Source organism: Bufo bufo, chromosome 2 (assembly GCF_905171765.1).
Source record: "Bufo bufo chromosome 2, aBufBuf1.1, whole genome shotgun sequence".
Classification (NCBI taxonomy): domain Eukaryota; kingdom Metazoa; phylum Chordata; class Amphibia; order Anura; family Bufonidae; genus Bufo; species Bufo bufo.
In genome coordinates, this window is record NC_053390.1 from 774,690,258 (window position 1) to 774,812,153 (window position 121,896).

At 44.8% G+C, this 121,896-nt stretch overlaps 1 protein-coding gene across 1 annotated transcript; it reads left to right on the forward strand.

Annotated features, from left to right (window-relative positions):
* Nucleotides 1-35,060: 35,060 nt before the first annotated feature.
* On the forward strand, nt 35,061-121,448 carry NSG1 (neuronal vesicle trafficking associated 1). Its single transcript, XM_040419108.1, has 5 exons — nt 35,061-35,371; nt 35,712-35,862; nt 55,827-55,943; nt 78,983-79,093; nt 120,369-121,448. Exons 2-5 carry the CDS (start codon nt 35,734-35,736, stop codon nt 120,567-120,569), a joined length of 558 nt encoding a protein of 185 aa, XP_040275042.1. The 5' UTR covers nt 35,061-35,371; nt 35,712-35,733; the 3' UTR covers nt 120,570-121,448.
* The last annotated feature ends 448 nt before the right edge of the window (nt 121,449-121,896 follow it).

Below are 121,896 nucleotides of genomic sequence, written 5' to 3' on the forward strand. Positions count from 1 at the left end.
ATGCACCTAATTTAGGCTACTTTCACACTAGCGTTTTTACTGGATCCGGCAGGGTTCAGCAAAAACGCTTCCGTTACTGATAATACAACCATCTGCATCCGTTATGAACGGATCCGGTTGTATTATCTGTAACATAGCCAAGACGGATCCGTCATGAACTCCACTGAAAGTCAATGGAGGAACGATCAGTTTTCTATTGTGTCAGAGAAAACGGATCCCTCCCTATTGACTTGCATTGGGGGTCATGCCAGATCCGTCTTGCTCCACATCCCAGGACGGAAAGCAAACTACAACATATTGCGATTTGCTCTCCGGTATAGGAACGCAACTAAACGTAACGGAATGCATTTTGGAGCATTCCGTTCTGTTCAGTTCAGTTTTGTCCCCATTGACAATGAATGGAGACGAAACTGAAGCGGTTTTTGTTTTCGCTATTGAGACCCTATGACGGATCTCAGTACCGGAAAACTAAAACGCTAGTGTGAAAGTAGCACTAGGTGTATTTCTGTTTAATAAATGACCCCCAAAGTATCTTGTAGCCAGAAGCACCAAATCTTTTGACTGTCTGGTCTAAGTTGATGCTATTTTAAAGGGTTATTGACCAGTTCCCTGCTCCTTTACCTCCAGGCCCGCGATGGTCCGCTGGGCTCCCTCGATGTCAACATCCAGTTTGACATTGCCAACCATTTGTCATGACATAAGGGGATCTCGTCAGCGATTGGCTGTGCAACGGGATGTTGACATTGAGGGAGCCCAGCGGACCATCGCAGACCTGGAGGAGAAGGAGCAGAGAGCCGGCAAGCAGGTAAGTAATCTTTCCTTCACCGATCCAACCATTCTTCTTAAAGCTGGGTCCACAATATGGCTGTACTTATGTACCCCTAATTAACCCTAGTGGATCTAGAAGAAGGTAAAAAAAAATGAAAAACTATAAAAGTCATTATAGCCAGGAAAAGGGACCGCTATGGTTTCCTCCTTCATCTGCCTCACTACCATATGACGTGCTCTACTTCCCATTTTGGATTTTTGACATCTGGTTGGTGATATACATTGACAGAGGAACACGCAGCTCGGCAGTCAGTTTTAATACCACTATTCCCTCCATGAATTCTCTTATTGTCACAGAGAAGGGGCATTGCATAAGTCGCCACGTGCTTCCTAGCTCAGCAGAGGGTGCACACACTTCTCCTGGGGACAGGCCTATTAGTGCAGCGAAGCTGTGACCCAAAGGAAGACGACTTAGCTGATTAGCTGAGCTGACCGAGTTGCTGGGAGCAGGATTAGCTGCGCGATACGAGCCAAGGCAATTAGCAGAAAATCACATGCCAGGCGTGCCCTCAGCTGGCAGGAGTGCTTTGTTTTTCCACTTGGTTGTCCATTATTGGTGTGGAGTATCTGTCTGTAATTCACTCCAGTGTCTGGTAGCTCCGCGCTGTCTATTGACAGATCCATCTATCGGAGTACAGGGAAAAGGTGTGCACGTCATAGAGGCAGACTGTGCCGCTGCTATGGGGTCAGAGTGGTCAGAGCCAGTGTAGGACTGCATTATTTGGAAACAAGGGAGTTGGAGAAAGAAAGACTATGGGGGTCATTTATTATACTGAAATACACCTATATTCGGCGTATTTCTGCGACTTCTGCCACTAAAATTGTGGAAGGGGAGGGGCCGGCAGGCCCGTTTCATTTACCATTTTCTACGCCTGTTTTAGGCGTAAAAAAACAGTCTAAATGTAAGACAGCATGTGGTCTAAATGTAAGACGAAGTTATGTAGAGGCCAGCACCTCTTCATAACTTCGGCGGATCCACGCCAGCTTAGGGCTTTATTAAGCTCGGCATCTAAAACGCCGGTCTTAAAGTGGTTGTCCGGGTTCAGAGCTGAACCCAGGCATACCCATATTTTCACCCAGGCTGGCCCTGTGATATAAGCATTTTGGATTGCGCAGGGCAAGGGCTTTTTTGTTTATGTTTCTACATGAGATGCTCAGATGCTAGCCTCAGGGGGGCTGCCTGGGTGAAAATGTGGGTATGTCCGGGTTCAGCGCTGAACCCGGACAACCCCTTTGATAAATGTGCTTCCAGTTCCTTCTATACTGGATGGCCAAACCAGGCAATGTGATTGGAGGTAGACTTGACCTTTCCCATATTTGCCTCCTTCTCTTCCACTATTACAGATCTTGGTTCGCAGTGAAAGAAATCTACATATTTACATCATCTGTACAGGAGGAAGCTAGTTGGAAAAGCCTCATTATCGTATTAAAGGGCATCTGTCAGCAGTTTTGTACCTATGACACTGGCTGACCTGTTACATGTGCTCTTGGCAGCTGAAGGCATCTGTGTTGGTCCCATGTTCATATGTGGCCGCATTGCTGAGAAAAAATTATGTTTTAATATATTCAAATGAGCCTCTAGGAGCAACAGGGGCGTTACCATTACACCTAGAGGCTCTGCTCTCTCTGCAAAAGCCACACCCTCTTCATTGACATGGCTGGGCGTGATGATGTTTTCACTGCACAGATGGAACAAATCTGCAGATGTCCCTCAAATCTTCACCATTTCAATGTGAAATACATGGTTGGGCATCATTGGCTTTTCAGTGCCTGAAGGGTAGAGTTCCTCCTTTCACACCACTTCCCAGTTTAGTGTAAATAGATACAGTACTTTCAACAAACTTTCCATAAATCAAGTATACGAGCGAAGGCACCTTTTAATTTATTCATCCCTACTTCAGATTTATGGAAATATACAGTATAGTTATATTTCTCTCTAGACAGCGGAGAAGGAAATTGTGGGGGCATTACATACCATAAGAGTTAACTGCAATGCATTCCAGAAGATGCAGGTGCTTGATGAGCTGCTGCCCACCCACAGAAAGGGAAGAAAGTCCTCCAGATATGTAAGTTATAAAAGAAGAGTTTAAAGGCTATGGACTCCATTGCGGTAATTTTTTATGATTTTTTTTTCAGTTGGTCTATTTGGTTTATTTAAAATGTTCAGCCATTTTTGAGACATGGAGGTTAAAAATCAGTGTGTTTGAAGAATATCACTTCTCAGTCCCATCAGCTGATGGCTCATGTAAAGCCTTATCTCTGATCTCCTGACCTAATAAACTATTATGGCTAAACTCTTATCAAACTGTTCTGATTGAACCATAAACTCTTATCAAACTGATAAGAATATGGCTTAAATTAGTGTTTATGAGGTCAGGAGACCAGAGATAAGGCTTCACACGAGCTGTCAGCTAATGAGACTGAGAGGTAATGCTCTGCAAACAGACTGATTATTTTCATAAAGACCAACTGAAGAAAATGATTTTTAGCCCTAAATGAGTAACATGCCATCATAAAAAATAAATTGCCCCAAAGGTGTCCATAGCCTTTAAAATTTTTGGGACTCAAACGACAAATAAAAAGTCTAAGGGCTCATGCACACGACCGTCTGCATTTTGTGGTCCGCAAAAAATGGATCTGCCAGAAATACGGATGACATCCTCGTGCATTGCGTATTTTGCAAAACAGAACAGCTGGCCCCTAATAGAACGGTCCTTTCCTTGTCCGTAATGTGGATAATATTTGGACATGTTCTTATTTTTTTTTGCGGAATGGACATATGGAAATGAAATGCACACGGAATAACTTCCGTTTTTTTTTTGGCGGACCCATTGAAATGAATGGTTCCGCATACGATCCCCGAAAAAACTAAACGGACACGGAAATAAAATACATTTCTGTGCATGAGCCCTAACTCAAATGACAAATAAAAAGTCTTATTTTAATGACAAGGTGACTACACAGATAGCTCTGTTCAAACAAGGTATGTATATGTCAGAGGAATTGCCTAATACAGGGGTGCCCAACCTGCGGCCCTCTCCAGTTGTTGCAAAACTACAACTCCCAGCATGCCCGGATATCTGTAGGCTGTCCAGGCATGATGGAAGTTGTACTTTTGCAACAGCCGAAAGGACGTAGGTTGGGCATTCCTGGCCTGATGTATTTACCTCGAATAAGCATATGTTTCTAATAAACTCTCATGCCAAAAAAAGGGGGTAAACCTTTTTGCATATGTATTGTTTATATCTTTTTTATGCATCCCTCCGCAAGGAAAAAGGTAGTCGACTATACTTTATATTTATTTATTTATTTATTTATTTTTTAAAGTTGTACCAACATAGACTAGCCCTGAGGAGGGCAGAAAGGACACTGTGTATGGACCCTATGGATATGTTTGTGTAGATGCAGGGAACTTTTTCCATCTTATATGCAAAAAATAGGGAATAACAGATCTAAAACTAGAAGAAAATATGTTTTTGAAGTGAGGTTTACATCATTGCTCCAAACTGTTCAGCTGGACCAGAATTCCATTTTTAAAGACAAGTTAAAGTGCAGCAGATATGGAAACCACACAAGTCTGTTAGACAGTGGTATTGGTTGTTTTCGTGTTTGGCACAGATCACTGAGGAGATCAGCCTCGGCTGTGTATTCTCATTTTGAAAAGCTGATGAAATACATCGTTAACACTCGTCCGCTCCGCTACTGCAGGTGTCAAAGGTGAATAATGCTACAATTTCGATTGTCACCGCAGAATCGGGAGCTCTCTCTGTGCTTCTTTTTCTCCGTTTATTCAGACGTCTATAGATAAAACGGAATCTGGAATGTAAGACTCTTGCTAATGGTGTAGAGATTTGTCCTACGTGAAATACTTGGAGATTTTCTAATTGTCCTCAGCTCTTAATCACAAAGGAATTTTGTCATGGGGACCAAAACACGCACAAGTCTCTGGGGAAGGACACGCAAGTCACTGACTCTCACTGCATACAGATCCAGACTGATTTATATGATTTGCATTGTTGGATTTTTGTATTTTAGCTTTTTTTAATCTTTAAATTTGTAAATGGAGAAGATCCCGCTCAACCATAAGTTGTATGATTTCTAAACCATGCATAATAATCAGGATGGTAACCTCAGAAGCACAGATAAAGGACAGCAGATTTGTACCTATGACACTGGCTGACCTGTTACATGTGCACTTGGCAGCTGAAGACATCTGTGTTGGTGCCATGTTCATATGTGCCCGCATTGCTGAGAAAAATGATGTTTTAATATATGCGAATGAGCCTCTAGGAGCAGCGGGGGCATTACTAGTACACCTAGAGGCTCCGCTCTATCTACAACTACTGCTCCCTCACTACCGCAGAAATTATGATAGAACCTGACCAAAAATGTCAAGCCTGGTGGCTCTACTTTACTTGTTATCCATGGTCTCACTGTGAAGTTGACCCTGACCAGTGGAGGTTTATACTATGAGGAACAATGTTGGACTGGGTCAAGAAAAGTTAAGGAACAGAGAGTAGGCAGATGTAAGATGGGAAAAGAGTTAAAGGCATTGGCTCAAGACAACCCGATGTCCCATTACAAACTCGTATCCTCGTATTTGCTCGGTTCAACTCTACAGGACTGCTGGAGATAGCCAAGCCCTTGTACAAGGCTATCTAGGGCAGTCCCATAGAGTTGAATGGATCGGTAGCACACATGCTTGCTCTGTTCAAATGAGAGAACACAGGGACCCCATTCTCTCAGCATTTGGAGCCCCATCAACACATCCCCTATAGCAGGGGTGGCCAACCCGCGGCTCGCGAGCACCTTCACTTGCTGCTCTCCTCTACATATGCGGGCCAGGGATGTCGCAGGTATCGAAATATTAGCAGCACAGGGAAGAAGGAAGAAGAAAGCAGTCCCCCCCCCTCCCCCCTGTGCTGCTGCCGCCGCCGCCAATGAGGATGCAGAGGGGAAGAGGAGGGCAGGGGCTGTGGCCACTGTGCCACCAATGAAGTTAACTCACTCATTTATTCAAATACAGGAGGCGGGTGCTGGCTGCAGAATAATATAGCCCGCACCCGACCTCTATGAGATGTAGCTGAGATCCCCAGCAGTTAACCCCTTAGGTGCCGCACCTGAGGGGTTAACTGCCGGGGATCACAGCGCCGTCATAGAGGCCAAGTGTTGGCTATGTGATTCTGCTGGCACCCGCCTCCTGTATCTGTATTAAAGGTTAATTGTCATTGGTGGCGCACCCTTAATACGTGGAGGCCCGCGCTCTGACCTACCTGACGCTGTGCACGTCAGGTCACTGTGGAGAGGGCACCACAGTCTTCAGAGCAGCGGCAGCAGAGGTAGGATAAGCCCGCTCCTACACAGTTTTATTTTATTAAAGTACTGATCATGGGGTTCTTATCTGACATGGGGGCAGTATGAGCTCAGATAAGACCCCCAAATCCTCATCAGACCCACAAAATAAGCCTCCCCAGTGCTCACATAAGACACCAAAAATCAGACACCCCATGCTCACATCTCCCCTATGTCAAATCACCCCCCCCCCACACATGATCTCAGAATGGGGGTGGGGGAGTCATCTGAGCATGGGGCGTCATCTGAGCATGAGGCGTCATCTGAGCATGGGGCGTCATCTGAGCATGGGGCGGTCATCTGAGCATGGGGCGGTCATCTGTGCATGGGGCGGTCATCTGTGCATGGGGCAGTCATCTGTGCATGGGGCGGTCATCTGTGCATGGGGCGGTCATCTGAGCAGGGGCGGTCATCTGTGCATGGGGCGGTCATCTGAGCATGGGCGGTCATCTGAGCATGGGGCGGTCATCTGACCATAAGGGTGTCATCTGTGCATGGGGTGTCATCTGAGAAATCTTGAAACACATTGTGAAAAACAAAGATTGCCAGAAGTCTCACTAAAGCTGTCTACACTACAGGTAGCAAAGATGGTTTAAATGCACTTTTAAATGTTTGATAACTCAATTGCAGTAATACTGTCGTGTGCACGCATATTTGTGTAAACGGATAGCTTGTGGCTCCTGGCAGTCATACGATTTTTTTTTCTGGCTCTTTGTGTCTGTAAGGTTGGCCACCCCTGCCCTATGGTATGGCTAGGGGATAATGGTTTGTAGTGGGACAACCCATGCTGTCCATTCATTTTCCTGAAAAGCATGTAATACTACACTCACCCCATATGGCCGAATTACATTTATCTTGGCTCAATCAGCTGATCTTAGGGGTGGCTGTCTTTACAGAAGGGGTTGACATCATGAGATCACTTCTTTAAAGGGGCTCTCCAGGAATTATATAAAATGTCCGCAAGCAATCTGTCATCGAATGTGAGTAGGACGGGTTGCAGAGCTACCCTAGGGGTGTAGCGGAGACAGGGCTTGATAAAACTGCTATACAATAGGTGATAATGATGTGATCCTATGATATGCCATCATGGATGAGCAGCCTGACAGAAACGCTCACCAATGTGCAGTGTATGCCAGTGCCAGAGTGTAGCTCTGCAAGTAGTGGCAGCTAGTTCTGCTCACGTTCTAGGACAGGTTGCTAGAAGCCATTTTAAATAATTCCTGAGAATTTCTTTAAGGACTATGGAGCGCTATCATTCTGAAATATTTCCAGACAATCCTCAATAGGCATGGCACTCCAAAAGACCACTCCATTCTGAAAAGTCTCAAAGCAAAAACAGTAAAACTTTTTTGTTTTGTTTTTTAATGAGAGGGAAGGCATGGCATTGCTACCCTCAGTGGAACATGGATCTTGAGTTGAAGGGTTCCTGATTCGTGGCACACAGCTCTCTGGAAGCAGGATGGCCTCCACAGCTTATGGTTGGGGAGCACCTTAGACTTCAGATTGGTTGTTACCTTCTTTGTCTAGATGTCTTAGATGATGAAGTTTGTCAGCACATGATCTGGCACCTGCTTGCTCCAACGTGCTCTCTTCATCTTACAGTTGTAAAAAAGGAGTGTCTACACTCCTAAATGCGTTGTTTTATAGAGGTATGAATAAAATAAGTTTTGGGTTTGACAATTGTGTCCGTGGTTGCGCCAAGTGATGTCCACACACAGGTAGATAAGAAGCTGTTCTTCCCCTTTGATGATGATCTAGGGTCTGTGATGGCTGACCTCCGGAACTCCGGCTGTGGTAAAACTACAACTCCCAAGTTGGCCACTTGCTTGGCTTTTCTCACAACTCCACAGAAGTGAATGGAACATGCTGGGAGTTGTAGTTTCACCACAGCTGGAGTGCCGGAGGTTAGCCATCACTGATCTAGGTTCTATCTGCTAATAATCAGCATGGAGGCTTATGGTGCCATCTTGAGTCAGATAGAAGCTGCAGTTTTCTGGGGGGTAGTAAATTTACCCATTCTTTTACTTGTTTCCTGGTGTTTCGTTCTAAGAAATATAGGACATGAATGGACATAAACATGGGACTATTAATTAGTATAGATGAATATCTGCACGGACTTTATAGATGAGCTGCGTTTTGCCAGTTGACACACTCGACTAGTATGAGTTCCCGAAAATAAGGTGTGTTTCCTCTCACCCCATACATGACATCAGTTAAAATGACTAACCTGAATGATTTTGTGTACATGGGGGTCGGGGGTCTACAAGGTGTGCATATCCTATTCTTCTCAAGTGTGCTCTGCTTTTCTCTACCGTACAGGATAATATGCATGGCCAGTAACAAAAAATGTGCATATTTTATCTGTGTCAGTAATACACCCATGTCCCGGCCAAGAAATGGAATATCGTATTGCCACTTGCTTGCAGATTTGGTGTTTTTGATCATGAAACAACAACTGTGACTCATCCATCACCACTGATGGCACTGATGGATCAATGACCATCAGTCACATCAGATCAGTAATAGCTTCCAGGCGGCCAATTTGTTTGTGTGGCCATTTACTGATCGCATTACTTGACTTGGTTCATCAAGTGAGTTAATATCTTACTGTCCATCTTGGTTGGCAGCTGAGGGATGGAACTATATACAGTAGTGGTCGGGAAAGGGGGGGGGGGTGGATCTAAAGGGAATGACCTATTTAAATCAATTTTTTTTTGTCATTCCAAAGTATTGACAAATGCTTCTATAAGAAAGAGCTTGTATACAAAGGTATAATTGAAGCACAGTGCAAAACCACCACCTTAGGTTGAATTCACATTTCAGTTATTTCTATCAGTGATTATGAGCCAAAACTAGGTGCAGGTCACAACTACAGAACAGGTGCAGATCTTTACATTATACCTTATCTCTGAGTAGGCTTCACTACTGGTTTTGGCTGACAACTGATGGAAATAACTGACCAAATAACTGAAGTGTGAACTCAGCCTTAAAGGGAACCTGTCATCAACTTTATGGTGACCTCACTGAGGGCAGCATAAAATAGTGACAGAAATGCTGATCTCAGCGGTGTGTCACTCATGAGCTAAAAGTCAGTGGTTGCCGAGAACCAGCATCATAATCATTGCAGCCCAGGCCTTCAAAAGAGTCAAATCTACCTGAGAAGAGTCCTGGTTATTATAATCTCCTGCTCTCCCGCCATTTGCTGATGATTGGCAGTTCTCTCCTAGAGAGAAAGGGAGAAAACCAGGTATTAGACTGTCAGTCATCAGCAGGTGGGCGGGAGAGCAGGACTTCATGAATACCCAGGACTCTTCTCAGGTGGCCGGGACTCTTTTCCAGGTCCAGTCTGCAATGATTGTGATGTTGGTTCTCGGCAACCACTTACTTTTAACTTATAAATGATAGACCGCTGCAATCAACTCACCTGTCTCTACTTTATGATGCCATTAGTGTGGGCAGCATAAAGTTGATGACAGGTTCTCTTTAACATGTGCTAGTAAGGCAGCGTTCACATGTCCGTTATAAATGCATGCTGTCAGCCGGACACAAATAGCTGCATGCTGAGTTATTTTCTGGCCGAAAACCGTCCAGATCACCGTCTCACCACATTACAGTCAGTGGGGATGCAGCAGTGATCTAGAGAATCTGGCAATGCCGGAGATGTGAGCTGTGCCACTATCTCTCTCAAATGAGTGAAGCTGAGATGTAATATCAGACACAGCCAGGGGGTAGCTACACAGGATGTAGAGGTTGGTGTCAAAGGCCCAGGGGAGAACTGGCCATAGACCCTACAGGAGGATTTCTAGGTGGGCTGATGCCCAGCAGGCTACCCAAGCCCCCCTCACTGCTGCTGTTTGGTACACAATGATCTGATGAGCTCAACGTTAATTAACACTGGCATCTCAAGCCACAGGCTTAGGAATTTTAAGGGTAGCTTTTGGGGTGATATTTTGTGCTGCACTGTGGTATTTGGTTCTTCTGGAGCAGTATTTTGTGCTGCACTGTGGTATTGCTGACCCCGCCTACTTTTGTTGCCCCTCCTTCTGTCAGTTTGGACCTGCCTACAACATGGAGGCCACTTTTATTTTTATTTTTTTCCCGAAGGTGACTTTAACCACTTAAGGACCACAGGTTTATACCCCCCTAAAGACCAGGCCCTTTTTTACAATTCTGCACTACACTACTTTCACCGTTTATTGCTCGGTCATGCAACTTACCACCCAAATGAATTTTACCTCCTTTTCTTCTCACTAATAGAGCTTTCATTTGGTGGTATTTCATTGCTGCTGACATTTTTACTTTTTTTGTTATTAATCGAAATTTAACGATTTTTTTGCAAAAAAATGACATTTTTCACTTTCAGTTGTAAAATTTTGCAAAAAAAACGAGATCCATATAGAAATTTTGCTCTAAATTTATAGTTCTACATGTCTTTGATAAAAAAAAAATGTTTGGGTAAAAAAAAAATGGTTTGGGTAAAAGTTATAGCGTTTACAAACTATGGTACAAAAATGTGAATTTCCGCTTTTTGAAGCAGCTCTGACTTTCTGAGCACCTGTCATGTTTCCTGAGGTTCTACAATGCCCAGACAGTACAAACACCCCACAAATGACCCAATTTCGGAAAGTACACACCCTAAGGTATTCGCTGATGGGCATAGTGAGTTCATAGAACTTTTTATTTTTTGTCACAAGTTAGCGGAAAATGATGATTTTTTTTTTTTTTTTTTTTTTTTTCTTACAAAGTCTCATATTCCACTAACTTGTGACAAAAAATAAAAACTTCTATGAACTCACTATGCCCATCACGAAATACCTTGGGGTCTCTTCTTTCCAAAATGGGGTCACTTGTGGGGTAGTTATACTGCCCTGGCATTCTAGGGGCCCAAATGTGTGGTAAGGAGTTTGAAATCAAATTCTGTAAAAACTGACCAGTGAAATCCGAAAGGTGCTCTTTGGAATATGGGCCCCTTTGCCCACCTAGGCTGCAAAAAGTGTCACACATCTGGTATCTCTGTATTCAGGAGAAGTTGAGGAATGTGTTTTGGGGTGTCTTTTTACATATACCCATGCTGGGTGAGATAAATATCTTGGTCAAATGCCAACTTTGTATAAAAAAAATGGGAAAAGTTGTCTTTTGCCAAGATATTTCTCTCACCCAGCATGGGTATATGTAAAATGACACCCCAAAACACATTCCCCACCTTCTCCTGAGTACGGCGATACCAGATGTGTGACACTTTTTTGCAGCCTAGGTGGGCAAAGGGGCCCATATTCCAAAGAGCATCTTTAGGATTTCACAGGTCATTTTTTACAGAATTTGATTTCAAACTCCTTACCACACATTCGGGCCCCTAGAATGCCAGGGCAGTATAACTACCCCACAAGTGACCCCATTTTGGAAAGAAGACACCCCAAGGTATTCCGTGAGGGGCATGGCAAGTTCCTAGAATTTTTTATTTTTTGTCACAAGTTAGTGGAAAATGATGATTATTTTATTTTTTATTTTTTTCATACAAAGTCTCATATTCCACTAACTTGTGACAAAAAATAAAAACTTCCATGAACTCACTATGCCCATCAGCGAATACCTTGGGGTCTCTTCTTTCCAAAATGGGGTCACTTGTGGGGTAGTTATACTGCCCTGGCATTCTAGGGGCCCGAATGTGTGGTAAGGAGTTTGAAATCAAATTCTGTAAAAAATGACCTGTGAAATCCGAAAGGTGCTCTTTGGAATATGGGCCCCTTTACCCACCTAGGCTGCAAAAAAGTGTCACACATCTGGTATCGCCGTACTCAGGAGAAGTTGAGGAATGTGTTTTGGGGTGTCTTTTTACATATACCCATGCTGGGTGAGATAAATATCTTGGTCAAATGCCAACTTTGTATAAAAAAATGGGAAAAGTTGTCTTTTGCCAAGATATTTCTCTCACCCAGCAGGGGTATATGTAAAATGACACCCCAAAACACATTCCCCACCTGCTCCTGAGTACGGGGATACCAGATGTGTGACACTTTTTTGCAGCCTAGGTGGGCAAAGGGGCCCATATTCCATAGAGCACCTTTCGGATTTCACAGGTCATTTTTTACAGAATTTGATTTCAAACTCCTTACCACACATTTGGGCCCCTAGAATGCCAGGGCAGTATAACTACCCCACAAGTGACCCCATTTTGGAAAGAAGAGACCCCAAGGTATTCGTTGATGGGCATAGTGAGTTCATGGAAGTTTTTATTGTTTGTCACAAGTTAGTGGAATATGAGACTTTGTATGAAAAAAATAAAAATAAAAAAAAATCAGCATTTTCCACTAACTTGTGACAAAAAATAAAAAATTCTAGGAACTCGCCATGCCCCTCAAGGAATACCTTGGGGTGTCTTCTTTCCAAAATGGGGTCACTTGTGGGGTAGTTATACTGCCCTGGCATTTTCCAGGGGCCCTAATGTGTGGTAAGTAGGTAAATGACCTGTGAAATCCTAAAGGTGCTCTTTGGAATATGGGCCCCTTTGCCCACCTAGGCTGCAAAAAAGTGTCACACATGTGGTATCGCCGTATTCAGGAGAAGTTGGGGAATGTGTTTTGGGGTGTCATTTTACATATACCCTTGCTGGGTGAGAGAAATATCTTGGCAAAAGACAACTTTTCCCATTTTTTTATACAAAGTTGGCATTTGACCAAGATATTTCTCTCACCCAGCATGGGTATATGTAAAATGACACCCCAAAACACATTCCCCAACTTCTCCTGAGTACGGCGATACCAGATGTGTGACACTTTTTTGAAGCCTAGATGCGCAAAGGTGCCCAAATTCCTTTTAGGAGGGCATTTTTAGACATATGGATACCAGACTTCTTCTCACGCTTTGGGGCCCCTAGAATGCCAGGGCAGTATAAATACCCCACATGTGACCCCATTTTGGAAAGAAAACACCCCAAGGTATTCAATGAGGGGCATGGCGAGTTCATACAATTTTTTTTTTTTTTTGGCACAAGTTAGCGGAAATTGATATTTTTAATTTTTTTCTCACAAAGTCTCCCGTTCCGCTAACTTGGGACAAAAATTTCAATCTTTCATGGACTCAATATGCCCCTCACGGAATACCTGGGGGTGTCTTCTTTCCGAAATGGGGTCACATGTGGGGTATTTATACTGCCCTGGCATTCTAGGGGCCCTAAAGCGTGAGAAGAAGTCTGGAATATAAATGTCTAAAAAATTTTACGCATTTGGTTTCCGTGAGGGGTATGGTGAGTTCATGTGAGATTTTATTTTTTGACACAAGTTAGTGGAATATGAGACTTTGTAAGAAAAAAAAAATAATAATTCCGCTAACTTGGGCCAAAAAAATGTCTGAATGGAGCCTTACAGGGGGGTGATCAATGACAGGGGGGGTGATCAATGACAGGGGGGGTGATCAATGACAGGGGGGTGATCAGGGAGTCTATATGGGGTGATAACCACAGTCATTGATCACGCCCGTGTAAGGCTATATTCAGACGTCCGTATGCGTTTTGCGGATCCGATCCATCTATCAGTGCATCCGTAAAAATCATGCAGACATCTGAATGGAGCTTTACAGGGGGGTAATCAATGACAGGGGGGTGATCAGGGAGTCTATATGGGGTGATCACCACAGTCATTGATCATGCCCCTGTAAGGCTTCATTCAGACGTCCGGATGCGTTTTGCGGATCCGATCCATCTATCAGTGGATCCGTAAAAATCATGCGGACGTCTGAATGGAGCTTTACAGGAGGGTAATCAATGACAGGGGGGTGATCAGGGAGTCTATATGGGGTGATCACCACAGTCATTGATCACGCCCCTGTAAGGCTTCATTCAGACGTCCGGATGCGTTTTGCGGATCCGATCCATCTATCAGTGGATCCGTAAAAATCATGCGGACGTCTGAATGGAGCTTAACAGGGGGGTAATCAATGACAGGGGGGTGATCAGGGAGTCTATATGGGGTGATCACCACAGTCATTGATCACACCCCTGTAAGGCTTCATTCAGACGTCCGGATGCGTTTTGCGGATCCGATCCATCTATCAGTGCATCCGTAAAAATCATGCGGACATCTGAATGGAGCTTTACAGGGGGGTGATCAGGGAGTCTATATGGGGTGATCACCACAGTCATTGATCATGCCCCTGTAAGGCTTCATTCAGACGTCCGGATGCGTTTTGCGGATCCGATCCATCTATCAGTGCATCCGTAAAAATCATGCGGACATCTGAATGGAGCTTTACAGGGGGGTGATCAGGGAGTCTATATGGGGTGATCACCACAGTCATTGATCATGCCCCTGTAAGGCTTCATTCAGACGTCCGGATGCGTTTTGCGGATCCGATCCATCTATCAGTGCATCCGTAAAAATCATGCGGACATCTAAATGGAGCTTTACAGGGGGGTGATCAGGGAGTCTATATGGGGTGATCACCACAGTCATTGATCATGCCCCTGTAAGGCTTCATTCAGACGTCCGGATGCGTTTTGCGGATCCGATCCATCTATCAGTGGATCCGTAAAAATCATGCGGACGTCTGAATGGAGCTTTACAGGGGGGTAATCAATGACAGGGGGGTGATCAGGGAGTCTATATGGGGTGATCACCACAGTCATTGATCACGCCCCTGTAAGGCTTCATTCAGACGTCCGGATGCGTTTTGCGGATCCGATCCATCTATCAGTGGATCCGTAAAAATCATGCGGACGTCTGAATGGAGCTTTACAGGGGGGTAATCAATGACAGGGGGGTAATCAATGACAGGGGGGTGATCAGGGAGTCTATATGGGGTGATCAGGGGTGATCAGGGGCTAATAAGGGGTTAATAAGTGACGGGGGGGGGGGTGTAGTGTAGTGTAGTGGTGCTTGGTGGGACTTTACTGAGCTACCTGTGTCCTCTGGTGGTCGATCCAAACAAAGGGGACCACCAGAGGACCAGGTAGCAGGTATATTAGACGCTGTTATCAAAACAGCGTCTAATATACCTGTTAGGGGTTAAAAAAAACACATCTCCAGCCTGCCAGCGAACGATCGCCGCTGGCTGGCTGGAGATCAACTCTCTTACCTTCCATTCCTGTGAGCGCGCGCGCCTGTGTGCGCGCGTTCACAGGAAATCTCGGCTCACGCGAGATGACGCCTATTGGCGTTAGTGTGACCTGGGAGCGCCGCAGAAATGACGCCTTTCGGCGTTAGCGTGACGGTAAGTGGTTAAGTTCCCAGTCCACACCTGAAAAGGCCCCTCTGCCACATAAGTAGACACTGGTGTTATAAATTGGATATGGTAGGTGAAGGGCCATGTTACACATCACATACCATCTGAATGGCAGCAACAGAGGGTGGACGAGGTAAGTATAAGTTATGCATGCGCAGCCCAGGGGAAATTGCTTTTTGCTCTGGAAAAACCCTTTAAGGATATGTTGACCAAGGACAACATCTGCATGGAGTTTGTATGTTCTCCCCGTGTTTGTGTTGGTTTCCTCCGGGTTCTCCGGTTTCCTCCCACACTCCAAAGACATACTGATAGGCTACTTTCACACTAGCGTTTTGATTTTCCGTTTGTGAGATCCTTTCAGGGCTCTCACAAGCGGTCCAAAACGGATCAGTTTTGCCCTAATGCATTCTGAATGGAAAAGGATCCGCTCAGAATGCATCAGTTTGCCTCTGTTTTTTCTCCATTCCGCTTTGGAGGCGGACACCAAAACGCTGCTTGCAGCGTTTTGGTGTCTGTCTGACGAAATTGAGCCAAACACACAATGTAAGTCATGGGGGACGGATCCGTTTTTTATGCCACAATAGAAAACTGATCCGTCCTCCATTGACTTTCAATGGTGTTCAAGACGGATCCGTCTTGGCTATGTTAAAGATAATACAAACGGATCCGTTCTGAACGGATGCAGACGGTTGTATTATCTGAACGGATCCGTCTTTGCAGATCCATGACAGATCTGCACCAAACGCGAGTTTGAAAGTAGCCTTAGATTGTGAGCCCCATTGGGGACGGTTGGATGCTGATGTCTGTAAAGTGCTGTGGAGTATAGTAGCGCTTTATAATGAGCAAAATAAATAAATGTTTACAGCATATTACAGTCCCAGCAAATGGATGATTTTACAAAATCTCATCCACATGCTGCAGAAAAAAGTTGACCCGTGGTGCAGGTTTTAAATCCACAGATTTCACCCATTACACTGCAAATCTGCAAAATCCATGACAAATCTACATGTCACACGCGCGCAGATTCGTCGTGGAAAATCTGCTGCGGAAATCCATCCCGCTGTAACTTACAAAAGAAAAAACTATGGAGGGATTTGTGAGACTGAAGTGTCTACGTTGCTTATAGCAGCCGATCACTCTTTTTTAGATTCTCCCCATTGACGGTACATACGGACGATCACTTGGCCGACAGCTCTTGAAGGTGTATGGGCCCCTTTAGGCAGTTTTATAAATCTGCCCCTATGACTATGAAATCAGACAACACATTTGTGAATGGTGCAAAATATTACACCATATGTCTCCAGTCGTATCCATTATGTGACCATCTATCGTGGAACAGAAATTGATGATTTGGTCATTTCATTGGTCGTTGGATCATTTCTCAGAAACTGCCTTTTTTAGATCCCAAACCAAACGTGAGATCAATAAAAGTAATTTTACGAGCCTCCAATTAATCTAAAAGACATCAATTCTTTGCAATGACAGCATTTATTCAGTACTGGGGTCAGAAACAGTCCATATTCACAAATTATAACCTCACCAATCCTCTGCCAGGACGCCTAGTGAAATAAATCCTTCAGACTGAACACGCCTTACCTGACTAGTCTAAAATACATGCATTGTGGTCCAGATTGTCCATCATCCCACCATGTCTAGTGATGATACATCCTATTTATAGAATAAGCGCTACAGTGGGCTATCATGACCCACTTGACAGTATGGAGACTTCATCCGTCCAAGCAAACCAAGTATCTGTTTCTGACCTAACTCTTGCCATTGCTTCAGTCTGTATTACACCTACTGATTTTTGGCAGATGATCGCTAACAACAGGTCCTATGAATGCTCATTAGCGATCATCTTGCAGTGCAATGCTGTTGCTGATTGCCCGATGAACGAGAAAACACTCTTGCATCGTGTAATCCAGATCTTTCAGGACGCTGAAAGATCAGCATTTGCCGGCAGCAGATTGTGCTGTCTAATTACGATCTGCTGCCGGCAAACCATTGAACAGCGATAGCATAATGATCACTCCTCCCCATGCTGCGGAGTATATAGCTGTATGTATTTTCATGGGTGTTACCACGATAACATAGATGCAGTGAGGGAAGATGGCCCTGCAAATGAGACAACTGTAGGCAAAGGCTGCAGGGGTGACCGGCAACAAGGGTTAGAACTAGAGTAGAGGGAGTCTCCCTACCCACCAAATTGCCAGAAGAGCACTGTGTCCCAGAGAGGAAGTAGTAGGGCCTGAAGACACGCCAACAGTCTGGTCGGTGCATCAGCCCATGGGAACACTGGAGATGCAGGCGGAGTAATTCTGTGGACAAGTGTGACAACTGCTTAAAAAGCCATCCCTGCCATGTACTCTCACGTGGTGGAGAACGTAGGCAACTCCTTGCAATTTTTTCTATGTGGCGAAGTGCACGCCACTGTGGACACCTGGAGCAGCTGTTATGGGCAGTACATGTCTTTCATGGCACACTGGGTCAATGTTTTTTGCAGCAAGGCAGCACCAAAGCAACAAGGCCAAATTCTATTGACACCTCCATGTTTGTGTTGGTCTGATTCCCACTTTAGGCGATTATCCGCCTCCTGGACGTCCTCCTCCATGGATATTCATGTTGCCATATCATGTTAAAGCTGGTTGGCCTGGTAGAGAGTAGCCACACAGCTGATCACTATCACTCTGACGTTATTTGCTTAAAAGGAAGACGAGAGGAGAGAAAGAGAAAACATTTGTAAAAACAAATGTAAAAACGAGATGACGAAAAAATCTAAAATAAATAAATAAATGAGTCTTAGGACTTAGGGATGAGCGAACCCGAACTGCAAAGTTCAGGTTTGTATCGAACTTTGCAAGTTCGGGTACCCGGACCAGAACCCAGACTTTTTCACTGGGGTTCGGGCGATTTATGAATTACTTTATTATTTTCCGTTATAACATGGTTGTATTGGAAAATACAGTCACAGAAAATAATGCACTATAATAATAGATGCAAGCATAACATATGGACTAAGCCCTCACTCTATTGATAAAACCTGAGACACTTGGTCAATACATTTTGATCAAAACACATCTAAGCCCACCTACCAAGCGACAAGGTGGTCACAGTTCAGGCGGGTCCTACGCTAAACCTGCCTATGCCGTTATACATTTATGTTCAGGAGCACAGACCCCGCACATATAGTGTGTTGCTCCTAGTTACCTCCATGTGAAGCAGCACTTGTCTTGAAGGACTGGCACCTTCATTTGTGAATACGCTCCTATTTTGGGAGTAGCATTCATGTGCACTTTTGCCCCACCTATCTAATAGGCGACCTTGATTAAGGTGGTACTGTACATATAGTTGTGTGTGCTCCTCCTCCCACCGGTGGCTGTTGCACATGGAGGTAACTAGGACCCGCCTGAACTGAGACCACCTTGTCGTTTGGTAGGTGGGCTTAGATGTGCTTTGATCAAAATGTATTGACCAAGTGTCTCAGATTTTATCAATAGAGTGAGGGCTTAGTCCATATGTTATGCTTGCATCTATTATTATAGTGCATTATTTTCTGTGACTATAAACGTAGCCATGTACATCCGCAACATTCATTATCATATCGTGCAGGATGTTTTATATATTTTTTTCCGTGATTTGTTTATGTTGGAAAATAACATAATACTTAAGATGAAATGCAAAAGGGACACCTTTGACTTTGGGTCCCCATTGACTTCATTGGGGTTTGGGTTCAAGTTCAGGTCAAAGTTCGGGACCTGAACTTGACCCGAAGTTTTGCAAAACCTAGCGAACCTGAACTTCCAGGGGTCCGCTCATCACTACCAATTTTCAGTTGATTGGAGCATATTTGATTCTTATAGAATCGATTCTGACACGAATCGAGATTTTTGAAAATTCAAGTCAGTCGGACATGAAATGAAGATCCAAAGAACCTGTAAGGTGAGTCACCTACACTTTACAAAGCTACGACATGTGCTGGGAAAGTATCACTGTTATGGCTGTATCCAATAGCTGTCATTGTTATGGAGTCCTTATGTCTGTCACTCATATGGAGGCACTGTTCTAGGCAGCCTTATGAGAGATAGTGACTGGCATAAGGAACACTCTCTACTCAATGCTGATTCCAGTAGATCTATTGTCTGCCTGAAATCCCAAACTTAGGTGATGACAAACTGGACAGTTGGCCTTAGTCCTCAATTCTTAGGGGTACTGATGAACCCCCTTCACTGTCTTAGTCCATTAGGGAATTTCAGGTTAACTGTTTCTCTATCCTAGACCCCCAAGGGTATTAAAATGATGGTAAGCGTTTTTTATTAGCCATGGCCACATTGTGGTCACCTCAAGCTTGTGAGCACGGTCTCAGGCTCTGTGGTTAGAACTGGCTCCTAGGTTCAAATCCGACCATGATCACCATCTGCATGGAGTTTGTATCTTCTCCCCGTGTTTGCGTGGGTTTCCTCCGGTTTCCTCCCACACTCCAAAGACCGATTGGGGACAGCGTGAGGCTAATGTCTGGAAAGTGCTGCAGAATATAGTAGAGCTATATAAGTGCATAAAATAAAATAAAAAATAAAAATATATGTGCATGCAGTTACAGCTTTTATTATCACCCCATTGGTCTGCATAGGGTTGCAATCTCGAAGAAATGAGACTACAAAGCCAAAACTGAGGGGATGGTGTGGATTTTGCCCATATGATTTCACCTGGTTGGTGTAGTATCTATATGTTATATATAATTTCATACCAGTTGAAAACCACAGAAATAACCTTTTTAAACCCGACTCGAATATGTTATTTAACTTCCCCCTAGCCTCCTGCATCATTACATTTCCAGCAAGAGATTGGTACGCAGCTCGTCTACTTATCCCATATTGTGTTGCTTTCTGCTGCCATCAATATGGTATGTTGGTGAGTGGATGATGGGGGGAGGGTGCATTCAAATCCATTTGATGTCTGCACAATGCCAGCTGAATGCACAAGTACTGTAGCTCAGACAGGTTCCCAATGCTGCGCACTGCTGGTGTTATGTGGATTTAACACCTGGTGTGCTGGGAGCATTCATGCCACCTCCTCCCATGTCTCAGCAGCTGAGCTGCTACAGATCGGTAATTATAGGGTTTCTATGAAAAATTGTTGCCAGAAAGAGGCATGTTCACACCATATGTCCTGTTTAGCATTAAAGACGGTCATGGATGCACAGTTTTCTTTCAATGCAGACGCTTTGTAAGAGATGTGCACCTCCTAAGGCGTGGGCACATGTTGTAAGATCTGTAAGTATCTCAGGGCCACAGAGAGATAATGACATCTTTGGCTCACCCAGGTCACTGTGGGCCCTCAATATGTCTGGTGCAGACACGGGTCCTGAAGTTGTAACCATATAGCTGTCCGTGCAGCTGCCATGAGGCCCTTGGAGAGAGGAGAATCAGTCCTGGTTGGTCGCATCCCCTTGAGTGACGAGAACCTGTGACGGGCTCCCCTCTATGAAGGAACAGCATTGATTGCAAACAATGGGTTGGGGGATTGTCCTAAAATGTTGAGGAAAAGGGGAAAATTGGTGATTTTCTAGGGAGCTCTGCTGATTTTTAGCACTGGGGCCATAGGTTCAAATGTATAGACAGAATATACTGTCGATGGAGGCCTTAGAGCCTGGTCTCCTGGCTCTAAGGCCTCCACATGGACACCTCTACAATAAGAAAATATAGTGTATCAAACAAAGCTTAAAGAGGACCTTTCATAGATTTTTTTTTAGTTTAATTAAATACCTTTCTTTGCCGGGTATCCCCCGCTGATGCTGCCACCCTGCCGTTTTTTTTTTTAAATATCGCTTGTATCCCGCTGTTCCCTCCTGCTGTTTTCCTGCCCAGTATGTTAATATTGAGCATCAGTACAGGGAGGAGGAGACTCTAGGGTTTCTCAAGGGGCGTCTCCTTTTCCCTGGCTGTGACGCTCTCCGCTGTGATTGGATCGCGGCACAGCCAGGGAAAAGGAGACGCCCACTGAGAAACCCTGGAGTCTCCTCCTCCCTGTACCGATGCTCAGTATTAACATACTGGGCAGGAAAACAGCAGGGGGCGTACAAGCGATATTTTTAAAAAAAACAGGCAGGGTGGCAGCATTAAACTAAAAAAAATCAATAAAAGGTCCTCTTTAATAAATTAATATCCCCTCCAATGTCTTTTCCTTATCTATTTAGGAACCTGAGCTACTGCAAAAAAAAAGAGTAAAACATTATCAATTATATTAAATTGTTAAGATCCTCAGAAACCATCTAAATGTACCTGAAGAAGTATCACGGTGCAATTTCTCAGAGTTAGTAATTTTATCTATAAATAGTGGCAGATGATGCAGCATACAAATTCATGTCCATCTTTATGTATATTTTGCCACCTTTTCGTTGCTCCAATTTATCTAAGATAAAAAAGGACACTTTTGTGTATACAGCTCCGATACAGATCTATGAGTCTCCGTGGTTACAGACTACGAACAAACCTTGTGTAGTCTGATCCAGCAGTTGTATGTTACTTTCTTCTTTTATCTGTGTCCTTTTTTGTAGGGTATATACAGTAATGTATAGTATAGTATACATTACTGAAGGATCATCACACCTTACAGGTTTCGTGCAGGTGTCTCAAGAAATGCTTAAAAGGAGATGCACATCATTGTCATTTATGACATACCTTGTGGGCATGTTTTTACAGCAGTTGTTGCCCCTGGGGCAGTCAGATGAGCCATGACCATCCTAATGTTTCTGCTGCTGTGGCCACTGCAGGGAATATGCAGTATTACATTCAGATGATTTAATACATGGACAGCTCAAGTCTACCACAAAGGCAGATACTCATAGAGAGTGGCTCTCCGTTCAGGCTAATAGAGGGGGTCCCAAGCAGGCTTGAGGGGGGTACCACTATGGTGTCTATATTCCCCAATAGGACATATGAGTAGGGGTTGTCTTCATAAGACAACCCCTTTAAATGTCTGATACAGTAGGTGTGTGTGTTCAAAGACTACCCACTCTCTTTATGTAACTCCTATAGACTTCAGTGGAGTACATGTAGATGTCATTGGCTGTGACATGGGGTGCCAAAGGGGCGACCTGCAGCTATCTGGGATTTGTGGTATATCCAGTAGCATAAATTCTTTAGATGGAGTACTGTTTAAGGTAACCACTTGACTGGGGCTTTTAAGAGGCACATGTGGCAGAGACACTTTTGGGTACACATTGGTGGCTGACATGTACTGTTACTTTCAGATCCAGTCAAAAAAGAAAGTGTACATACGTTAAGAGCGTCCATCAATGTTCTGCTGGTTACACAAAAGATTTTTACTCTTCTTTCTTTACACTATAGTGCCATCAAAATATTTGATGGTTACAGTTTATCATGCAAGGGACAGAAGCTTAGTGGTTGCAGTGCACCCTAGGTGGTGCTAGTACACTTGTTGGTTGCTGACTAGAATGTTCAAGAATATTACTTGAACAGGTCACCATTGGCCTCAGTACGGTTTTACCTGTACACAGTACTTTTAGTACTTTACCTTGAAGAGGGTCAGTACTATACCTGGCCCTATTCCAGAAAGCCCTACCTTATTCAACCTCTCCAACAACTTCTGTTTAGTCCACCACAGGATCAAACCACCCAGGCCACACCAGAAGCATCAGGGCATCCAACCTTCTGATGTCACACAGGATTGAATCTCACACCAGCATAACCGCCTTGGATCTCTTTAAGCCTACATCTCCCTCATCCCGAGATCACTCCCCATAGCTGACCCCTCCCAAAACTGACATTACTTTTTTTTCTCATGCTTCTTCTGTGACATAGCAAGGGTTATCTCTGCAAACTGTTTCTTCACGCAGTTAGCATTTCCCAGTCCTTTTCTCTAAAACAGTTATCTTGGTCATCTCACCATGTGCCTCCAGTGGGGTTCTGCAAGCCTTGCTAGAAGATATTACGATGACACCTCTTGCCTTATTAGTTTCTGAAGTGCATTCCAGGTGACACACTATGCAGTGTCTCCACAGGTCTATTGTCACACACTCCGGCCTCCAGCCCACCACCTCTTTTGTGATGAACAAGCGACTATCGACTCCAACCCACAGTACTCAAGACACTCCAGCCCCCAGATCACCAATGCACCTCTGATGGACCAGCCCAGAACTAACAACCACATAGGCCAATATCAGGTCTTCTAGGCTCCTCTGAGGACTCATCTGCATACAGCCCATTGGGTCTAAGTTACTCACTTTTATCAACTCCTATTAGCATTGGCTCTTCTTTGGACTACACTCACGTTGGCACCCATTCTCTTAGCAGACAGCTGGGAAAACAGTCATCCTCACTGCCAGCTATCGTGGCAGGACATACTGATGCCACAGAATACCTACTTTGTGAAAAATAATACAAATAAACATAACATACATTACACTTACATTATATATACAAGGCCCCAATCAGAAAAAAGGGTATGTCCATATGAGATGTATTTAGGCACTCCACAAAATCCTCTACAGATTATACCCAACATTACACCATTGGCAGGAAAAAAATATGTTGTCATCACTTATGAGTCTTGGACCCTTTAGTTCTCCAGACCCCTCAGCCTCAGGGCCTATTGACACGACTGTAATGGCTCCCTGCCCGTATTGCTGACCGCAAACTATTGACTTGAATGGGTCCGCGATCTGCAGGATACAGAGAAAGATGGGGCATAGCTTATCTTTTTCAGAGTTGAGGCATGGATCGGAAACACTCGGAAGCGTTTCTGTGGGCTTTCTGATCCGTTCTTCCACACCGCAAAAGATATGACTTGTTTTGGGGTTCACAGCACTGGAAATGGCCCTTAGACCGTTCCAACAGCGCCATTTAGAGTGACCTACATACTCCATATTAAAATACAGTGCACACGTAGTGCAATACCACCAAAAAGATAAATCGACCAAGCTGTTTTAATTACCGTATATACTCACAAAATAAAATGAATTAAAAGTATGCAAAAAGCAACATTGTGCTGCATAACAAACTTCTCATCCGACACTGGGTTTCGCCACGCAGCCTTCTTCGGTGTTCTCGGCACATATCTAGAAGCCACTGGTATGTGAATCTGGCTAACTGCTACCTTGCCGCATGAAGCACTTGTCTTCTTGAAATAAAGAAGCAAATGAACCATTGGCGAGTGCTGCCTATTTTTTCTTCATCTCAGTTTGCAACATATCTAGAAGCACCTGGGCAGAGCTGAAACGTAATTAACGACACACTTCTCACTTCACTGTAGTTCTGCGCAGCAAACAAGATGAATCTCTCATTATATTCACATATACTCCCTACGACAGCTCTGCCGTGAAATTGTAAAATACCATTGAGCTGTCCTACACTATACCTGCAGTGTAAATATCTGAACCTGCTTAGATAGAGGCAGCAAGTAATGCACATAAATATGGGAATATTGGTTCTAACATCAACTGTCTACAGATGTAATATCAGGAATGAATGCTATAAAATCTACCATGGGTGGTAAGCGCACCTCTGGACTGGAATGTTAAAAGAAACCATAATATCTTCATGTGTCCACATCAGAACGACGCCTATTCACAGTGAATTTGCAATGTAGAAATGGAAGACCGTTCCAGTCTAAAATATTTGTTAGTAGGGTGGCCATACGTCCGGTTTCCTGGCTCCCTGTCCTCCATCCAGCACAAGGCCTGAAGGACGCTAGGGTGTCCTCCTTGTCTGTGGCTCCACGCTCAGACAGCAGTATTCGCTCTGCCCCCTTTTCTCTTGCCAGAACTGGTACTGCAAGATGAGACGTGGCTTTAACTGGGAAAGGTATGGTCTGTTATGTCCTCTTTTTTGGGGTTATGCAAGTAGCCACCCTAATTGTTAGAGTGTATGTAACTCTCATGATATGAAATCCTGGGGTTCTGCAGTGCCCAGATATTCTGCAGGCTTCCTATGTGAGAGGTTGTCACATATAGTGGAAGAATTTTGCCTTGAGTGAAAGATAAAAAATTATGGCTGTTCCTGAATTTTGTCTTGTTTTTCAATAGAAAGAAATTAAGCTGCAATACCAAGCACAGCCATTATACAATGTACGGTGCTGTGCTTGGTATACTATGAAGAGGGTGCAGTACCCATCTGAGGACTGTGGCGTGTCTAGGGTGTTTGGCACATGGGGCAGGCCCTTTCTCTGGCACCCAATCCCCCCCCCCCCCCCCCCCGCCAATACTTTCAAAAATTGTACACCACAGTAGTATTGCCCTCATTTTACAACCTTCACAGTAGTTTTGTCCAGATATGTGCCCTCTCATGGTAGTTCTGCCCATATTGTGCCCCTTTAAGGTAGTTATGCCCTCACAGTACAACTTTCACAGTAGTTATGCCCACATTGTGCCCCCTTAAAGTACTTATCTCTTCATTGTTCCCCCTTCACAGTAGTTATGCCATATCTGTGTCCCCTTCACAGTTGTATTGCCCTCTTTGTGCCTCCCTCACAGTGGTAATGCCCTCTCTGTGGCCCTTTCACAGTAGTAATGCCCTATCTGTGCCCTCTTCACAGGTGTAATTCCCTCTCTGTGCCCACATCACAGTAATAATGCCCACTCAGTGCCCTATAACAGTTATGCCCACCCACTTCACAGGAATAATACTCTCTGTGCCACCTTCATAGTAGTAATGCCCATTGTGCCCGTTCATAGTAGTAATTCTCATTGTGCCCCCTTCATAGTAGTAATGCCCTCTTTGCCCCCTTCATAGAAGTAATGCCCATTGTGCCCCTTTCACAGTAGTAATGCCCATTGTGCCCACTTCATAGTTATAATGCCCATTATATCCCATTTATAGTAGTAATGCCCATTGTGCCCCCTCTACAGTAGTAATGCCCACTGTGCCCCCTTTGTAGTAATAACACCCTCTGTGTCCCCTTTATAGTAGTAATGCCCTCTGTGCCCCCTCCATGGTAGAAATGCCCTCGGTGCCCCCTCTGTTAAAAAAAACAAAAACACAGTAACTACTCACCTTGTACCATTTCTGAAGCTCACATACCTCTCTCCCCTGCAGACACAGATTGCTCTGCAGCACTGTGTGGGTGGAGTTTATGCAGATTTTTGCGCTGCAGGTTCCACCCACACAGGCCAGTAGCGCAATCTGTGTCTGCAGGTTGAATGGTGGAGCGGGGAGAAGTCTTCCTGGTTCACCAATCTCTGCACTGCCGGCCTGAAGGAGGGAGAGGAGCTCAGGGAGCTGAGCGGTCAGTGACAGGACCACAGCTCCCGGCAGTCCAGCAATGAGCGCTTACATCTCTGGGGCTGCCAGAGTCATTGCTTCTGGACTCTGGCAGCCCCCTGAGAGCCGGCAACCGGGGCGGACCGCCTCCCCACTTAGCACGCCACTGCGGCCGCTAACAACAGTTGATTGGCGGGGCTGCCAATAGTTAGAGCCTCACTGATTAGATATTGATGACCTATCCTGAGAATAGGTCATCAGTATAAAAGTCCCATAATAACCCCTTTAAGGTGTCTAAACATTAGACAGGATTAGTAACTCTGCTCCATTCTCCTCACTGGAGAAATAATCATGAGCTGGCATAGATCTGAGCCATATTTTATACCATTTTCTGGCATAATTGATAGTAAATCTGTTGGGCCCTAGTGACCAAGGCTCTGCTATGCCTCACCACTTTTCCAAAAATGTCAAGAGCGGCATATAATTGATAAAATTCACACATTTTTGTGCTAAATGTCACTTGCACAAAAATTGTGACTTTTCTATGCAACAGTTTTAGCACACCGACCCTAATAAATCCCCCCATAGTTATTAGTACAGGTACGTATGTCGATGCCTATGGTATAGAAGTATACACCTTTGCGATTATATTGTGCAGTTGTGTGGTGTCTTTAGTATGTGACCTTTTATTGTTGCAGCAGCACACTGGTCAGGTATGAGAGCTGCGTTGCGCTGGAGGCATGACACAATACTTTCCTATTAGCTCCCACAGCCATTGCACAGCATTGCACGACATGAAGCCTGTTCACATAGGATCAGTTTGTTGGTACTTATGGGATTTGTTGCTGTGCATTGCAGCTACAACAGTAGTCCCCATGTGACTTCTGCATTGTGGAGGATAGTGGCCGAACGCTGTCATTAGTGCTGTCACCTCGTGTCATTTCTAAAATACTCGTCTACACAAACCTTTCATTCTGAACTCCAGACTACGGGGGAATGTATAAAGCCCTATATTGCCGCTGTTCTGGTGTAAAAAAAAAAAAAAGAGTCACAAATTTGGGTACATTACATTTTTGTGCAAAAATTAGAGACTGGCCACTTTTGAAAAGTGCATGGGAAAGTGGGGGCGGTAAGCTGGGCAAGTAGGTGTGCGACAGGTTTATATGCGACTAAAAACTAAGGCTAATGCAGAATGTCCCCAAATCTATCCCTTATCAGGGGAGTCACCAGCATCAGGCATTCTTGGCCAAGTGCCCCGGGATGTTCAACTGCATCTGTGTCCTCAGGAGACAGATACAGGTGAATACCATGATGGAGTCCAGAGCTGCCAGCTCCATGCTTTGCCTTTCTTCCTCAATGGCCACTTCAGTTCTGCAGCCTATGAGACCCTGGGACAGGACAGGACTACATAAGCTGGCATGATGGGGTCATTACATCCGATTGACCCATGCAGGGATCCCATCCCAGCATTTCACAGGCTACAGACCTGAAGAGACTGATGGTCATGGGAAGGTGAGCAGTGATTTTTTTTTATTGTGGTACTATTGCTGTGTGGGGAATGTAGGGGGCACCATTACTGAGAGGGGGCACTGAGGGGATACCATTACTGAAAGGGGTGCTACAACTAAGAGGAAGAACTGATGGGACACCATTACTGAACGGGGGGAATAAGAGGACACCAATACTGAGAGGGGCACTATTATTAAGAGAGGAAACTGAGAGGACACCATTACTGAGAGGGGCCCTTAAGTGACACCATTACTGAGAGCTGGGAATTGAGGGACACCATTACTGAGAGCTGGGAATTGAGGGACACCATTACTGAGAGCTGGGAATTGAGGGACACCATTACTGAGAGGGGGACTGAAGTGACCCCATTACTGAGAGTGGAAACTGAGGGGACACCATTAAAGAGAGTGGCATAGGATGGCTAGGATACACCATTACTAAAAGGGTGCACTATTACTAATAGCTGGAACTGAGTGGACACCATTACTGAGAGGGGCACTTAAGTGACACCATTACTGTGAGAGGGCACCATTACTGAGAGCTGGGAACTGAGGGACACCATTACTGAACAGGGGGAATAAGAGGACACCAATACTGAGAGGGGCACTATTATTAAGAGAGGAAACTGAGAGGGCACCATTACTGAGAGGGGCACTTAAGGGACACCATCACTGTGAGAGGGCACCATTACTGAGAGCTGGGAATTGAGGGGACACCATTACTGAGAGGGGCACTGAAGTGACACCATTACTGAGAGTGGCATAGGATGGCTAGGATACACCATTACTAAAAGGGTGCACTATTACTAATAGCTGGAACTGAGTGGAAAGCATTACTGAGAGGGGTACTGAGGAAGCACCATTAATGTAAGGGGGCACCATTACTATCTGGTGCATAATTACCGAGTGGCTAAAACGACGTACTATTGCTATGTGGGAGATTATGGTGGGTATTGTGTGAGGCTAAAGGGGGAATTATAAGAGTGTAAGAAAAGTACTGAAGTGAGGGGGGCATTATTACTTGGTTAGGACGCTAAGGAGGTACCATTACTGTGTAGGGCACTTATGGGAGCACCAAGTGGGGCAATATGACCATATGGAGTATGTACTGAGGCATATACTGTAGGTAATAATTAGTGTGGCAGGACCGTGTTTGTTCATTTGTGGGTGAAGTAAAATTTTGGATATAGGGTATAATAGGGGCAAAAGGGACAGCTTTGTGGGGTGACTGCTGTCACAACAAGTGCTCTGCTATGGAAGGTTAGGTGGAGTATAAGGAGACCTAATAACTTTGCGCCCCATTATCTACCCTTAGAATTATCAGACTGAAATGGCTGAAAAAGCTGTACCTTTATATAATTTACCATGGTTGTTTGGTTGTTCATGGTGAGGTTTTTGGGGGATTTTGGTGCCCTGATATTACTCAGTAGGTTATTTTGTATCTTTTTAAATGAGCTAGTAAGTTATGTTTTATAACCAGACTCTGATGGTGAAGGTCAAGTTAACCGCATGGTATGGTGTTGTGTATAGTTGTCATCTGCTATTTGGTCAGTGGTGGTAGTTTAGATATGTGTCACAGTGTGGAGGTGTTATTTGGTTACCAATTATTCATTTATTGTATTGTGGAAAAGTTGTTTTATAGTTATACTTTTTTCAACACATTTTTTTTTTTTGGGTGGGACATATGCCGTTGAGCTTGTGCCCGTGATCTTTCAAAACCATGCCCCAGAAATACAACTTCAGTCCTACAGTCCTACACTAGCGCCACATTGCATGGAGTCACCCATGTCTTCCAGAGCATGAACATATTTATAAGGGTGTCCTAGAATAATTAATGGGGTTATGCAGCATGAATGCAATTTTTAATATATAGAGGCAGTATGTTATTTTTTTTCCAGATGAAGGCTCTCTTGCCGAAACACAGCTTAGCGTTGATATTTGACCCCCTTCTATCCCTCTTCATCCCACTATGGATATGCATAGACTCTTTTTTCCATTGTGTACTTTAGCTCTGCTTAGATTCGTTGTGTATATGGAATACGGATGCAATGCTATTACTGGTATTTATACAACTATTGTGTTTGTATTTCTGGGGTTTATATGGATGTGATATCTTGTAATATAAGTGATGTATCGTGTCTCTAGTGCAGTGGACACTTTCCATGCTAGCCACTAGTATCATAGATGATATGTCATTGTGGTATTGTAGACACTATTGGTCATGCCTTTCTCTTGGTTTGTTGTATTTTGGGATATGTCCTGAACCTCCATCACAGATTCAGATTCCAAGGGTGACAGTATTTCTAATACCATGGAGTTGGTGAACTGTTCTCGTGCTGCTGTGGTGAAAGTGTATTGTGAGTGGACAAATGGCACCACTGCGAATAAGCAACATGGAAACTATGGAGCACCACATGCAACCAGGGGCGGGCTGGGCCGGGGGGCAGGGAGGCAATTGCCCCCCAGGGCCGCCCTAAAAAAACGGCCTTTAACAAATAATTATTATTATTTTTTAATTCCTCAGGGCCGCATTGCCGATCACCACAGGCGGCGCGGCCCTGGATATAATTGCGGCGGGCAGCAGTGGTGGCGGGCAGTAGGAGATGAGCGCTTCCATTGTGGAAGCGCTCATCTCCTTATTCATTCAGCTGTGCTGTGGGCCGGGGCAGAGGAGGGAGAGGCGTCTCCCTCCCCTGTTCTTCTGATAGGCCGCAGGCACTAATGCCTGCAGCCTATCAGAGGCCGGCTCAGGCAGCGCGATGACGTCATTATTATCGCGCCGCCTGAGCCGGGCAGCACACAGCAGGGACACAGGCCGGAAGAGGCCTGCATCGCATCGCTGCTGATGTAGGTAAGTATTAGTGGGTTTTTTTTCTTTGTGGGGGGAGCTGGCACTATGGAGGGGGCTGGCACTATGGGGGAGCTGGCACTATGGGGGGGGGCTGGCACTATATGAGGAAGAGGGCTAGCACAATGGGGGGCTGGCACTATGAGAGGGAACTGGCACTATGGGGGGATGGCACTATGGGGGGGATGGCACTATAGGGGAAGAGGGCTGGCACTATGGGGGGCTGGCACTATGGGGGGGAGCTGTGACTATGGGGGGCTTGCACTATAAGGGACCTGGCACTATGGGGGAGCTGGCACTATGGGGGAGGATGGCACTATGGGGGGCTGGCACTATGGGGGAGGCTGGCACTATGGGGGAGGCTGGCACTATGGGGGGCTGGCACTATGGGGGGGCTGGCACTATGGGGGGGCTGACACTATGGGGGGAGCTGGCACTATGGGAGGGCTGACACTATGGGAGGAAGCTGGCACTATGGGGGGGACTGGCACTATGGGGGAGCTGGCACTATAGGGGGAAGAGGGCTGGCACAATGGGGGGCTGTCACTATGGGAGGGAGCTGGCACTATGAGGGGGCTGGCACTATGGGGGAGCTGGCACTATGGGGGGGAGCTGGCACTATGTGGGCATTTCTTACTGGCACATTATGGGGGGGCACCATGAGGGAGAGGAGCACTATAGGGGTATCTGGGGGCTCTAAAGGGGCTTTTTTTAAAAATTATTGGCACATTATGGGGGAACTATAGGGGTGAGATGCACCATGGGGCATCTGGTGTCACTATAGGGGCATTATTTTGGGGCACTATGGGGAAGTGGGGGCTCTAAAGGGGCCTTTTTTATTGGCACATTATGGGGGGCACTATGGCATTTGGTGGCACTAAGCGGGCATTTTTTACTGGCACATTATGGGAGGCACTATAGGGGAGAGCGGCACTATGGGGCATTATTTGGGGCACTATGGAGGAGTGGAGCACTATTGGGGCATATAGTGGCACTAAGAAGGGGCATTTTTTACTGGCACATTATAGGGGAGAGGAGCACTTTAGGGACATCTGCTGAGGGCACTAAGGGGCATTTTTTTACTGGCATATTATTGGGGACACTATGGGGAAGGGGGAGAGTAGCACTATGAGGGCATTATACTGGCATACATTATGGGGACATTAGCTCAACTGCGGGCACTAAGCGGGGGTATTTCATGTACTGTCATTATAGGGAGAATTATTACTACTAGGAGGTATTATGCGGAGCTTTACTACTACTGGGGGGCTATGACGAACATGATTACTAGTATGGGCACTATAGGGGCACTATTACTACTAAGTGTGCTCTGGCAGATAATTATTTCTATTGGTGGGATTTTGGGGAGCACTGTTACTTTGGGGGGCACCCTGGCATAGTATCAGCTTAGCACAATTATTTTTGGGGGACATTATCTTTATACTATTAGTGTCTTGGCGCAGTTATTTTTTAGAGCACTGTGTGCCAATAATTGTTGAAGGGGGCACTATCTGCGTGGCAGTAGTATTTCCAGGGGGACTGTTTCTGCAGTATAGTATTGGGGATGGCAGGAAAGTGTGTTCAGAAGATGATGGAAATGTGGGAAACTAATGTCTGTTTGTTAATCTCTGCAGAGACGGGAGATGGCAGAAAAATCATCATGGCGGTCTGGTCTGAATGGAGAAGATAAAGAAAGCGAACGTCTACTACAAAGGTGACATTGGATGTAAGAGGTGTGGGGCGCTATGTAGGAGAGGAGATGCTCCGGCTCCTCCCCCTGCCATTTGAAAAAGGAGAATTCGGAGCTGGGTGAGGACGGCCAAAGGGGGCAGCAGGCCACGGGCGGGGGGCAGATGGTGGGGGAACCACAGGCGTTGAGCAGGATCTGTGGAGGGAGGAGAGCGGAGGAGCTTCCTGGCTGCAGCCTGCTGTTGTCTATTGTATAATGTGAAGCAGGCAGTGCAGCCAGGACAGACCCCCCCCCCCCCCCCTCTCTGTATGATGTGTAGAGACAGGCCTCAACTATAGAATTTCAGCTCTACAGTGTTTGTTGGGAGTGGCCTATTATATGTAGGAGGGGCTTTTAATAATGGGCGGGGCTAAAAATGGGCCACTTGACTGGATTTGCCCCCCAGGACTAAGGCTGCCAGCTCTCCCCTGTATGCAACTGATGTGAGAGGTGAACGTCGGCTACGAAGGTGTGCAAGGGTGGACCGACACGCTACAATGCATCAGCTCACCATTATAATGAACCAGGGGGCTACCAGACCTGTGTCTAAAACAACAGTTCAGTGAACCCTACTACGTATGGGGCAGTATCAGAATTGGATCTCCACTGATTGGCAAAGGGTTGTCTTCTCCGATGAGTCAAGTTTTCTGCTTCGTCAAATGGAGGGATGTTGGAGTGTCAGGTGAGAAACATCAGAAAACAAACACCCTGCAACACAAGCCGGTGGTGGCAGCATTATGGTTTAAGGAATGTTTCTGTGGCATTCTCTAGGCCCAATCATCCATGTAGAAGGCACTCTCAGCATATTTGGGTATGAATCCATCCTTGCAGATCACGTACACCCATACATGCTGATTGTATTCCCTGGGGCAGAGAGGGTCTTCCAGCAGGACAATGCAACATGTCAAAAAGCTAGAAATGTCCGACATTGGCTGGAACAGCACGATGAAGACTTCCAAGTACTACCCTGGCCCCCTAATCCCCAGACTTGAACCTAATTGAGCATCTGTGGGACCATCTCGGTCATTGTGTTTGCTCTATGGATCCTCCTCCACGCACCCTCCAGCAGCTGAGGGATGCACTGCAGTCATCATGACTCTGGATACCTAGGACAACCTACCAGGACCTTATTGAGTCACTCTCAGCCCGTCTAGCTGCTGTCCGTGCTGCACACAGTGGTTACTCTGGATATATGCTGGTGGTCATAATAATGTGACTCAACCATGTATCTCTGCATGCAGCTATATTTTTCTCATCAAAACTATAGAAACTTCAGTGGAACTCAACGGTTTATGGTGGAATTTCCATCTCAAATTTTGCTGTGGGAACGCAACAAATTTGCAGCAAAATCTTCATGTGTTTTGCAACGGATCTTGCTGTCGATTTACAGTGGATTTCAGCCTATGCGTTGCAAAGGGTGACAACCACAGTGGAAATCTGCAGCAAGATCCACACCGCAATCAATTTATGTTACAGTTTTTTTGCTTTGTGTGGAAGAGATTTGCTAAATTCTTATTCATTTTGCCGGTACTGTAATCTGGATGTCCGTCAGCCTATCCACCACGTGTGAATAGACTCTAACGCAGTTTTCCCAGGAGAAACACCTATCTTCTATCTGCTGGGGGTTTGACCACAGGGTCTTCACAGGTCAAAAGAAAAGGGGTCTTTGAAAGAACTGGCTGTCACCTGCTATGGGCCCAAGCTGTATCATTATGTGGCTCCATTTTTACAAAGAGACATATGGAGGCTACACTGCGACTAATTAATACATTCGATATGTAAGCAAATAATTCAATGTGTAATAAGCGACTAATTATTATTATATATATATTTTTTTCTAAAGAATTAAAAATAAATAAATAAATAAAATCGACTAATTAATACATTTGATATGTAAGCAAATAATTCTAAATATAATAAGCAACTAACTAATAGGTTTGATATATATAAGCGAATAATTCAATATATAATAAGCAACTAATTAATACGTTATACATATAAGCGAATAATTCAATATGAGTCACAGTATATGATGAAATGCACAAAAAATAATTTGCAGAAAAAATGTATCCTTTTGATTGTTTATTGTTTCGAAATAAAAAATACTAATTACGTCTGCGGCCAGCTTTCATCCTACAACACAAAAATCTGGCCCAGTACCTCCGTTTACCCTACACCTCACAGTGACCTATTGATTTCACCGCCTCCTCACGCAGCTACGCAGCCATTCGCCTCAAGCACAGCAGCCCTGAAAGGGTTAACTGCGATTGATTTCTCCACAAACACACCGTGTTAAAAAAAAAAACAGCTCAGGCACAACCTAGGTAGAAGGTGCTTGTGGTGGGGATGGGATGATGGTTTGCACCAGTTACAAGGGAGGGACGGGAGGAGGATGGGAGGAGGAGTTGTTGGTGGCCTCCAGGGGGCTTCTTTGTGTTGGATTCAGCAGCAGCCTCTAAGCTGCAAACCCATGGGTCCATGCAAATCTAGCTATCAGTAAGTGTCAAGCCCAGCAGCACCCAGCTCCAGCTCCCATCTGCAGCCGTCCACACATTGTCCCTCCATTGGCATAGAGCTACCTAGAGGAGCCCCCCTCCCCACTTCCCCAAGCTAGTGCCCACCCTACAGAAGAAGAAGGTGACCAGCAGGTATCGCATCATCTCATCCTCCTTTGGTGAGTAAAGAATCTTTTTATCCATGGAATTAATAGGACATGTCTTGGAGGCCATCATTAGCAATCTTTGCATTATTAATCAGCAGCAATCTGCATTATTTCCTGATGGGGGTGATGGTCGGGGAGGGATTGCCTCTTGCGCAGCAGCCAAGAAGAGGTAGCTTTATCCTCCTAGAATATGTGTAAGCCGCCCCCCCTCTCCCTTCTTCTTTGGAGTTACTGCTTTTGTTCAGCATCTGGGGGCCCCTCATTACTGTCATTCATGGTACCCATCCCTGGTGGCATTAGAAGGTGGCGTTGCCTTTGCCGACACTTTGATGCTTTGATTTGCTTTTTGCAGGGGCGCCAAATAGTTCAACAGAATGGTGAAGCTGGGCAATAATTTTAGCGACAAGGGGTCAAAGCCTCCCATCTGTGAAGATGGATTTGACACCATCCCATTGATGACCCCTCTGGATGTCAATCAGCTGCAGTTCCCACCCCCAGACAAGGTACGTACAGAGGGGGGCACATCACACAAAGGTGGGCACCAGTAGGTGCAGCTCATCCCTTCTCATTATGCATGGTCTGGTAGACAATGGGCACCCGGCAGGTTTACTAGATCATAGATATTAGAGCTTTGTTTTTCAGCCTCCTCCCATATTTTAGAACAAACGGTAAATGTATGACCCTTACAAATCATCCGCTTTCCTGAATGCCTGTGTCTATAGGGTTAATACCCAGCTTTCCTCAGACCTAAAAAGACAGAAATGTGCACTGGTATGCAAGCTTGCACCCGCCTTCTCTTTACTGTCTACTAGTGTGTCATTGTTCACTGTAGTCCTGGCATTCTATTCATGCCTGGATGCTCCTGATGACTATATCTCACCCAGATCAGGGTGGGCTGCAGCGCACTGGATTGTGGGAAAACATATGTTATATATATTTTTTTCTTAATAGGCTATCCAATTATTATTTTATTATATTATTATAATTTATTATAATTTACACATTTATAATCCTAATATATCAGTTCTATACTGAATTTTACGGTTTTCCAAAAAAATGTAATCGTTTTTTGGACCCTGTACCGAAGTATTTATGTATTTGTTGTATACAGTCCTGTATATTCCTTCTGCTCGTTTGGTATCGAAGGTTTTCTTGTAGGTGAATATAATCTATTGTTCTCTGTTATCAGCCATGCAGAATGTAAAGTTCTTCAGTGATTTTTTAGCCCTGCCCCCCATGATTACTACTTCCTTCAGCAGTCATTACATACATATGTGTGACTGATCTTAGCACCTCGTGTTATAATACTGTATATTTATTAGCTGCATTAGGCTGAGTGTCCCTTTAATTCTGCCTGTAGTTTCAGTCCTGGCGTATGCCATATGGATCTCCACTGCACCATAATAATAACAATATAAATAATATATAATCACCGGGATATTGCAGCGGGAATGCAGTACTGGACAGCCAGCTCCTTATTTATAAACCCGATGATGTCACCCAGCGATCATCTACTTAAAGGCACAGTCCAGCTACAGATGTGACAGAGCTGATCTTACGTAATGCAGGATGACTAGCAGTCCTATGTAAGACCACAGATTTATCACGATAAGGCCAGACTCGGCTTTGCTGCATTGACCAACTGAGTTCTGCTACATCTGTTGAATACAGTGAGCCATTGCTGTAAGGAAATGCTGCTCTATAGATGATGATGATGATGGTGGTGACGTCTGTTCATTTATAGCATGGTGTATCCAAAAGCTACATGCTGTAATCTACCGCCATGGCTGTAGACTCTTATTGGTTGCCACCTATTGGTTATTCTTAAAGGGGTTGTCTCATGAAGACTGGCGCTTTGGAATTAGTAGTCTGCTCGCGGATCAGATGATCGCTGCTGGTCAGCAAACCTGAAAGTTACTGCAGGTGCAGGAGGAAACGTAGGGTTACATAGAGCTCAATCAGATAAGTGTCCGAAGGCAATTTGTGACTTTTCCCCCTTCTCCACCACTCTCACCGCGACCCGACACATTTACCAATGTGTGCACCGAAAACTGGTGCACATTACACCTTAAATCTACGCCAGCTCCCTGCTGCTTAATATTTCTGTTGTGTGGGGTTTATTATTAATGGGGATTTTTCAGGGGTAAAATTCTGATGACCTATCCTTAGGATAGGTCATCAATATTTGATTTGTGGGGGTCCAACACCCAGACCCCCTTCCGATCAGTTGCATGAGGAGGCAGCGGCGGTCTGGCGAGTGCTGCAGCTTCTCCCTAGGCCGGTGATGTCATGTTCATCAGTCACATGGCCTACGTGCATCTCAGTCCCATTCAAGTGAATGGGCCTGGGCTGCAATACCAAGCACAGCCACTATATATTGTATGGCGCTGTGTGCAGGCCGCAGCGCTCACTGGAGCGCCACAGCCCCTTTAAACACCTGATGTTGTACCCCCATGATCAGATATTGATGAACTATCCTGATGATGGGTCATCAATATCCTACTCCCACAAAACCACTTTAAGACTGTCTTAAGAAACACCAGTGTATTAATACTTTCCCCAATCTGTGTGAGGCTCTGTTCTGGCTCATAGAATATGGTCCCTAGTAGGGGACGCCCCCCCGCCATGACATCTATATGCCCTTCATAGAGTTCTACTGTGTTTACTAAAAATGTACAAGTCACCCTGATCTGTAGGCCTGGGCTTTACGATAGCTCTCCATTAAATGGAACTTGTCACCAGAATGGCCCTATTGAGCTAATTAATGTTCACACTGGTCCTGCTGCCATGGTTCCTAAGCTGGTTATCCTGAAGTTCCCAATCATTGTATAAGTGTTGAAAAACAACTTATAAAATGTAGCTGGCGTCATCAATATGGTCTGGGGTGTGTCCATGGCGGAGCCAAGTCTTGCGCAGGGCACTTCACCGATGGCCGGGAATCAGACATGTGCAGTGAGCGCTTTAAATCCAAAAATGATAGGCCCCTGCAGTCATAACGTGAAGCTCCTGGGGTCCAGTGCAAAATCTGCAACAAGTACCATTAATAATACCGTTGGTCTTGTTTGGCCTGCCTTTAGGCACCAGGCTTCGGGTATGATTGCTGTCTCGTCGCTCACTATAGCTACAAATTTCACTCTGGTTCATCTGGTGTGTCCTAACTTTCAAAGAGGTTTTCAAGACGACAACCCCTTTAAATACTGGCCAGATAGTAGAGAGTTGCACTGCAGAAAATTATTGGATTGCACACCAAAATTTATAATTGCACAGGTGAACTTATTTACATAGATTTTTATCATTTACTTTATGATTTATCTATTAGATATTATTATTTAATAACCAGGTTTTGCAAACCAAAACAAGGAATGTCGGCCGCTTATCCAAATCTTTCTCTACATTCATGTCTATGGGACATAGGAATAGCTGAGTGCACCTATTAGATATATTCCTGATCATATCCAAAATAACCCTTTAGGCCTCATGCACACGACCGTTGTTGTGTTCCATTCTGCAAAATGGGGTTCCGTTGTTCCGTGCTCCGTTTCAATTTTTGTTTCCGTGTGTCTTCCTTTATTTTTGGAGGATCACCAGACATAAAGGAAAGTAAAAAAAAGTCTAAGACAAGTTTGCCATGCAAATGATAGGAAAAAAACGGACGTGGACGACAATCTTGTGTGCCTCCGTGTTTTTTAGCGGTCCCATTGACTTGAATGGGTCCGCGAACCGTTTTCCGTGAAGAAAATAGGACAGGTTATATTTTTTTGACAGACTGGAACCACGGATCACGGACGCGGATGGCAAACGGTGCATTAGCCGAGTTTTCAACGGACCCATTGAAAGTCAATGGGTCCGCAGAAAATCACGAAAAACGGCACAACGGACACGGAATAAAAGAACGGACGTGTGCATGAGGCCTTACGCGCATTTCTTCAATCAGAGGAAAAGTTTTACCTTTAAGGTTTAAATCCTGTGTTTGGCATTAAATGTTTCCAGCTCAGTGCAATAATATGGAAGTGTGAATAATAACATAGTAAAATAAAATATAAATATAAAAGGAATATAAAATACTAATTCATATTTATTCATATTAATTATTATTAATATAAAATAGAGAATATAAAAATATATTCTCTATTCAGTCATAAGTTAAAGGGGAACTCAAGGAACTTGATGAAATATCCTCAGGATATTGTGTGATTGGTGGGAGTACGGCCACGGCACTCACGAGCCCACCCATTGTTTATCCACAGGGGGTATGCATTGGGTAGGAAGTCATAAGGGGTACCATTGGGGTGTGCACTAAATGGATAAAAAATTAAAAAAAACTGTCCTCTGCTTGCTATCGGCAACATGGCCAGTAAGTCTGTCAGCAGTTTTGTCCAAGCTGAACCGCTAACAGCACTAGCTAGAAGTCAGGAAGAGAAGTGGATCTATTCTCATCAGGAGTTTTCAGAATATGAACTTTTATTCTGCCAGATTCTGCTCCTGCAAGTGCCCAGTAGGTGGAGCTTCATTGCGAAGTGCTTTCTGCATTGAGCTGCTTTGCCGCCCCTTATCTCTGCTGTGAGTTAATGCTATAGCAGCCAAACAGGAGACTACTACAGTTGTCATGCAGAGGGGAGGGGCTATAAAACAGCTCAATGCAGAGAGCACTTCACAGTGAAGCCCTGCCTCCTGGGCACTTGCAAGGACAGAATCTTGCAGAATAAAACTTCATATTCACACTACTCCTGATGAGAAATGATCCATGGAAGGTACATTTGGAATATGTATAATTATGTAATAGATGAGAGTCACATATCTGGGAGAATGCTCCTTGGCATTGAAGTCAATGTGGCATGCTGCCTCCATGAACTGGCATACGGAAGTCCTAAACTCCTGTTATCCCCCAAGATCTGAAGGTTCAGAGGCTGGGCCACAAGCGTCGGACTGAAGTCTCCTGGGCCCACCAGAGGAAATTATTCTGAGGGTCTTCTCTCTGTGTATATTGCACTGTAAGGGCCCTGTTTTACTAGGGGTCCATTAGGGCTCATGCACCTGGCCGTTGATCGGCCATTCTATGCATTGTGTACCGCAATTTGCAGTTCCAAATGCACGGCCAATATCTGTGCGGATTCCGCAGACGGATCCAGGCGCATTCAAATTGAATGGGTCCGTGGTCCATCCGCACCGCATGAACTACACTTTTGAAGTGCGGAGGCACAGACATAAACTCTATGGAAGCACTCTGTAGTACTTCCGTGGGGTTCTGTGTTTCCGTTCCGCGCCAGACCTTCCGGATTGTGGACCCATTCACGCGCACACGGTCAGTACCTGCGTATTGTGGACCCGCTGTTTGCAGGCCGCAATACTGTCACGGCCTGGCAACGGTCATGTGCATGAGCGCCTTACAGTCAGAGCTTGGGCCCACCAGAGGATCATCTGGTACTCTGGTGGGCCAGTCCGACCCTGGGGCCACTTCTATAACACATTTATGGCAGATCCGGGCAAATGGAAGTGAATACCCTATAATAACCACAGCATGCACTAAAGGCTGTTGCTTGTCACCGTGGTGTCATGTTTTTCGCTTTTGAAGTGACATATAAATGCTGTCTTTTAGAAACTGAAAACTGTCTAAAATTAAAAGAAAACTGTCTGTGGCTCCTAACAGCCAATCAGAGCGCTGCTTTCATTTTACCAGAGCAGTTTAAGAAATAAAAACTGAGCTGTGATTGGTTGCTATGGGCAACAAAGACAGTTTTGATAAATGAGGTTTACAGGGTTGTCCCAGAATGCCAGCTGATCGTGGTGGTCTAGCCTCTGCGCCAGTCTGCAGTACACATGGACACCAGGCCTCACTACTACTGCACCTGAATGGCACTGTGTGAATGCCAGGCCTTTTGTGTTGTGTAATTAGGCTCCTACCCTAAACGAAATCGGTGCCCTTTTCTGAAAAGACATCCCATCAGAGAGTAATTACTGTACATGAATTCATGCTCGCATTGGTAATAATACGGATCTGGCGAAATAATGGCCGGTGTGTGGACCCGTCCTGCAGTAAATGGTCCGTGCAGTGTAATTAATGACCCTTTGGTTGCCAAGCTAATTGAGTGAAATGAACAGAATCAGTCGCTTGGCCGGGTCCTCTGGACTGTGTCTGGCTCCTTGGACCTCGATTACAAATCAATACCGGCCACCGAGCACACTTTAGTTCTGTCATCTGAGAAATGACTGTATACAAGGACCATCTCCGGGCCCGCACCCCGGCGACACTGCTCCGAAATAACACTAGTTATGTGCTCTCCAACATAGCACTTGTGTTATGGATAGATGATACATACAGATGATAATACATACAATCTACATACAGATGATGATACATACAAACTACATACAGATGATGATACATACAAACTACACATATATGATACATACAAAATACATATACATAATGCCACATACAAACTACCTATAAATGATAATACATACAAACTACATACAGATAAAAAATACAAACTAGAAATAGATGATTCCACATACAAACTACATACAGATAATGCTACATATAAAATACATATAGATGATGCTATATACAAGGCAGCTAAATACTGTATAGATGATGCTATGTGCAAACTACACATAGATGATGATACATAAAATACATATTGATTATGCTGCCGCAAGACCCAGAGGAGCAGAGAGAGGATAGGAGTGGTAGTGGCAATCCTCACACCGATGATCCCTAGGGCCGGGCAGTGAAGACGGGTGCACCTTTCTTCCCTGATCCTGCCTGATGGTAGTTGGGGGGGCCCTTGATGTTATGGATCTGGTGCGGGTGAAAGGCAGGAGATGTAGGTGCTGTAGCTGGCGAATGGTGCTGGAGTCAGTAACTAGGCCAGTTGCAGAGAATAGACAAGTCTCTCTTTAATAAAATGTAGAATGAGAGTTGTAATACATCCAACAGTATCAAACACAGTTCCAAACTAGTTACAGTGCAAGTCTTCCCATATAGGATGGGGGTTGTAGTACTCCTTCGCTCTATCCTTCCAAAGTCTCTCTCTGCAAAATCTAAGGCTGGCAATAAGCTTCTTGCAAATCTTATCCATAATTCCCAGCTGAGGTGTACAGGATTAAGATACCGCTGGCCAGGACTCTGTCCAAGTGTCCAATGTGCATCTCACTGCAGTAAAGTCTCTATCAGCCTCAAACAGCGGCTACCTTACTGACTGGCTTGGCCATGCAGATTCTGGACCTTCTAGTTCTTTCTCTCTCTTTCTGTAAATTTTTATTTTTATAAAAGTAAATATTGCTTTACAAACATTTGGAGTTAATTCACTCCTATCAAATCTAATTGTATTGATATTATTAGGCAAAACCGAAACATAATATAATTAACAGGGAAGAATAAAAAGGAGAAGGGGGGAGAGAGGGAGGGGGAAAGGGTAAAAGGGGGTACCAGTCAAAATATTCATTTGTGAATTATTACAATGAATGATAACACTTTAAGGGAGCATTCACACGACTGTGTTGGTTTTGCGGTCCGCAAATCACGGATCCGTGTGTTCCGTATGTCTTCAGTTATCTTTCCGTTTCCGTTCCGTAAATCCGTATAAGGCTACTTTCACACTAGCGTTCAGAGCGGATCCGTCTGATGTTTCATCAGAAGGATCCGCTCCTATAATGCAGACGTTTGCATCCGTTCAGAACGGATCCGTCTGCATTATAACTTACAAAAATTTCTAAGTGTGAAAGTAGCCTGAGCGGATCCGTCCAGACTTTACATTGAAAGTCAATGGGGGCGGATCCGTTTGAAGATTGAGCCATATAGTGTCATCTTCAAGCGGATCCGTCCCCATTGACTTCCATTGTAAGTCTGGACGGATCCGCTCGCCTCCGCACGGCCAGGCGGACACCCGAACGATGCAAGCAGCGTTCAGGTGTCCGCTCGCTGAGCGGAGCGGAGGCTGAACGCTGGCAGACTGATGCATTCTCAGCGGATCCGCCTCCACTGAGAATGCATTAGTGCTGGACGGATGCGTTCGGGGCCGCTTGTGAGCCCCTTCAAACGGAGCTCATGAGCGGACACCCGAACGCTTGTGTGAAAGTAGCCTAATATGGACGTGGTGCTTCAGTGTGTCATCCGTTTTTCACGGTCCGCAAAAAACTGAAATGGGACTGAAATGGGGTTTTCTAGAATGTTTTCAGTCCAGGGGTCCGCAAAAAACGGATGACATACGGATGCATTTCCGTGTGCTATCCGTTTTTTACGGACCCAATGACTTTCTATGGAGCCACGGACCGCAATTTGCGGCCAAGTATAGGACATGTTTTAAAATAAAAGGAACGGACACACGGAACGGACAGCACACCGATGACAATGAAAGGCATTCCGCAATTTTTGCGGACCCATAGAAATGAATGGGTCCGTGCATTGTCCGCAAAAATTGCGGAACGGACACGGAAGAAAAACACGGTCGTGTAAATGCTCCCTAAACAAAATGTTTTATACATTTTATCCTATCAACTTGACAGTAATTGGGAAACTTTCTCTGGAGTCAAATATTCCAAGCAAGCGCTCCATATATCCTTATATTTTTGCAAGTTTTGCGCAACAGTCCATCTAAGTCTTTCAAAGTCCTGTATTTTCCAGATTTCCAGAAACCATTCTTCGACTGTCGGTGGGTCTTCTTGCAACCAGTTTCTTGGTATAAGGATCTTTGCAGCATTTAGGAAATGTATACACAATTCGGAATTTATATCCGCATGGCCAATATCAAATATGTAGAACAGTATCAATTTTTCTGTGAATTTGGACTTTGTTTTAAATACCGTATTTTTCGCCCTATAAGACGCACCGGCCCATAAGACGCACCTAAGTTTTTGGGGAGGAAAATAAGAAAAAATATATTTTTAACAAAAGGTGTGCTTTTGGTGGGTTTGGAACTAATGGTGGTCTGTGGATGGCACAATTACTGGGGATCTGTGAAGGACACTGTTATGGGGGGATCTGTGGATGACGGACACTGTTATGGGGGGGATCTGTGGATGACGGACACTGTTATGGGGGATCTGTGGATGACGGACACTGTTATGGGGGGATCTGTGGATGACGGACACTGTTATGGGGGGATCTGTGGATGACGGACACTATTATGGGGGATCTGTGGATGACGGACACTGTTATGGGGGGATCTGTGGATGACGGACACTGTTATGGGGGGATCTGTGGATGACGGACACTGTTATGGGGGGATCTGTGGATGACGGACACTTATGGGGTGGATCTGTGACGGACACTGTTATGGGGGGGATCTGTGGCTTGCACTGTTACAGGGGGATCTGTGGCTGGCACTGTTACAGGGGGGATCTGTGGATGGCACTGTTAGAGAGGGGATCTGTGGATGGCACTGTTAGAGGGGGGATCTGTGGGTGGCACTGTTATATATGTGCCATCCACAGACCCCCCACCCCATAACAGTGCCATCCACAGACCCCCCCAGCCCATAACAGTGCCATCCACAGACCCCCCAGCCCATAACAGTGCCATCCACAGATCCCCCCCGCCGCTCCAGTATACTAATATAAAATGTCTTATTCAATTAATAGTTATTAAACATGCCCCCTCACTCCTAATAGTACCTTACATCCTAACCGCTTCTGTACAATGCCGGCAGGCAGGCCGGCGCGTCCCTCACTGACGTCACTTGCCTGCGCCGCCTGCTTCATTCATAAAGTAGGCGGCGCAGGCATGTGACATCAGGGAGTTACGCTGCCGCCCACCTGGCCTGCCTGCCTGCATTCTACTGAAGCGGTTAGGATGTAAGGTACTATTAGGAGTTGGGGGGCATTTTTAATAACTATTAATTGAATAAGACATTTTATATTAGTATACCGGCGGGGCGGGGCTATAGTACACTGACTGCACTGCCCTGCCGCTATTGCTGGCCCCGAGCTCCTCCTCCCAGTCCCTCCCCCGCTCGCTCGTACATCGCAGTTTGCGATGTAAAACAGCCAGCATTCACCCCATAAGACGCAGGGGGCGAAAAATACGGTACTTCATTAACTATTTTATTTTTTGCTTCCCAAAAAGGGTTAATGCTTGGGCATCTAAACCAGATGTGTGTGTAATTACCCGTATCTCTTTTACATCTCCAGCAACAGTCAGATATCTCCTGATTTGATCCTATGCATTAGGCCTGGAGTTTTATACCAGCGAGTTGTTATTTTATATTGCATTTCCTAAAATATAGATAAGATTTAGAGATAGTAAGGGATTTTTTCAAAATGAGTTCTGTTTCCGTATTATTGAATTGGGAATTACGTTTTTTGTTCCATTTCTCTATATACGAGGGCAAATTATCTGTTTTATTGACCACTTTATAGCATTTGGACACTAGGTGATCTCCTACTGTATTTCTGTGTAACAAGGAGGCCAAATGGTTATCCTCTACAGGTTCAATCTGCTCGGTAAAACATTTAATCAGCAGCTTAGACAGTGTTGCATGTTTTTTGGGAGTCAACCAATATTAACCGGACAGAATAATATCGAAAAGACGGACCCCCGAGGAGTCGTAATAATCACCCAAAAATGAAACTGACTTTCGTATACAGTACAGACCAAAAGTTTGGACCCACCTTCTTATTCAAAGAGTTTTCTTTATTTTCATGACTATGAAGGCATCAAAACTATAAATTAACACATGTGGAATTATATACATAACAAACAAGTGTGAAACAACTGAAAATATGTCATATTCTAGGTTCTTCAAAGTAGCCACCTTTTGCTTTGATTACTGCTTTGCGGCATTCTCTTGATGAGCTTCAAGAGGTAGTCCCCTGAAATGGTCTTTAGTCCTGAAAAGTCTTTAGTCCTGAAAAGTTTTTTAGGATTTTTTATATACGAAAGTCAGTTTAATTTTTTGGTGATGTTTTTTGGGAGAGATCGCCCTACGTCCAAACAATTTACGAAGGTCTTCTAGAGGAATAAGGGTATTGTTTCTAAAAACATCTCCTATAGGAGTTTTCCCTAACTGTTTGTTTTCCTTTAAAATTTTTACCAACGTATGCCAAGTATTAGGGATGAAGCTAGCAACTGGAGTTTTTGTACCAAACTTAGAGAGTAGTTTTAAGGATCTGTTAAGTGGGATGAAGTTACTTCTGTAGGCATCCATAAAATCGAGACAAACCTTGACCCCTAGATACCTAAAGGATTGTGGTGCTGGTTTTAAAGGGCTTAGTCCTTTAATTTTTTCCCATATTTTACTATTTAGGGTAACATTGAACATTTCAGATTTATCCAAATTAATCTTAAAGTCAGAGACCCTATTAAATGCCTCAAACTCATTAATCAGTTCTGGTAAAGAGTCTAATGGATTTGTTAAAGCAAACAATGTGTCATCTGCATAGGCCGCGATTTTATGTTCTTTGTTTTTAGTGCATAGGCCTTTTATTTTGGAGTTGGATCTAATTTTTGCAAGGAAGGGTTCTAGGCAGAGAACAAATAGAAGGGGAGATAATGGGCATCCCTGCCTAGTGCCATTAGAGATGTTGAATGGTTTGGAAAGAATCCCATTGACTCTGTCGCAGGCTGAAGGGGAGGTATATAAGGACATTATTTTCTCAGTAAAATTCGTTGGGAAGGCTAGTTTGTTCAGAACCTCGTGGAGATAGTCCCAATTGAGCCTGTCGAAGTCTTTTTCAACGTCTGTTGTTATAAGTAGGAGGGGGGTATTCTTAATTTTTGCATGGTAAAAGCCCAGGACCAGACGGGTTTTCCTCTGATTATTAAAAGAAATTCAGAGATTTGTTGGCCCCACATTTGGAACACCTCTTCCATGGAGTTTCCATAGCTGCTCCTTTCAGGCCCGAGTCTATTCCTTCTCTCTCTTTCTGGATTACTGTGAAGTAGAGATGGCTTTCTTGATGCAAAGCTCCAAGGAGTGAGTACATGTAGCTCTACTCACTTCCTCAGCTAATACTAGAATCACACTGACTGAACTAGGGGCAGAGCTAAGTCCATCACCTAACTTCCTACAGAGGGCAAAGTCAGGATAGTCAGACTGACTTAGGCTACTTTCACACTACCGTTCAGAGCGGGTCCGTCTGATGTCTGCTCAGACGGATCCGCTCCTATAATGCAGACGTTTGTATCCGTTCAGAACGGATCCGTCTGCATTATAGTTTAAAAAAAAATTCTAAGTGTGAAAGGAGCCTGAGCGGATCCGTCCAGACTTTACATTGAAAGTCAATGAGGGACGGATCCGTTTGAAGATTGAGCCATATTGTGTCATCTTCAAACAGATCCGTCCCCATTGACTTACATTGTAAGTCTGGACGGATCCGCTTGCCTCCGCACGGCCAGGCGGACACCCGAACGCTGCAAGCAGCGTTCGGGTGTCCGCTTGCTGAGCGGAGCGGAGGCTGAACGCCGCCAGACTGATGCATTCTGAGCGGATCCGCGTCCACTGAGAATGCATTGGGGCAGTACGGATGCGTTCGGGGCCGCTTGTGAGCCCCTTCAAATGGAGCTCACAAGCGGAGCCCCGAACGCTAGTGTGAAAGTAGCCTTATCCATACGGAACTATAAAGGGTTATACAAGACATCAGACAACACTAAATTACATTTAAATAACAAGAAACAATTTTGCAAGTACACTATTCTAGAGAACTGCAATGCTATATACAAACTATGGGGGAGATTCATCAAACTGGTGTAAAGTAGACCTGGCTTAGTTGCCCATATCAACCAATCAGATTCCACCGTTCATTATTCACAGCTCCTTTGGAAAATGAAAGGTGGAATCTGATTGGTTGTTATGGGCAACTAAGCCAGTTCTACTTTACACCAGTTTGATAAATATCCCCCTATGTACATATAGATGACACTACATACAAACTACACATACATGATGCGATGTACAAAATACATATAGGTGACGCTACGTACAAACTACATATAGACACTGATGCATACAAAATACGTATATCTGATGCTACATACAAACTACATATAGATGATACTACATACAAACTACATATAGATGATACTACATACAAACTACATATAGATGATGCTTCATACAAACTGATGTTATATAGAAACTACATATAAATGATGTGATATAAAAAGTACATACAGGTGATGATACACCTGTATTGTCTGTCTAGTGGCTCCTCTCTACAGTACAGTGCGGTATTACATGTCCTGTACTGCTCCGGACCTGTCAGGATGAAGTGCTCCAATGTACACCAGGGGAGGGCGGCTCCATGTTATTACTGTGTATATTGTACAGGACCCTGAAGAAGCTCCTGTCCTCACCGTAGATAGTGCTTTCCAGCTTCCAGCAGCCACTCCTGACTCTTATACAGGGAGTGCAGAATTATTAGGCAAGTTGTATTTTTGAGGATTAATTTTATTATTGAACAACAACCATGTTCTCAATGAACCCAAAAAACTCATTAATATCAAAGCTGAATATTTTTGGAAGTAGTTTTTAGTTTGTTTTTAGTTTTAGCTATTTTAGGGGGATATCTGTGTGTGCAGGTGTCTATTACTGTGCATAATTATTAGGCAACTTAACAAAAAACAAATATATACCCATTTCAATTATTTATTTTTACCAGTGAAACCAATATAACATCTCAACATTCACAAATATACATTTCTGACATTCGAAAACAAAACAAAAACAAATCAGTGACCAATATAGCCACCTTTCTTTGCAAGGACACTTAAAAGCCTGCCATCCATGGATTCTGTCAGTGTTTTGATCTGTTCACCATCAACATTGCGTGCAGCAGCAACCACAGCCTCCCAGACACTGTTCAGAGAGGTGTACTGTTTTCCCTCCTTGTAAATCTCACATTTGATGATGGACCACAGGTTCTCAATGGGGTTCAGATCAGGTGAACAAGGAGGCCATGTCATTAGATTTTCTTCTTTTATACCCTTTCTTGCCAGCCACGCTGTGGAGTACTTGGACGCGTGTGATGGAGCATTGTCCTGCATGAAAATCATGTTTTTCTTGAAGGATGCAGACTTCTTCCTGTACCACTGCTTGAAGAAGGTGTCTTCCAGAAACTGGCAGTAGGACTGGGAGTTGAGCTTGACTCCATCCTCAACCCGAAAAGGCCCCACAAGCTCATCTTTGATGATACCAGCCCAAACCAGTACTCCACCTCCACCTTGCTGGCGTCTGAGTCGGACTGGAGCTCTCTGCCCTTTACCAATCCAGCCACGGGCCCATCCATCTGGCCCATCAAGACTCACTCTCATTTCATCAGTCCATAAAACCTTAGAAAAATCAGTCTTGAGATATTTCTTGGCCCAGTCTTGACGTTTCAGCTTGTGTGTCTTGTTCAGTGGTGGTCGTCTTTCAGCCTTTCTTACCTTGGCCATGTCTCTGAGTATTGCACACCTTGTGCTTTTGGGCACTCCAGTGATGTTGCAGCTCTGAAATATGGCCAAACTGGTGGCAAGTGGCATCTTGGCAGCTGCACGCTTGACTTTTCTCAGTTCATGGGCAGTTATTTTGCGCCTTTTCCACACGCTTCTTGCGACCCTGTTGACTATTTTGAATGAAACGCTTCATTGTTCGATGATCACGCTTCAGAAGCTTTGCAATTTTAAGAGTGCTGCATCCCTCTGCAAGATATCTCACTATTTTTGACTTTTCTGAGCCTGTCAAGTCCTTCTTTTGACCCATTTTGCCAAAGGAAGGGAAGTTGCCTAATATTTATGCACACCCAATATAGGGTGTTGATGTCATTAGACCACACCCCTTCTCATTACAGAGCTGCACATCACCTAATATGCTTAATTGGTAGTAGGCTATCGAGCCTATACAGCTTGGAGTAAGACAACATGCATAAAGAGGATGACGTGGTCAAAATACTCATTTGCCTAATAATTCTGCACGCAGTGTATGTAAGGATTTGCTTTGTGTCTTAGTTGAAGGACCACTTTAGGACTTTGGTTTGGAGCTAGTTAAAAATATGTTATGCAGGTGCTTAACACAATTTGTCTCAGAACAAGGCAGAAAACAGAGGACTGCATTGTGAGCTTTTTTCTTTTGAGGTAGAATGATTGAAACCTGACATTCAGTGGGGTGTGTTGGGCCCCATTGCTGTCCGTCATAGGCAAGTTTCCTAATTCCCAGACAACCCCTTCAAGCGGAATCTAAGGTCACCCGGTATGTACACAGTGAAGCCACACACTGTACAGTAGTTTACGCCAAGCTTACTAACACAGAACTGCCCGTACCGTTGTCAGAGTTGTAGCTAGGGCTTCAGCACTATACAGTTACTAAATAAAATACTATATATAAAGATCAGTATTACCCCCTGGAAGGTGTGTATATCCCACCCAGATACCTCAGCTAGGTGACCTAACTAAAATCCAGAAAGCTGCAGTGGTTTCAGCAAAGTGTAGTTTTCTGAGACAGTTTTGTCTGGATTTTATCTTGGCTGGACTTTATTTGGACTAGTGGATAGGTTTGGTAGTGGGATCTGCCAGTCCACATCTTTCCAGTACATGTATTGCCTTTAGCTGAGGAGATTGCAGGTGAGACATGCTAAGATAATCATGGAGGGATAAAACAACCCTCTGTGTATGACTGTGAGAGAGAGGACTTGGAAGGAAGCCTGCAGAGGCTCTGTGTGGTCTCAGCCATGAGAGCTGAGGAGCCACGAGGCTGTGTGAAAGCCTAAAGTTTGTGGGGCCCAGCGACACCTGCGGAAAGAGGGTCGCACTCTCACAGTTGGGAGGACTTCTGGACCATAATCCCCCAAAGGTACTGGTGTGGTCACAGCCTGGAGGCTGCTGGACCGTTTGGCTGAGGAAATCCAGATTTAATTCTGTGTTTAAACTGTGCTTTAGAGGTGAGTCAGGGAGAAGACCTCTGTATTAGCTAGTGCCTAGACGGGCAGGTGTTTATTTCATTATGTTTATGTTTGTGCTGTTGCTGAAGTGCCAAAATAAAGCACTATTTGGACTTGAACGTCCCATCCCTTGTACGGTATTTGACCGGACAAAATACCGCAGCATGCTGCGTTTTTTTTTCAGGCCGAAATCCCGGAACAATACCGCACTTGCATTAGAGATGTATTAATGCCGGATCCGGTACCAAGTGTTCCGTAAATTGCCACATCGACGGATCCTGCTTTCCGGTCTGCGCATGCGCCAGGACATAGGAGGAACGGAATCTTTTGCTCTTTCAAAAATAAATTTAATACCGGATCCGGTATTCCGGATGAGACGGATCGGGTATTTCACTGGATCCGTCTAAAAGAGCTTTCCGTTTGTATACGGCTTGCCAGGTCTGGCAGGCAGTTCCGTTTCCGGAACTGCCTGCAGGATTCTAACAACACTAGTGTGAAAGTACCGTTACATCTGACATCTCTGATTGAAATTATTCACTTTTCCCAACTTTTCCAACTGGCCCAGTCCACCATGATGATTACTTCTATCAGCTATGACTTGTGTCTGCAGAATTTGCAACAAATACATCTTTGTCTCCTCACTTTTTCAGCATACTACCTACCTTTCCTCGCCTTACACAAATTCCCTGTTCTGCAGATGCCCCCAATTCTGCCCCATTTGCCCCCATTACTGTAACCTGAGGGATCACACGGTGCCCCCAAATACTGTACTAGTGGTGTCATAAATATAATAACCCCCCTAAAAAGATATAGCTATAAAAAAACAACACCCCTAAAAACAATAGTGCCCCCAGAAATGACAGTGCCACATACATATAGAAACAGATACAGCCGGCACTCTGATGCTATCAGCCTCGCGGTGCTCGCGTCCAGGGTCAGCGTCCCATAAATCAATATGAAGTAAAGGACTGGCACTCGCAGTAAGGTATGATCTTCAATCTTTCTTTATTTCACCATGTAGAGGACTAAAAAAACAATGCGTTTCGACTCACATACTGAGTCTTTGTCAAGTACTTGACAAAGACTCAGTATGTGAGTCGAAACGCGTAGGTTTTTTTTAGTCCTCTACATGGCCAAATAAAGAAAGATTGAAGATCATACCTTACTGCGAGTGCCGGTCCTTTACTTCATAGTGCCACATAAATAGTGACCCATATTGTGCCCCAGGTGGTTATAGTGCACGACAAAGTGAAAATTTTATCTGCACCCCACAAAGTAATAGTGATCTCAGTGTCCACACAGTAATGATGCCTACCACTGTGCCCCTCAAGTAGTATTCATGCCCTCTAGACAATAATGATGACCCTTATGTACCATACCCCCTAGAAAGTAATAATGCCCCTATGTGCCCTTTAATAACTAACAATGCTCCCTTTCAATGCCCTAGAAAGTAAAAGTGCCCCCTTTTAGCCTTTAAATATTAATAATGTGCCCTGTATACACCTTCTAAAGTAATAGTGCCCATTGAATGACCTCTAAAAAGTAATAATTCCTCTTGTACCCCCTTAAGTAATAATGCTCCACATGCGCACACACAGTTGCCACCAAAAATAAAATGAAAATACTCATCTTACCTTCATCCCCCGATGAGCGCAATAATTCATCTTTGCACAGCTGGCATCCTGAGCAGGCAGCGCAATGCGGTGACTTCATTGTGCCTCCTGCACCGGGATGCATCGTCTGTGGCCTACAAGATGGCGCTTGGTAGGGCAAGGAACCTATGGCTCCCTACTCTACTACAGGCTTCAACTATATTTACTGCATTAGGAATGTTGCTCGCCCACACCAGTGTACCCCTGGTGGACCCCTCTATACAAGTGGGAGGGGGCCGCTCACTACCTCCCAGTAGCTAAGCCTCTGACCATTGTGCTGCCAAATATTACCACCCACATAGTACCCATACAAATGAGCCAAGCAGACTACCCCTATAGTACCATTACCACTCTCTACAGTAATGATAGGATCATACGTTTAAGCAGTCGCTCAAATGTCGTTATCTCTCCCTGCGCCAATCTCCACAATCAGAGATCAGCACCGGAGAATTCCATCTGGTAGAAACGATCTATAATTGATCTCCCGTATCAGAGCAGATGTGCGATGTTCTGGGCTAGAGCCAGGAATCCAGCTCTCTCTCACTAAGGGCTCATGCACATGACGGTATGTATTTTGCGGTTCGCAAAAAATACGGATGACGTCTGTGTGCATTCCAAATATTGTGGAATGGAACAGCTGGCCCCTAATAGAACAGTACTATCCTTGTCCGTAATGCGGATAATAATAGGACATTTTCTATTTTTTTACGGAATGCACACGGAGTAACTTCCGTTTTTTTTTGTGGACCTATTGAAATGAATGTTTCCGCGTGACACAGGACACAAAAAACAGACACAGAAAGAAAATACGTTCATGTGCATGAGCCCTAAATCCTAGAGACTTGTTTGTCCTAGGATGAAGAGTCAGGAGCCACAGGGATAAGACCGGGGAGTCTCGGGTGGCAAAATATAAATATTTTATATCATCAGTGTGTGATTAATGTGGGTGCAGATGCTGCAGTCACACCAATAAAGGTTCCTCAACGGACCACACCACTCACTGGAGCACGCTCGGTCAGCTGACATGGAAGTGGTATTTAAGCGATTGCCTTAATACCTCCACATTAACGTTAGGAAGATAAAAAGGGATTCTATTTAGCCACAGAAATGGATACGGTGTGGATTTACAGTGATGATTGACTTCCCCTATGGTAAGACCACACTTGGTGGCATTAATCCCCTTATAGCGAGGGGCGTGCAGAACATTATTGAGCAGTATTGTTTTGTCAGGGATTATGTATTCATATCACCCTCCTGCCAAGCTAGAAATCAATTACATGATAATTTTGCTGCTCCGTATGATATTCCTTTTTTTTTTTTTAAACAAATTAAGATGTGATAGATGGCAGACGATGGAGAAGGAGGCAGAAGTGCAGCTCTGATCATTCCTATCTACGTGACCTGCATCTCTGGTCGCGCTGAAATGGAAGGTTATGTATGAAGGAGGGTTTGCCGTCTACCGGAAAATGAAGAAATGTTAGGTTTGGATCGATGGGCTTTACTTTAATATGATTGCTTGAATTTCTGCCTCTGTACCAGCCGATAACATGGAATCGATACATGAAAGAACCCGGTTTTACATAGAACTGGTTTTAAATGTCCTTATAGTTGAGATATAGTGGCATCCGTGGAGAGATAGCAGTGAATGGGACTGAGCTGCAGTACCAGACATAGCCACAGCTCTATGTGTAGCGCTGCGCCTGTATAAATAGTGGAGTGCACCTGTTTGGTCGGCCTGCGCTAATCAATGTGCGGCGACTCCCTGAAGAGCCGGTGTGGAGGATAGGTGTGGTAGTGACCCTGATTGAAGGGGTTGTCCGGGTTCAGAGCTGCATCTGGACATATCCCCATCTTCACCCCTCTGGCCCCCCTGATATTTCATGCTCCGATGCTCTATTTTGCCCTGCGCGAAAGGCATTTTTCGGAGATCCGTTGACTAATGGGCGGGCTTTAGCCTGTAGGACAGCGCTAAAGCCCACCCATCAGTGCTGGCGACGTGAGCGGAAGCCTCCACCTAGCAGTGTACCAAAGTAAACAAAAGTGCAATGTAGAACTTTAAATACATACAGTAGGCGTAGCAGCAGGCTTTAAGTGTTAATCTTCTCTGGCACCAGTAAGGATATGGCAATTCTGCACTTAGGTGACACTGGCCTACTGGTTGTTTGGTGAAGGGTGGCTTTGCTGTAATCTCTCACTTCCCAGCAGTGTATTCCATGCTGATGGTAGCACTTAACGCTGCTGTCAAGGCTTCACTTGAGGACAACTGGAGTAGCTCTCTCCAGAGAATGTGTCTAGGAGCAGGAGCACTGCAGTGTGCTTCCTCTCCAGTCTGGACAAGAACTTTCCCTCCTGGCAGGACCAGCCTTCTCCTACCTAGAGGGGAGAAATATGGTGGTTGACTTTGTTCCTTGCCAACCGTTGCCAACCATTTCTTGCTGGCATAAATAGCCGAAAGCATACAACAGAATACATAGTAGATAACAATGAGGTATTACAAATATTAAAGTAAACCTCCTACAGAAAGCCCCTTTAACAAATGGTTGTCCACATCAAAACATCAGCCTGATTTTTATGAATGGAAATGTACTGGTTTTCCATGCAATGGTAGCAAATCCTCAACTGTGGAAAAATATGCATGCTAAATCGGCACTGAGTTTTGATGCTTGCAGATATGGAGGTCTATACCTTTTTTCGCCTGTGGGGGCACTGTTATGTGGTTCTCATCAAATAATGCAGCTCAGGATTAACAGTCTGTCAGCAGAGGGCAACTCAAATGCTTATTTTAGGTTGAAATACTCTTTAAAGTCTATCAGTTTTGCAGGTTGATGAAACCTCCATTACCATGACATCCTATGTTCTATACCTCATGTAACAACCCAGACTTTCAACTGCTCAAAGCTGTATTATGTAAGGGTGATGTATGTGTATATAATTGATTAAATTACCTTTATTTCCTCAAGGTTGTGGTGAAAACAAAGACCGAATATGAACGTGATCACAAGAAAGGGAAATTTCGTACCCCAAAAATTGCTGAATTCACAATCAGTATCAGTGAAGGAGTGTCGGAAAGATTCAAGGTAAGCAATGTGTATGACCACCCTTGGAGGATGGGACATGTGGGTCGTAGAGTTTCTGATTGGTTGGACGCGGTTATTTAAGTGTGATATCTTGAATATATGCTGGCAATTTTTTTTTTTACAAAGTTGGCCCCACCATGACCTGTCCTATTAGGTCCTATGGAGGTCTCTGGCTCGAAAACCTGCGATGAGCATGTTAGTGCTCCGGAAAAGACAACCCGTTATAATGAATACATAAAAATTGTGTAAACTTGTTCATGCATAACATTACCATTTTTTGCTACAGCTTGTATTATAACCCAGAGCGGCATTCATAATTCTGCAGGTATCGCAGCTAATTGTTGTGTTATATGGCATTCGGAGGAATGTCTATCTGTAATACATAGATCAGTGGTGCACAACCTGCGGCCCGGGGGTCACATGCGGCCCTTGATACCATTGTGTGTGGCCCCCAACCCTCTGGTAACAGAAATGTATGTCTAGGTCTTGTGGCTGCTCACATGTATCTCATGAATTTTTCCATCAGATGGGAATCCACGAAGTGTAACTAGACATTTCTGATATATACTGTATGTTTAATATGCGATAAACATAGTATTTCAGTTGGTAATACCCCTTTAATCTTTATTTTCGGCCCTTGGAAATGATTCAGGATGACAAGGTGGCCCCCAACCAGAAAAGGTTGTGCATCCCGACATAGATGCTCAAGTCAACCCAAGTTCAGGTGTTGTTTTAGAGACTGTCTTTCCGTTCTGGGTCATGGAAGGTAGTCCGAAACAAAGGACCCCCTCCCCCCCTCTTTCTATGATGTTCATATGACCTACCAGGGCATATGGACAGGTTTTGTCTTTATGAGGCCACCCCTTGTAAGGACACATGTCAGCATTCATCGACTTATAACCTGGAGGCCGAAATGGGCATTGGGCAGGACGCCTCCTTTTTTAGGAGAAGGAAGGCACAGTAAGCGTAAATCGTTAGTATAATTAATCCAATATAACAATTCTGGAACATCTTTTCTTTTGTGCTGTTCCTCTGTTGTTCCTCCTGGAAAAGTACAAATAAACTGACAACTGGTCGTTACCATTCCGTCTTGTCGAGGGGCTTGTCCCGGCATAGCCTGACATTGTCCAGTCAGTGCTGATAGGGACACACACCCTTTGCACAAGGAAAAATGTAACAACTATGGCCTGGTCCACATTTCCGTGTCAGTGTCACATCCGTGAAAAAAGCGTACGTGTTTCATCCGTGAAGATGTTCGTGAAGGATCCGTGTGTCTGTTTTTACCATCCATGTGTCATCCGTAATTCACGGAAGTTGCTCAGCTGAAAATTAATTTCCAAAGAATCTCCTATTAGTCTTCAGTGAAAAACAGACGCAACACGGACACAACATGGATGACATGTGCCAGTGATTTTTACGGACCTATGGACTTCTAAGGGCGTGCTTGGTCTGCATCACGGATCAAAGAAGTGCATGTCCCCGTTTTTTTTTTTTTACTGACCCACATGTCAGTGAAAAACGGAGATGTGAACCAAGCCTTATTGTCAGTTTATTTATGCAATTCCAAGAAGAATAATTAAGGAACATCGAGGCATAAAAGTTTAAGAAAAGATGCTCCAAAATTGTTTCTCATACAAGCCTTTTCTTAAACAGATGTGCTGGGAGAGGCCCCCTTTAGGTTGGCTGTAGACATTCAATAGTCACCATCACCACCTCCTCAGGCAGAGAGTTCCATAGTCTCACTGCTCTTACCGTAAAGAATCCTCTTCTATGTTTGTGTACAAACCTTCTTTCCTCCAGACGCAGAGGATGTCCCCTCGTCACAGTCACAGTCCTGGGGATAAATAGATGATGGGATAGATCTCTGTACTGCCCCCTGATATATTTATACATAGTAATTAGATCTCCCCTCAGTCGTCTTTTTTCTACAGTGAATAACCCTAATTTTGATAATCTTTCAGGGTACTGTAGTTGCCCCAGTCCAGTTATTACTTTAGTTACCCTCCTCTGGACCCTCTCCAGCTCTGCTATGTCTGCCTTGTTCACAGGAGCCCAGAACTGTACACAGTACTCCATGTGTGGTCTGACTAGTGATTTGTAAAGTGGTAGGACTATGTTCTCATCACAGGCATCTATGCCCCTTTTGATGCAACCCATTATCTTATTGGCCTTGGCAGCAGCTGCCTGACACTGGTTTTTACAGCTTAGTTTGCTGTTCTCTAAATTCCTAGGTCCTTTTCCATGTCAGTGTTAGGCCTCATGCAAACCACGGATCCGCAAAAAACGGAAGCCGCCCGTGTTGCCTTCCGCAATTAACAGAACGGGCGCCGGCAATATAAATGCCTATTCTTGTCCGCAAAGCGCGGACAAGAATAGGACATGTTATATTTTTTTAGCGGGGCCGCGGAACGGAGCCACGGATGCGGACAGCATCTTTTGCGGCCCCATTGAAGTGAATGGGTCCGCATCCGAGCCGCCAAAACGGCGGATCGGATGCGGACCCAAACATCGGTCGTGTGCATGAGGCCTTACCCAGTGTTTTACCATTTAGTACGTACTGGTGACTTGCATTATTCCTTCCCATGTGCATAACCTTACATTCGTCAGTGTTAAACCTCATCTGCCACTTATCTGCCCAAGCCTCCAATCTATCCAGATCAATCTGTAGTAGTATACTGTCCTCTTCAGTGTCAATTACTTTACACAGTTTAGAGTCATCAGCAAAATTTTTTATTTTAAACCTTTAAACAGTTTACCCACGACAGATGTTAAACTTACCGGCCTATAGTTTCCGGGCTCTGTTTTTGGACCCTTTTTGAATATTGGCACTACATTTGCTATGCGCCAATCCTGTGGAACACTCTCAGTATAGAGTCCTTAAATATCAGAAATAAGGAACTGGCTATGATATTACTTAATTCTCTTAGGATACGGGGGTGTATGTCATCTGGTCCTGGCGATTTGTCTATTTTAATCTTTTTAAGACGCCGCTTTACTACTTCCTGGGTCAGACAGGGCACTTTTAACCTCTTAAGGACACAGGGCGTACAGGTACGTCCTGATGTCCTGGTACTTAAGGACACAGGGCGTACCTGTACACCCTGTGTATTTCCGATCACCGCCGCACGGCGGGCGGTGATCGGAACTGGGTGCCTGCTGAAATCAATCAGCAGGCACCCTGGGTCAATGCCGGGGGGTCCTGTGACCCCCCTGTATCGGCGATTGCTGCGGATTAACCCCTTCTATGCCGCTGACCGCGGCATAGAAGGGGTTTGTGTTTGAGTGAGCGCATCGAGTCCCCGCGCTGCTGTGGCGGGGACTCAATGTCTCAGAAGGCAGCCCGATGCCGTGCAGAGGCTGCCCAATGCCTTGCACGGCATCGGGACCTGCCTTCTACGGGAGCCGAGGAGATCCAGCCTCATGCTGGGTCTCCTAGGCAACCTGTTTGTGTACTACTCACTGTAGTACACGAACAGGCAATGCATTACAATACAAATGTATTGTAATGCATTGCAGAGGGGATCAGACCCCCAAAAGTGAACATCAGAAATAAAGTAAAGAAAAAAAAAGTTAAAAAAAGTGTTTTTAATAAAATTAATAAAGTAATAACTTTAATAAAGTAAAAAAATAAAAAAAAGCCCCTTTCCGCTTATATTATGATAAAAAACTGAATAAAAATAACAAACACACATATTAGGTATCGCCGCATCCGTAATGACCGGCTCTATAAATATATCACATCCACCCTGTCCGATAAATACCATAAAAAGATAAAATAAAAACGGTGTAAAAAAAATTCAATTTTTGTCACCTTACATCACAAAAAGTGCAAAACCAAGTGATTAAAAAGGCTTATGCCCCCCAAAATAGTACCAATCTAACCGTCACCTCATCCCGCAAAACATGAACCCCTACCTAAGCCAATTGCCCAAAAAGTAAAAAACTATGGCTCAGAACATGGAGACACAAAAACATAAATTTCTTTGTTTCAAAAATGCTGGTATTGTGTAAAACTTAAAGGGAACCTGTCACCGGGATTTTGTGTATAGCGCTGAAGACATGGGTTGCTAGATGGCCGCTAGCACATCCGCATTACCCAGTCCCCATAGCTCTGTGTGCTTTTATTGTGTAAAAAAAATTATTTGATACATATGAAAATTAACATAAAAGAGTCATATCTTACTTGTGTGACCAGAGAAGAGTCATATTTTCAAGCTCTGACTCATCTCAGGTTAATTTGCATATGTATCGTTTTTTTTACATAATAAAAGCACACAGAGCTATGGGGACTGGGTATTGCAGATGTGCTAGCGGCCATCTAGCAACCCATGTCCTCAGCTCTATACACAAAATCCCAGTGACAGGTTCCCTTTAAGTAAATAAAAAAAAGGTATCGCCGCGTCCGTAAGAACCTGCTCTATAAAAATATCACATGACCTAAACCCTCAGGGGAACACCGTAAAAAAAAAACACTGTGTAAAAAAAGAAATTTTTTGTCACCTTACATCACAAAAAGTGTAATAGCAAGTGATCAAAAAGTCATACGCACCCCAAAATAGTGCCAATCAAACCGTCATCTCATCCCGCAAAAATCATACCCTACCTAAGACAGTCGCCCAAAAACTGAAAAAACTATGGCTCTCAGACTATGGAGACACTAAAACATGATTTTTTTTGTTTCAAAGATGAAATCATTGTGTAAAACTTACATAAATAAAAAAAAAGTAGACATATTAGGTATCGACGCATCCGTTAGAACCTGCTCTATAAAAATATCACATGACCTAACCCCTTAGGTGAACACTGTAAAAAAAAAATATATAAACGGTGTAAAAAAGCAATTTTTTGTCACCTTACATCACAAAAAGTGTAATAGCAAGCGATCAAAAAGTCATACGCACCACAAAATAGTACCAATCAAACCGTCATCTCATCCTGAAAAAAATTAGCCCCTACACAAGACAGTCGCCCCAAAAATAAAACAAACTACGGCTTTCAGAATGTGGAGACACTAAAAAAATCTTTTTTTTTTCAACTGAAACAAACCAAAAAAGTTGTCATATTTGGTATTGTCGCTTCCGCGACAACCTGCTCTATAAAAAAAAACACATAATCTAACCTGTCAGATGAATGTTGTAAATAACAAAAAATAAAAACGGTGCCAAAACAGCTATTTCTTGTTACCTTGCCTCACAAAAAGTGTAATATAGAGCAACCAAAAATCATATGTACCCTAAAATAGTACCAACAAAACTGCCACCTTATCCCGTAGTTTCCAAAATGGGGTCACTTTTTTGGAGTTTCTACTCTAGGGGTGCATCAGGGGGGCTTCAAATGGGACATGGTGTCAAAAAAAACAGTCCAGCTAAATCTGCCTTCCAAAAACCGTACGGCGTTCCTTTCCTTCTGCGCCCTACCGTGTGCCCGTACAGCAGTTTATGACCACATATGGGGTGTTTCTGTAAACTACAGAATCAGGGCCATAAATATTGAGTTTTGTTTGGCTGTTAACCATTGCTTTGTAACTGGAAAAAATTGATTCAAATAGAAAATCTGCCAAAAATGTGAAATTTTGAAATGTTATCTCTATTTTCCATTAATTCTTGTGGAACACCTAAAGGGTTAACAAAGTTTGTAAAATCAGTTTTGAATACCTTGAGGGGTGTAGTTTCTAAAATGGGGTCATGTTTGGGTGGTTTCTATTATGTAAGCCTCACAAAGTGACTTCAGACCTGAACTGGTCCTGAAAAAGTGGGTTTTAGAAATTTTTGGAAAATAAAATGGCATTCACAAAATGATCCAAACATGAAGACATATGGGGAATGTAAAGTAATAACTATTTTTGGAGGTATTTCTATCTATTATAAATTAATAGAAATTTGAAAATTTGCTAATTTTTCCAAATTTTTGGTAAATTTGGAGTTTGTTTATAAATATAAATTAATTTTTGTTGGTCCTTAAGGGGTTCATAGGGAATTAACTTTTACATTCTGCATTTCATCTTACAATTTATTTTCCTCAGTGAATACAGTTGAGAAAAAAAATATTTAATAGCTTTGCTTTCTCCTCATCTCTCTCTGCAACTCCCCCCTCATTACTCTGTAGAGGGCCGACACCTTCAAATTTATACTTTTTACCATTTATATAATTGAAAAACATTTTAGGGTTAGTTTTGCTCACTTTGGCAATTAATCTCTTGCTCTCTAGTTTGGCAGCTTTTATTTGTTTTTTACATATTCATATTCTATCTCTCAGTGCTTCCTCATTACCCTCCTGTTTTAGTGATTTAAATGTTTTCTTTTTTTCATTTATTGCTTTCTTTACTGTTCTATTTATCCACATTGTTTTTTTTCTTGTTCCTTAACCTTTTATTCCCATAAGGTACTGTATGAACCTCGCACACTTTTACATTTTAGGATGCTTTTAAAAATATCCCATTTTGTGCCTGTATTTTTATTTTGAGGACTTTGTCCCAGTTAGTTAGGCCTATGGCCTCTCTTAGTTGGCTAAATTTAGCTATTTTGAAGTTCGGTATTTTTGTTCCTCCCTGTAGAAACGCTCTTTTGAATGATAATTGGAAGGTTATTACTTTATGGTCACTATTTCCCAGGTGTCCCCCAACCGGCCCAGTTCTCCAGGATCCGTCTTTCAGTTTTTTGTTTCAGTAGTGTTTCAGTTTCCGTTCCGTTTTGCCGTTCGTTTTTTCCATTTGGTTTCCATTTGTGATCCGCAAACGGAAGCATACAATAATGTTTAAACAGTAAGTACATAAAAAAATTGGGCTGGGCATAAAATTTTCAATAGATGGTTCAGCAAAAACAGAATGGATACGGAAGACATACGGATGCATTCCGTTTTTTTGCAGAACCATTGACTTGAAAGGAGCCACGGAATGTTCTATCTTTGAACGGAAATACGGAAACGGAATGCATACGGAGTACCTTCCGTTGTTTTTGCGGACTTATTGAAGTGAATGGTTCCGCATATGGACCACAAACGGAACGCAAAAAAAATATGGTCGTGTGCAGGAGGCCTAAGGACCGGGTCTTCCTATGTCAGCTGGGTAATGACTAGCTGTAGAGATTTCTCCTTTACAGGTCCACCACATCTAGAGCCTCCCATCTCCGTGTTTTATGTGCAGCAGAGGACAATCTATTGTTCCCTGTTATCAGCAGGTCGGGCTGACTGCGCCATTCTTCAGCAGGATTCTTGACATGTAATGTGATACAGGAAAAATCCCTTCACCCATGATCACTATGCTGTCTTACATACATATGCAGTGAGCCCAGGAGGAGCCTGAGTGGAAGACTGGAGTGGTAGTGGCTCTGGCTGCACCAGTCAATCATTGATGTTGAGTATTTGGATGGGTGCAAGGCAGGGCATGTAGAGTGCAATGGCCAGCATATGGTGCAGCAGACAGTTACCAGGCCAGATGTAGCAGAATAAACATCTCTCTTTACTAAAGTGCAAAATGTGAGTTGTAGTACAGCCAACAATAGCAAAAACACAGTTCCCACAGTATATAGTGTGAATCTCCCCAGGTTTTGTATGTATTTGAGCAAGGATGGAAATTATCCTACTCTTTCCTCTCTTTCTCAAGTCTCATCCTGCGGAATTTATGGCTGGGCAATCTCACTTTTGCAGTTGTGACTGTAATTTGCAACTGAGGCGTACAGGTTTTACAGATACGACCGGCCAAGTCATGCCCAAGTGTAAAGGATGTCTTAACAGTATTCCCCTCACTGCTGTAAGGTCTGAATAGCTTAAGTAGCAGGATACCTTACTGACTCCAATACTCAGCCAGGCAGATTTCTGAACCTTCTCATCTCTTTTTCTCTTTCTTCCTTTCTGTAGATCATCCAGAGTTTGCTTAGACTGTGTAGCTTTAGACCTCTGGGACCCCCATCTATCTCTAAAACGGGGCCCTGTACACTGTGCATGCATGGCTTGCTCTACATTCACTTCTATGAGAGGTCTGAAAAAAGCCAAGCAGGCATGCTCAGCTATTTTGCGAACTCCCATAAAAGTGAATGGAGAGCGTATTGTGCAAGAGCGGCCACCTCTCCATTAACCTCTGTGCGAGTTCCAGTAATAACTGAGCCAGCGCTCGGCTATTTTCACCACTCCCGTAGAAGTGATTGAAGGGTGGCCATCATTCACTTTGGGGGCCCCATTATAGAGATAGGTGCAGGTTCTAAAGGTGGGACCTGCACCTATCTGACATTGGTGGCATATCCTTTTATTAATATAAAATCCCTGCAAATTCAAGGTTTAGAAGTCCGGTAAGTGGTTCCATCAGTGATTGAAACTCTGTATGCACAGAACCACCCACTGGACTCCTAAGCATAGAACAAACAGGGTTTTAAATCAATGAAATACAAGTTTTACTGAATCTTTCGACACAAATATATACATCAATCTTCTCAGCTCCTCCTGCTCTGTAACATGCTGCTTGTAGATCAAACCCCATGTTCAATGTGATAGGTTCCCTTTAAATGATGAGAATAAAAATAAAGAGAAATATAACAATTTACCCGTATCTAATGGGATTCGTCACCTCACCGTTTGGCCCTAATGATGTTCTTAGTTTGAAGGTTTGCACGTTGTTGTCTCATTGGGATTATTCGGCATCCTGCGTTGCCATGATGTGCTGCTAGGTAACCTCAGCATCACACGCAGGGTACTGTAAGATGTAATATTTCAGGAGCTGACAAGATCAGCCGGTTGCTCAATCCTTTCATGCTTATGTCTAGAGATGGATGAAATTATTTGCAAGGGTTTCAACTATTTGTAGAGGATATCACAGTCGACCATTAGGAGTCATTGAAGTGAATTGATGCTCTAATTGTAGATAGGCTTTCCATTACTGAGGCAGAGATACGTGTCTAAAATGTAAAATTTGACTATACATGAAACATATAATCAACATACCTGGTGCCCTCTATTCCTCCATTCTGGTCCCCCTGTTGGATTCTTTTCAAAGTGGCCTCCAATATTTCAGACTTCTCCATGCAAAGCATTGTAAGAAAAAGAATAAGATACTGGTACCCCCCCCTATCCTGTCCACTGCCCTCGGATGGACAGAGCACATTCATCATAGACATTTTCACTGGCCCACCCAAGGGCACTGGAGGGGAAGCGTGTCGAAGACTTACTTTCCTACGTGGGGACGTCTTAGACAGTGGTAGCCACCCTCATGAGAATCCAGAGGAGGCAGCATGGGACCAACGGAGGACACCAGGTATGTTGATTATACATGTGTCATTTTAGGTTTGGACTGCAGGGTCACTTTCAGTTTTGTGTCCAAGATCTCCATCTAAATGCTCGTAGATTGGGTAAACCAGGGAATCTGGCAGATAGGGTCGACTCGCCAATCTCTACTCATAACTCTAAATCAAGAGAGTTCACGGCTCTTTAACAATCCCCCTCGTCTACAATGTCACACATAAATACACAACATTTTGACACGTAAAAAATGTTGTGCCACGTTTTTACTATATTTTTTGTGATTTAGCTCATTGTGGCATTCCACACTCTCATCTAGGACATACTTGCCCTGTCTCTAGCTTGGATCCCAGCCTTCAGTCAACCCTACCAACCTTTGTGAGTGCCTGGGCCCATCAGACAGGGAATTGCTGAAAGGACCCCCTAGTGATGAACAACTCCCCCATGACCCCGGGGTTTACTTGCTCAGAAATATACTATGCATATGGACTGTCACTATCCCGACTTACCATAATTCCAAAACCTAATACTGTAAAGTTAGGAGGAGCAGAGTTTCTTCTCTGTAAGTTAAAAACCTACCAGCAACCTAAAGTGAACTGATCCTCCCATTGTGTTCTTTCGCCTGGTATATTGTGCAAACCATTGTGTAGAGTCGTCCATCTCTACTCAGAACTCCATAGAGGTCATAATTCTCTAATAAGCCTATAACTGCAGTCAGTCCACTGCTGTTGCCGTATCCATTGTCATAATCTCTGCTGAGGAGGGCATGAATAATAGATGACGCTTCATAAATATGGTAATTAAAAGGGGTGTCGTCTGGCGCTACCTCCTGGGTCCTCGTTAATTGAGAATCATCATGCTTGCTGCTGTTGTTGATTTCAAGAGACCTGAAGGATGTTTCGTTACAAAGGCAAATATTTAGTGTAATTAAATGGTGCGCTCGACATTAACTACATACCTGTATTGTTAGCGTATTGGCCTGTGCCAAACCCGTCCTTACCGTGTGCGTCTAAAATGCGCCTAGAACCACAGGACACGTGCAGCTTTCTTCATGCCTAATATTATCTGAGTTACGATTTCGCCGAGGGGGTTGGCCCGACTATATTTTCATAGACATACATATGTAGGATAGATACATTAGAATGTGTAGGGGGAATCTACAGTATATGTAGCTATAGGAATGGAAATCGGAAGTTGGAAACCATATAGTAATTTAGTTAGCACTCTACTTAGTAATTAAGAGCGCTCAGGGCAAGATTTGGCACTAGGTAAAGTGCCTGTTGGGGTTGGGGGACCTACGGTGACCTGGTTAGACATGTTCCATGCTTGTTAAAGGGGTTGTCCCATGTAAAATGTCCTACAGTTTTCAAACCAGCATAGCCACTGAGTTATTCAATAAAATCTGTGTAATGCCACCTGCCGTTCGATCTTTTTCTAATTTCTTTGTCCACCCCAGTGAGGTGGACGCACATGCTCAGTTCTGTCCATTAACTGCAAATGCCTGCATCTGATCAAACCCAGCAGATCAATTGGAGCAATGAATGGGGTCATCCCTGGACCAGTGTGAGGTACAGGGCTGGTTCTAGCTTTGTTTGTCATGGACTATATCGCTTCTGATTTTCATATTCTAGATTAATCATGGGATAACCCCTTTAAGCCGGTGGTGAAGTGAACAGGAGGCTCACTGTGACTGTCCCCCAAGAGGTTATATCAGAAGCAGGACAAGGGGTGGGCAGAGTAGGCAGTAGCCTAGTGCGCCATAGCGGAGAGAGCAGTTCTGTTTGAATTTATGAACCTGTTGAACTTCAGGGTGTCATGGGGGCGTTCTGATACCACCTCTTGGCTACCTACAGAGCTTGTCCTGGCCCTGGCTCACATACAACTGGAGCAGGTCCTGAAAGTGCATCATGTGCCCAGTTATTTTGGAGCCATATCATTGTCTGTTTTGGGGGTGACCTTCCGTACTGTTATGAGAGGCATCTGGGAAGGTCATTGTTAAGAGGAGGATGTGTAGCAGACACCTTTATGTGGGCATCTGTGATGTACAATATTATGAGGGGACCCTGTAACAGACACTATTATGGGGGCATGTTTGTGTGAGGCCAGATATGTTACAAGAGGAGCCTGTGTAAAACAGAGTTATGAGAAGAAGGAGGGGGGGGGGGGGGTGGTTCCAAGCAGTGTTAATAGCTGTGTTTATGGCTTACAATACCTATGGCAGACATTGTTAGGAGGTGCATCTGTGGCAGACACTTGTGTCAAGCATTTTTAAAGAGAATGTATCACCTAGATTCTTTACTAACTAAAACCAGAGAGTGCTACAAATCTATTGTCTGATATGTTTTTATTTTCTGTTTGTAGTTTTGTACTTTATTTTACTTTCCGTACGTGATTATTAGGGCAGCCATTTTGCCTGAACTGCTATTGGCAGCTTATAGAGATATGTTTTACAGTAGCCTCATGGGTGATAGGCATAATGGACAGGAAGAGTTTTCTAGTCATGCGCTGGGACCTATGTAGAGGTAATTGTGCAGGGAGGGGGATGAGATGAGATGTGACATCACTTATTGTGAACTGTGGATCCTGTGTGTGTGTATACAGTGGGGGAAATAATTATTTGACCCCTCACTGATTTTGTAAGTTTGTCCAATGACAAAGAAATGAAAAGTCTCAGAACAGTATCATTTCAATGGTAGGTTTATTGTAACAGTGGCAGATAGCACATCAAAAGGAAAATCGAAAAAATAACTTTAAATAAAAGATAGCAACTGATTTGCATTTCATTGAGTGAAATAAGTATTTGAACCCCTACCAACCATTAAGAGTTCTGGCTCCCACAGAGTGGTTAGACACTTCTACTCAATTAGTCACCCTCATTAAGGACACCTGTCTTAACTAGTCACCTGTATAAAAGACACCTGTCCACAGAATCAATCAATCAAGCAGACTCCAAACTCTCCAACATGGGAAAGACCAAAGAGCTGTCCAAGGATGTCAGAGACAAAATTGTAGACCTGCACAAGGCTGGAATGGGCTACAAAACCATTAGCAAGAAGCTGGGAGAGAAGGTGACAACTGTTGGTGCGATTGTTCGAAAATGGAAGGAGCACAAAATGACCATCAATCGACCTCGCTCTGGGGCTCCACGCAAGATCTCACCTCGTGGGGTGTCAATGGTTCTGAGAAAGGTGAAAAAGCATCCTAGAACTACACGGGAGGAGTTAGTTAATGACCTCAAATTAGCAGGGACCACAGTCACCAAGAAAACCATTGGAAACACATTACACCGCAATGGATTAAAATCCTGCAGGGCTCGCAAGGTCCCCCTGCTCAGGAAGGCACATGTGCAGGCCCGTCTGAAGTTTGCCAATGAACACCTGAATGATTCAGAGAGTGACTGGGAGAAGGTGCTGTGGTCTGATGAGACCAAAATAGAGCTCTTTGGCATTAACTCAACTCGCTGTGTTTGGAGGAAGAAAAATGCTGCCTATGACCCCCAAAACACCGTCCCCACCGTCAAGCATGGGGGTGGAAACATTTTGCTTTGGGGGTGTTTTTCTGCTAAGGGCACAGGACAACTTATTCGCATAAACGGGAAAATGGACGGAGCCATGTATCGTGAAATCCTGAGCGACAACCTCCTTCCCTCTGCCAGGAAACTGAAAATGGGTCGTGGATGGGTGTTCCAGCACGACAATGACCCAAAACATACAGCAAAGGCAACAAAGGAGTGGCTCAAGAAGAAGCACATTAAGGTCATGGAGTGGCCTAGTCAGTCTCCGGACCTTAATCCAATCGAAAACCTATGGAGGGAGCTCAAGCTCAGAGTTGCACAGAGACAGCCTCGAAACCTTAGGGATTTAGAGATGATCTGCAAAGAGGAGTGGACCAACATTCCTCCTAAAATGTGCGCAAACTTGGTCATCAATTACAAGAAACGTTTGACCTCTGTGCTTGCAAACCAGGGTTTTTCCACCAAGTATTAAGTCTTTTTTTGTTAGAGGGTTCAAATACTTATTTCACTCAATGAAATGCAAATCAGTTGCTATCTTTTATTTAAAGTTATTTTTTCGATTTTCCTTTTGATGTGCTATCTGCCACTGTTACAATAAACCTACCATTGAAATGATACTGTTCTGAGACTTTTCATTTCTTTGTCATTGGACAAACTTACAAAATCAGTGAGGGGTCAAATAATTATTTCCCCCACTGTATATATATATAATGGGATGACTGCTGTAAAGTGATAACAGGAAGCATCAACATATTATTAGGCTTAGTGGCTAGTGCAAAAACATCACCAACAAATCTTGTTTAACAAAAACCCACCCTAAAGGGGTTGTGTCACTTCAGCAAATAGCATCTGTTATGTAGAGAAAGTTAATATGTGCGCTCCCATGGTCCCGGCCATCAGAGAGGCTGGCACTTTTTCCTATAGTGTGCAAGCACGACCACTACTGATGGATTGCAGGGTGGTCGTAACCATGGAAACGAGCAGTGCATAATGTGATGAAAAAAATAAATCCAGCCAGCAAAGGAAGCAATATGGACACTCACAATACATTAGGAAGTGGCTTGTATTAACTTTCTCTACATGATAAATGCCCTTTGCTGAAGTGAGACAACCCCTTTATTGTAAACAATCGCCCATTTTCTGATAATTTCTGACCCTCCCTTTCAGTAGATGAAATTGGCTAGGACCAGGTCATCAGTGGCAGAAATCCACAGCTGTTTATGGATCCGCCAGTAGGATCAATGTAGCAATCATCACCTCACATATCCATTAGGCTCATGCACACAACCGTATTTTTGTTCTGCATCTGATCCGCATTTTTGGTGAATTGAATGTGAAACCATTCATTTCAATGAGGCTTTAAAAAATGCAGACACTCTCTACATCTGTATGTGCCGTTGTTCCACAAAAAAATATAGAACATGTCCTATTGTCTGTTTTGCGGACAAGTATAGGATATTTCAGTAGAAGAGAAAAAGAAAATGGCAGCATGCACATGGCCGGTATCCATGTTTTGCAGACCGCAATATACATACGGCCATGTGCATGAGGTCTTAGTGCAAGACAATCCATACATCAAAAATCCATACAACCAGGCATTTTGCCCAGTTCCCATGTGGATCTTAATATAGTTGCCTCCCGTTCCTTGTCATTTGTGACCTAAACTTTGCTTTCATGAATACCATTGCCCTCCAACTGTACTGTATAAGGCAGGACAAGATATATTCTCTAACATCTTAAATCCACTCACCCACTTTTTCAGTGTTTTTCATCTTTAGGCCTCGTGCACACGACTGTAGGTGTCCCGTTGCCGTATTGTGGACCGCATTTGCGGATCCGCAATACACGGGCGCCGTTCCGTGTTCTTTCCGCATCACAGATGAGGACCCGTTCACTTCAATGGGTTCCGCAAATCCGGAGATGCGGAATGGAAGCACCGAATGGAACCCTACGGGGGCACTACGGAGTGCTTCTGTGAGGTTTCGTCCCGTACTTCCGTTCTGCAAAAAGATAGAACACGTCCTATCTTTTGGCGGAACGGCCGGATCGCGGACCCATTAAAGTGAATGGGTCCACGATCCGCTGCGGCTGCCCCCACGTTCGGTGTTCGTGCATTGCGGCCCGGATTTTGCGGGAGGCCTTAGTCTAAGTATAGAAAAAAATATCTTGTGGCTTTCTGGAAACTGTCAACATATTGCTGTTGACAGATCCGCCTTCCTGTTTACTACTTTAAGAGCGTAAAGGTGTCCTGCTATAAATGCCTTTTTTTGATTTGGGAGCTGAAACCCTGCTAATATCTAGGTAACGTCCGAGTGTTGCTAGGCCATAGTGCAGGGGCGTAACTACCATAGCGGCAGACCATGCAACTGCTATGGGGCCCAGGGCAAGAGGGGGCCCAGTCTTAGTTGGGATTATCTCACTTTCTACTGGAGGTCAAAACTTGGTCAGGACTCTACCCTCTAAAGGAACAACTGTGGAAAAATGGCCCAAGGGTCATTGAAAAGGGTTTAGGCAGAAACCCTTCTGTCCTGTGTGGAGGGCCTGGTTTGATCCTTGTTATGGGGCCCTTACTTCTCTATGTACGTCACTGCCATAGTGACATCGTTTTTGCCACTCTTAAAATTATCTCAAAAGATAGATACTACACTGTACACAACAGAACTGAGGCGTCTTTCTAAAATTGCGATACGCACCATAGTAGAACAAAAGCACAATGAAGACCACATTCACATCTCTTTTTAGCAGTGCGGTAAGCTGCAGCCAGAAATGATTATGTCCTACAATGAGGTGGAATGTGGCTTGTAAACTATTGATATTAGTGAGGCGTGAGGCAGAACAGGGTGTCTCCTGCCAAATTCACACCTTTGAGTTGATCAGACTACAAAAATGTCTCGGCTGAAGTGATCAGTGAGCCAGAAGCAAGGCAGCTGCCATCTGCTGAGCGCTGGCAGGCATTTGTATGAGGATAAAGGATGACCTCTGTATTTCAGATCTTCTGTTTGGCTGTAGTGGTATAGAAGTCGGTCAGTCTGTCCATCTGTGCGTCCTCCTATCCTGGATAGACATCTTCTAAACAGACAATGAAACATATCACCACAGCAATCTCCCGTATACTATTAAGGGGCAGCCAATTTGCATGAGCTGCTTCTCTGCCCAGCAGTTTAGGGATTTGCTTTCCAGGAGGAACCACCTGAGCATAAGAAACCTCAGTCAGAAAATGACCTATTTACTGTATGTCTACAGGATATGTTGTGGGCATGCTCTACAGGTAGAGGGAGGAGGTGAGCTGTGACCATCGCCTATTGTGAATGGTGTAATCTAAGTTTTTTTATTTAATGTCTGTGATGATAATGAGTTGACTGTAAAGGATCCCTACAGAACAGCATATTTCATAATTTTCTTACTATTTTCAAAAGTTTAAAAAAAAAATTTCATTTAATGTAGAAACTTGATTTAACGAAAGATTATTTTCTAATGACGCATTGCCATCAACCATAAGTCTACAGTGTTGTGATTGCATGGACAGAATAGTTATGCCCACGTGATTAACTGTGCATGAAGGGGGATCTTTTTGGCCATTGACAGCCACCACCCCATGGCCAACCTCTGATCCCAATCATCTAACCTCTGTGATGCTAACATATATAGCAACCATGGAATTACAAGGTAGGAAAGTTCAGTGACAGACTTTACCACCACACAAACCAAGCCAATGCTTGGGCCCCCAGAGATCAGAGGCCCTCCTACTGGCAGAAGTGCCCAGGCTGCACTGCTAACCTGATCATCGGGCTTAGCGGGCCAACAAGGGTGGTGGAGCTTAGCTGTAGGATGAGGGCGGAGATTAGCGGTAAAGCTTATTAGTGCAAAGGTGGACCCCACACATGACTTGGAACCCTACAAATGCAATATCTGCGCAGGAGGGCTATGTTTACTACCTGATGGTCAGCCCCAGTGATGGTGATCTAAGGTATGCCCTAACAGCTGCCTGTATATCTCATGCGCAGGCAGTAATGCATTGAAATACATTTTTTAAAAGTAAGGCAAAAAATCTGAATAAACTTTAATAATTTAGAGTGGTCAAAGAACTATGAGGTAAGTCCATAGCATTGCAAATAGCTTCCAAATCAATCAGGACTTCAGGATACAACATCACAATCTGGTGGAGTCTCTCTCTGTATTGGCAGCCATAAGACTTACCTTTGCATTCTCATTTTGTGCAGTTACGTTGTTTTTCCCTTTGATTTTATGAGGTTTGCTTACAACCGCAAAATGTCCCATCACAAGCACAGCACATTTTATTCTCTTCCACTGTGCAGTGCTGATCCATGTTCCCCATGTTCACTGCAGTTTGCAGAGGTACATCTCTTTGGAAAAAGTGTGGTTTGGAGATTGCATTAAAGGGGTTTTCCGGGTGTTTATTATTGATGACCCATCCTCGGGATAGGTCATCAACATATGATCAGTGAGGGTCCGACTTCCGACACCTCCACCGATAAGCTGTTTAAAGAGAATTCTTCCTAGGCCATGTGATGAACGTGATGTCACTGGCCTAGGAAGACCCTCGGCGATCAGGGGAATTGCAGGAGTAAAATTTTGATGACCCATCCTCAGGATAGGTCATCAATATTAGAACAGTGGGGGTCCGAAACCCGGACCCCCTGCCGATCAGCTGTTCGAGGAGGAAGCGGCGGTCTGGTGAATGCTGCAGCTTCTCCCTAGACCAGTGATGTCACATTTATTAGTCACAAGGCCTATGTGCATCTCAGTCCCTTTCAAGTGAATGAACCTGTACTACAATACCAAGAACAGCTACTATACAATGTACGGCGATGTGCTTGGTATGCTGTGAGGAGACAGAAGCCTCTTCAAACATCTGATCAGCCAGGGTGTTGGACCTGCGCCGATTGGATATTGATAACTTATCCTAAAGATGGGTCATCAATATTAAACACCTGTAAAACCCCTTTAACTGATGTAGAAAATGCAAAGCATGTATCTAAGGCAATTCAATGGTTCTTGCATTCTCCTGCAGACTGGTGTCAGAGTAGGTTCCCTCTGTAGCTTCCTTCAGAGGTGCGGAGAGGTGTGTCTCAATAACCTGATCTCTGATTATTTCTTCGGTTACAGCACAAAATCACAAGACTTTGTGAGATATTTTGTCCTGGTCGCATAACTGTGAGTGGTCCTCTCCACTTCTTGTATTACCTGTCTAAAGTTATATATTTCATATGGAATGGTTTTCTTTGGTCCAAAGTACTCATACAGTCTGTTCATGTTTTTTTCCTCATATTATGACTCTTCCCGTTTCTCCCATGGTTTAAAAATCACCAGGACTTCAGGTCCTTCTAGATGCAGCAATAGTGCTCTACTCTGGACAGTGTTGTAACAGACTGGTGTTGTCCCCAGAAACACCAAAGAGTCCAGTTTCTGGTAAATCAAGAAATCTTGCCACTGTCCTCATCAATATGGAGTAAATGGACACGGGTTGCAAGGCCCAGGTTTCAACATGCTTGCACTCTATTTCAGCTAATACACTGCCTGAGCCTCACCCAGAACACCGGCTCCTAAGATATAACATTGCAACAATGTGCAGCCAACAACTTAAAGCCTATGTACACCTTTGGGGCAGTTTTTTTTACGATAGAATTTTACTGATTTTGGGCTAAAAATATATATTTTTTAAATTGGTCTTAACTGTTTGTCTAGCTGTTTGAATCATAATTTTTACTTTCACTTTGTGCTGGTCATCTTATAAACCTTACTAAAAGGTTATAAACACTTATTTAAGCCACATTCTTTTCCGTAAGATAAGAATTGAGCTATAATGAGTGTTTAGGAGGTCAGAGATCAGAGATAAGGAGTCGTCATCTGAGCTGCCTGAAGGAACTGAGTGAAAACAGTGAACAGCATTCTACTAGAGAATCTCAAAGCTGTACAGAGAAAAGGGTTCAATATTTTTAATAAATACCAATAAAAATAAAAAAAGAATTTTAGCTCAAAATGAGTACAATGCAATAATATTATAATTGTCCCCCCAAAGGTCTACAAAGACTTTAAAGAGGAGCTATCACCTCTCCTGACATGTCTGTCTGTGGGGGTCTGACTCCCTGCACCCCGGTCGATCAGCTGCTTTAAGAGGTTGCAGTGCTCCAGCGCTAAGGCCTCTTCTTAGGCCAGTGACATCATATTCGTCAGTCACATGGCCTATGTGCAGATCAGTCCTAATTTAAGTGAATGGGCCTAGGCTGCAATACCAAACATAGCCACTATACAGCCCATGTGCTTGGTATGCTGCCAGGAGGCCTTGGCACTGAGAATAGGTCTTCAGTATTGTACTTCTGAAAAAACTCCTTTAAAGAACATTTCTCACTATGAAGCACCAGGAAATATAAGTACACAGCCTGTGTATATGCCAATGCTGTACCCACCATGACATCTGCTCCATCCTTAAAGGGGTTGTCCGGGTTCAGAGCTGAACCTGGACAGTGGACATACTTCCATTTTCACCCAGGCAGCCCCCCTGACATGAGCATCAGAGCAGTTCATGCTCCGATGCTCTCCTTTGCCCTACGCTAATTCACGCAGGGCAAAGGCATTTTTGGGAGTTCCGGTGACGAACCGGGCTCTCCATGGGGCTGCCAGGAAGCCCGGAGACGTCACCAGCACTGATGGGCAGGCTTTAGCGCTGCCCTAGCCAGTAAAACGGCTAGGGCAGCGCTAAAGCACGCCCATCTGAGTCGGTGACGTCACCGAACACACTGCCGGGTGGAAGCCTCTGCCCGGCAGTGTGTTATTGTAAACAAAAGAGCCCGTGCCCTGCGCAATCTAGCGCAGGGCAAGGGAGCGCATCGGAGCATGAGATGCTCCGATGCTAACATCAGGGGGGCTGCCTGGGTGAAAATATGGGCATGTCCGGGTTCAGCTCTGAACCCGGACAACCCTTTTAATAAACCAGTAGCAATAGCAGGGTGGCATAGTGACTGCATTAATGTGGATAATAATATATGTCAGTATATAGAAATGCTAATGTATTCTCTTTACTATATGGAATGGTCTGCATTCGTATCATTACATCTCATTCTTTATCACATATAGGATGTAACCTTCTCCTCAATCCTCACAGAAGCTTTATATATTCAGGAGAAGAGGAAAAACACCATTCCACGTCCATTGATCACCCAATTATATGTATTTAATATTCATATGCATCTTCACACATCCCATTATACAATAATAAATGTTAATAGGAAAGCAGAAATAAAGCAGGGTAATTACTCGTCGTAAATACATTCATTTTATGGGCAGCACAAGTTTACATAATTATAATCAGCTCTTCCTATTAATGGCAATATGTAATGTCTCCCGCTGTTTACAGGCGAAATGAGAAATTATAATAGCCAGGAGAACAAATGTGTTCACTGTGCGGACTGGAACAAAGATGGGATTATAAGGCATCATTCACATGATGTGTATAGAGAAAATGTCCCAGGAAATGGCCTATAATACTGATGTGTCCATGGACTTCTATGGACCTCACTTTTGGCATACATCTGGTCTGCGTAAATTTTTTAAATACTTTTTTTTTTAAAGAGGTTTTCCAGGCTATGGCCTTTCTTCTATAGCTCTTGTTTGGCCAATAGTTATCTCTCCCAATCCCCCCATACACATGAATGCTCAGCTCAACTGAGTGTGCAATCTGTTCTACATCGGGAGAGATGAAAAGCCACAGCCACCTCTGATGGCGGCTTATATTTCCTGAGACTTAGGCCTCATGCACACGACCGTTGTTGTGTTCCGTTCCGCAAAATGGGGTTCCGTGATCCGTTTTTGTTTCCATGTGTCTTCCATTATTTTTGGAGGACCACCAGACAATAAAGGAAGGTAAAAAAAAGTCTAAGACAGGTTTGCCATGCAAATGATAGGAATAAAACGGACGCGCGGACGCGAATGACAATCTTATGTGCCTCCGCGTTTTTTAGCGGTCCCATTGACTTGAATGGGTCCACGAACCGTTTTCCGCAGACAAGAATAGGACAGGTTATATTTTTGACGGACTGGAACCACGGATCACGGACGTGGATGGCAAACGGTGCGCTATCCGCATTTTCAACGGCTCCATAGAAATTAATGGGTCCGCATCTGAACCGCTAAAATCGGCGGAACGGAAGCGGAGACAAACAACGGTTGTGTGCATGAGGCCTAAAAGGACTTGAGCTTGTTGAAATCCAACAGCTTGATCCTTCTTTCCAGGGAAAAGTCAGGGCACCCCGTTGCATATCTCAAAATCAGGGGCTTCGTCCGAGATTAATTTAAAGGGGTTCTCTGGGAATTAAGAAAATATAAATACTTAAATATTACTTTATTATAAATATATTCCCCAACACCTTTCATTAATTATAATGGCTCATATTGTCTGGAGAGCAATCATCAGGGGAAATAAAATGGCCGCCGTCCTATTAGTACACACAAAACCTGTCCTAATCACTCAGCAGGACAAGTTACTTCAGAACACTGAGGTAAAGAGCTGCCTCATCCTCCTCTGCTCGTCAAGGATTATGATTCAGCTGATTAGATCTTTAGCCTAATCTCTGTAGGAATGGAGCTCATGAGGAGACATGAAGTGTAGAGAGGAGGTGGGGGTGCAACACTTGTATGTAGTCTCCATTACCACAGCCCCACATTATCACAGTCTGTCCTGTCTGTACTTCATGTTTCCAAATGAACTCCATTCCTACAGAGATTCAGCTGAAGATCTTATCAGCTGTATTCAGGATCATAATTCATGACAAGTAGAGCAGAGATGAGGATGAGGCAGCTCTTTACCTCATTGTTGTGAAATATCTTGTCCTGCTGAGTGTTTAGGACAGGTTTTGTGTGCACTAATAGGACAGCGGCCATTTTATTTCTCCTGATAATTGCTCCATAGTGTAACAGCGGCTGCTATGCGCCGCTGTTCCCCTGCTTATCGCCGTGGTCCCGGGCGCCGTGTTCAGCGGTGATCTGCTGCCATTGTTTCCTTTCAGCCCTGGCCACAGCATGCTTGCTGCTTGTTTCCTGCAGCATTTCCTTAAGGGATGACACGCGTCACTTCCTGTGTTTTATGGGTTGGATCATGTGACCTAGCCAACCAATCCTAGCCCTCCTGCACATATATAAGTGGCTCGCCCCCTTCTCAGATGCCTCAGTGTCAAGGTCCTTGTGTCCTGCTAAGGTTCCTGATATCCGCTTGTGTGCCTGACTCGGACTTGTGTTCCTGGAACGCTGTTACCTGTTTGATCCCTGCCTGCTTGCCCTGCTTGACTCTCCTGTTGCTGACACTGAATGGCCTGACCTGTACCTGTCCTGCCCTGACCTATTGCTTGTCTGACTTCGCCTCCGCCTCATCATTCGGTCCTGCACTGTTGCTCCTGGTAAAGACTCAGCCTGTTGCCAACGCCTGTACCTCTGGTACCTTTCTCAGATACCTCCTGGTCCACCTGGACCAGCTGCCTCTTGTGCCTATCTTCCTCAAGAGTGTTCCCCTCGGGAAAGTCTATCCCCACCATCAGGGGTACTGTGAAGATCGAGGGGTTCACTTAGACAACACCCTTAGAGGAGGTAGGACACGTGGCACAGTGGGTTCACACCCGCTGGTTCGTGACACATTGACATAACAAGCCATTATAACTAATGAAAGGCGTTTGGGAGTATATTTATACTAAAGTAATTTTTAAGTATTTTTCATTTTCTTAATTCCCAGAGAACCCCTTTGATGTGTATGCTTACCTGTGTTGGAGTGCCCAAAGACTGTGCTTCTGTTGACTCCTCTAATCTCTTGTTGCAGGGCAGAATTATTATGTGGGCACTGCTGCAGGCCAGTCTTGTTATGGGCTTCTTCTCAAAATTCTGTCCTGGAGGCATTGTGCTGCCTGAAAATGTGCCAGTCTGCATATTTATGTTTTTCCTTCCCATATTTGAAGATGCTTAATAAGTAAGAAAGGAACGCTGCCTGCTGCCCAAGTTCAAAGACAAATCAAGGCAGCGGCATCAGTTCCTAAAAGCTGAAGCACAGGGTAGAACATTTTGGTTGAAAATCATGATGGCATCTTTTTGATGGTCTAGATGTTGAGAGGTTTAAACAGACCGGCTCAATCTATGAAGCCACTTGGAAAGAGGATGGTCCCATCTGTATTTTAATGGGTGGTGGGATCTGCATAGGGATGTGATCTCCACAGGTTCTGCAGTGTTAACAAGTGTTAAAAGCAGTAGAAAATGAACCCAAATAACAAATCTGCCTTGTTTTTTTTCTTTTTATTCACAGGTCACTGTCCTTGTCCTCTTTGCATTGGCGTTTCTGGCGTGCGTTGTATTCCTAGTTGTCTACAAGGTGTACAAGTATGATCATGCTTGTCCTGAGGGATTTGTGCTCAAGGTAAGATAAAAAAGCGCCTCTTAACAACAAGCAGAACTTCTGTGCAGAACAAGGGCAAAAAAATCTAAGAGAAGTGGAATCATAACTACCGCCTACCTCTTGTACACAACTGTAATAATTTTGTGGTCTGCAAATCACAGATCTGCAAAACATGGATGATAGCTGTGTGTATCCCACATTTTCCTCTTCCGCAGGTCCTGCTCTATGTTGCAAATGCCTATTCTTGTATGCAAAAACAGACAAGAATAGGAGATGTTCTATTTTTTTGCGTAGCTGCAGAACAGATACACGGTGTAGCTGCGGAACAGATACAGTGTGCTGTCCACCTCCTTTGCAGCCCCAATGAAATGAATGGGTCCGCATCCAATCTACAAAAAAATCTGATCAGATGCGGACAGATAATACAGTCGTGTAAATGGGGCCTTAGACAAATGTTCTAGAAGTTTTCTGTCTCATCAGGATTAGGCCTCATGCACACGGACGTTTTTTTTTGCGGTCCGCAAAACGGATTTCCGTTGTTCCGTGATCCGTGACCGTTTTTTCGTCCGTGGGTCTTTCTTGATTTTTGGAGGATCCACGGACATGAAAAAAAAGCCTGGCCGTGCGGAGCCAAACGGATACGTCCTGACTTACAATGCAAGTCAATGGGGACTATCCGTTTGACGTTGACACAATATGGTGCAATTGCAAACGTATCCGTCCCCCATTGACTTTCAATGTAAAGTCAGGAGTCCCTATTATACCATCGGATGGGAGTTTTCTCCAATCCGATGGTATATTTTAACTTGAAGCGTCCCTATCACTATGGGAACGCCTCTATGTTAGAATATACCATTGGATTTGAGTTAGATCGTGAAACTCAGATCCGATGGTATATTCTAACACAGAGGCGTTCCCATGGTGATGGGGACGCTTCAGGTTAGAATATACTAAAAGAACTGTGTACATGACTGCCTGTCACGGAACCATGAACCAGACGTACAACAAGAGATAAGAGAAAATAAAAAGGCTTTATTGAAAATAAAGCTGTAAAGCAAAAGTCCAAACGGATGGTGAAACCGAGCAGAGTCTTAGCGAAGCCAGAGGTCAGGAACCAGAAGAGTAGTCAGACGAAGCCAGGATCAGGAACCAGCAGGGTAGTCAGACGAAGCCAGGATCAGGAACCAGCAGGGTAGTCAGACGAAGCCAGGATCAGGAACCAGCAGGGTAGTCAGACGAAGCCAGGATCAGGAACCAGAAGCAGCAGCAGTCTTAGAAGCATGTGAACACAAGAGGACCAAGCAAGGAACTGAAGCCACAGACCTCCTATATATATGAGCTAGGCATCCAGCTCCTCCCAGTGGGAAGGAGGAGCCGCAGGGTGGAAGGCTACAAGAAACCCAGAAACCAAGATGGCCGCCAGCACATGTCAAACGAAGGAGAACAGCAAGAAGGTAAGACCATGACAGTACCTCCCCCTCAAGGGCCCCTCCTCCGCGGAGCACAAAACGGTTTCTGAGGGAAGCGTGCGTGGAAGGCTCGGAGCAAGGCAGGAGCATGGACATCTGCGGAGGGAACCCAGGAACGCTCCTCAGGACCATAACCACGCCAATGGACCAAAAACTGCAACCGACCGCGGACCAGGCGTGAGTCCAGGATATTGCTCACCTCATATTCCTCACGATTGCCCACTTGGACCGGACGAGGCCGAGGAACCGAGGAAGTGAAACGATTACACACCAGTGGCTTCAACAGGGAGACATGAAACACGTTGGAGATCCGCATGCCAGGAGGAAGCGCAAGGGCATAGGCTACCGGGTTTACCCTGCGAAGCACTCGGAAGGGACCAACAAAGCGAGGCGCCAGCTTGGGAGTGGGCACTCGAAGGTTGAGGTTGCGGGTGGACAACCATACACGGTCTCCGACCTGGTAGGAAGGAGCAGGCGCTCGTCTGCGATCAGCCTGGAGTCTCTGGCGCTGCGCAGAGACCTCAAGGGACTTCTGGATCTGTACCCAAGAAGCACGTAGGACGGAAAGGTGATCCTCCACAGCCGGAATATCCTGGGGAGAGAATACCTCCGGTAACACGGCAGGTTGGAACCCATAATTGGCCATGAAGGGAGACGTCCCAGAGGAAGAGTTCACCGCCGTGTTCCTGGCAAACTCAGCCCAAGGCAGGAGGTCAACCCAATTGTCTTGGTGATCGGAGACATAGCAACGAAGGAATTGCTCCAAGGCCTGATTGGATCGTTCTGCGGCCCCATTGGACTGAGGGTGGTAGGCCGAGGAGAAGGAGAGATGAATCCCCAACTGGGAGCAAAAGGCGCGCCAGAACCTGGACACAAACTGACTCCCCCGATCCGACACAATCTCCTTGGGCAAACCGTGCAACCGGAAGACCTCCCTGGCAAAAATCGTGGCCAACTCTTGTGCAGAGGGTAACTTCTTGAGAGGAACACAGTGGCACATTTTGGAAAACCGATCCACAATCATGAGAATGACCGTATGGCCTCGGGATGCAGGGAGGTCCACAATGAAATCCATCCCCAGGTGTGACCATGGGCGCTCCCCGGTGGCTATGGGTTGCAGAAGGCCCAACGGAAGGTGCCGAGGGGACTTACTCTGGGCACAAACGGAGCATGCCGCTACATATGCGGCGATGTCGGAACGTAGGGAAGGCCACCAGAACAGACGTGAAACAGCCCAGGACAGCTGATTCTTTCCAGGATGCCCCGCGGTCTTGGAGTTATGGTAGGTTCGCAACAACCGAGTGCGCAACTCCTCAGGCACAAAACATCTGCCGTTGGGTCTCCCAGAGGGAGCACCAGATTGAGCCGCCAAAATCTGCTCACCCAGGGGAGAGGTCAGGCTGGTGCGAATGGCGGCCAGGATCTGATTCGGAGGTATGACCGAAGTCGTAATCGACTCCTCCCTGGACAGCTCGGAGTACTGCCGTGATAAGGCATCCGCCCTGATGTTCTTGGAACCGGGTAGGTAGGAGACCACGTAATTAAAACGTGACAAGAACAGAGCCCATCTGGCCTGACGTGGTGTCAATCTCTTGGCCTCAGAAAGGTAGGTCAGATTCTTGTGGTCCGTCAGGATGAGAACCGGAACCACCGAACCCTCGAGCAAGTGCCTCCATTCTTTAAGGGCCTGCACGATGGCCAATAACTCCCTGTCACCAATCTGATAGTTGCACTCCGCGGAAGACAGTTTCCGGGAGTAAAACCCACAAGGAAGCAGAGGACCCTCTGGTGTTCTACGCTGAGACAGAAGGGCGCCTACTCCCGTCTCAGACGCGTCCACCTCGAGGACAAAGGCCACCCAGGGTTGGGATGCGACAGAATCGGAGCCGACACAAAGGCGGACTTTAGGGCCTCAAAAGCTCGGATGGCCTCGAGCGGCCAGACCTGGGAATTACTGCCCTTCCTGGTCAGATCCGTGAGAGGCTTGGCCAGCATGGAAAAGTCCCTGATGAACTTCCGATAATAATTGGCGAAGCCCAAAAAGCGCTGCAGGGAACGAAGACCACTGGGCTGGGGCCACTGTAAGACAGCCGAAACCTTCTCAGGATCCATGGAGAACCCCTCAGCGGAAATGATGTAACCTAAGAAGGTTACCTGGGATCGGTGAAATTCGCATTTCTCAAGCTTACCGAACAGCTTGTTCTCTCGTAACCGTTGCAACACTCGTCTGACATCCAGAATGTGGGCCTCCATGGATTCAGAATATACCAAGATGTCATCCAAATAGACCACCACACACTGCTGCAACAGGTCACGGAAAACATCGTTGATGAATTCCTGAAAGACTGCGGGCGCATTGCACAACCCAAAGGGCATAACCAAGGATTCATAATGACCAGTCCTGGTGTTAAACGCGGTCTTCCACTCATCGCCCGCCTTGATCCTTACCAGGTTATATGCCGCCCTCAGGTCGAGTTTGGTAAAGACCGTGGCCCCTTTAAGGCGATCGAACAGCTCGGAAATCAAGGGTATCGGGTAAGCGTTCTTGATCGTGATGCGATTGAGACCCCTGTAATCGATGCAAGGCCTCAACTCACCGCCCTTCTTTTTCACAAAGAAAAATCCAGCCCCTGCCGGGGACGAAGATTTGCGAATGTGTCCGCGTGAAAGCGCCTCCCTCACGTACTCCTCCATGGCCTCATTCTCCGCTACCGACAGTGGATAGACTTTGCCACGAGGAGGAACGGCACCAGATTGTAACTCTATGGTACAATCGTATGGGCGGTGCGGAGGTAGGGCAACCGCGCGCACCTTATCGAATACATCCCGGTACTCCTCGTATTCAGGAGGCAACAGAGAGTCCGAGGAAGTACACAGCAACTTGACAGACCCATGGATGCAACTAGCCCCACACTGCGGTGACCACGAGAGGATCTCGACCGATCTCCAATCGAAAGTCGGATTATGCTTCTGGAGCCAGGGGTACCCCAAGACCACCGAGTAGTGTGGAGACGAAATAACCTGGAGGCAGACCGACTCTCTGTGAACGGCCCCAATGGCTATCCCCACTGGAAGGGTCTCATGAGTCCCGTGTGGCGGCAGAAGGGGTCCGCCGTCTATCGCCTCAAGAGCCAGTGGGGAACCTCGAGCCTGCAGAGGAATGGAATTGGCGGCAGCGATCACACTATCAATGAACAAACCACCAGCACCAGAGTCCACCAACGCCTGGGTCGTCACCGAGCCCCCGACCCAGGAGAGGACAACAGTGATCAGTGGTTTGTCAACACGGGAAACCGGGGACGAGGAGACTCCACCCAAGATCTGCCCCCGACAGGATCTCAGGTACGAGCGTTTTCCCGGACGGTTCGGACATGCCAACCGAAAATGCCCACCGAGACCACAGTACATGCATCGGCCCTCGCGTCTCCGGAGTGCCCTCTCCCCCTCGGACAGGCGAGCAAACCCCAGCTGCATGGGTTCACCCCCAGACAAGTCATCCCCAGGAGGCGTGGGAGGAGAGGGAGGCACGGGTGGGACAGCAAACGTAGGCACCAATCTGTTAGAAGACCTCCGCAGGTTCTCCTTAAAGGAAGGTCTCTCCCTGAGTCTGGTGTCAATCAAAATCAGGAAAGAAATAAGAGACTCGAGCTCAACTGGTAGGTCCTTAGCTGCAACCTCATCCTTCAAGGCATCCGAGAGACCATGAGAGAAAGCAGCAACCAGAGCCTCATTATTCCAGCCCACCTCTGCTGCCAGGGTACGAAACTCAATGGCGTATTCAGCTACGGATCGTGAACCCTGTCTGATGGACATAAGGAGCTTCGCAGCAGAGGCAGCACGAGCCGGCACATCGAATACCTTCCGAAGAGAAGCAACAAAACCGGAAAACTCGGCAACCACCGGATTGTTGTTCTCCCATAAAGGGCTGGCCCAGGCCAAGGCCTTGTCCGAGAGCAGCGAGATCAAGAAGCCCACCTTTGATCTCTCAGTGGGAAAGGCATGTGGCAGCAACTCAAAATAAATGCCCACCTGGTTAAGGAAACCTCGGCACTGAGTTGGCTCTCCCCCAAAGCGCTGTGGAAGAGGGGCAGAACCGGTCATACCCCGAAACACCGCAGGCGCAACAACAGGTGTCGGGGTAGACTCTGGCGCAACAACCGGAGCGGCAGTAGGAGCGAGCCCAGGAGCGACAACCGACCCATCGGCAACGGGAGCGAAATGAGCCGTGCGTTCAAGCAGCGTTTGCAACGCCACAGCGAACCGACCCAACAGGTGATCCTGCTGATCAAGTCTGGCAACCAGCGTGGGTAGCGAGGATGGCCCTGTACCGTCAGAATTCATGGCTTGGTCCTAATGTCACGGAACCATGAACCAGACGTACAACAAGAGATAAGAGAAAATAAAAAGGCTTTATTGAAAATAAAGCTGTAAAGCAAAAGTCCAAACGGATGGTGAAACCGAGCAGAGTCTTAGCGAAGCCAGAGGTCAGGAACCAGAAGGGTAGTCAGACGAAGCCAGGATCAGGAACCAGCAGGGTAGTCAGACGAAGCCAGGATCAGGAACCAGCAGGGTAGTCAGACGAAGCCAGGATCAGGAACCAGCAGGGTAGTCAGACGAAGCCAGGATCAGGAACCAGAAGCAGCAGCAGTCTTAGAAGCATGTGAACACAAGAGGACCAAGCAAGGAACTGAAGCCACAGACCTCCTATATATATGAGCTAGGCATCCAGCTCCTCCCAGTGGGAAGGAGGAGCCGCAGGGTGGAAGGCTACAAGAAACCCAGAAACCAAGATGGCCGCCAGCACATGTCAAACGAAGGAGAACAGCAAGAAGGTAAGACCATGACACTGCCCCCTGCTGCCTCCCTCCCTTGTATTTAACACATTGGTGGCCAGTGCGGCCGGCCCCCCCTCCCTCCCTTGTATTTAACACATTGGTGGCCAGTGCGGCCGCCCCCCCCTCCCTCCCTTGTATTTAACACATTGGTGGCCAGTGCGGCCGGCCCCCCCTCCCTCCCTCCCTTGTATTTAACACATGGGTGGCCAGTGCGGCTGGCCCCCCCTCCCTCCCTCCCCCCTAATTAAAATGACCAACCCCCCATCATTGGTGGCAGCGGAGAGTTCCGATCGGAGTCCCAGTTTAATCGCTAGGACTCCGATCGGTAACCATGGCAACCAGGACGCTACTGCAGTCCTGGCTGCCATGGTTACTTAGCAATTTTAGAAGCATTATACTTACCTGCGATGTCTGTGACCGGCCGGGCGCTGCTCCTACTGGTAAGTGAAAGGTCTGTGCTATAAGCAATGCAAGTGAAAGGTCTGTGCTATAAGCAATGCGGCGCACAGACCTTTCACTTACCAGTAGGAGGAGCGCCCGGCCAGTCACAGACATCGCAGGTAAGTATAATGCTTCTAAAATTGCTAAGTAACCATGGCAGCCAGGACTGCAGTAGCGACTTGGCTGCCATGGTAACCGATCGGAGCCCCAGCGATTAAACTGGGACTCCGATCGGAACTCTCCGCTGCCACCAACGATGGGAGGTCGGTCATTTTAATTAGAGGGGGGGGGGAGGGGGGCCGGCCGCACTGGATACCAATGTGTTAAATACAAGGGAGGGAGGGGGGGCCGGCCATACTGGCCACCAATATGTTAAATACAGAGGGGGAGGGAAGGGGGGGGGGGGTTTGCCCCCTGCTGCCTGGCAGCACCTGCCAGGCAGCAGGGGGCAGTCATGTACACAGTTCTTTTAGTATATTCTAACCTGAAGCGTCCCCATCACCATGGGAACGCCTCTGTGTTAGAATATACTGTCGGATCTGAGTTTTCACGAAGTGAAAAATCAGATCTAAAAAGCTTTTATGCAGACGGATCAGCGGATCCGTCTGTGTGAAAGTAGCCTACGGACAAGGATGACGGACGCGGATGGCAATCTTGTGTGCATCCGTGTTTTTTCGCGGACCCATTGACTTGAATGGGTCCGTGAACCGTTGTCCGTCAAAAAAATAGGACAGGTCATATTTTTTTGACAGACAGGAAACACGGATGTGGCTGCAAAACGGTGCATTTTCCGATTTTTCCATGGGTCCGCGAAAAAAAAAACGAAAACGGAACAACGGCCGCGGATGCACACAACGGTCGTGTGCATGAGGCCTTACTCGCATTTTATCTAGGTGGACGTTATCATTAGGCAATATAGGCTTCTGGCTAAGGAAAATGGGCAAGTACCCAATGGGTGGACATATATGAAAACTGTAGGGACCTCAGCTAATGAGTTTCATAGTTCATTATTATTGTGAAATGCAATATTTTAAAGATATTGTCTCATCTATGAGGTATTTGTGAAGGACACATTAAAGAGGTGCTTTATGACAAGTGCTTAAAGGACAGGGGCCCATATAGTGTTCTGAGATAATAGTGGCCCCCCTGCTGTTTGTGTCTATCACTGCAATATTCAATACTCTGTCGTATTTATTGTGGAGAATAGTGATTCCTAAATTATATTACCACTTATCAAAGCAGTCTAGACCTTTTTGTAACAACAAACCTCTTTTTTGTGATACTGGTCCCCATAATGTAAAGTAGATCTTGTTAGTTTGGTTGCAAGCACCATTCCCAGTGATTGTTATGCATTTCAGGAAGATTTATCGTCTCTACAGCCAAACCCACAAAGTGTCTATTTGGCCCTGGCACCATAGTGTAAAATTTCTTCTCAGGGTTGGCTAGAGCTGACATAGGACGATATTACTGTGTAGACCATGTGATTTAATTTTGCTCTTTCTTTGACACCCCATCCAAGCATATGATGACCATCCACTCGGAATGAAGCTCGCTCTTTGACATCAGTATCAAATGACAGAGTAGCCTGCTATCACTCTGCTTTCCCTATGACATCATTATCCAAGTGCAGACAAACCTGCTGCATTGTGACATCAGCATTCATTCTGACCATCCTGCTACACAACCTTATCCAATCACAGACTGCCATACTGGCCATACACAATAAGATATCTCAATGAAAAATGTATCGGTGAGATATCTATTGATCCCTGATATACCCTATTTTGGTGACCTTCTCCGCTTTCCATGACAAAATTGTAGGATCAAATAATTAAAAGAAGATTTCCTAACACGTAGTAAATGTGTGACCTCTGGAAGTGTTTTATAAGTGGCCATACGCTGTGTGGTTATCTGTCCTGTCATTGTATTGGGTAGTAACATCACAAAATATATGGCTTTACTGTGATCCTTCAAGTTTTAATAACCTCCGTTGACATTATTATAAAGAAGCACTCCCGTAATTTTTTTCTCTGGCCACTTACAGAGGTACATGATGTAAATTGTAAGGTAACTTTCTTACTTGTGACTGTACTTGTGAGTTATCCCCTCCCTTCTGGTTGTCAGCAGTTTCAACTGACCCAGCATCTTATGTGTGGACAGGAAGTCAATTTCTCTGTTCAGTCCTATGAGAGTCACATCGAGGCTCCCATAGGAATGAAAAGAGAAGCTGACTTCCTGTCCACACATAAGATGCTGGGTCAGCTGGAGAGTCAGAGTGGGTCACATGACACAGCTGAGGACCAGAAGGGAGGTTATAACTCACAAATACAGTCACCAGTAAGATGATCACTACAATTTACATCATGTACCTTTCTAATGGGCCAGCAAAATAAAAATAAAAATTGTGAGAGTGCGTCTTTAAATTTACAACGGTCTTTTTCTGGTCTTTCAACTTAATTTAAAACCATGTGTACTTACAGTGTCATAGACACTGATGACCATGCTGTGATTTCCTTTATCTGCCCCGTGACCTCACTAGCTAATCAGAAATCTACCTGCTAAATACGCTGTGTGACTTAAAGGGGTTGTCCGGGTTCAGAGCTGAACCCGGACATCCCTCCATTTTCACCCCGACAGCCCCCCTGACATGAGCATCGGAGCAGTTCATGCTCCGATGCTCTCCTTTGCCCTGCGCTAAATTGCGCAGGGCAAAGGCATTTTTTGGAGATCCGGTGACGTACCGGGCTCTCCATGGGGCTGACAGGAACCCTGGTGACGTCACCGGCACTGATGGGCGGGATTTAGCTCTGCCCTAGCTAGTAAAATAGCTAGGGCAGAGCTAAAGCCCGCCCCTTTAGAGCCGGTGACGTCACCGAACACACTGCCGTGTGTTATTGAAAACAAAAAAGCCTGTGCCCTGCGCGATTTAGCGCAGGGCACAGGAGCGCATCGGAGCATGAGATGCTCTGATGCTAGCCTCAGGGGGGCTGTCTGGGTGAAAATAAGGGTATGTCCGGGTTCAGCTCTGAACCCGGACAACCCCTTTAACTGTTCTCAACTAGGATATCACCAACCAATGACAATCTACGTAGCCTAATGCACGGAGCTTATGACCTCACTGCGAGACATCACCAACTGATCAGAAACTAACCTGCTCCACAGGCATCAGCAACCAATGCCATCTAAGGTTGACCATACACTTCTGATAGCTGTTGGCCAAACATTTGCTCTGGCAACAGCTCTCCCTCTATGAAAGGTTGCTTCTTTTTTTTTCTGGATTTCTAAAAGACCATTTGAGGGTCCTGCAAAACCCACAGCAGACTGCCACCTCCTGATTTGGTTGCACATCATCCATCCAAACATCTCACTGTAATTCAAAGGCTGCATTCAGAGAGTGTCCTACGTTCACCAAACAGAGGCCGAAAGATTGTCCTTTTGGACTCCGTTGGGCAGTTTTCTTTTTCTTTTTGTCGTATGCAATAGTGCAGTCTGCTAGGTTATACCATACAGATGCATCCTCTAAACATGGGATGAGAGCCAATGAGTGATCTACAGTATGCCACTGTGTGGCTATAAAGTGAGGGACGTCCATTGGACCCATCCATACCTCCGACGAATGCTGGAAACTCAATCTTAGCTTTTTATTTTCCTACACATTCTTGAGTTCTTCAATTTTGATACAACAAAGACATAAAATAATTTGCAGTGTCGGTAAAGGGTTGTTAAACTGTGGGTGAAGGACGCTATCTAGCATTGGCAGCCCTCGAGAGAGTAAAACATTTCTAAGCCCCCTCCATATAATAAACGTGAAGGTGAATGTAGGAGAGCGGATTATGAGTCAGATCCTGTATATTTAATACAAGATTTCAGTAGTGATCTTTCCATTGTTATCCAGTCTATCAGCCGGAATATTAGCCTGCAGTCACAGATAAATCTTTTAAAGGGCTCATTGATAATAATGTTGGCCTCTAGCACCAGGGACCGAAGTGTGATGTAACCTTGATGCATCAGCCATCAGTGAAGGGAGATGGCATATTATTGACATTTGTGGATGGGGTATTCCAGGGATAATTGCACTCTTAAAGGGAACTTGTCATCAGGTTTTGGGGTATTAAACAGACTAGATGGGATCATTGAATGGTTTAACAGCATTGCTACCATGCTCCGTTACCTTCCTTTGATTTCCATTTGTTCATAAAAATAAGTTTGATGTATGGACAGGCGATACCTGGAGTCATGTGGGCGGTGCAGAAACTTTATGGAGTCATGGAGTCACCTCTGTAAACACACCACACATGTGATGCCTGGAGTCCTGTGGGTGGTGCAGAAACCTTACAGTCATGGAGTCACCTCTGTAAACACACCACACATGTGATGCCTGTAGTCATGGAGCCACCTCTGTAAGCACACCACACGTGTGATGCCTGGAGTCATGGAGTCACCTCTGTAAACACACCACACATGTAATACCTAGAGTCATGGAGTCACCTCTGTAAGCACACCACACACGTGATGCCTGGAGTCATGTGGGTGGTTCAGAAACCTTACAGAGTCATGGAGTCACCTCTGTAAGCACACCACACATGTGATGCCTGGAGTCATGTGGGCGGTGCAGAAACCTTACAGAGTTAGTTCTGTAAGCACACTTAGGGCTGTTTCACACAAATGAGTCCATTGAGGGAACAGCATGCAGGAGCGCACAGCATTATAATGATTTATAAATCATGATAATGCCCTGCATGTGATTCCCACAATGGACTCACACGTGTGAAACAGCCCTTACTCCTCGCTGATTGACATGCCCCTCGCTGAGGATTGTCAATCAGCAAGAAGTGGGTATGCTTACAGAGCTGACTCCATGAGGTTTCTGTTCCACCAACATGACTCCTATGATAACATTCAACATGTTTAATACCCCAAAACCTGATGACAGGCTCCCTCTAAGGCATCTGTAAGATGCCATACTTTTTACAACATGAAGGGGACTACTGTGGTGGTCACAGTATAATTTATCATACCAGAGGCTTGAAGTTGAGGTCTCGCGTGGGACAGTACTTTATGGAGTATTCTGTTTACAGGATGCTTTCTTTCAGCATAGATATACTGTATCTCAATGTCAAATACCGTATTTTGTAACTGTAAATACTTATGACAGTCCCCCACTCTGAAAATAAGTGTCTTTCCCTCTGGAGGAGCCAAAACATCCATGAATTACATGGGCAGTCCATAAATTGGAAAGCTGTAATGCTTCATTTCTCCTGTGGTGGCACTGCAGGGAAATTAAACACTTGCTACTTGGTTCCAGCACAGATTATAGCCGATCGATGGTCCATTATGTGATTAGCTTTTCATTGATGAACCCTTCTGACCAAAAAAAGCATCGTTCAAGGCAGACAACCCCTATAATATGATCGGGGAGGGATAGATGTTCCTGTAAGGGCAGTCATACACTTTGAATTTCAGTTTTGTATTTTCAGAATGTATAAACTGTAGCGTCTTACAATTTGCATTGCACTGAAAATGAAATATATAGAACACTCATATGCAGTGCTACTCATAGACAGACACTGGAAGATATACAATTTCCTTCACTTTTATCTATTCCACTTTTGAATAGTTCAATGTGTTTTGGTCATTTGGGGAATCACTGGAAGTCATATGCCCCATCCCTCAAAATATAGGTTAGGCACCCAGCCAAATGCCCTTGAGCACACATCTGTGCCAGCCGCAGTGCTTTCAAACCGGTGATAGCCCAAGTGGCCTGCTTAAGTGTCAGCAAAAGTGCCCGTTTATTTACCTAGGATGGCCGTGACACCATGACTGATATAGTGATGGCATGCATGCGTGTATGTATATCTACTGTCCAGGCAGTAGGGCGGCAGCAGGATTGCCAGTCCCTGCTGCCATAACTGAGCCACCAATGAACCAAGCCCACTCGTCAGGGAAGTCTTCCCTGGTTTCCGTAGACATTCTGGGAGAGTAGGCAAGTGTGACTGTGTGAGGAGGAATGATCAGCTATAAAAACAAGAATATTTCCATTCTGTGACCACAAGCAGAGATCTTATAAATAGTAATAAAATTAAACATAAAATTAAGAAATTGAAGATTTTTTTTATTTTATGTACCTTCAACTGGAAAACTCTTTTAAAGGGGTTGTCAAGGATTAGAAAAACATGGCTGCTTTCTTCCAGAAACGGCTCCATGGGTTGTGTCTGGTACTGCAGCTCAGCTCTATATGAATGAGCTGCAGTACTACATACAACCTGTGGACAGCTGTGGCGCTGTTTTTGGAAGAAAGCAACCATGATTTTCTGGGAGGAGAATGAGCAGATGAAGTCATAGAGGTCGGCAGAATGCAGAGCTTCACCTGTGACAGGCATTGAGGGGCCGCCAATGTCATTATTGTGTCAGTCTCATCTTTGAAATGGTTGGCAGTATCCTAAGCTGTGATGGGGTTAGTGGGTGAGGAGCTTTCTCACTGAAGTTCTATCGATCTCCCGCGTGTTTTAATGCACTCAGTAATTACACTTTCTTGGCTCCGCATCCCGGGCTGCGTGCACTTAACATTAGAAAACATTGATGTAGCTCGGTAGTTGTTGACCTGTAAAGCTTTGTCTGAAAGTGTATTCTTCAAGTTTCAAAAGTACTTTGTGTTCTGCGGCAAGACTAATATGACTACCCCAGGCGGGATTGTATTCTGAGTCACTCGGTCGGGAAGAAAGGAAACCTCAAGTGCTCATTTTATTACATGGAAAATAGCGCAGTGTGTTCTAGAAGTTAGCTCAAAACGATGTCTAAATTACACCTGGATATGAAAACGATATCACGATGTGCGGGACTAGCTGCTAATAAAGAGATCTGCCTTCATTCTAGTAATTAAATCAAATGGAAATAATTTCCCATTGAGGGAAATGGAAAAACATGACATTTAAGAAACAGCAGGGTGCGTGCAGAACATAGACGAGGATGCCGAAGCTGCTCGAGGAAACCTATAGCCATGTAAGAACCGCCAAAGGTCATGGGTGTCGAGTGAATTCAATTGTTTTACATATATATATATATATATATACACAGGTGAAACTCGAAAAATTAGAATATCGTGCAAAAGTCTATTTATTTCAGTAATGCAGCTTAAAATTAGAATTTTGTGAAAAGGTTCATATTCTAGGCTCAAAGTGTCACACTCTAGTCAGATAATTAATCCATACCCCCTGAACAAAGGGGACCTGAGATTGTGACTTTGGGGTATAATAAGCTGTAAGCCATAATCATCCAAATTATAACAGATAAAGGCTTGAAATATCTCTTTGCATGTAATGAGTCTCATATGTTAGTTTCACCTTTTAAGTTGCATAATCGAAATAAATGAACTTTGCACCTGTGTATATATATATATATATATATATATATATATATATATATTGCTCATCATCGAAGTCCCAGTGATGTGATTGGGGAACTTAAAGGGTACAATTAACTAATTCAAGTAAAACAATAGAAATTGTTGAACATATGGAAAAATATAGGGGAAAAAAAATCCATCAGTCAAGTCCAAAATGTATAATCCTTGGTTGATCCAGAAAAAGGGCAAAAGAATTTGCTCCGCATGCGTAATGCAGTTTTCTCAGCGTGCACCTTTTCTTTTTTCTGGAGGTAAGTTGGGCCAGATTTTATTTTAGCTATGCAGTGAACTGGTTGTAAATACATTAATACAGAACTGCTTAGTCCTGGCAGCATAAAAGATGGACTAAACCTGTTATCCAAGGTCAATAGACCTGAATTAAATACATATGTTTAATACAGCAGCCCCACTGACCAGCTGAAGACGGTAACAATGCGGAGCCCCGAAAATGTGTGTCTCTTATTGTAGTATCTGCTGTATGGATGCGGACTAAGGGTTCTATTAGACTGCCCAGTGTTCGGGCATGAAGAGCACTGATGGACGATATACATGTCCATCAGCGCTCGTTTGCATCGACCTATTACACAGGCTAACGCAAAGTGGATGGGGGAGGAATGATCGCTACCACAATCATTCCTCCCTCAGTTCTATTGATTATCAGTGGCATATTCCTGATTATACACAGACATGCTGCTGCTAATGAAAGATGCAAACCAGCCAACAAAGGAGTGGGTGATCTAGAACAGGCATTCCTATGTATTATTATTATTTTATTATTATTATTATTATTTATTATTAAAGCGCCATTCATTCCATAGCGCTGTACATATGAGAAGAGGTATACATACATAATACAGACAATTGCACTAACCATAAACAAGACGAGTTACAAACTGGTACAGAAAGAGAGAGGGCCCTCCCATGGTATGGGAGAAGGACACAGTAGGTGTGGGTGAAGTTGGTCATGGCGGTATGGAGGCAGCAGGGCCACTGGTTGTAGGTTTGTCTGAAGAGGTGGGTTTTCAGGTTTCTTTTGAAGGATTCCACTGTAGGTGAGAGTCTGATATGTTGGGGTAGCGAGTTCCAGAGTATGGGGGATGCACGGGAGAAATCTTGGAGGCGATTGTGGGAAGAGGCGATAAGAGGAGAGGAGTGAAGGAGGTCTTGTGAGGAACGGAGAGTGCGTGTGGGGGTGTATCGGGAAAGTAGCTCAGAGATGTAGGGAGGGGACAGGTTATGGACGGCCTTGTATGTGTTTGTTAGTACTTTGAAGTGAATTTGCTGGGCAATGGGGAGCCAGTGAAGGGATTGGCAGAGGGGAGAGGCAGAGGAGTAATAGGGTGAGAGGTGGATTAGTCGGGCAGAAGAGTTGAGGATAGATTGGAGGGGTGCGAGAGTGCTAGATGGAAGGCCACAGAGGAGAGTGTTGCAGTAGTCTAGGCGGGAGATGATGAGGGCATGTACAAGCATTTTCGCAGATTAAAAGTTAAGGAAAGCACGGATGCTGGAGATGTTTTTGAGTTGGAGGCGGCAGGTGGTGGAAGGTACTTGGATGTGCGGCCTGAAGGAGAGGGCAGAATCCAAGGTCACTCCAAGGCAGCGGACTTGGTTGACCGGGGAGAGTGTGCAGCCATTGATCATGATAGATAGGTCTGTTGGGGTTTTGAGCAAGATGGGGGAAAGAGGATGAATTCTGTTTTATCCATGTTAAGTTTTAGAAAGCGAGAGGAGAAGAAGGATGATATAGAAGATAGACATTGTGGGATTCTGGATAGTAAGGTGGTGATGTCTGGACCAGAAAGGTAGATTTGTGTGTCGTCAGCGTAGGAGTGATACTGAAAGCCATGGGACTCTATGAGCTGTCCCAGGCCAAAAGTGTAGATAAAGAAGAGCAGGGGTCCTAGGACAGAGCCTTGCGGGACACCAACAGAGAGGGAATGAGACGAGGAGGTGGTGCGGGAGTGGGAGACGCTAAACGTCCGGTCTGTGAGGTATGATGTGATCCAGGAGAGGGTCAGGTCCGTGATGCCAAGAGAGTTTGCAACAGAAGGCAGTGGTCAACAGTGTCGAAGGCAGAGGACAGGTCAAGGAGAAGTAGGACAGAGTATTGTTTCTTGGTTTTGGCTGTCAGTAGGTCATTGGTGACTTTGGTGAGGGCAGTCTCAGTCGAATGGTGGGGTTGGAAGCCAGATTGTAGGCGGTCAAAGAGGGAGCAGGAGGAAAGGTGAGAGGACAGTTCAGAATGGACATGTTGTTCAAGTAGCATTGAGGCATACGGAAGCAGTGATATGGGGCGATAACTGGACAAAGAAGATGGGTCAAGTGAAGGCTTTTTGAGGATGGGTGTAATGGTAGCGTGTTTAAAAGCAGAGGGGAAGACACCAGAGGTTAGTGATAGGTTGAAGAGATGAGTTAGGGCTGGGATAAACACTGTGGTGAAGTTAGGGATGAGGTGAGATGGGATTGGGTCAAGTGCACAGGTGGTGAGATGTGATCTGGAGAGTATGTATGAACTCTTGCTCCTGAAAATTGGCTTGTGAATCTAAAAGGGCCTTATCCCTCTCCTTTACATAATTCACCCATTTCTATATCCAATTGCCCTTGAGTGAGAATCAGCCAAACACATTAAAGTAGATCAAAACTGAACATTTCAGCGATCATTCATCTGGTGAACCATCGTTTTAGCCGACCATTAGCAGAACATCTTCATCCCAAAGGAAGTTGGCTGTGTTTGAAACTTTCGTCTGATAGTCGGATGAAAAATCATTTGTTCAAACATGGATTGTTAATGAACTTAAAGGGGTTATCCAAGTTTGCACCCCCCTATAGAATGCCTGGCCCCACGACCCTGTACATACTTACCTGGTCCCTGACACTGGTTTCCTCCAGGATCACTCCACAGCGGTGGCTGCATCTCGCCTGCCGGCAGAAATCAACATTCGTCATCGGGGGTGCAGCCAATAGCAGGCCACGATGGTAAAGCAAGGGCTGGTCACTGTCGCAGCCTGTTATTGGGTGCAGCCAACAACTTCCCTGGTCGACGGATGTTGATTTCTGCCGGCAGGAGAGATGCAGCCACGACCGTGGAGTGATCCTGGAAGAAAACTGGCGTCGTGGGGCCGGGCATCCTAGAGCGGGGTTATTCAAACTTGTATAACCCCTTTAAGATCTTTCTTTGAAGGAGCGTTCCCAGAAAAATCATTAGTCCATCAACTGCTTTCATTGAACATATATGGGCAGTCATAACAACTGTAATGTCCAATGTGAAGTAAAATGTGTATGGCCGTGTCTGTGACATGTTCATCAGATGATTGTTCAACTGCTGTTCAAACATCAAGCAACTCCTATCTAATGTGTATGGCCAGCTTTAGGATTTGGTGCCTAGCTCCTCAGAATGGTCTCCATTTTTGATGCACCCAAGTGCTGACTGTATTCTTCTTGTCTACATGGGATGAGGGAAATGATTTCATCAAACTAAAGTCACAGTCACTTATGGATCTTTGTATACTGGTCGCATACTGGAATTGACTCTCATTTAGTATATCACATTGATGGATCCAGTTAAAAGAATATATAGTCATAAGAAGTCTCCTATGAAATGTCAATCTTCAGTTGTGTCATATGGCTGCTTATCAGGGCACTTGTCATCGCAGGGTGACATCACAGGTATTTGTAGAGATACTATAGTTATAAGATGTAATGTATATATTTTATACCTTGTGTATTTATGTGATGTACATTTATATGATGGTTATTTTTCGTACTTGGGGTTTCCTGAATTTTGTCTGCGGAAGGTCCAGTTTTCACAATAAATTTTTTTGTTCATGTTCCCAAATGTATCTAAAATGAAAAAAATAAGCTTTGCAAATAGTATTTATTAAAAAATATAATCTCTGTTACGGACCTGCGTGTCCGCATGTAGGCAGATTACATCTGTGTCAGAGGCTCACTTTGGGGCCTTCATCGCAGATTATGTCAAAAATATTGGACAAAAAAATCCTGCATGCTAAAGGAGCAGGCTCCTGAATGGAAACTGAAATACACCATTGTAGTCAGTGGGGTCCATTTGGCACTGTTCAGTTCAGTGATATGCTGGATCTGGCAAAGAGTCCAAAAAAGAAATAAACAGGGAGGCACTGCCCGCTCTCCTTTAAATATATCGTGATAGGATGATGCGCCTCAGTATCGGGCCTCCTCACACACTACTGGCGGTGCTAAATCCCCAAGGTAGACACGTTATATTCATAGACAGAAAACAAGGTGGCACTCACCATCACTGTCAGTGAGGAAGCGTCGCCACCTGTTGCTGCCTGTGTGGCGTGTGCATTTGTCCGCCCCTGCCTGGTCATCCAGCCTGTTATTTGTGGATGAAATAAGAAAAGATACTTTCACTATGATGGTGAGTGCCACCTTGTTTTCTGTCTATAGATATGCTGGATCTGGCACTTCCGTTATTTTCATTGTTCTGCCCCTATAACAAGGAGGAAATAACTAGTCATAGATGTGAACAAGACCTTAGGCTGATTCTTCAGTCATACTTCTTCCATCTGTCCCCTACTTCTTCTTCCTAACCTACTGAATGTATGGCATGGATAAGTAGGGGACAGGTGAACAAGAATTTGACTACAGGATTTGTTTGTAGTCTGTAACCATGGAGACACAGAATGGTGCAACCTGACTTCGTTGTCCCTAGAAACCGATCAGAATGATCCTTTAATTTTCCTAATCGACACATACAAGCAAACCATGCTTATGCGTTTCAGGTTGTAATTAACCCTTCGTTATGGAGATGCATAGTTGTATACACAAAATGGTAGGAATGTTTTAATCAAGGCTGCTTTATTTTTCACTTTAGATGTATTGGGACAATACAGGATATTAGAGAGGTGGAGATAGACGCCTATGAATGTAAATTTGGGGATCCACCCCTGTCCTGCCCTAGCACATAAAAGACTAGCCTCTTCTTCATGCTGACAGCTGAGTGGTCTGTTATATGACCTCAACTCACTGCTGAACAAGAGGGAACCTGAATGGTCAAAGCCGCCTCTGAAATGACCATCAAGCTCCACCTCATGGACCTGTTCAGAGAAGGACTGCCCATTAGACCGTTTTGTATCAAATCAAAATTTCCCAGAACAAAAGGTTGGACAGACATAGAAAAGTTGTCACCATGATTCTGATGTTCATAGCAAGACACTATGTAATGATGGAAATAAGATCACTGCCCGTCACCTCTCACATCTAATTGTTCTGTTTGTCTTCTTGAAGAACCAGATGATCAGTTGTAATACTGCTTAATTGCTCTCTACAGTGCAGGATGATACAGGTCCTTATGTTTTCACTAGGACATAGGTATTGAGAAGATAACCATTTATGTTCACCATGAGATTGTCCCAGATTGATGGTGCAGATAACATTACTATTTTCTTTGAATCCTTAACTCCATCCCATGAATGGTCAATTTATTATCAAATTGTTGAGCCAATTAGATCTCTCCAGGAGCGACGACAACCGAAAATGTTAGAAACACATCTCTATAAATTCTAGGAACGTCGGCCAGCTAGCTCTTGGGATTTGTCAGCTCCTCTGAAAGCTTTTTTTTATATTTTAAGGGAATCGGTCACCAGATACCTCCCTATCCAACAGTTTGCACAGACACATAGCTGTGGTTCCCCTGATTAAAACACTGGTTTTCTTTTGTTGATCTGAGGCTCCATTTCGGAGGCATGATACTTTTTCTTAATATGCAAATTTGGCCTTTGGTGCAATAAGGGCGTTGCCATTGCTCTTTTTGCACCCAAGCTCTGCTCCTTTCTGTGGCCAGCCCTTTCCTTGCTGCTTTCACACTGCCTAGCCTTGTCAATCAAAGCAGCCAGAGAGGAGGGCCACAGAAAGGAGCGGAGCTTGGGTGCAACAAAAGCAATAGTGATGCCACCTTCAGCCCAGTACATGCGGCCAATGCACGGACTATGTTTCCCATGCCGATCATGGTTGTGAGCATGAGACCTTATTCTGTTGATTTCCATTTTTCTCCATGGCACTAGATTCAAGTTATGGCTAACCTCCGGCACTCCAGCTGTGGTGAAACTACAACTCCCAGCATGCTCCATTCATTTCGATGTAGTTCTGAGAACAGCCAAGCAAGTGTACATCTTGAGAGTTGTTGTTTTACCATAGCTGGAGAGCCACAGGTTGGTATTCACAGCTCTAGACCATTGATATCTGTATGTGAACGGCTGCTTATTTATTATTCCATTGATTGACACCTTTCACATCAGTCCCCTATGGGCTCATTATCTAGGTCCACCATCCCTTACCCAATTTACTTGGAAGTCAATTAAAAGGGTTTTCCATTATTTTAATATTGATGATCTATCCTCAGGGCCAGCTCCAGGTTCATGTGGGCCCTTGGGTGATAAATCCCAGTGGGCCTCCCTTGAGGCATTTTTTTTACATTTACATGTCCCCCTGTGGCTCCCACATGGTATAATGACCCCAGTGGCCCCTATACAGTATAATGACCACTAGTGACACTTCACACTGTATAATGACCCCACAGAGGCCCTCCATTCAGAATAATAACCACCAGTCACCCCCCATTCAAAATAATGACCCCCAGTAGACCCCACACTGGGGGAATACTCTATGGAGGGGGCACTGGGGGGTCATTATACTGTATGGTGGTCATTATATTGAATGGGGGCTCTGGGGGTCATTATACTAAATGGGGGACACTGGGGGTCATTATACTATGTAAAGGGCCCTCACAGTATAATGACCCCACAGTGGCCCTCCATTCAGAATAATGACCCCCAGTCGCCCCCACACTGGAGTCTGGGGGTTATACTGTATGGAGGGGGCACTGGGGGTCATTATATTGAATGGGGGCTCTGGTGGTCATTATACTAAATGGAGGGTCAATGGGGATCATTATACTAAATGGGGGGCACTGGGGGTCATTATATTGTGTAAGGGGCCCTCACAGTGTAATGACCCCCCAGTGGCCCCCTCACATACCTATCATTGCTGGAGTGCAGGGGAGCCGGCGGTCCTGTCATTCACTAACCGCAGTTCCCTGCGTCCCTGCGCTCCTTCTCTCCTCAGGCCCGCTGCAGCAGTGAGACACACGTCATGACGTCACCCCTGGGCCGGGCCTGGAGGAGAGAAGGAGATGTGCAGTGATGTAGCTAGAACTGACTGGGCCCCGCAGCAAATTTTAGTAAGCCCCCCCTCCCCCCGTGGGCTTACATCACGTTTTTCCTATCGGTTTGATGAATACAAATGTGCAGCACTCCACGTTTTTGTATCCTGCAGAGTCGAGTAAAAAATGCATACATTAACGTATATGTTTTTTTTACAATGGAACTGTATGGTGAACGGACGCCACTGTACGGCAACAGTCTGACGCATCTGTTAATGCATACATTTTTGGTATGCATTAAATGGATGGCACAAATGGTATGTGAACCCAGCCCTAGTGTCAGAATAATCACTAGTATACAGCGGAGCAGCATGGCGGAGAGAGGAGGCCACCATGTACTGACAGAGCGCTACCTGGTCCTGGTGGTCAAGGGTGAGGACTGTGTTTCCCAAGGATCATTTATCTACTAGGAAATACAGGGCACAGTATAATACACTAGAATCTATATACTATAAAGATATTAGCCCTACCCCCGAAAAATAATACAATTAGGTGGTCAATTATTATATAGAAATACGTCTATATTAGGCGTATTTCTGACACAGATTGTGTCGCAAAGGTCCTTAGCACCGCAATCTGTATCTTTTCCCGCTCATGCCAGGTCTAAAAAAAGTGGTGTGGGCAGGGAAGGGGATAGTTATGGCCATACAGTTATTGGATACCACCGCCATACAGTGATAACACCGCCTTACAATGATAAAACCACCATACAGGGACCGGATAAAAGGGTATAAGAGGGCACAGTACAGGGAATGACTAGGGGCACTGTACAGGGTGTGGCAAGAGGGCACAACGCAGTGTATGAAGGGGCACAGTACGGCATGAGGGGCACAGTACTGGGTGGGGGGGAACAGTACAGGGTGGGGGGCACAGTCACATGATCCTGTGACGTTAGAAGGCCTTATGGTGAATGCAGTTCAGATGCCACCATAATGAGAGGCAAAGGAGTGAGACAGGGGCCCTGGATGGACAGGAGAGGTGGACACAGCAAGTAGGTGGAAGGGGTTCTGAGGGGGATTCATACAAGGTCTGTGCAGGGCAGGAATAGGAGATAGGAGGGTGGAACAGGAGCTCTGGATACATGAGGGAGGAAAGGAGACAGCAGGGGCTCCATGAGGATGAGATAGGACAGGATATAGGGGGGGGGGCAGGTGTCATGGAGGCAGACTGCTTAATGAAACAGTAAAACAACTAAATAGAATGAAGCAGCATCCAGCAGCAGATCGAAGAGTCCCCCCTCCTGTCCCACAGAGAAGAGACAGTCACAGTGCAGACTCACTGACAACCTGTGTTCACACTTCTGCTCCAGCCCTTCACAGTACAGACTCACTGACAACCTGTGTTCACACTTCTGCTCCAGCCCTGCCGGTCTCTCTCCTCAGGCAGAATGTCCTGTGCAGAAGGGGCGTGTCTGAGTCTCTGCAGCAGCCGGCCTCATGTGACTGCGTAAGTGAAATGACAGCAATGAGAGTTCCATCTGTATTGATGGAAGTGCTCATAGCAGCTCAGTGGTCTCCCCAGGAGTATTGGGCCCCGGCACTTGCCCGGGTTATGACGCCGCCCTGCCTACCCTGTTGATAGGTCATCAGTATCTGATTGGTGGGAGTCTGACCCCTGGGACCCCTGCCAATCACCTATTTGAGAAGGCACCGGCACTCTAGTGAGTGCTGTGAACTTCTCCGTCCTCACCGAACACAGCGCCGTCCATTGTAAAGCGGCTATGCTTAGTATCACAAACACTAGCCCCCACCTAATAAGTCCATAGAGCAAATGGTATGTTATATGTTATCTTGTGTCCTCCAGCTCCTTCAAAACCTACGCAGACTTTAGTAAAAAAAACACTGATGTTCAACAATGGTATAACCCAGAGAACCCCTGTCACGAACCTGACCGGTTTTAAACCGATCACATAGTTCAGTGGGACACAAAGACATGACACAGATGTTACCTTTGTTTAGTTTTTCAGATCATCCAAATCGCCCAAATAGTCGTTTTTATGATATGCTAATGAGTCGTCGCAAGTGCCCAGGGGCGGAGAGTTTTCTGAAAGTGCCCAAGCTCCCCCGCCTCACTCGCGCCTAACTCCGCCCCTCAGTAAACTCCGGCCAGCCCTGTGGCTCTGTGACTTCATATATCCCTATAGGCCGTTCGCACATCGCTGCCGAGCCCGGGCATGCGCAGTGTTCTGCCCACAGTGGGAAGAGGCACAGAGATATGCAGCCCGCATGCGCCAGTTACTGCCGTAAACTCGGCGCATGCACACTGCATATCTCTGTGCCTCTGCGATGCACGAACGGCCTATAGGGAAATATGATGTCACAGAGCCACAGGGCTGGCTGGAGTTTACTGAGGGGCGGAGTTAGGCGCGAGTGAGGCGGGGGAACTTGGGCACTTTAAGCAAACTCTCCGCCCCTGGGCACTTGCGACGGCTCATTAGCATATCATAACAACAACTTTTTGGGCGATTTGGATGATCTGAAAAACGAAACAAAGGTAACATCTGTGTCATGTCTTTGTGTCCCACTGAACTATGTGATTGGTTTAAAAGCGGTCAGGTTGGTGACAGAATCCCTTTAAAGCATGAAATCTAGAGATCTCTGTTGAGTAGAGCGCAGCTGTTGTCCCTGATTATGTTACATGAGAGCGAGCACTGCAGATGTTGCATCAGGATGCAACGCGTGTGCCACTCAGTTTAATCTGCAGTGTGGCATTGCAGACAGCACGGCCCCGTCACACTGCCCTCAGCGCTCATGATAATCCTATCAGTGTTCAATGAGTGAAGAAAACGTATACGATTAGAATAAGGCAGACATTTCATCACAAGCATGGTGTCCATCCACAAGTCAGCAGCTGATTAACTGCGACAACGTCTCTTGTTTTTGCCAAAAAATATTTAGGATGTCTCATGTAGACCAAAAAAAAAAATACTGTAAAGTGGAATATATTTGACTGCAGAAATCTGAAGAATTCGGCTGGTAAAATATTCTGCTCACGGGCTTAAAATTGTTGCCTCTTCAGTAATTAGATCCCAAGAGTTTCGATGTGCAGCTCCAGCAGACTTAGGTTTGCGGTTCTGAGCGACGGGGTGGAGGATCAGAGCTGCAGAGAGATGATGAAAGCGCAGAGATCACAGGAAGCCATCACATCATCGAAACACAGATATATTTATTAGTGGCTAGTCCTGGATGTGGGAGGATTCCTTCTGTAGAGCAGATACATGAAGGATGACGTAGAAGAACAATAGCACCTCACAATTCTTAGCCTTTTTCCCAATATTCATATTGCAATGCTCGTTGTAGGCAACACACATCTTCTAGTCATATAGAGGCGTAACATAACACCTTAAAGGGATTTTCCAGTCTATAGATTATTTCAGGGCTCTGTATTTAATATGCAAATGTATTTTTTACATTCCTTAAAGGAAAGAAAGGCAACATACGGCTGTTCTTCTAAGCTCTTATAGCAGAGTGAGGTAGTTGGGCAGAAGCTGTTGCCTTCTCCTTTGTGTGCTGATCTTCTGCTGAAGATAGGGCAGTGGGAGGATCTCGCGCAGGCGCAGTACCGCCTGCGCGATCATCAAGCTCCTGAGGGGCAACAGCCTCAAAAGTCTCACTGGGCATGCGCCGAGGCCAGTGACGTAATCTGAGCGCTGTTGCCATCAGGAGCTTCGATCGTGCAGGCGGTACTGCGCCTGCGCGAGATTTCTGGTGGCCGACAGGAAGAAGAACGGCGCATTTCTTGAAGGTAGAATATGACATGGCGAGGGGGCGGAACCGTTTGCCGGGGCTGTGGGAGGATATTTCAGGATCAGGAGGCGTTCTTGGGCTTCAAATTAAGGCGGGCTGGGCACTGCAGGGGGGCCGTCACTGGTCTCCAGAGAGGGGGAAAAAAACACCCCTCTGGGCACCTTGGAGCTGCATTAGCATATCAGAAAAATATCTTTTTTATCAAAATGACAAAACGAAATAAAGTAAGAAGACCACTGCAGGAAATATGGTACTTTATTGAACATGGCAATGTTGAAAGCTTAAAATGCTAAAAGCAGGTGACAGATTCCCTTTAATTATAACTTTTTTTTTTATTCCAATTTAAATTTAGTAGGAGTCGGAGTCGGTTTTTTTTTGCCGATGCCAGGTACCCAAAATTGCCTCCGACTCCTCGACTCCGACTCCACAGCCCTGGATTATTTATAACCTATGCTCAGGATAGGTCATCAATATCAGAACGGTGGGTGCAGGTGACAGGGAGCTGAGCTGCAGTACCCCAGCATGGCCACTAAACCGTGGACAGCGCCTTCTGCTTCAGGCTCCTTCCACTGCTTGTTTTCTGTGTCGGCGGTTGGAGGTGTCAAATGATGGACTCCTTCCAATCTGATATTTATGACCTATCCTGAGGATAGGTCATCAATATCTACTGACTGGAAAACCCTTTGAAGTACCCGGACTACTTTAGCATTAGTGGCCACAGGAATCATATATTTTTTTTGTATTTGTGTCACCGCATTCTTAGAGCCATAACTTTTATTTTTCCATAGCCGTATGAGGTTTAGTTTATTTTTGAGACAAGCTGTAGATTAATTTATACCACTTAAGGTACATGAGACTTATTGATTAACATGTACTGAATTTATTTTTGGGGAGGAAAAGAAATGGGGAAAGAAAGCAGTTACATAATTTTGTGCTTATTTTATTTTTTTACGTGTAAAATGGGCGGTTTAAAGGGGTTGCACAACCTTTTTCAAACTTCACAGAGTGGCCTGACCTGCGGTTAGTGATTATACTCAGCTGGGCCCTGCCGCTAGGTTCTGGGTCCATCGTTCCACCACCGGCTCTGCAGTTCCCGGGTGTGCTCGCATAAACATCCTGTTGACGGGGGACACGAGATTGCTGCAGCCAACTGTGGAGCAATGGAGTCGGAACCCAGCGGCAGCGACCAGATAAGTATGATTACAACCGCGGGTCAGACCACTCTGTGGGGTCTGAATAAAAGTTGCACAACCTCTTTATATGTCGTTCTATCTTTATTATACAGCTTGTGTTGAACACAGCTAAACCATAAAACATGTGCGTGTTTTTTTAATACACTTTGTTAACATTTATTAGTTTTTGATTGCTTTCATAATGCATAGCTATACCTTGTATACCAATGCGTAATAGCTGATCACTGTAACAGCGACAGGCTGACTATTAGGGCTCATGCACACGAACATATTTTATTTCCGTGTCCGTTCTGTTTTTTTTTTGCAGACCGTATGCGGAACCATTCACTTCAATGGGTCCGCAAAAACAACGGAAATGACTCAGTTTGCATTCCATTTCCGTATGCCCGCTTGGATGTTCCGCAAAAAAGTAGTGCGTGTTCTATTATTGTCCACAAATCACGGTCCGTGGCTCCATTCAGGTCAATGGGTCCGGAAAAAAAAAATACGGAATGCACATGGAACACATCCATATTTTGCGGATCCATGCCCACTTTGCCCATGTGTTTAACGTTTGCAAACATTACTGTACATTACAGTAATGATAACAAACTTCATGTTTCCATTTGCGATCCGCAAAAAATGGATCGCAGACGGATAGGTTTTGTGGCATAACGGAACGGATGTGGCCACAAAAAAAAAAAATCTGATACGGCACAACGGAACCCTTAAAAACAGGCCGCAAAACTACAACAGTCGTGTGCATGAGCCCTTAGGCTGTACTTATCCAACACCCTTAGGCCTCATGCACATGGCCATATCTGTACTTCAGTCCGCAAAACACGGATCCGTAAAATACAGATACCTTCCTGTGCACTCTGCATTTTTCTTCACTCCCATCAATAGAAATAACTATTCAGAGGACCTGAATAGAACATGTTCTACAATTTGTGGAACGGCCACACGGATCCATAAAAATATGAATGTAGATGTGGCCCCATAGAGATGAATGGGTCAGTGTGCTATCTGCAACAATTATGGATAGCACACAGATGAAAAGTATGGTTGTGTGCATGTGGCCTAATAAGCATACAATCATGGCAGGTTTGGCTTTGTATTTTGATACAGTCATTCATGTGAGTAAACAAAGGGACACGTGATAGAGGCGAGACAAAGTAAGGCCTCATGCACACGTCCGTTGTGGTGTTCCGTTCCGCAAAATGGGGTTCCGTTGTTCCGTTTTTGTTTCCGTGTGTCTTCCTTTATTTTTGGAGGACCACCAGACATAAAGGAAAGTAAAAAAAAGTCTAAGACAGGTTTGCCATGCAAATGATAGGAAAATAACGGACGCAGACGCGGATGACAATCTTGTGTTCCGCGTTTTTTAGCGGAAATAATAGGACAGGTTATATTTTTTTGACGGACTGGAACCACGGATCACGGACACGGATGGCAAACGGTGCATCAGCCGAGTTTTCAACGGACCCATTGAAAGCCAATGGGTCCGCAGAAAATCACAAAAAACGGCACAACGGACACGGAATAAAACAATGGTCGTGTGCATGAGGCCTAAGGCGGAAAAAGGTTCGCGGACCCATTCAAGTCAATGGGACCGCTAAAAAACACGGAGGCACACAAGATTGTCATCCTCGTCCGTGTCCGTTTTTTTCCTATCATTTGCATGGCAAACCTGTCTTAGACTTTTTTTTACTTTCCTTTATGTCTGGTGGTCCTCCAAAAATAAAGGAAAACACACGGAAACAAAAACAGAAAATGATCACGGAACAACGGAACCCCATTTTGCGGAACGGAAGACAACAACGGTCGTGTGCATGAGGCCTTAGTCTCGCGATATTTGCTGAAACTTTGGAAAGACCTCAGCAGAGGCCATACATTTTACAGTAGGACGGAGCCCATATTCTTAACATGAGTTTTTAAAAGAACCAGGTTCGGATACAGCAATCTGAACCCGATTCACTCAACCCTATTGGTGACCTCTAGTGTGTCAGGTGGTCTTTTGGTCCGGGATGCAGCTGTTACACCCCTAAAGCGAAGTCTCTGTAATCTAATTTCCTGGACATTGGTAATCCTGTGCAGTATAAATCTTCAGAGAGGTCAGCAACTGCGAGGGATCTCTGGCACAGCTCGTCTCAGGGTAGAATAATAGGATCAGGAAATATCCAACTAATTAATTCTTCCCATGAGAGGCCACTCAAGTCCCCATATGATGTAATCCACAATTACTAACTGTATACAGAAGGCTTTATATCCCATGCAATGGCAACTGCAGAATCATACCGATTCCCAATACATGTGAGAAATCGGCTAGGCCTTACTCCGCTTTTCTGGAAATCAGCGAATAATTTTTACGTGAATATATTTAATACATAAGATTAACACTGACGATGAAGGCAATTTCTCAATATATTATGACACACAACATCCAAACACTGCCTAAAGGGTGCACATATAGTCTTAATAGGGTTGTGCAGGGGTTTTATCCTCAGGATAGGCTGGGGTCCAACATACGTCACTGACTGAAAAGTGGATATAGGTAGGCTCGGAAATATATAAGTGCAGGCGCTTTATTAGTAATAATTAAGGTTAAATGTATAAACTTCCAATACAATAATATAGTCTACACTGCATCACTGCTCCTGGTATTAAATTGAGGGACTCTTCGGCGCTTCTTGCTGGAGTCCTCACCGTTCAGAGAGTGATCTGGCTCCGAGCAAAAGTCTGCGCCTGCACAGTACAATGGTTGAGCTGGCTGCGCTCTCCACAATGTACAGAACGCTGTACTCTCTGGCTGCACACCAATTCCGCAGTGTTGAGCGCTGGTAATGAGAAGCAGATTTTAAATGTAGATCTTAGGGTACTTTCACACTAGCGTTAAAGTTTTCCTGTATTGAGTTCCGTCCTAGGGGCTCAATACCAGAAACAAACTGATCAGTTTTATCCTTATGCATTCTGAATGGAGAGCAATCTGTTCACTATGCATCAGGAACACTTGCTGGAATGCCGGATCGGACATTATTTTCTATAAAAAAATGCTAAAAAATAAATACCGGATGCGTTTTTCCAGATGACACCGGAGAGACGGATCCGGTGTTTCAATGCATTTGTCAGACGGATCCGCATCCGGATCGGTCTACAAATGCTATCCGTTTGCACACGGATTTACGGTTCCGGCGACGAAGCTGCCTGCCGGATCTTCACAACGCAAGTTTGAAAGTACCCCATCTACTTCACTGTTTCAGAGTTCAGATGAACCTGGAGCGATGGCATACATTTTGTAAAAATGTTCCTCACATATAGTGGATAAAAAAAACAGCTATACGCATTTCGGGGTTCCTGTGCCTTTTCTCAGTATCCAACAATATATAGAAGAGAAAGCAATATCACATACGACCTATAGACAGATGTGGTGCTGTTTCTCTAATCCTGAACAACCCCTTTAAACACCTAAAATCTGGCTTATATGTACAGCAGATGTTGGGTCTTTAAAGATGGCGTCCTCTCCAGAGCAGAGCGAGCACCACAGCAACTGGGTGACTGCTGTATCAAACAGCTGACGCCAGTGGCTAATGTCCGCGATCGGCAGCAATGCTGATAACAGATCCTTAACCCCTCAGATCCTGTTGTCAAATGTGAAGCCTAAAGCCCGGATGTGTGCGCTTCATGGGCAAAAACGCTTCCCCCGGGCAGAGATCCGGGAGAGGCGTTCCTTGTGAGTAATGACCCTGAGCCTGTACCAGGCTTCTAGGCTCATTACTTGTATATTACAATTCAGGCCAGCAGGTGGCAGCACTGAATTGTAATATAGTAATTTCAGGATAATGGAGAAAATTTTATTACTCTATATAAATTGCAATCTGATGATTGCATGTTGGGGTCCACTTGGGGACCTAAAAAAATAAAAATCCTTAAAAAAAAAAGTTTTAAAAAATATATATACAAAAATAAAAAATATAACAATCCAAATTACCCTTCCTTTCCCAAAAATCGAAAATAAATATAAACAAACAATAAAAAATTACCATCATGGGCATCACCGTGTGTGAAAACGCCCGTACTAATGGCGTAAAAGGAAAAAAAAAAAATTACAGATTTGCCATTCCCCCCCCAGCATTTTACCTCCCAAAAACATTTAATAAAAATGATCAAAAAGTCCTACACGCACCAAAATGGTATTAATAAAAACTATGGATTGTCCCACAAAACATGAAATTTCACACAGCTCCGTAGACATATAAAAAAAATTATGGGAGTCGGAATATGGCGATGAAAAGAAAGTTTTTATTTTTTTCAGTATTAAAATGCAAGAAAAACTATTCATATGTAGTATCGCTGTAATCATACTGACCTGGAGAAAGAAGAACACAAGTTCGTTTTACCACAGAGTGAACGTTCAGCTTCCCACTACATCCTTTGCAAAATTAAAACGGTGCCATTAGAAAGTACAATTTTTTCTGCAAAAACCAAGCCCTCATACGGCTATGTAAATGGGAAATAAAAAAAGTTATGGCTCAGGGAAGGTAGGGAGCGAAAAGTGAAAATGCAAAATAGCTCCGTCAGGGGCCCATTTTTCTTTTTTTAGACGGTCTTTTTAAAATTTGTATAGGACATTAAAGCAAATATAGAAAGCTCTAAAAGTATTACTCATAACATAAGGGCCCTGCATTGTCTAGACAACCCCACATACATCATCAAACGTAGTGTTAGTCATCCCTATAATTACACATCTATTTCCATCTTAATAGTGTTCTAACTAAAATATATGGTGTACATTGGTCGGTTAGGCAGCAGTACATTAGACTGGATGCAGGAGGGGGGTCTCATATCTGTGGAATGTAGAATGGCCCCCAGATTATTGGGGGTAAGGGCGGCGGGCGTACAGTATAATTGATGAAGTGACTGGCTGGGTTGCCTGGCAGCATCTGATATTTCCAACTTTAAATGCTTCTTACCACCTCAATCAATCAGCGTCAGCAGCGCCGTCCTCACAGTGTGCGGCCCGATTAATCACATTTCTCGAGGTAATGAAGCATATGTGTGCGGCTTGTTATCGAGGACACTAGAAGTAACTGATAGCAATTACTTTTATAGGACATGCCAAAAAAATATTACACTACGGCTTATCAGCCTCCGGGACAAAGAGATTAAACCAGACGTTCAGAAATACTGAAGTGGTTGTCGCCTAACTGGACCAGCTGACAGAAAAATCACAGATATTCCAGTAAACGGGCTGGGGCCAGCCGCGGGGGACATACAAGTCTGACTGGTTTAGTAAACTATAACCTGCAGATAATGGTCTCATATTGTAGGGTCACTTGGTTTCCTCTTGTGCTGCACCAATTCTCTTGATTGATTTTCTCTTTACCAACCATAGTCTTCTCCTAAGTCTTTGCAGCAGGTGAGCAGAAAATCGAGGGACCTGCACAAAGTTTCTTCTAAGGCTATGTTCACACAGTCGCACAAATCGTGAAAAAAAAAGGCCACACAATCCACCTTCAGCTGCCAATCGCACATGCAACAGGTCAGCCAGTTTCACAGGTACAAATCTGCTTAAGTATCCCAAGGTGACCAGGCATTGGCTGGCGAAGATTAGGGTGTGTGCGCTCGTCCTTCAGGAGGCGGAGGGAGCGCTCTACAGCCTGCATGAAGGCAAGGAATGCCGTCAAAGAGCAGGTCACACAGAGCTATTCCAGTGGCCAGACCCATTGAGTATACAGAGAGAGAGACACTGGCGGGTCCGAACTGTTGGAATCCAGGGAGCAGAGCGGCGGCAGACATGGCTGCCGCCATAGCATGTGGTATGTGCACGGTTAGCATCAGAAAGCAATGCAGGCGGTGCGAAAATCCTTCTCATCTTGGCTGTTGCAGCAGGAAATGTAATTCTCAGTTTGACATAAGGATGGCAAATTTGGGCAGCGTACTGGAGGAAGAGTACTTTATGGGACCAAACCTTTGCATTTAAAGCAGGGGTGTAGCTAGAGGCTCATGGGCCCTGGTGCAAGAGTTCAGCTTGGGCCCCCCTCCCCCCATGCCAAATTCTTGACCTAACCCCTTCCCTCCAGACAGATGTGTAACTTGACCTGCAAACACTTTCTATAATACCGGTGTTTTCTTAGGCTCCTGGGCTCGGTAGCGACTGCTACCTCTGCATCCCCTATAGCTACGCCCCCGATTTAAAGCCTTAGGCCTCATGCACACAAACTTATTTTCATTCTGTTTCCGTTCTTTTTTGCGCACCGTATACGGAACTATTCATTTCAAAGGGTCCCCAAAAAAAAAACGTAAGGTACTTTGCCTGCATTCCGTTTCCGTTGCGAAAAAAATTGAATATGTCCTATTATTGTCCGCATTACGGACAAGGATAGGACTGTTGTATAATGCCTCTTGCACACAACCATATGGCTTTTTCAGTATTTTGCGGTCCGCAAAAAACGGATCCGCAAAAAATACGGATGACATCCGTGTCTATTCCATTTTTTGCGGAACAGCGGGCCCTGATAGAATAGTACTATCCTTTTCCGTTATGCGGACAATAGGACATGTTCTATCTTTGAACGGAACGAAAATACGGAAATGGAAGGCATACGGAGTACCTTCTGTTTTTTTTTTTGCGGATCCATTGATATGAATGGTTCCGTATACGGAATGCAAAAAACGGAATGTAAACGGGGGGGGAAAAAAAAGGTTCGTGTGCAAGAGGCCTTAGGGGGCCAGCTTTTCCGTTCTGCAAAATACAGAATCCACACGGATGTCATCCGTATTTTTTGCGGACCGCACGGTCGTGTGCATGAGGCCTTATTCAGAGGGCAATAGTACAGCTCAGTATAGGATTGTATGCCACAAGGAGGATGTATGATTTTGGGGGGTTTTCCTAAACCCCCAGTGGGATTCACGCCTATTTTGGAGCCTAACATTTATCCTTCAGAATACGAGGTCACAACAAAACTCATATTCATTTCCATTGCCTGCATACTTAGACTTGCATGCTTTCTAGATACAGATGTTGGTCTTATTAGGAACACTTGACCAACAGTGAAGTTGTCGGAGTTGTCAGTTCTCATAATGGACAACTAATAGATGAAACTGGTCGCTTACCATGTGCATTGCACATGGTATCATAAGCACTGTGCAGACTGAATATAGAGAAAGTGCCTCATCATTCATTCATAGTCTTGCACTTCTTTCAGGATACTGACCCTCAGATGCTTATAGCAGATGATGTACACTGTGATAAAGCAATATATTTTGGGGTAGGTGGTGCAATACCAAGGCATTATGGGGCCAAACAATTGCCTCTTCTAAAGATGACTCGCCCCATAATGGATTAGATGTGTGATTACTTCTACTTACTTTTGGTACAACTATTATTGATAAATGAGTTATTCTTCTATTATACATATATATATATATATATACACACACACACACACTGCACAAAAAATAAAGGGAACACTTAAACAACACAATGTAACTCCAAGTCAATCACACTTCTGTGAAATCAAACTGTCCACTTAGGAAGCAACACTGAGTGACAATCAATTTCACATGCTGTTGTGCAAATGGGATAGACAACAGGTGGAAATTATAGGCAATTAGCAAGACACCCCAAATAAAGGAGTGGTTCTGCAGGTGGTGACCACAGACCACTTCTCAGTTCCTATGCTTCCTGGCTGATGTTTTGGTCACTTTTGAATGCTGGCGGTGCTTTCACTCTAGTGGTAGCATGAGACAGAGTCTACAACCCACAGAAGTGGCTCAGGTAGTGCAGCCAGTGGCGTAGGGATCGCCATAGCAGTGACTATGGGGCCCTACGCCACTGGGGGCCCGTCCGGACCGCATTCAGTTTTTGTTTTTTATTAACACACACAGACCCTACACACAGGCGTAACTACCGGGGAAGCAGCTGCTTCGGGGCCCGGGCTGCCAAGGGGGCCTGGCGCCCCGGTAGCGTGTGTGACAGTTTATTTTCAAGTTAGTTAAATATCAATTCTTGTCTTAATGTTCAGGGCCCCTTCACAGCAGCATAGGCTGACTAGACACCCTCGCTAATGTGATCTAATCTTACTGTCTCCTGATGTGTCTGGGATTCTAACCCACAACCTCCAATGTATCAGTGGCAAAGCATTTACCCACACAGCCATAAAGGCTGCATTGAAAAAATATGAGACTTCTACTGTTCTAGCTGGCTAAGTGTACATCTATACACGACAGCTGCCCCAACACACCCAGCACTGCTATATCTCTATATGACAGCTGTCCCAGCACACTCAGCTCTGCTATATCTCTATATATGAGCAGCTGCTATGTGTATAGATGTACACTTAGCCAGCTATAATAGTAGAAGTCTCATATTTTTTCAGTCAGCAGCAAGGCAGCTCTTATGGTCTTGTGGTTAAGTGCTTTGCCTCTGATACAGAAGGTTGTGGGTTCGAATCCCAGCAGAAACTTTTCTGAAATACAAGCACTGACTCCATATATGGACATACAGGGCGGGACACAGGAAGAGACTGCATCGCATCGCTGACATGGAGGTAAGTAGAAGTGTTTATTATTATTTTTTAATACCCGACTGTTACTGCCATGGGGGGGAGCGGGGGGCACTTGATACTGGCACATGGGGGAGGGGGGTTGGCACCTGATACTGGCACATGGGGATGGGGGGGAGAGAGAGGCACCCGATACTGGCACATGGGGGGGGGGGGAGAGGGGTTGGCACCTGATACTGGCACATGGGGGGAGGGGGGGGTCGGCACCTGATACTGGCACATGGGGGGGAGGGAGAGAGGCACTTGATACTGGCACTTTTTTTGGGGGGGGGGAGATGGCACTATGATACTGGGACATGGGGGGGAAGAGAGAGGCACTTGATACTGGCACATGGCGGGGTTTGGCACTATGATACTGGCACATGGGGGGTGGGAAGGAGAGAGGCACTTGATACTGGCACATTGGGTGGGGGGGGGGGAGATGGCACTATGATACTGGGACATGTGGGGGGGAGAAGAGAGGCACTTGATACTGGCACATGATGGGGGGGGCATCTATGGGGACACTTACTGGCACATTATTGGGGGGCATTATGGGGGACACTAGGCCGGCAGCCTATCAGAGGCCGGACACTGAGGGGCATCTACTGGGGCACTATATATGGGGAATTTTATACTGGTACATTATGGGGGGCACTAGCAGGAAGGGTGGAGAGGAGCACTATGGGGGAATTTACTGGGGGCACTATATAGGAGTATTTTATACTGGGACATTATGGGGGCACTATGGGGACATTAGCTCAACTGGGGGAATTACAAGGGGGTATTTTTGCACTGTCACATTATAAGGAGAATTATTACTACTGGGGGGGGGGGGCATTATAGTGGGCTTTATTACTCCCCCATGATATGACCCCCTAGTAGCAGCACCAGCCTCTCCCTGCTCGGCTATTCCTCTGCCCCTTCTCCAAATCCTTATTATGAAATCTTTCTCATTAGGATAAAGCACAACATCAGCTCCGCCGAGCCCCCGGCCAAAGTGTTGAAGTGGTGTCCGAGATCCCCAAGGGCCAAGTCAAGTAACTAAGTTTTCCTATGAAATATGTTTATGTTATACACATATAGCATCCACTGTGCCACACAATATACAGTATACCGCTACACTGTGCCAAAGGAGTGGGGTTTACACAGGAGGAGGGAGGTGCGAAGCGCGCTGGGGGGACCCTTACAAATATTTTCTGTGGGGCCCAGTCACTTCTAGTTACGCCCCTGAGTGCAGCTTATCCAGGATGACACATCAATGCAAGCTGTGGCAAGGTGGTTTGCTGTGTCTGTCAGCGTAGTGTCCAGAGCATGGAGGCGCTACCAGGAGACAGGCCAGTACATCAGGAGACATGGAGGAGGCCGTAGGAGGGCAACAACCCAGCAGCAGGACCGCTACCTCCGCCTTTGTGCAAGGAGGAACAGGAGGAGCACTGCCAGAGCCCTGCAAAATGACCTCCAGCAGGCCACAAATGTGCATGTGTCTGCTCAAATGGTCAGAAACAGACTCCATGAGGGTGATATGAGGGCCCAACGTCCACAAGTGGGGGTTGTGCTTACAGCCCAACACCGTGCAGGACGTTTGGCATTTTCCAGAGAAAACCAAGATTGGCAAATTCGCCACTGGCGCCCTGTGCTCTTCACAGATGAAAGCAGGTTCACACTGAGCACATGTGACAGAGTCTGGAGACGCCGTGGAGAACGTTCTGCTGCCTGCAACATCCTCCAGCATGACCGGTTTGGCATTGGATCAGTAATGGTGTGGGGTGGCATTTCTTTGGAGGGCCGCACAGCCCTCCATGTGCTCGCCAGAGGTAGCCTGACTGCCATTAGGTACCGAGATGAGATCCTCAGACCCCTTGTGAGACCATATGCTGGTGCGGTTGGCCCTGGGTTCCTCCTAATGCAAGACAATGATAGACCTCATGTGGCTGGAGTGTGTCAGCAGTTCCTGCAAGACGAAGGCATTGATGCTATGGACTGGCCCGCCCGTACCCCAGACCTGAATCCAATTGAGCACATCTGGGACATCATGTCTCGCTCTATCCACCAACGTCACGTTGCACCACAGACTGTCCAGGAGTTGGCAGATGCTTTAGTCCAGGTCTGGGAGGAGATCCCTCAGGAGACCGTCCGCCACCTCATCAGGAGCATGCACAGGCGTTGTAGGGAGGTCATACAGGCACGTGGAGGCCACACACACTACTGAGCCTCATTTTCACTTGTTTTAAGGACATTACATCAAAGTTGGATCCGCCTGTAGTGTGTTTTCTCTTTAATTTTGAGTGCGACTCCAAATCCAGACCTCCATGGGTTAAAAAATTGGATTTCCATTTTTTTTTTTGTGTGCGATTTTGTTGTCAGCACATTCAACTATGTAAAGAACAAAGTATTTCAGAAGAATATTTAATTAACTCAGATCTAGGATGTGTTATTTTTGTGTTCCCTTTATTTTTTTGAGCAGTGTATATACCACTGGTGTCTGTTCATTTTTACATCTGAATGTGATACTAGCTCATTCTACGACATGACACTTGTGTAATATGCATAAGACATGGCCTTAACATCCTGGCACCCTAAAACACAAATAAATAATTAGCCGGTGACTGCAACTTGCTAATTATCTCTGGCGACACATTGCCCTATAAATGCCAGCCTGCACACAGCAGGAAGTAAGTAGTGATCACTCATGATTACTCTTCCATAGCTGCAGCAGTTTCTCTTTAGCCCAGGGATTACGCACCAGCTAGTCCACTGCCTCCATATCAGACTACAACAAACCTCCTGAGCAGACAGCAAAGCATTAGACCGCGGCCGCTCCATGTAGGAAACTAATTAGTTCAGATATTTTAAGTGCGCGTCAGTACATTCTGTTCTAATTAAACGTATTTTTATAGTACAAGGTTAACCATGTGTGGAGCGTGTGATACCCCCTATATTAGCCACAACATCATCTTTTATATATTTTTATCATTAAACAAATTAGTAAAACAGGAAATTTACTTTAATGCCTCCTATTGTTGAAAGTAGACTTAAATGTCCATTATGTAATATTACTTCATTTTCAGGTCCAACATTTTGTGCAAATTAATTTGGCTAGAGCTCCATTTTTTCATTACAGAGATTCAAATCTCTTGTATAGACATATCAAACAGCCAAAATACTGCCTGCTTGCAGCCACTACTAGGGGGAGCTTACTGCATACTGCATTAGTATTGCATTCAATGAACAAACAGTACGCAGTAGGTTCCGCTTACTGGTAGATAAGACAGTTTAGCATGGTTTTGAGATAACGCATCCTTCCAAGTACAAACCAGATTCCAAAAAAGTTGGGACACTATGCAAATCGTGAATAATAACTGAATGCAATGATGTGGAGGTGCCAACTTCTAATATTTTATTCAGAATAGAACATAAATCACAGAACAAAAGTTTAAACTGAGAAAATGTACCATTTTAAGGGAAAAATATGTTGAATCAGAATTTCATGGTGTCAACAAATCCCCAAAAAGTTGGGACAAGGCCATTTTCACCACTGTGTGGCATCTCCCCTTCTTACAACACTCAACAGACGTCTGGGGACCGAGGAGACCAGTTTCTCAAGTTTAGAAATAGGAATGCTCTCCGATTCTTGTCTCCCCATGCTCTCCCATTCTACAGGCCTCTAACTGTTCAATCGTCTTGGGCCTTCTTTGTTGCACCTTCCTCTTTATGATGCGCCAAATGTTCTCTATAGGTGAAAGATCTGGACTGCAGACTGGCCATTTCAGTACCCGGATCCTTCTCCTACGCAGCCATGATGTTGTGATTGATGCAGAATGTGGTCTGGCATTATCTTGTTGAAAAATGCAGGGTCTTCCCTGAAAGAGATGACGTCTGGATGGGAGCATATGTTGTTCTAGAACCTGAATATATTTTTCTGCATTGATGGTGCCTTTCCAGACATGCAAGCTGCCCATGCCACACGCACTCATGCAACCCCATACCATCAGAGATGCAGGCTTCTGAACTGAGCGTTGATAATAACTTGGGTTGTCCTTGTCCTCTTTGGTCCGGATGACATGGCGTCCCAGATTTCCAAAAAGAACTTCGAATCGTGACTCGTCTGACCACAGAACAGTCTTCCATTTTGCCACACTCCATTTTAAATGATCCCTGGCCTAGTGAAAACGTCTGAGCTTGTGGATCTTGCTTAGAAATGGCTTCTTCTTTGCACTGTAGAGTTTCAGCTGGCAACGGCGGATGGCACGGTGGATTGTGTTCGCTGACAATGGTTTCTGGAAGTATTCCTGAGCCCATTCTGTGATTTCCTTTACAGTAGCATTCCTGTTTGTGGTGCAGTGTCGTTTAAGGGCCCGGAGATCACGGGCATCCAGTATGGTTTTACGGCCTTGACCCTTACGCACAGAGATTGTTCCAGATTCTCTGAATCTTCGGATGATGTTATGCACACTTAATGATGATAGATGCAAAGTCTTTGCAATTTTTTGCTGGGTAACACCTTTCTGATATTGCTCCACTATATTTCTGCGCAACATTGTGGGAATTGGTGATCCTCTACCCATCTTGGCTTCTGAGAGACACTGCCACTCTGAGAAGCTCTTTTTATACCCAATCATGTTGCCAATTGACCTAATTAGTGTTAATTGGTCTTCCAGCTCTTCGTTATGCTCAAATTTACTTTTTCCAGCCTCTTATTGCTACTTGTCCCAACTCTTTGGGGATTTGTTGACACCGTGAAAATTGGAATCAACGTATTTTTCCATTAAAATGATACATTTACTCGGATTAAACGTTTGATCTGTCATCTACGTTCTATTACAAATAAAATATTGACATTTGCCATCTCCACATCATTGTATTCAGTTTTTATTCACAATTTGTTTAGTGTCCCAACTTTTTTGGAATCCGGTTTGTAGTATCTGTGCCTGACCAATTAGTTTTTGCTATGAAAGGTGATACCAAAACCAATATAATGTTAAAAACCACAGGAACAAATGCCTGTTGGCCTAGGCCAGTGATGACTAACCTCTGGCACTCCAGCTGTGGTGAAACTACAACCTCAAGCATGCTCCATTAATTTCTGTGGACTTTTGAGAACAGCCAAGCAAGTGTCCATTTCGGGAGTTGTAGTTTTACCACATCTGGAGTGCCGGAGGTTAGCCATCACAGCTAGGCCTTCTTTATAAACCTACAGAAACAACATGAATCTGCTGAGATTTTGGGCTTATTAATTACTGGTTCAGTCAAAAAAGCAAGAAACAAATACAAATTTCAATTCAATAAAGGAAAAAAAAACTGTCACAGATGACAGTATAGTGCAGGCATGGCCAACCTGCGGCTCTCCAGCTGTTGTAAAACTACAACTCACACCATGCCCTGCTGTAGGCTGATAGCTGTAGACTGTCCGGGCATGATGGGAGTTGTAGTTTTGCAACAGCTGGAGAGCCTCAGGTTGGCCATCCCTGGTATAGTGGATGGCGGCAATATAAATAGGACATTTGTATTCAATAATGAAAAAAAATAAAGAAGCAGCAGCTGGCTGCACTCATTTTCTATAAACAAGAGCAAGCAAAATTATTCACCCTTTTTGTTCTTTTCCACATCATCTGTGGCCCCTTTGGCCTAATTCAGACGTCAGTGTTTTACATCAGTGATTGTTATCCAAAACTAGTAGTGCACCCTCCACCAAGATAAAAGTATAATTTAAAGATTTGGAGCAGTTCTGTGTTTTGGTCCTACTCCTGGTTTTGGATAACGAACACTAAGTGAAAAACACTGACTGTGTGAATAAGGCCTTACTATATTTATATGTTTTTTTTTGTAATAGGTTTATGTAGATAAATAGAAAAGGTGAGGAGAGGTGTTGAACTAGAACTTTGTAGACTTGAAAACGTACCGGAGTTTAAAAAAATAAAAAAAAGATTGCATAATGGCTGTACATTTATAACTGTGAAGGAATAGGTTCCTTAATGTCTTTTGTAGCCATATTATTTTGTTTCAGCTGTACAGCTAGATGCATCTCTCTCACAAGCAGGAGGAGTCTCCTTTCTGTGGAATCTGCCAGTACTGTACGTCCTTTCCGTTACTTCCCACTATGTTTTTTAGCTCCAGAGCTCACAGAACAGATATTGAGGGAGAGGTCACATTTACAAAAAGGCAGGAGGCTCCTGTGAATTCAGAAGCAGGTCTTTTATCAGGCTCAGGATCTCAGCTAGCTCTAACACGCCTCCACTTCCTCTCTGCTGTCTTCTGTTACTAGTGACAACAGGCAGTGGACTGCAAATTAGGTGGAAGTGAGACCCCTAGTGGCCATGACTTTACACCTTTTTTTCAGGTAGATCCAGGCATTTTTTTTTTTTTAAGAGAAATTATCTACAAATTTGCTATTCAAACCATTCTCTATTAAATGAAGTAAAAAAAATTATAATTGTGCAAAAGTACAGTGATTCTTGAAGGCCACTGATTTTTTTTCTATTTGCAGAACAATAGATGCATCCCTGCGGCTCTTGACAACTACTACACTGAACAGGACACCAGCGCTCAAGGGAAGTTCTACACAGTCATAAATCACTACAACCTGGCCAAACAAACCATCACACGCTCCGTATCGCCATGGATGACTGTTCTGTCAGAAGAGAAGCTGTCCGAGCAAGAGACAGAAGCCTCCCAGAAGTCAGCTTAGCTGTGCCCATAAATTGTTTCTCAATGTCGAGAGAACTCGAAAGAAACTTTAAAAGAAAAATCCTAATTAACTGCGCTGCCTCTACGGCAAAAAAGTGGTTATGATTCATTTAGAAATTACTTGTATTTATGTTTAAGCAAAGCACGCTTCTGTATACTGGTATTGCTGTGCATACATAACTGTACAGATCATAAATGGATACACATCAACAGCAAATCAGACATAGTTAAATGAGTAACTTTACAGCAGGGAAACTTGCAGATTTTTTTTCTTTTTTTATGGTTGTTTAAATTCATGTGAATGATTTGGTTGGGACCAAGGTGTCCTTCTCTAGGTTCAAATTAGCGTTAATAAATTTGGCAGCCTGTTCCGGCATAAACACCAGCTGTCATAAATGTCGGCCTCTGGCGAAGCAGCCTGCTGGATTTGAGAATGTTACTGTGAACGTAGCCTTATATAAAGTATCAGTTGGTAGGATAGAATGTAAAGTAAATTTTTTATTTTTTTTTATTTAACAGATTTAGATGAAGAATGACTATGTATGGTTACTGAAAAGTCCATCCCAATTCTGTCTAGGTCAAGGTTGACTTTGTAAGACCATCACAATTGTGTTCAGGTTATGGTTGACTTGATAAAAACTCTGTAGAGTCTAGGTTACCTAAATAAGACAAAACCAATTAAGTCTAGGTTAAGGTTGACTAGATAAGGCCATCCCAATTGTGTCTAGGTCAAAGTTGATAAAGTTAGAATATACCAATTGTGTTTAGGTTAAGGTTAACTAGGTAAGGTTATATGAAATGAGTCTAAAGGGTGTATTAGACAGGCAGATTTTCTGCCCGATGATCGCTAACAAGCGTTCACATGAACCCTCGTTAGCGATCATCTTGCAGTGTAATACTGCCGCTGATTGCACGATGACCGAGCAAACACTCGTTCATCGGGCAATACAGATCTTTCAGCATGCCAGCGGCAGATAGTCCTGGAAAACCACTCTACAGCATTTGGACGAGCGATGACATCATGATCGCTCCTCACTGCTTGTAATAACATCGGTCTCCTCAGCAAGTGAGCAGGCGATTACCGGGAGGGAACACCTCGTCTAATACACCCTTTACTCAAGGCTGAAACAATAAGACCAACACAGTTGTCTCAAGGCCTAGGTTAACTAGACATGACCACACCTATTGTGTCTAGGTCTAGGTTAAATAGATATGACCATACCTATTGCGTCTAGGTCAAAATTCAGAAGATCGTACAAATTGTGGCAAGGTCTAGATCAACTAAACATGAGCATAATTAGGGTGCATTTACAAGTGCCGACGAGAAA

What these genes read in the sequence shown, in the direction of transcription:
- NSG1 (XM_040419108.1), top strand. Translation starts at nt 35,734, where the DNA reads ATGGTGAAGCTGGGCAATAATTTTAGCGACAAGGGGTCAAAGCCTCCC. An exon ending in AGTTCCCACCCCCAGACAAG is followed by an intron (nt 35,863 to 55,826) that starts GTACGTACAGAG and finishes TATTTCCTCAAG; the next exon opens with GTTGTGGTGAAAACAAAGAC. An exon ending in GAGTGTCGGAAAGATTCAAG is followed by an intron (nt 55,944 to 78,982) that starts GTAAGCAATGTG and finishes TTTTATTCACAG; the next exon opens with GTCACTGTCCTTGTCCTCTT.